Genomic DNA, 113,953 nt, shown 5'->3' with positions numbered 1-113,953 from the left:
CAGGTAGTGATTGAGGTCAGATAGCACGTATCTTTTAGACTTACAAAAGCTCTAGTTTTTAAGAAAACAGCAGAAAAAAATCAATTTAAACTGATATGTTGAGATGATATAAATGCCCTAGTACCTGGTTCAATGGAACAGATTCCCTTATAGAATCCAGAGAGTGAATAACTTCCTGCAGCACACGGTGCAGTGGTATGTACTACAAGTACAACTAGTGTACCTTATGCTGGACAAATGCAGTTTGACAAAAATCAATTTCTAGGAGCTGAGCTGCAGGAAAGATGGCATTAAAGTAGAGAATAATGTATTGCAAGTTTGCAGCAGTACAAAGTTTTGCCTGTGCCCTTCGTAGAAGTCTGTGGGTTCCTCCTCTATCCTCATTGACAATGCCATGTGATGGCACTGTTGTACAAACAAAAAGTTCATGAAGCATGTCTTCATAACATCCACAGAGGACATTAGAGTAGTGTAGAAGTTCATCAAATATCAAAAATTAAGTGACAGGGCAAATTATCTGCTACCACAAACATGTAACATACCAGTCTGTTGTGTAGGTGTGTAACACAAAAAAACACCACCATGTACTGGGTCTGATGCTTTTTCTACATGTGGAGGTGAAGAACTATGTAATCTCACACTGCAACATTAGCATACTGCTTATTTGCTTATCGTTGAATATGAGGTCATATTTCAGGATGAATTAACTGGTACCATTGAACTTGAAGAGCTCTGTAAGTTCTCAAATGGAATGCTGGGATCTGGAGAAAAGGGTGATTAAAATGTGAAACTATTCAAAAAGATCAACAATGAAATGGAAACAAGGAAACAGCAACAACAAACAGGAACAAGGAAAATGTGAAACAAGGAAATGGCCTGAGAACAGCAAGAGCCAACCTGTCTCGGGGCATCAGGAAAGCAAAAAAAGAGTACACACACCAGATAACCTCCCATTTCGGGAACAGCAGAGATGCACAGAGCCTATGGCAGGGCATTCAGGCCATCACGGACTACAAGCCAGCGCCAAAGAGCTGTGAGAGCGACACCTCTCTGCTCAATAACCTGAACAACTTCTTTGCACGCTATGAAGCACAAAACAACACCCGACCACAGAAAACCCCACTGCCTCCGCATGACCAGACTCTGTACCTGTCTGCTGCCAGCGTGGGAAAGACTTTCTCCACCGTCAACACCCGGAAAGCAGCAGGACCAGACAACATCCCTGGTAGAGTGCTGAAGGACTGCGCAGAGGAGCTGAAGGATGTCTTTACAGACATCTTTAACACCTCCCTGAAGCAAGCCATTGTACCATCATGTTTCAAAGCTGCCACCATCATACCTGTGCCAAAGAAATCATCACCATCCTGCTTCAATGACTACCGTCCTGTGGCACTGACGCCCATCATCATGAAGTGCTTCGAACGGCTAGTCATGTCACACATCAAATCCATCCTCCCCCCCACCCTGGACCCCTTCCAGTTCGCTTACAGAGCTAAACGATCCACAGAGGACGCAATCTGCTCTGTCCTCCACCCAGCTCTCACTCACCTGGACAGGAAAGATTCATATGTGAGAATGCTGTTCTTAGATTTCAGTTCAGCATTCAACACCATAATACCACAACAACTCATCTGCAAACTTGCCAAACTGGGCCTCAGCACCTCCCTCTGCAACTGGCTACTAGACTTTCTCAGCCAAAGGTCACAAGCAGTACGCGTCGGCAACAACACCTCGAGCAGCATCACTCTGAGCACAGGGGTCCCACAAGGCTGTGTGCTCAGTCCTCTGCTCTTCAGCCTACTGACACACGACTGCACACCAACCTACAGCTCCAATCACCTTGTGAAGTTTGCGGACGACACAACTCTGGTGGGGCTCATCACCAAGGGAAATGAGACTCACTACAGGGAAGAGGTCGACCTTCTGACCACGTGGTGCAAGAACAACAACCTCCTGCTGAATGTAAGCAAGACCAAGGAGATTGTTGTCAACTTCCAGAGAGACCACACCCAACATCTGCCACTGACCATCGACGGTGCTGCTGTGGAGAGAGTAAGGAGCACCAAATTCCTGGGGGTGCACATCAGTGAAGACCTCTCCTGGACCACCAACACTGCAACACTGGCAAAGAAAACCCAGCAGCGCCTCTACTTCCTGCGCAAACTCAAGAAGGCAAGAGCTCCACCACCCATCATGACCGTCTTTTACAGAGGAACCATTGAGAGCGTCCTTTCCAGCTGCATCACTGTGTGGGGAGGGAGCTGCACTGAATACAGCAGGAAAGCCTTACAGCGCATTGTGAGCACAGCTGAGAGGATCATTGTTGCACCACTTCCCTCCCTGAAAGATATATACACCACCCGCCTCACCCGCAAAGCCATCACAATTGTGAGCGATGCAAGCCACCCTGCACACGATCTGTTCAGCCTCCTGTCCTCTGGAAGGAGGTATAGGAGCCTCCGCTCCCGCACTACCAGACAAAGCAACAGCTTCATCCACCAGGCTGTGAGACTACTGAACTCCCCCCCCCCCCCACACTCAGCACCAGCCAACAGAGCCACCAGACTAGCAAGTGGCTAGGAATCTGCCGCCCTCCCCCAAAAAAGAGAAACACTCTTGGCTCTGACCCACAGAAACGACTACCTCTGAAATATACAAATTGCACAATCTGCTACTACTACTATTATTATTATTATATTATTATTATTGTATTGTATTATTATTATTACTATTACAGCTGCTATTACTATTACTAGCATTACTATTATTGAAATTCTCTGCACAGAAACACTTTTTACAATACTGGAAACACTTTATATATCTCTATTTCAGTACCAAAAGTATATGCCTTAAGCTGCCTGCACTTTATATACTTTATATACTGTTACTCAGTACTTAGGATGTGTTTTTTGTTGTGCTTGTGCACTTCACTGTTTGTCCTATCCTGTCATGTCTTGTGTCTTGTCTGCGCATGGGACAGTGAGAAACGCAATTTCGATCCCTTTGCATGTCCAGTGCATGAGAAGAAATTGACAATAAAGCTGACTTTGACTTTGAAATTCATGTCCTCCATGTTACAAATCAGCACAGAGGATCAGTCAATTGAAATTATAAAAAGTTAGTTTGCGAAAGCTTTAATCTCTTGATGGAGCATGTGACAAAGTAATACTCCATTAAAAGGCCACAATGGCTTTTTAAACTATCATAACAACTGAAATACTCTTGTGGATTGCTGAAACATTACTTAAAGGATTTATATATATACATACATACAGGGTGTCCATAAAGTCTCCTAACAGTTTAAAAAAATTATTACAAAGGCAAATGAAGAGACAGATATGTGGAAATTACTACAAAATGAGACGTATATATTTATGTTTTTTTTTTGCCTCATTTAATACACCTCTATATGGGCACCATTAGTTGCACAAAGTACATCAAGACGGTACTCGATTTCTTGCCATGTTCAATGTAGCATACCCTCATCAATGGTGGCACTGGCATCAGTGATCCTCTGCTTTAGATTAGTGATGTCGCCGTGTTCGCTGCAGCATACCCTCATCAATGGAGACAATGGCATCAGTGATCCTCTGCTTTAGATTAGTGATGTCGCCGTGTTCGCTGTAGCATACCCTCATCAATGGTGGCAATGGCATCAGTGATCCTCTGCTTTAGATTAGTGATGTCGCCGTGTTCGCTGTAGCATACCCTCATCAATGGTGACAATGGCATCAGTGATCCTCTGCTTTAGATTAGTGATGTCGCCGTGTTCGCTGCAGCATACCCTCATCAATGGAGACAATGGCATCAGTGATCCTCTTCTTTAGATTAGTGATGTCCCGTACCTTTGTTTGCAATTTGATTAAAAACTTTGATGACCAATGAGTACATAGAACAAATCTGATGAAGATATCTCATCAATTGCCTTTGTAATACATTTTTGACATTGTAAAGAAACTTTATAGACACCCTGTATATATAGTGTTTTTTGGGGGGTCATTTACCACTAGTAGGTTTCAAAGTATGGCCTGCAGGTAAACCATTTTGTGTTTGTTCCCACAGAACAAAAAAATTACAATTTTACAGTGCTGTGTTCTCCTTGTATAATAATGAAAATAAAAATGTTCTGAGGATCTAATTTCTTTGTATTCCATTAATAGTATAAGTTCTCATGGTAATACCTGTGAAAATTTTCTCGGTGAAGTAAAAAAAAAAAGGGTTAAATTTAGGTTTACCAAAAAAATCTAATAATGGATAAAACAAATAAAAATCGAAATACACTGCTCAAAAAAATTAAAGGAACACTTTTTAATCAGAGTATAGCATCGAGTCAATTTAACTTCTGGGATATTGATCTAGTCCATTAAGTAGCAATGGGGGTTGTTAATCGGTTTCAGCTGCTTTGGTGTTAAAGAAGTTAACAACAGGTGCACTAGAGGGGCAACAATGAGACGACCCCCAAAACAGGAGTGGTTTAACAGGTGGAGGCCACTGACATTTTTCCCTCCTCATCTTTTCTGACAGTTTTTTTTCACTAATTTTGCATTTGGCTACAGTCAGTGTCACTACTGGTAGCATGAGGTGATACCTGGACCCTATAGAGGTTGCACAGGTAGTCCAACTCCTCCAGGATGGTGCATCAATATGTGCCATTGCCAGAAGGTTTACTGTGTCTCCCAGCCCAGTCTCAAGGCCATGGAGGACATTCCAGGAGATAGGCAGTTACTCTAGGAGAGATGGACAGGGCCGTAGAAGGTCCTTAACCCATAAGTAGGACCAGTACCTGCTCCTTTGTGCAAGGAGGAACAGGAAGAGCACTGCCAGAGCCCTACAGAATTACCTCCAGCAGGCCACTGGTGTGCATGTCTCTGAGCAAACAATCAGAAACAGACTTCATGAGGGTGGCCTGAGGCCCCGATGTCCTCTAGTGGGCCCTGTGTTCACTGCCCAGGACCGTGGAGCTCGATGGGCATTTGCCATAGAATACCAGAATTGGCAGGTCCACCACTGCCACCCTGTGCTTTTCACAGATGAGAGCAGGTTCACCCTGAGCACATGTGACAGAAGTGAAAGGGTCTGGAGAAGCTGTGGAGAACATTATGCTTCCTGTGACATTGTTCAGCAAGACCATTTTAGTGGTGGGTCAGTGATGATCTGGGGTGGCATATCCATGGAGGGACACACAGACCTCTACAGGCTAGACAACGACACCTTGACTGCCATTAGGTATCAGGATGAAATAATTGGACCCATTGTCAGACCATACGCTTGTGCAGTGGGTCCTGGGTTCCTCCTGGTGCACGACAATGCCCGGCCACATGTGGTGAGAGTATGCAGGCAGTTCCTGGAGGATGAAGGAATGGATACCGTTGACTGGCCCCCATGCTCGCCTGACCTAAACCCAATGGAACACCTCTGGGACATTATATTTCAGTCCATACAACGCCACCAGGTTGCACTTCAGACTGTCCAGGAGCTCAGTGATGCCCTGGTTCAGATCTGGGAGGAGATCCCCCAGGACACCATCCGTCATCTCATTAGGAGCATACCCCAACATTATCAGGCATGCCTACAAGCAGGTGGGGGCCATACAAACTACTGAGTACGATTTTGAGTTGCTGCAATGAAATTTCGCCAAAATGGACCAGCCTACCGGATCATTTTTTCACTTTGGTTTTTGGGGTGTCTTTGAATTCAGCCCTCTGTAGGTTTATCATTTTCATTTCCATCAAACGATGTGGCATCCTTTCGTTCCTAACACATTACCCAGTCCATATCAGTATAGATATACAGCATGATTTTTTCCCCCATTGAGATCTGATGTGTTTTCAAAGCGTTCCTTTAATTTTTTTGAGCAGTGTAGAAATTAAAGATTTTTATACACTTTCCTCAATAATCGTAATGGAATCAAACTTTGATAGGTATTCTAGAAGCAACTCTTGTTATAGATAAATTTAAACTGATCTAACAGTTGCTTCTAAATTTGAAATACTCCCAAACCAGAACAAACAGGAGACCAAAATCAAAATACAACCTACTGGCACTTCAGAGCTACAGGAATAATATTATTTGCATAAGCAGAAGTTTTAGAGGTTTCCTGTAACAGAGAAAAGTTATCATGAGAAAACGGGTATTTCTGTAACACACAACAGTGCTACATTGCATCGGTAGCAGTTATAATAAACAAATACAATGTCGGTGAAAAATAAATCACACAAATTTATTTATTTATAAAAATGTACAACTTCAAAATAAAAATCTAGATATCCACAATCTTTACACTAAATTCAGCCCATTTACAGTTACACACCATACTCGGACACACCATACTCGGATGCTTAGATGTACTAGCCAAACTGTACAGAGGCGGCAGGGGGGGTTTCAGTCACTAAATATATTTTCTGGTGTGGAAAACAAACTAAAGTTATTTCAAGTCAGAAAACTTAGAAGCAAAAATCTTTGCAATTCTTTTTGTTTCCTCTTTCTTCAAAGATGATATATTGGGTCTTGGTCGTGGAGCCCTTCGGGAGGATATTCCTGGTCGAGCTGTCGTTTCTGCCTGTAACAAACATTGGTTTTTGACAGAATTGAGAGACTGTTGTCTCAGCCACTGAAATGAAGGTCTAATACACATTACTTTTACAGACCTCCCCCAGAACATTAAATAGCCCTCTTTTCACAGAAAACAGTACATTGAAATTTCAGATGATCAGCCTGTTGAGCTCTTTTGACGACAACCTCAGATGGAAAAAAAATATGGATTGTTAAAAAAGAGGCAGTTCTGAAACCTTTTTTCAGACCCTACTCCAGTCAAGGTACTTTTCATTTTACCACAAACTACTGGGGTGGGGCTTACAGTGATATCTTGCTGATTGACCACAACCACCAGCGTTAAGTTGGAAATTACATAAAAGTGCAAGGAAAACTGATAGAAGTAGTGGCGCAAAAATGAGCAGATGGAATTATTTTTATGTCTGAGTTAAATTAAATGTATTATTGAATACCTTTTTTGCTTCCATCTCTAGATTTCTGCATTGGAAAATTTGATCAATAAATGATATACTTCTGTCTAATATCACCAGTGCCAGCAGTGAAACTTGCCAGCATTTACTAGAGAAATAGCATTCATTTTTTTTAAATTCTATGGAAAACGAAAGATCGATCTGCTGCCCATATTTAATAATAAATGATAATCATGTTGCAGGCAGTAAAAATAAAACAAATAAAATGCCATGTCCTGCTTCGGGACAATACATTTAGAAACAATTTGTTAACCCTACGAGCTTTTTGCGTCTCCAATACTTATTTAGCATAAAAATTACAGGGCCTGTTGTGCAAATGTGGTTAGGAAGTACAAAAGTTCCTGGTTAAGATGAATCAGGAAGTAGATTCCTGAACTTCAGTGGGAAAGCAACTCTACATTGTGAGATACTCGTGCAGCCAGTCTTTCTGGGATGGCATAAAACAAGAAGAAACCCATAGGTAGTAAGACTGCTAGAGTAAGACTGATCAGAATCTACTGATTAGTATAAGCATAATAAATAAAATAAATTGGGAAAACTATGATCCTACCACCACCATGTTTGACCATTGGGCCCATGTTGCTGATAAAATTACACGATTGTCCAAAGACTAGAGATGCTCCCATTGATCAGCCGATTTAAATCAGTTAATTTTCAGTCTTAATTGCTTGATCCACAGACTTTAATTTGCCCGATCTTAAATATGTATATTATATGATTTTGTGGATGATGTACAATATGTGCACTGATGGCTTAAAATATGTGCACGAAGTTTCAAACACTATGATGGAAGATTTGCAATTTGCAGCATATGTGCAAAAGAAGTTACTCACAGAGGATCATCTGCTAAAGCATCCTTCACCACGAACCTCATTAAACATTTGCGTCTTCACTGAGAGGAGTACGAGAAATTTAGGAGCGCCCGAGTTTATGTACGCTTTCCGTGTACGAGTGTGGAAAGTGAGTGATTGTTCAGTACAGCTCTGCCAACTATGGATAAGAGGAACAGGCGCTCTTCAAATATGCAGAGATGCTTATATTTCGCAAAATAATATATTATATATACATACACACACACACACACCCATTAGTTTCTTGGAAAAGCACAGGCATGTCACCAAATTCTGGCCCTTTTTTGTGGTAGTAAGTTGCTACTGTTACATATTGAAAACATTTATTTTATCCAATTTGAGATCCATTGTTAAAGCAAGCCTCTTAATTTTGCCATCTTGTTTTTCCAGAGCTCAGTTTCAGCCAGTTCTGATTCCAGTGATTGGCATTCGGTGATCAGCCCTAAAATCCCTGAGCAGAGCATCACCATAATGGTTTCAGAATTGAAACATACATAGTTTACAAACCTAACACAAATATCCCCATTAGTGCTGGGTAGGTATGACCAATACTTTCAATATCACAGTATTTCCAAAGATTCTGGTTTCACAGCATACCACAGTATCACAAGTTCAACCTTATCATGGCAGCAAGTGTTTATATCAATTAAGTACGTTTACAAATGTTTTTCCATTAGACTATCCTAAAAAATCATTCACATTTAGCTTGATAGTATAACCAACATGTCTTATTATGATATTAATGTATATTCAGCTTGATTGTTCTCTAACTTAAAGTAATAAATACATGTTGTAAGCAATTCATATATTTAAGTTCTCATCCTTGCATTAGAATATAGACCAGTTAATATTTTGATGGCATCTCATGTGGTAATGCTGTGTCATACATTTTAAATCTACTGCACACTGAATATTGAACTAAAGCTTTACATATAAAAAATTATATTTAATATCAAATTGTAATTCCAAAATCTGTCAGAAAAATCGCGATTAGATATTTTCCCCAAATCGTTCAACCCTATTATACGAGTAATACTATAATGCTGAACAGTTATATATTGAGAATTGTTGTTACAAGGAAGGGTACACACAGTTAACAGGGGTCCCATCTCAACACACTTTGCACAGCGATCCATAGCACTTCTAGCAGCAAACAATGTAATATAATATGCTGCCTGTTAAAGAGTTACAGCTGTTGTTTCAGTTACGCTGTGGTACAGAGGTACAGTGGTACCTCAGTTCTCAAACTCATTAGAACTCGAATTTCTTAAAAGTCGAACCAACCAGTTAGAAAAAAAATTACCTAGAGCTCGATCTGAATCTCAGGATTCAAACCATGAACGCCGACCTAAGATAACTTGGGTTTAGGTCAGGGGAAATGAGTCACGAGGCACGTCTCTCAGTGGAAATAAAGGGTAATGCTTCAGTATCAGCCTCGAATTCGCTGTGATAGCATTGTGCATGTTTACAGTAGCTGAATACATTTATTTAGACAGCAAAAATACATTTAGACAATGATAGTAACATTAATTATCATATAATAAAATACATTTAAAAATAAAGATTTCTTATGAATTATTTTAATACTAATAATAAACCATTAATACATTTAATTATAATAATATTGTCGTGCTGAGTGGGGATGGAACGGAGACAAAGGCGCAGACGTCAGGGTATCGGGGAATACGGAGTTTAATTACAGGTAAGGCAGGCAAAACGCAGACGGACAATACAATGACCGGACTGGGGAAACAAACTGAAACGCGGACGAAATACAAAGGACTAATGACAACAACCAGAAACAGCTGATCACATGGGGATTTCACAATGGGTTAACGAGGGGGGGGTGGCACACGGAAAGAGCGGACGATCGGGGCAGGACACATTGTTTGGATACATTTATTTTCTTACTTTACAAATTGCTGTTTTGATAAATGTGCTTAGATGTGTTTTGTACAGTATATGCTCTTCTTGTTTTATCCTGTTCATTTTGTGTTTAAATGCTACAGAAAACATATTTAGGTGTAATTTTTTGGTACCGAGAACCAATTAATTGGTTTTCCATTTTTTCTTATGGGGAAAATTCGATCAGAACTCGAACTTTTTACGATTCCATCCGGAGTTCTGAACGGATTAAGTTCGAGTTCTGAGGTACCACTGTATATGAAAAATTTGGACCACACAGGGAATTAGAACTGGAATAGCACTAATCCACAACTGAATACTTTGGAATGAGTACTTACTGTGTTAGAGTCAGATGATGGAAATACAGGGGCTAAGCATAATGCTCTCATGGAGGTCTCCATTTGTTCAGCTGTAAGGAAAAAATTTGGGATTTTACCAGGTTCAGGGCTAAGCATGTCATGTTAAGGAAGAAATAGAGGTAAACCCATGAATACCACACACAAGCAGTAAATCTTAAAGCTATCCCAGACAATAGGACACTGGATTAAATATTAAGTATGTGCACAATGAAGACTGAGGATACAGTTGGGTTTCTGGTTGACAGCCATCAGTCATGTGCATAAGATGTTTTGAGATGTGCAACACTGAGGTCTTCTCAAATTCTTCACTTCTGTCCACCATATATTTGCTATGAGTTTCCTCACTTTCTGAAGGCTGATCTAGCTGAAGGGTCTTGACGGCTGACAGCTCTTCTTCACGACCACCCTGTTGGATGCTGGACTCTAGGGCATTCTCTTGGTGGGCCACACTGAGCACTGCTTGTGGCGGGTCTTTTCCAGACTGCTCCTCTGGCAGTTCCAGACTACTTATGGAAGAGAGATCTGGATCAGATAAAAGGCTTGTCCAGGGACTAGTTTTGTCCGTCAGCGAGCTGATTTCATTTAGTTGTCTGGGTTCAATTACAGTCTCTTCATATTCTTCTTCTTCTACCTCTTCACTTACACTGGCCTGATCATCTTCCTCACCATTACTATGGACTTTCTCTACAGTCAAAGGGGCATCATCAGGTCCATCACTCTCCAGAAGAGGAGATGGGGAAGTGGAGGTTTCATCTTCAATGTGCTCAGGTGCATCCAAGAGTGGCAGTGCCTGGGTAGTTTCAGATTCTGCTTCGGGGAGAGACTGATTTTCAGTTAGGATGGGATCTCTAGGAATGCTGTGGGATCCCTGTGGACAACTTCCATGTAGATCTAGAGTAAAGGAAATATGGGACTTTAAATACAGAAACAAGATAATGACCCCAATCTCAATTCAGCTGACACTTTGAAAAAAATCAAATACACAACTCTCTATATGCAGTAAACCCTTTAATAATAAACCACTACATTGTGCTTAAATGTAAAAGGGCTTAATGTTTAGTAAGAACAAACAGTGAATAAAACAGGCACTCAAGCTGCACAACATTTCCAGAGTTGTCTGGTAAATGAATATGTATTTAAGTTCAGGGCAACCAGTGGAATGTGTACAATTCATACTTCAAGGCTCATAGAACGCATATGGTTATACAGCTTAATTATTTACTTTTATTTATCTACAGAGCAACAAAATATTTCAATGAAAAAAAAGATAATCCAAAAGGCTCTTACTGGTTATTAGGCTGTTAACCTTTCCAATGAGTCGGCTTGACTTAAGTAGGAGGTGGTCTGGTTCTCCCTCAGAGTCCCTGCACCTCTGCATTTGGGGCTGGTAGTCTGGCTCTGACTGGCTCTGGAAAGTGGGCGCGCAGACTTTGTGGCTGAAGTACCTCTGCATATCATCCAGCTCACTCAGATTTTTCCTGTGCACCACAACAAAAACAAATGTCACATTTAAACAAAGAAGAAAAAAAGCAGAAATTATATTCTCTTTCTGTAGGACATACCTGAGTGCTGAGAAGAGAAGAGAACTTGAGGGATGACAGTCTTCAGAACCAGCGTCATGTGTGACTCCCTCACCTGCTCTGAGGCTTTCATGAAACATACGGATGTTTGTGATATGCTCTTTATGGCGGTTGTCATAGCTGGACCTAAAGACAGCAAGCAGCCACTGGTTACAAATCCGATTATACTAATTTAAACAGACAGCTACAGATCAAAAACAACAGTATTTATAAATCCATAGATAAGATCTATCAAAGGGTTTTTGAGTTATCGCCTGGGTCTGCAGTGGCAGAGACAGCAGCAGCCATCTGTGTGTGTGTGTATGCATAGGGGTGTAACGAAATTTCATGCTACGAAATTTCACGATTCAGTTAAGTTTTGATACTCATCACAGTGTTTAAGCCGCGTTGCACTACATCACCAACTGCGCCTTTTATTGAATGCTTGTCGAATTCGGATAGGGGATGACATTTGGCATGATAGCTCCACTGTCAGACTATGTTGCATGCGAGTTTGACTTACTCATGCGAGTTTGACTTACACAAAAATGTTCTGAGAACTGAGTGAAAAATGATTGGTTCAGAGAGATAACCAATCATATTGTAGAGGAGGTAGCTCAAGACATAAGAAATTTACAAACGAGAGGGGGCCATTCGGCCCATGAAGCTCATTTGGGGAGAACTTAACTAATAGCTCAGAGTTGTTAAAATCTTATCTAGCTCTGTTGTAAAGGAACCCAGGGTTTTAGCTTCCGCTACACTAGCAGGAAGACTATTCCATACTCTAACTGCACGCTGTGTAAAGAAGTGCTTCCTCAAATTTGTTTGAAAATGTTCTCCCACTAATTTCCACTTATGGCCACGAGTTCTAGCATTTAAACTAATATTGAAATAGCCATTTGGCTGAACAGCATCCAGACCTGTTAGAATCTTATAGACCTGGATCATGTCCCCCCCCCCTTAGTCCCCTTTGCTCAAGGCTAAACAGATTCAGCTCAGCTAACCTCTCCTCATAAGACATTCCTCTAAGACCAGGAATCATTCTCATAGCCCTCCGTTGCACCTTTTCTAAGGCAGCAATACCCTTCTTAAAGTATGGTGACCAAACCTGTACACAATATTCCAGGTGGGGTCTTACCAAGGAATTATATAAATGTAACATCACCTCCCTTGACTTAAACTCCACACACCTAGAGATATAACCCAACATTCTATTGGCCTTTTTTATTGCTTCCCCACACTGGCGAGAGTGGGACATGGAAGCATCAACATACACACCGAGATCTTTCTCGTAATCAGCTACCTTTATTTCAGTGGAATCCATAAAATATCTGTACTTTAACATTTGCTAGAAATTTTGTGAAGTGTATCGAAACGTGAGCTGTGCATCATGAAGTGTATCGAATCCTGAGCTGAGTGCATACGTGTGTGTTTGTGTCCATGTATGTATGAAAAGGCGAGCGATTAACTATATCAACCTGCCACCTGTACCTGTAAGTCACCTGTACGCCAATATTACTTGTTGGTTTCTGGACAAAGAATAGATATACAAGTGAAAGAGCCAAGAGTAAAAAATACTTTGATTTGTTAATATTGTTCTTGTTGATTGTAACTAGTCCTGCATATATATTGTATATAAAACAGTTAATTTTTTTTGGCTTCCATCCTGTATATTGCACGATAAACCTGCATTGAAAAAAAAATTCTGGTGTTTGATTTTCAACCAATATCAGACGCGATTTAACATCGCCCGCACGAAAAAAAAAAAAGTCTGTGGCCCTTCCAGAACTACGTTTATACCATTAGGGTATTTGTTACTTACTGTAATGTCACAGAAACTTTTGGTCACAGCACAAAAGAGAAATAAATAGAATATAAATACAGTAGTCGTACTGTATCAGCGTTCTAAGACCTACTGCAGATAGCTGAAACTACGGAATCCTTATATAATGTGATTTTTGTGTACTTACCTATGGTAATTGATAAATTATGCACATTAAAACATTACCACCATTACAGTAATAACAAAGTACATTGTACATTATTATACAGTACTTTACAGTGAATGAAAGCGATTATGATGTTCTAGCCTTTATTTTCAAGAGACGGTAGAGAAATGAAAAAAATATGTATCAAGGGACAACTGAGCAATGAAAATTATGCCTTTTCTACCCATCAAAGGACGTAGGAACAATGAAAAAACAAAGTATTACACATTTTACAATTTTTTTCCCAGTTCACAGATAATTGAAACTATGGATATAGAAACCACAGACACAGGAAGACTACTGTATTTAAATATTTTAAAAATATAAATAATATATATTGCATTTTCAGACAGGGACAATAAAACATACACCTATTGCTGGGGAAAGATTATGCAAATTGTCATATAAATAGAATGTGCAATAAATGAGTAAATATACTATCAGACCTACATATCACAACAAGGACTCACAGTATTCAGGTGAAAACACATTAACTTTCACATTTCCAGGTGTTCCATACAGTACTTCTAGAAATGAGTTAGTGACTTTCTATAAGTTAGTGAGTGTGGGGTGAATATGGCTCAGATGGCCGCACCAAAAGACAAGGTTGTCCAGGGAAAACAATGCTGTCATTTCCAATAGCAACAAAATTTAGCTCATCGGGATGGTAATATTCTCCAATTCGCATCTGTGCACCGGCATAAAAGTTCACAATCAGTCTGCCCCGAATAAAAAAGTGTGCACTGGATACAATTTGGGATGAACCCAGGTAACATCGTTTCCAACATCTTTCCAAAATCTGACCTATTAATGTAGAATAGTAAGTTAAATAATTTTGTTTTATTCATTTTGTATTATTTATTTAGGGAACAACTGGTGTTGTAAATGTTTTTGGGGGTCATTATGCTTCCAGGCAACAAGAGGGCATTTTTTTTTATCACACATCTGCTTCAATGCTAAGCTGCTGTGTGCAAAAGCAAGCTCTCTTTTTTGTCTGTGAAAGGAGAAGAATCACCAACTCCTTGTTATGTTTATGTCAAATGGAGGAAGAATCTGTAAAACATTGCAAAGTTTTTTTTTTTGCTTTGCTATTTTTCTTTAAGTAAAACATATTATAGGCCTACAAGCAAGTGTGTAGCTTTACCTTGTTTAAGTCACACCTGCGCCTGCACCTCCTTCACCATGCCACATGACATCACCAACATACCAAAATACAACGCAGAGTGCCACAACAGGAGGGTCCCAGGCCTGCCCTGCCCACTGGAGTTATCGAGACGGAAGCAGCACACGTCCAGGGTTGCATTAATACATAATTATTAGTAGCAGACATCCCACCTTAGGGATATTGATTTCAGGGATGCAGATGAGGTGCATCTGGGAGGGCAGGGGTGCTGACTAGTGCTTGGCTGGTATTATGGTAATACTGTATATCTATATTGCTGACTGGGGTATGGGTGAGTGGGGAGGCAAAATTTGATGACCAGGGCTAGAAAGTGATGGAAAAATTTGAGGCGAGATTGCCAGCTAATTTTACCACCGCTGAACAGCAGAATGACAGATGTCCAGGACACTGCACATCATTTGTGGGGGTCAGGGAGCTGCTATGGGAAATTCTCCGCAAAGCCTCGCATGAGTTGGAGGCATGTCCAACGATGCATAGCACTGCATTGAATCACACTGCATCGTAACAGAGGTGAATAGAATCATATCGCAATATTAGTTGATTCATATGTATGGGAAGAGATAAGTCTCAATGTTACTGACAAATGCATGTAGCAGGATCCATGCGTAACAGACACAAATGTGTTTTACTACCCACACACAAATATCTCTCAACACGCATCTTATAAATCTTAATTTGAAGAATGCAGGATGATTTGTACGTTCATATTTTTGCGACATATTTTCCAACGTACAACCAGTTTATGAATACATATGCATTTGTGCATCATGTTGCATGCCTGAACGGAGCGACGTATTTTTGAGACTTTCGTCAAACTGTTTTGAAGCCTGATCCACGAACACAAAGCTAATGATCTAAGCGTACTGTAGCTGCGGCCTGCAGGATACCACTAGGTGTGTCACCACCTAATGGAGCAGTGCTGGGCAGTATACCCCTTTTAACTTCACATACAGTGTAGATTTTTTCACATACTGACACACTGTGGCATAGCTGAAACAACAGCTGTAACACTTCAATTGACAGCAAATGAAGTAATATTGTTTGCACCAGAAGATCTAAAAAAAAAACACAGTTCCCTCTAGCATTGAGTGCTTCTGTAGGAGAATTCTTACCTTCCAGAGAATATTTCCTCTAGCTGCTCTGTGGATGTACTGATCCTCTGCTCAGAGTAGCGACTGATGTGTGTGGGGAAGGCGTTGTAAATGGCTGAGGTGCAGTATAATGGCGACACCTCAGACAGGGCCTGCCACAGAAAAATAGGCCATGTATGTTAGTATGCAATACTATACCAAGTTCTTAAATGCCCCTCTAAAACATGCCAAAACATGTTCCTTTCACTGCACTGCTTGGACACTCACAGCCGAGTCTTTCAGGGTATCCTCTTTAGCCAACTGCCTCTGACCCCGTAGATCCTGAACATTCTCCAGGGGTGAGATGGATACCTTCAGCTGTCCCTGGCACTGGCCACTGAAGTCTGTGATGTTGTACCATCCACACACGGACTGGAAGCCCGCCAGGAGAGGTGAGAGGTCTATGGAAGCAAACCCAATCACCCTCTCCAAATCTGCAGAAAGACAGGATGATAAGGCTCACTAGAAAGCTCAGTGTGAAACACACCGCAGGGAGCATGATGCTGCTGAATTACCTCCTTTGTGCCAAATTTTGAAAACAAGTGTCTGCTGTGGATCCACCAAAATCTGCTTTAGAAGTCTGCAGTAAGAAGAGAAAAAAAAACTGAAAAACCAGATTCTCAATCTGGAGACAAACTGAAATTACTTGCATTGTACTTTTCATCAGGAATCTCACAACACAATTGTAGATACTTTAAAACAGTGGTATTGAAACTGTATTTTGACAGCCCCCCCCCCCCCAGGTCTGACTTATCTGTCCTGATCCTCCCCCCCCCCCCCACATACACAACTGTATTGCAGATATGCATTCTCATATATTTTGTTTCTACTTATTTAAGGTCTTGCGTTACCATCACTACTAGCAGCTATGAATTTCTCTATGGTTCATCCAAGTATGTCAGTATTAACTGAGCAACTTTCCCACCATAAACTTATAAACTTAGTCACACCGGTTTGATGTATTCAATACATGCTGTCTGTCAGATTTACACATTTTAATTATTTTAATTCGTCAGCATCATATAATGTGCATAAGAATATGTGATAACATTATTTTGAATACTTCTGAATGTTGCAATTTCAAAATACAAACAGTCCCCTGGTTAGGAACGGTTGACTTATGGACAACTCGTACTTACGGATCGCCATAAAGCCTATTATATTAAAAATTTGACTTAAAAAAAAAAAAAATACAATGGTTCATAATAATGAATGCACACACTATTTTGTGATTTCAATAAAACACTGTGCAGTTTGGGGTACAGTACAGACCCATACGTAGTTTTATTATTACTGTATTATCATTATTTTTATTATTTTTATTTTTTATTATTATTATTACTTTATGATATTTTGGATGTATTTGGATGTGTGTCTTAATTGATTTATATGCACTGAAATGCAAAACATTTTTATTTAGTAATAGCAAACTAAACTTAGCAAGCATTGCAATTTTAATGATTGTTCCTTTTTGAGATTATGTAGTATATGTTTCACAAAATCAGTTTAAAGTTTACCTCTGCTGCTTTTGCATGAGCTCCACATGCACTCTCAGTGACAATCATGATCATTCTTCCAACCAAATAGCAATTAAAGCATGGGTCTCTTCATTAGTCACATTATTATGATTTTGTTTTTTTTTACTTTGTTTATTGTTTTTGAATTCAAAACGCTAGATGTATTATTGTATTTCAGAGGCATGCTATTTGCATAACCAATTGACAATGACCACCCCAAAAGTGTACCACAGTAGGTTTGATACTTTGGGTACTGTAACTTTTGGTAATGGTACTGGAAAAGAGAGAGTACCAAAAGTACGGTCCATTTTGCAAAAAGTACCCTAATACTCTGCCAAGACAAACTTAAATAAGCAAATGAATAAATGCGATGATAAATGAATCTGTGGTTCAAATCCATAATAAAACTTTGCTGAGACGATTTAAGATATTTAAATAACAAGACACATGATTCACACACTGATATACAGCCTTATTAGCAGAGTTGACTAAAATGAACTCATCCATTTTCACAGGCATGCAGTGATACATCAGAAGGGTGTAACTCAGCTACAGGGTCTGGACAATGCTGACCTGCACTCGTGCCGGTGGTCCCACACAGGACAGTTACTGCTCTCCACAACAGGCGTGGTAACGAGGCTTGTGGCATCAGCGGTGGAATACGATACACAGCAACTGGGAGTCACACCAGTGTTGTCCGCTAGGGGGCAGCCTGCCAGAGACGAATGGGGAAATGACTGATCAAATAAAAGCAAAGGCTTACACACATAGCATGACTGGTGTAGCGTGGGCTGTTTCAGTGAGATGCTAGAGAGATGCTGTTCAGTACTATACCTTTAAGACTTAGATGCATGGCTCTCTCCACAGTGATGCTTGCAGTGAAGGTGTTCACAGTGTCTGCTAAGGCCTCAGGAGGAACTTCAGAGGTCACTTCAGGCTTCTCCTGGTGTCTAGGCGTGTGCGGTGTGGCTGGTAAATTATGGTGCTCTTCCTCTTCACTCCCTTCCCCTTGGTTACTGCTTTCATCTCCAGTTTCGACCACAGAGTCTGGCTCCTGAGGGTGTGAGGCGCCCTGGCCAGAGGACATTGTGCTGATGTGTACCCTGAGTGCAGCGCCTGACAGGTTGGCGGACGAGCGTCTGAAAAGGGGATAAACACCTGCAAAGCACATATTTGCACCATAAGAATTATTGTGTCCTCCAGTTCTAACCGAAACAACACAATGAAAAAAAATCAGTTTGCGTAAAGGTTTGTTAAAATTTCCTTTTCCATCCTCTCATAAATCACCTCTCAGGAGGATTACACTGCTGCAGTAGCTCCTAGCAACCCAGAAGAACAAACACAAATGGTAACATGGTATCCATGCTGATATGAAGAGTGATCATGGCACAGGAAGTTACCACTACAGGCTCACACCTCCAGGTCCAAAGCTGGCCGCCTGCTCTTTATACGAGTACAGAACCCAGCCATTCTACCTCCCCTCCCCCCAAGTACGTCCACAAAAATGTGGTTAGGTGAGCTGTTGACTCTAAATTGCCCATTATGTCTAATTAATGTGTGCTATTGGTGTTGCCTTGGGACAGTCTGGCATCTCCTCTAATGTCCCTGGCCCTGTGCCCTGTGTTTCCTGGGATAGGCTCCCAATTTGGCACAACCCTCCATGGACCAGGGGGTTAATAATGGATGCATTTTAGATTGATATTGTAAATACATAATTAATACTGATATTGACAAGATATCTACATGAGAAACTGAATAGGAGAGAATATGCACAAAAATATACATTTAATGTAAAACAGTGCAAAGATATTATACATAGCGCAAATAATAAACAAATAATTAAAAATAATCTTGCTGGTGCATGAAAACTCATTCCCTTCTACTCCTTCCACTTATGAAATCACTAGCAATAACACCAATATGCCATAGCACATTCTCATGGCAACTTTATTTTTTTAATAAAGGTGTTCATTGTTACACAATTAAGCCTACAGATCATTCATTGTTACACAAATAAGTCCACAGATTGTTCACATACCCAAGGCCCCTCCCCTGCCCCTCTTAAGTCAAGGTTTGTTGTTGATATGGAATATTACTTAGCACTGCATAACACATAAAGAATGTCATTAGGGCACTACGAAGATGATGTAACCTGAAGCTAATGTAAACCATGTAGAGTGTGACTTTGAAACCTTTACAGAAGGCAGACTAATTAACCAAAAGTATGAGTAAGCACTTTGTGTTAGTTTAGACATTTCTGTATCTTATATTAGCCTTGGTCATATGAATATGCACTTTAATTAGTTTCGTAGCTTATCACTACTCTGAAGGCCCAGAACAGTCAGGTCTCTGGCTAAGCATCTCGGAACCAGCTGAAGCTGCCAAAACTTGCTACTTTTTAATCAGCAAAACCAGGGAACGTTTTTGCTTTTCCACTGTAGTTCTGGGCATTTTGTTATAAATTTACAAAAACATTGGTTGAGCAATTCTGCTACAATTGTGTTTTCTAGAAGGTTCAACCAAAGAAATGACCAGCAGCCCTATCATATAAGAGGCGGGGAAGTAACTGGACACCAAACCATAAAAATAATGGTAGGGGGGTGGAGAATACCAGAGCCCCAGAAGGGGGGCACATTGTTAGCAATTGGTCCAGAAAGATGATGCTTGGGACATCCCCTGTGATGATGGTAAGAAAAGCGTATAAAAATCAGTATAATCCAGTATGTGACGCACTCCTGCAGGGTGTCCAGCCTTGGTTGTATCCTCATTGTTGCAATAAAGATTGAATATGAAGATTTACACAAGATTTACTGATTTGGCTCTAAGGGAATAACCATGATGCTGGGATATCCTGCATCCTGGGCAAGTCAAGTCACAAGAAGCTAGGGGTTCAACAGTACAAAAAATTCAAGGTGCAGATAAAAAAATATATAAATACAATAAATTATAATAAAATATAGATATGTATATAAGTGTATAAGTACAGTTCTAGGCAAAATATAAGAGGCACTCCGTGGCTAAAGGTGCAGACCGGAAGTACAGTGAGAATGATTGTGTTAGGAAATATGATACAAAAGGGAGATATATAATGTGCAAAATGAGCAATTGGTACAAACAAATGAGTCAAGATCAGTCGAGGTACCAAGTTGTGTCAGGAGAGGAGCAGGGTGGAGAATCAACGCTGTAAGGTACTTTTGAGCACACTGATAGTTCTGGGGAAGAAGCTGCTCCTTAGCAAAGGTATTGGGATTACGTACAGTAACCCACGTAGCACAGAATTAATAAGAGATGTTCACTCTCCTCCTGTTACTGTTATATTCTGAGCAGTTGTGATTGTTCAACTCTACCTAGCAGACATAGATATGAGGTGACTGAGGTGTGGATTGATTCTGATCGTGTATGGACTAATCATCCCGAGATTCAGATACGTCGTCCATGATTCACCCATAATATTATTGTGTCAAGGTTGAACTGCATAAACATGTTTTTTACTGATCACTTATATAACTTTTTTATATATATAACACTTGCCGACATCAAATTTGGTGAATAATATCAAATGACATTTTTCAAACACCCTTCAAAAACAAACATTTTTAGTATGCAGTGGTACCTCGGTTCTCGAACTTAATCCTTTCCGGACTCCGGATCGAATCCTAAAAAGTTTGAGTTCTGATCGAATTTTTCCCATAAGAAATAATGGAAAACCAATTAATTGGTTCCCGGCCCCCCAAAATGTTTTTTTTTTTTTTTTTAAGCATTTAAACACATAATGAACAGGATAAAACAAGAAGAGCATTTTTTTCTTAATGGCTTCCAAAACAATAAAGATCTTATCCCAACATTATCCCTGTCCTGCCCCGATGGTTTGCTCCTTCCGTGTGCCACGCCCCCTCGTTAACCTTGTGTGGGATCCCCATGTGATCAGCTGTTTCTGGTTGTTGTCATTAGTCCTCTGTATTAAGTCCGCGTTTCAGTTTATTTCCCCAGTCCGGTCCTTGGGTGCATTCGACTTGCTTACAGCGCCGGCTTAAAGCAACGCATTCTTATCCTGACGCAATGCATTACAGTTAGATGCACTGCAACCTCTCACCCGGCTGCACAAACTGGAACTGCCTCCGTGACGACACACCTTTGCCCTTATTGGCTGAAGAGTTTAGTTACACGCATGACATTTGTATCCCAGGCAGTTCCGATGCGTAATCTGCTATTTCTCCCTAATATCACGTAAAGCAGTGAGAACTGGTTTTCAGTTAATTTACCTGGTAAAATAAAGTTTAAATTAATGACATAAATCCTCTAATAGTACACGTAAGTTAGTGGTTTATTTATTGTTAGTTACTGTAATGTTGCACTGCTTTATTTGGTTAATTGTCCAGTCTGTGAAGAAGGCATTCAAGTAAGAATTGCATTGTAGTATGACTCATTTCCTGGCGTGTACAATTTATATTAGGTCGGTGTTCACAGTTCGACTTCTGATATTCAGATCGAGTTCTAGGTCAAACTGGTTTGTTCGACTTTCAAGAAATTCGAGTTCTAGTGAGTTCGAGAACCGAGGTACCACTGTATTTAGTTTTGACCCAGCACATCTGGTTTTTCTGTGATGTCGACTTAACTTTTTTTCCCATATACAATGCATTGTATACCTAATAATGTCATTTTGATACCAGTCATATAAAATCACCAGTAACCTGTCAGACTAATTTTTTGTACAAACTAGTCAGCAGGGTTTACAGGCAGCTTGCAGGTATGTAAAGTTACAGGTACGCTGCTGCAGGTCCACTGACGCCGACCTTTGTATGTAGAACTGTGGTCTGCTTTCCGCTACTGTCACTCAGTACCGGAAGGCGGACCACAGTTAAGAAGGTTGCTAAAGGACAGTGTATTTGCAGCCAAAATGGTGACAGTGGAGAGGCAAGCCTGGGAGGAATTCCGCAAAGTCGTTGATGGATTTCTCGGAAACAAGAAGTCATCTGACTATGAGGTTCACGTCAAGGATATATGTCGTTTTCAAGATCTTGGATGTAGAATGAGTGTCAAGATGCATTTCCTAGACTCACACCTTGATTACTGTCAGCTGGTGTAATCATTCATATCTTTGCAGAAAATATCAAATAATATTTTTCTCTCTCTCAAATTCTGTTGTTTGTTGATAGACTGACAAACCTCTCAGTATCACATCCTCCTGAGCTGTTATCCACCAAATCATACAATGACTTATCTTTTTTTCACAGATTAAATTATGAGGATAAGACAACCAGTCTGTAATTGCATCTCGGGCAAAATGGCGATTGCACCTCTGCCTAAGACTACTTTAGTTAACTTGGCACATGTTCAACTCCTAGACCATGCAACCTTGACAGAAATTGCTCAACACTTTAGGTCTACTACCTGCAAGGTTGTTTAAAGATGTTTTAACTGTATGGCATCAGATGTACTACAAACAGTTAATTGTTCTCTTCAGTCAGGCCTTTTTCCAAGGGCCCTGAAAACCACAGTTATCAATCCTTTTCAAAAAAAGCCCAACCTACATGCCTCAGTAATAAGCAACTATAGACGTTTTTTACACGTTTCTTAGACTGTGTGGAAAACGATGGATCAGTGGACCAGCTTTAATTATGGTTTAAAAACATAACCCAAAACTGGACTCACTATATGTTACTTATTGTATTCTATCTTTTTTTTCTCCTTAATTTTTCCTTAACTTGTATGATCTTTATTGAGGCTGCTTTAAAAGGATCCAAACGTCGTACAGTGACAATAAAGATATCTTATCACATCACAGCCTGCACCCCTCATCACCTAATTTACGTCACTCACCCTGTGTGCAGAACATATTGGAAATGACCTTAACAATTAAAAACTGCTACTCACCTGTGATGGTTCGATTTTTCTGTCCACTCCTGGCCAGTGAAGAGAGCTCCACATAGGCTGAGCCAATCAGCCGGTCTGTGCCATGGGGGCGGGGCTTCTTATGCTTGCTAAATGCCACCCACACCTGCAGCTCCAGCCTCTCTTCCTGCAGGTACCAGCGCAAAGCAGGGGTGACCCTGAGCTCCACTGGCCTGCCACTCCCAAACGCTGCAGTGGCCACAGTGCTCCCCCTGGGCTCCTCCTCCAGGGAAGGATGCTGCAGTGAGGAGCAGACAGCTTTGCCTTCGTACAGTTTGTAACGGACGTAGCAGTAAGTAGACCTCTTCGGACTCTGGTGACCAGGCAGCTGAAGGCAGTGAAGGGGCAGCCACAACTTGGGCACGGAAATTGCCACAGACAAAATTGGTGCCCTTTCCTGCCACACCTCGCCTTCTCTTAGGTCATCTTCATCGTCATCTTCCTGCACCCCCTCCATATCCAGCTCCCAGCCCAGACCACGGGCAGCCTTGATTACCCGCTCTCTGTCTGAATGATGTGCAAAGTTGATTAATATCTCCAGCCCCCCGACTGCACTGCGGTGGGCCTGCAGTTTCTCTGAATCCTGGGGCAGGGAGAGACTGAACCAGCCACAAATTCCTGGAACACAGTAAACGAATGAGTCAAAAAGTATGACAAGTATACATTTAGTGGGAGGCAGTAAAAATTTAATGGGACTGGAAGCTGGGAGCTGTGTGATTCATAGCAATAATGCTGCTGAACACAACTTTTCAACATTACATGTTTCTGATGAGTCACTTATAGCAGGCCAGGTAGCCAGAGCTGTGGCTATGATGTAATGCCTATGCTTGTTCTCATGTTCCCTAAAGCTCTTAAATCCTATCAGCAGCTCCTTCACCTGTAACAAAGCTCAGCTCTGTCATATCGTATCATTTAGTCCAGGATGTGAGGTTTCCTCATTCTCATTCAAACTCTTTCAAAGATGACAGGGAATTCAACAGAAACAGTGTTACAGAAACATCAGCTTAATCAAGTGTGCCTGAAACGAGTCATCATACCTGTCCTTTTGCGTACCAGATCCGCCAAATGGACTGTCACGATCCCCAGTACAGTGTCCCTGGCAGCTGGGCCTTCTAGCACTAAGAAATCAACACATAATCAATAAATACCAGACAAGGGATGCAAAAAGTCCACCATGATACGCATTCCTGTCTTTTTATTACTTACTCCTGCGACTATGCCGATGGCGCAGGGTAAAGACAGCAGTCGCCCCATCCAGCAGCTCAGCTAGACTGCAAGTGCCCCCATGTGGCTTGTGGACCACTAAGTTGCATGGGAACTCGGAGTGATGCTCAAATTCAGGGCAGAACGACTGAGCTACCACACGCGTGCTCCGCCTCTCTCTCTCAGGCAGGAAGGAGATGTCCATGGTAACGTATGAGTTCACACCTGTGTCAGCATAATACTGGAAAGTGTCATCCATCTTTGCAACGGCCCTAATGGGACAGGAAGCAGGAGACAGAGTTGAACCCTTTTCTGTTGCAATATTAATATAATGATAATAATTATACATTTTATTTAAAAGGCGCCTTTCTAGCACCCAAGGACACGTACAATAAAGCATAGAACCATAAAATACAGAGAACATAGAATAAAACGAGTTTCATAAAAATAATTGTAATAATGATAAATTAAATAAACAGAAAATTAGAGAGAGCTAATTTGAAAAGATGGGTTTTTAGGGCAGATTTAAAAAGTGAAAGTGAGTTCCAGAGCCGTGGAGCAGAGCGACTGAAGGCTCTGTACCCCATGGTGGTAAGACGGGCAGAGTGAATAGAAGAAGATGATCTGAGGGTGCGGGAGGGGGTAGCAATGTGAAGGAGATCATGCAGGTTCGGAGGTGCCAGGTTGTGAATGGCCTTGATCATTAAGGGAAGGGTTTTGAATTCAATACGAAACTTGACCGGGAGCCAGTGAAGCTGCAGCAAGGTGGGTGTGATGCTGTGGAGGGATGGTGTCCTGGTAATAATCCGAGGGGCCGAGTTTTGAACGAGTTGTAATTTGTGAAGGGTTTTTTGGGGAAGACCTAGGAGGAGGGAATTACAATAATCCAACCGAGAGGAAACGAGACTATGATGAAGAATAACAGCAGCCTAGGGGGAGAGGGAGGGGCGAAGACGGTTGATATTACAGAGATGGAAATATGCAGAGCGGGTGACATTATTAACATGGGACTGAAAGGAGAGGGTACTATCAGACATGACACCCAGACTCAATCTGTGGAGAAGGGGAAACGGAGCAGAAGAAGATCAAAAATAGCCCACTGCCTTTAGTTTAGATTTGAAGCGAAATGACAAAGCAGAGTCTCACTGTGCTGCTGCCTGCAGTCCTGCCGCTCTTTGAACCTGAACCGCCAGCATCACCACCCGGGGGGCCACGGCCCCGCCCTTGGCACCCACTGCTCTCATTGGTCGATGCATGTAATGCACACATACATCCATCAGCCCTGGAAGAGATGTCATGTTACCAGAAGGCCATGGCTGATGGCCAGCAAGGGCCATAGGTAATGCCAGGCGTGTGTTACCTGAAGGCTGAGGCTGATGGCCAGCGAGGTTCTCAGTCCTTGGAACGAGAGGGAGGGAGAAGACCTGGGTGTCTGACTGCTCCTCTCTCTGCATGGTCACCATGGCGCACAGTTTGGCCAGAGGCAGCAAGCATTTAGCCACCAGCTGCTCCCTGACATTTGGGTAGTAATATCTGCCAAAGATATTGTACCATTTAAATGCCTGAATGTTTCACAGTTAAACTGCGCTTGAATTTTATAAAAGTAGAAATTGTTTTTGTGTTTTTGTAGTTAAATTTTGTGGTCTTTCAAGAGGAGCCTGGAACTCAGAATTAATGAACAAAGATTGATCCAGTGAAACCAGGAACATCTCTATTCAGGTCTGCAGTAAAATCTTTTTCTGAATACCTTACTACAGATTCATTATGGATGATTATGATGTCATTTAATGTATTTGAAAACTTTTTAAACCAGTTACTGTCATATACAAGTGAGGAAACAAAATACTAAAAATGCTGATTTTATTATTAAAACATCTATAACAGCGCTGAGATGTTACGCAGGCTTCAGTTGGCTTGTTTCACATTGGTCTGTTTTTGTTGCAGTACTGGTGCAGCTTGTGAACACACAGGTATCACATAATAGGCACTTGCCAGACTGTTCTGTCATTATAATAATAGTGTTAATAATTCACTTGTAACTGGGCATTCATTAGAAAGTCAGCTTAGCTGCACTTATGCCTAGTCGACTCCTAGACGGTACACATGCTTGTAATGTGCTATTTGCCTTTCTCGTGTGCAGCTTTGGACAGCATTGTCTGCTAAATGAAGGTTAACGCAAATGTAGTGTAATATCACGATTCGTGAGATACCTCTCAAATGTGAATTGTGGATACAATTATAACCGATACAATAAAATATCGCCATATCACCCACCAGTAGTATGTGGTGTAGATGAGGGATTACATGCTAAATGATTTTGTGAAGCCACAAAAAAAACTTTCCTGTCTGCCTTTTTTGGTGACCGGCTGATCTCAGAACCAGAGGTCTTATATACTGCTATTACGCTAAGCTGTTAGAAACTGACATTTGTTTATTGTTGGTAAGCTCTTGGGGCAATCATGTTGGGAAATGTGCCTTAAAAACAAACTTAATTTCAGTAAATTCTCCTTCAAGGCAACACACATAAGACTGCACTGTAATTTTTGCTACCCTCTGGTGGTCACAAACAGAATCACAACCTTACCTGCACCACACCTCAAATTGCATCCCCCCTCTAGCTTCTGGGCCCTGGCTGCAAAATGAGCCGAGCAGCAGCCTCTGAACTGGGATGGCTGAGGGGGCGACCAGCACGTGACTCTCAGTGTGATCGAACACAGGATCAGGAATGAAGAGCGTGGTGGCAGTTCGGAACATTCTCAGACACATTCCTATGAAAGGGACGAAAAACAGACTCACTAAATCACTGACCATTTAGCCTCACAGACAAGCCCTTAGCAGAACCATAAACCATACCACTCTCAGGAAAACTCAGATCCATATCCCAAACGGCGTCCTCTCTCTGAGCAGGAAAGCAGTACTGCACGTAACAGTCGGCCTCCCCCCACACAGTGGCCTGCAGAGGCATCAGCCCTTTCACTCGCTGGACCCTGACCTCAAACACATGCTCCATCATATCATGTGAGTTACTCACTTTCACCTGCAGGGACAGATTTTATTACAGTGTTAAGGCTACCTCTGCTTCCATTTGCATTATGGCAGCACTATTGCACAGTACAAAATTGCAAATTGCTTTTACACACATTTGCATCAGTATTAAAATGATTAGAAACTTATCAAGCTAAAAACCTTTGATTCTGGCTGTGGAGTTGGATCCAGTAGGTGGGGTGGCCTTATGGGGTGGGATACTGAGTAGAGCTCAGTATCCTTTATTCGCTGCAATGTGGCTATTTGCTCTGCCAGTCCCATTGCCAGAAGGACCCGCAGGTGACCATGGCAACTGCCTGAGGAAATATCCAGCACAGGCATGTAGCTGTCTACCCCCACTACGGGGTACTGTGCCTGTAGGAGGAGTTGGGAGATCTTTGGGTCTCTGGGGAGGAGGACAGGTCAAAACATGAGGATATAAAAATATAATTTGATATAAAAAGGTGATATGAGGTAGAAGGTGATATCTCAACATCAAGCTCAAAACAGAACCACTCATCAGAGATACCAATAACAAATCAACAAGTGTTTTAAATACAAGAGTTAACAAGAAAACCCTTCGTTTTTATTTTTACATATACATTTACTGGTTAATCAGCCATACACTAACCGTGCTCAGAGCTATTCCATTCCTACCTGAAGGACATATAGAACTGATGCAGAGGCAGTTTGACTAATCCGAGGGGCCGATCCTGCTCTGAGCCTCCTCTTTTCTGCCATACCTCAATCACCATCATGTTGTTTTTCAATCTCTCCAGCAGCTTGGAGGTCAGACAAACTGGGGCCACCTGAAATGTATACAGGATGCAAAAAATTATGCTCCAATCTTACCACCCACTAGTCTTGTGTTCATAGCAGCATAAGAATGCATTAAGTTTTACCTACGGCTTACAGCAGCCCCGGGCAAAACCGGGCCAAAGGAGCTAGTTTTATAGGCCTGTCCAATCATTCATTCAATTTCATGTAACTATTTTTGCCCACAAATCTTTCTTTAAAATTAATAATAAATTTATAACTGAAACATTAAAAATGCACAAGTTCTACTGAATTCTGAAAATGTTTTTAAAAAAAGGGAAAAGGAAAATCTCGCAAGCCTAATATTGTGGGTGTCATGGGACATTGAAATAACATGAAAAATGGCCCCTGCTGACAATGTGAAGCTTGGATTCAGCCCCCCCACAGAAAATAATTGCCCAGACCTGGCTTTACAACTAGGACTGTCACTATCAATTATGTCAATAATTGAGTAATCTACCAATAAATCTGTTGATTCATCAAGTAATTATAATATATTATAATATAATATAATATATGATATAATATAATATAATATGCATTACAATTGGTGTAAAGTCAGTCACACAACCAGAAAATTTACACCCTCCAATTTACTTAAGTAAATTACTTAAACTCAAAGTGCCGGTGTGCAGTGGCGCTACTGACTGTGCGACTGTACAACCCTGACATGGTTGCACGATGTGCTGTGTTAAAGGGTCAGTTCACCCCAAAATTGAAAGAAAAGACATTTTAAAGGGGCTTCGGTGCCATCTATTAATCTAGGTTGTTCTCCTGGGTGTTGCCTAGTTTTGGAGATAACGGCTGTAGAAACGTCGGGCTTCTCTTGAATATAATGGGAGTGAATGGTATTCTTTCTGTGGTAATTAAAGCGCCAGAAAAATACGTTTGAAAAATCCAACAGCAATCATGGCCTGGTTATTGAAGATAATCCCCAGACTTTGCAGTGAGCAATATATGAACTACCGCACTCCACACATGAATCGTTTCAGTGCGCAGAAGGTATCGCCGGGGTGCTCATGTCTTCTGCGCAGTGATACAATTGGTGTGTGAAGTTGGGTAGAAGAAAACAGTTCCTAGATTAAATTTGCTTACGCAGTAGTAATTGTATCACTGGAGTAGTAATATATTGATTGATAATGCCTTTTATCATTAGTTACGTAGATAGATAAGTTTAAATAGACAATAATGTGGGGGTTTGGAATGGATTAAATTCATTTAGATTATTTCTTATAGGGGAATTTGACTTGGAACTCAACCAAATTGCAACTCAACCAGCCTTCTGTAAGGAATTAAGTTCATGTTCCAAGGTACCACTGTATACTGTAAACAATTACTCGATGAATCGTCAGATTACTTGATTACTGATATAATTGATAGTGACAGCCATAGACACAGAATTAAGAATACTATATAATATCCATAAGCGAGCAACTAAGAAACAAATTAAATGAACCATTTGAGATGCTGCACCCTAAAACATGCAACGTATGCAGGTGGTGCTGTTGCTCCATACTTGTGTGTGTAGTGAGGATTAAAAGTTTTGTCCACCAGGGGGCAGTGCGAGAAAACCATCATGGTTGACTCCTTCATTTCCGGTCTTAACTTGTTCATACGAGGTTGAGAAGGGTCCAGCTGCAGACGCCTGTAGAGTGGAGCTCCACCGGAAATATGTCACCTCCACAGGAAACACGTGACCTCAACTCTGTGTTACAGCGAATAAACCCTAACCTTAACCCCAACTATAAACCTGACCGGAGCTCAACTTTACGCCCTTAAAGATCATGTGTTTCCTGTGGAGGTGACATATTTTGGGTGGAACTCAACTCTACAGGTGGACCCTCTTGACGAGGTTGCGGCATGAAATGTTTTACACTAGCTGCCTCCACATTAAATTGCTGATCTTGTAATACTGTAATACTTCTGCAGCATTCTTTTTATTCTAACCACTGCTCCACTTTATATTGGTATTTTGCTCTGTCACATATCACTTCACTACAGGGACGGATTACGCACCGGGCCAGCGGGGCCGCTGCCCAGGGGCCCTTGGGGTGCAGGGGGCCCGTGGGGCCCCTAGCCCAAAACAATTTGCAACGCTTATCAACAATGTATTTTCGTTTGTCTATTTTAGAGGGCCTACATTCTTTGATCCTCTGCCTACAAGGGCCCCTGACCCTATAGGGCCTCTGATGGAAACATGGAGGGAGGGCGTTTGGCTGCCAAGGGCCCTTGAATTGTGGTGGTTGTGGTGGTGGTGCTGGGGGGGGGGGTGTCTTAGCTTTCAGGGGGCCCCCGGCCCTGCTATAGGAACTTTAAAGGGAAATGGGTGCATGGGAGCCTACTTTTAGAAGGCCCTCTTAGGCCCTCCTATTATGGTCCTGGCTTCTGGCTACCAGGGGGTCCTAGGGAGGATGGGGGGCTTTGGGGGCTTTTAGAGGGCCCTCTGATTATGAGGGCCCTACTAGGAGGCCCTAGGGAGGACGGTGTAGTGTACCTTTAGAGGGCCATCTGATTACAAGGGCCCCTACCATGGGACCCCTGGCTTCTGGGGGGAGGGGGGCGTGTTAACAGCCTTACAGAAGGCCCTCTGACTAGGGAGCGGTAGCATGGTGGGATGGAGGCGGTTAACCTGCCCGCTGAGTGGCCCCCAGACCAGTGTAGCAGTGTAAGAGTTTGACCAGTGTAATCACTCCCAGGGCTGTAGTGGAGGTTAAATGCAAGTAAACACGGTTTACCCACCTCTGAAATTTCAGAATTAGAGTTTACCCACTTCTCAATTGATCTAAATACACATCATAGTATAGTTTATGCACAAAATGTGATCACAGAATTCGTAGTTCACCCACCTCTTATTTTACCACTATACCCCTGATCACTCCGTTCTGTAAGGGGATATGGTACACAGGTGGATTCTGGCATGGTTCAGCTGGACACGGTACACATGTAGTGTGATCACTAACCGTGCCCCAACATGGCTCTCACTTTTATAGACATTTCCATTTCTATTTCGAACTAGCACATTCTGGATTATTCTAACAAATAATGTTTGTTATGGTACGATCTGGTTGTGCTACGTTGCTACCTGTCTCTATAAACAGAGATGGGTAACCTGGTGCTAACATTAACGTGAGGTAATGGCATTAGGCTGTACTGATTATAATTTGAGATCCAACTTACTGTATCAACTTAAGCCACCTTCTTTTCACTTTTTCCGAGGTAAAAAGCGGCAAAAGATAGTTTTGTCAACATCATTCTGCTTTTACAACATGGTACGCCGCACTAGTTTGGACCCACAAGTGGCATGATGACGTAGCAACTAGCCATCCCAGACAATGCTGGCGGTTTTTTTTTTTTTAGGGGGGGGGGGGGGCCCTCACGAACGTTTTGCCCAGGGGCCCACACAACCCATAATCCGTCCCTGCTTCACTACCTCAGGCTGAATGTTGCAGTATATGTTGTTAGATATCTTTATATTATGGCTGCAAAATATTTTTAATAAAAATATTGCAATATTTATAAAGCAAAAGGAGTTTAAATTAGATCAATTTCTCACAAACACGTGTGATTTAAACAGGTAGGATAGAAAATGTTTATGATTGGCTCAGAAAGCGCACTTCAGATCTCATGCAAAATGGCGGCAGTAAAGTTTTAACTAATTTTAAACATATGCTAGATAATCTTGAACAGTCATTAAAATTGCAAAGCCTGCCAAGTTTTTCTTCCCTATAACAATCTAGTGAAACGTAAACCTCCTGCTTCCAGCAAATCTTAGCACAAAGATTTCTACATACCAGAACTGCATTGGAAATAACATAATTTATGAAAAGACCTAATATTGCTGTAAAATGTTTGCACAATATGAAGGTATGCAAAAGCCTGATCTCAAAACAGAGATGTGAGAATTGCATGTGCAAAACTTGCGATGTCGATATTAATAGGGGTTTTTTCTGGAACCAGAACCTTTCTTCAGAACCAGGCACTTTTGTTGTATTCACACCGCAGGAACTTGGCCTTATTGTAGAGCCTTGGAAGCAGTTCCATAACCCTTTTTCAGTCCCTATACTCCAGACTTGGTACTTGGCATTCAAACACAACTGGGGAGTTTACAGTGCCAGCGTGCTGACTGGTTGACCTCAAGCACAGGCACTAACTTGGAAGTTACGTGGAAGTGCAGAAAATGTGGCAGAGCAAAAACTGAGCAGATGGAATAATTTTTGTACCTCAATTACATTTAATGCATCAATTAATACATTTTTCTGCATTGGAAAATTTGATCACTAATGAATATGCTTTTGTCTAATATCACCGGTGCTGGCAGTGAAACTTGCCAGTGCTTATTAGCAGGATAATGTTAAATTGTTTTTTTTTTACTCTGTGGAAAACAAAAGATTGATCTGCTGGCCGGATTTAATAAGAATCATGAACATGTCATGGTTCATATGAGTAAAATATAAATAAAGAGGTTGTGTCCCATTTTGATCATGATCAATCCCCCGAATAACTGACAACTAAAAAAAAACGACTTATTTTCCATTGTTTTGGCGTAGCTGTGTAGTTTCGTATGAAATAATGTGTTTTACCTACAAACCTTTTCTTTAAATAAATAAACACATAAACTGGATGATACTTTAATACTAACCGTACCATACATAAAGACACAGTCCCTTGAGAAAAGGTTACCATACTGTCCCCAAGATTTATGATGGTACTGCCTCTCACGTATGCATGGAGGTCATTTCTGCCATATGTGCACAAACGCGTGGAATCAATGAAGGAAACACATGACGGCCATAATGCGAACACGGACACGTTGCGAGAACAGAGTATAAAACCGGCCCTTAAATGACCATTTCTTCCAAAACAAAGCACCACCCACTAGGTACCTGAATAAAGTTGAATGTCGGATGAGTCTGTCCCCAGCTCACCGCTGACCTCGTGGCCTCTTCGGATGCAAAAAGCTTACAGTTGAGGTAGACATTGGGGAGCCTCCCGAAGACACAGCTGAGATCCTTTCCATCCGGCACCATGAGCAGGATGTGCAGCAGGAGGCCAGGGCCATCCGCAGAACTCTGCTGAGCTTGGCTGTGCAGCTGGCCGATGGGAGGGCTGTATGAGGGTGGACAGTGAACTTCTCTTTGGGTCCCCAACACCGGGGTTATCTTCATTCCCCCTTGAACACTGGAAGCCACAGGCTGACTATTTTGGCCCAAAGTAGCATGCTGTAGCTGGGTCTCTGAGTGCCCTTTGGGCAACAGAGCCGACTTTCTATCAGGGCTGCTTAGGGGCTGTAAAGGTTCTTTGGATGGCCTTTGTTTAGATACCTCTAGTTCAAGTGATACCTTCAAAACAGAGGGAAAAATACCTCATTAAGGTTGTCTCACCAAAGCAAGAAAACACCAGTGCATTTTTCATACATTTTTATGATTTGGTTTTTCAGACAGCAAACTTTATTTTTGGCTGTTGGCCATCTGTGAACTGTAATCATTCTGCTACTACATAGGACCCCCCCCATACCTTGAGAGGCCCCAGGTCTGGCTCTGCCTGTCTTCCACCTTCTCCATCCTCCAGTCCTAGTACCGGCAGGGCTGTGCCTTTGCTTGGCTGGACGTCCAACAGGAGCACGGAGCGCAGTGGGAGGAAAGCTTTGCCCACGGGCAGTGGCTATATTCATGCAAAAAAGAAAGACGGGGACAGTGGCTCAGAATGGAGATCGACTGATCAGAAATAAGAGGATATCGGCTCCCACTCTACTCTCGCCATGTCTGAGCCTCACTTAATGAGTGTCTGATGTGTGTTAGTTCCTGAAGGGTGGATAGTAATACATCTGCCATTCACTAATTTTATAACAAATTAACTAACTTTTTAAAATGGAGATCTTTTGGAGCACAACTGAACCGTAATAGGTTAATTTAATTTTAAATTCCTAAAATTAAACTTTAAATATATTCATAGTGCTACATATGGCACTGTTCTGGTATTTGGCCCAGATATTCAGAAAACTTTCAAAACATCAAAAGTCAAACATCAGACAGACAGAGATAGATATACATCGCAATATTTGAAATATGTGATTAATATTGCAATATACATTTAAAAAAAAAGCTGAAATTTACCCTCCAAAAATAAAGCTATACAGCCCTACCAACCAGCCACTGGGCTTACCTTCATTTAACAGGGATTATTTTTACACACAGGAATCGTAGAAAGTAAATTATGCAAAATGATTTAAGTCAAAGTGACAACAAAGACAAGCTAGCCTACTCCGACAGGTTAAATGGCAACGTCTATGGCTAAACCTGCAATTCCTTGGTGAGTCCATCAAATTTGAATGTCATCTTTTAAGATGTATTTGCATTGCAGTTGTGCTGTAGTGATATTTAAGTTCTGTTTTGTAAAACTGACAGATGACTGCATTTTCATTCACTTATGTGAAGTACTTCCATACAACTGATGTTTTGATCTTTATTTGGACCAGAGAAGGTGAATAATGTAGCTTGTTTTGCCCGGAATCTGCCTAACCATTTAGAAACGGGACTGGCTCCAAAAAGCCTGATTTGCAACTGGTAAATTATTGTCATTGATGTATTTGTATATTTTGTTATAAACATCTAATTTTCTGCTAATATTTGTAAGGAGGAAATATTACTGCCATAGGCATAGGGACAGGACAGGCATGGTAGGTAATTGCTTGGGACCGATTACATAGGACAATGCAACAACAAATCTGCTTTACTTGTGTATTCTGCTTTTCACAGTAAAGTGAAAATAAAGGAATTATGTTTCATAAATTCTCTTTACTGACACTATTAATTTAGACTTCACACTAAAATAGTGGTCATAAATTTGAGCATGTCTGGGAGGGTGCGTTGGAGGCCCCATGGAGTTTTTATTGCCTAGGGCCTCCAATGTCCCTAGAATCGCCTCTGATTCCCATGGATATAAAAAAAAATCTACACACTGCCAAAATGGCAGGTGTTGTGTGACAAAAAAATGAAACCAAGACAAATCATGTCAGAACTTATTCCACCTTTACTGCCAAACTGCAACATATACAAATACGCTGAAAAAAAGAGAAACTGTTTAATGAAAAACAAAAAAGGATAAAAGTAACCATGCAAAAACCTGGTTGCATTAGTGTGCACTCCCCTAAACTGAACCTTAGTTGATAGACTCTTACCCAAAAAAAATGAGTGCTGTAAGAGGTACATCAGTTTGGCACATCTGGACTTAGCAATTCTTGCACCCTCTTCCTTGCAACAAAATTTCAAGATCTGTCAAATTGCAAGAGCATCTCCTGTGCACAGCTCACTTCAGGTCACTCCACAGATTTTCAATTGGATTAAGGTCTAGGCTCCAGAACATTGATACTCTTTTGGTGAAGCCATTGTTTTGTTGATTTAGATGTATGCTGTGGGTCGATGTCATGCTGAAAGATGAAATTCCTCTTCATCTTCCTAGCAGATGCTTGAAGGCTTTATGCCAAAACAGACTGACAATTGGAGCTATTCATGATTACATCCACCTTGATTAAAGCCCCAATTTCAGCTAAGGAAAAGCAACCCTAAAGCACAATGCTACCTCCACCATGATTCACTATGAGTGTGGTGTTCTTTTGATGATGTGCTGTGTTATTTTTAAGCCAAACAAACCTTTTGGAATTATGGCCAAATAGTTCAACCTTGATCTCATCAGACCACAATACATTTTTACACATGGTTGTGGGACACTGGATATACTATTTTGCAAGTTTAGCCGGGCTTGGGTGTTGTTTTTTTGTGAGCAAATGCTTTTGTCTTGCTACCCGACAACATACCCCACAACCTAGACAATCGATGAATACAGAATATTTTTGTAACATATAGGGAACAACCAGTGCTTGCTAGGATATGCTGCAGCTCCTTTAATTGTTGGCCTCTTGCTGGCCTGCCTGACCACTTTTCTCCTTGTCTTCTCATCAATCTTGGAAGGACGTTATGATATTGGTAGAGTCACTGTTGAGCCATATTTTCTCCACTTGTTGATTACTATCTTTTCTTGGCTTCATGGAATGTTTTTTGTACTCCTCTCCTAATTGATACCATTCAATGATGAGATTCCCTTCATTGGGTTTATCCCAGTTCATCTAGGCCAGGGCTGGTGTGTATGCAGGTTTTTGGGATAACCTTTAGGCCAGCTGTTCAAACCCAGGTGTGAGGACTCTTCAGCCAATCAGTTTTATAAGTAGTAATCTAAGGGAGGTCACGTGACGCTCGCCGGTAATGGCTGCCTAGCTCTGCTCGTCCGCACGTCCCATCCACCTTTTTTGCCCTTTAGTCAGTCCCCTTGCCACTAATCCATTCGCAATTCCACACGAATTTGGCGCTCGTACTTTTATTCCTTCTGATGGCTGCTAATCAGCGCAGACCTCGCCCAGCTCTTTCCAGCCTGGAGAAGAAAGTGCGGCATTACTGAGGAGGCCCTTTCCCCTCTCCTGGCTCCCTTTCTCACGGAAATTAAGAACTTTGTTTCCAAACAGGTGAACTCACTAAATGGCAAGCTCCAGCAACACCATTCGGAATTTCGCGCTGACCTGAACTCCCTGAGGGCGGACTTTAAATCAATACAAAAAGAAGTTGCCTCTGTGAAGGCTGTGACCGATCGGCACTCCAGGGAGCTGGCTGATTTTCATAAGGGGCTGCTTTCCCTGGATGATAAAATCAGAGATTGAGGACCGCAGCCGTCGCCTCAATCTTAAAGTAGTTGGGATTAAGCTAGGGCGCGAAGGGGGCAATATGCGGTCTTTTCTCGACAAGCTCTGGCTGGCTATTTTCCCCCATCTCCCCAATTTCCAGCCAGTCATTGACCGTGCCCACAGGCTGTACGGCCGGTCCGAAACTCTTCTTGCCCGCCTCCCATCCTCATGCACTTCATCGACTTCCGTGACCGGCAGGCAGTGGTGCGTGAAGCCCGCAAAGTCCAGGACCTCAGCTTCAAAGGTGGGAGATTTTTCTTTTTTCAAGACTTCAGCGCCAAGATGGCTGTGGCTAGGAAGGCGATGAACGCGCCGATCCGGAGAGTGAAGGAGTTGGGGCTTTCTCCTTTTCTGATCTTCCCTGAACGTCTGAAGCTGTCTTTTGGAAGCCAGCAGGTTGTGTCCGCTACTCCAGAGGATGCGAACGCTGCCATGGATCACTTCCAGTCTCTTGGGACTCTTCCTGTATAATTCTTTCGCTCCTTTTAAGGTGTATTGTAATGTACTGTTATGGGATGCTTTTGTTTTTGTTAGAAGCAGGCGAAAAGTGCAAAGCTATTAGTTTATTAATTGGATGTCTGCTGTATTGCTGTTGTTCGGTTGGCTCATAGTTTTCCCATATGCCGTTTTTTCCTGCTCTGTACACGGGGCAGCAGTAGTGGCACGGGGTCTGTTTTATTTCTGTCACTGTTACTCAGAAAGGGGTGGGGGACATGTGCGTGGAGTTTGTGTGTTTGGCAGCTTCGCTTCGGGCACCACGTGCACGCAGTTTCCGACATCGGTTGGAGGGGGGGCGAGAGGGTGGATGTTCTGGACCTGGCCGCAGTCCCGTTTACTTTATTGTCTTTAATGTTACTGCTGCATTGCCTATCCGGAGCATGGGTCTGGGGGATTTTTGTGTTTGTTTGGAGGGGTGGGAAGGGGGTTTTCCCTGAGACATACTTCCTGAAGTCACGGTTGACCGACCGGCGCATTCAGCCTCTGGTGCATGCCTGGCATATTGAGACTTTGTTTACTTGTTTCTTTTTCCTCGTTTACACCTTACTGTCTGTTTTGTTTTGATCATGGCCAATAAAAATATAGCTTCTTGGAACATTAGGGCCTTGAATACCCCCGAAAAACGGTCCAGTGTGACAGATTTTCTGAAGAGGCAGCACGTTGACCTTGCCTTTTTAATTGAGACCCATTTACTCCAGTGAGATGCACTCCAGGCGGCCTCCAGATTCTACAGGGTTGTCTCCACTTCATCAGCTTCCTCGCGTAGATGTGGGGTGGCCATACTGGTCAGGCGGGCCCTTCAGATTCTCAATTCTGGGGGGGGATGCTGATGGCAGGGACTGTTATGCTCTCTCCGACCTGCGGGGTAGAAGGTCTGCTTTGTCGCTGCTTACGCTCCCCCAATCCCCCACATGCCTCATTCTTTTGGGATCTTTCTGACCACCTTCTTAAATTTCAGGAATTTGACCTTGTTATTGGAATTGATGCTAACGCTCTCCACGATCCTGTCCTTGATAAATCTCCCTCTCTCGTGGGTAGCCGGGTGCCCCCCTCTACACGTTCCCTGTGTAAATTCGTGGAGGACCTGAATTTGGTCGACTCATTTCGCCTGATTAACTCTCTGGGGTCGAGTATGTCGTCGGCGACATCGCGTACTTTTCGCGTCTATTTCAGTTTATATCTCGCTGAAATCTTAATGTAGAATCATGAAAAAAACGCTGGATAAATCCGTAATCTGTCTTCTTTTCAAAACGTCCATTGTCGGAAGTATTAAAGTTTTTTTAATTAGGTTAAATCGGCAAAAAAGTAAACCTTGTCATCTTACTTTGTTTTACCTGCATCGGGGGCGTGTATACCGCTCTCACCTGAAGATGGCTATTCACATTCTAAATAGCCGCATTAGCGCGTATTCAAATCGCATTCGCATGGTAATTTGATTAACAGCGCAACGGTGAAACGCGATCCAGATACATCCCCTTCAGCGCCATAAAAGGGGGTTGGGGACGTGGCCAGGTGACAATAGCTCATTCATACACATGAAAGTTGCTACATATTCAATGAAAGGAGACAGAAATAGTTACATGAGTTAGGTTTTTCTTATTTATTTATCCAAATGAATGTTGCAACTACACCATTTAGTCATCTTCATGTAGCCAAGACTTTGGTGATCAGATATCTGGGATCAAAACAAACTGCCAGCATTGCTTACTATGTACTTTTATAATGTTTCTGCAAATGTTCCAAACTGCATTTTGCAATGTCTATATTTTGATGTCAAATTTCAAACTTAACAAAAATCTGACATATTTACAATATATATTAAAATAAAGATGAGTGTGATGGCAAAACAAATATATAAGAAATAATTTATTTGTCATGAATTAAGTTTATGATATTAGAAGAAATGTGTGATCATGCCCCAGTCAGTGAAAGTGTGTTTCCTACCCCTAGGCTCCAGAGGGTTAACCCCTCTGAGAATTTTCCTTCTTCTCACCCCGCTTCAAATCCCAATCTCGCATAGACTACATCTTTGTTTCTTGCTCTTTTTGCCCCTGCTGTTTCTAATGCTTCTCTGATTTCTTCTTCTTTATCTGACCACAAGTATGCTCTCCTCCACTTAGCTGTACCTTCTCTGTCTCCTCAGGTCTCGCGATGGAAGCTCAATACTTCTTTGCTTCAAAACTCCAAATATATAGCGTATTTGACCCCTATACTCAAATAATTTATTTCAATTAATACAGGCTCAACTGATGACCCCGTCTACTGCTGGATGGCAATAAGGGCTTTCTCCGCGATGCCACGGTTGCTTTTGGCAGTGGCCTGGCTCGCGAATATCGCCGGAAGATCTGTGATCTCGAAAGGCGGCTAGCTCACTTAGAGAGTGCTCATCCTGCAGTGGTTGATCCGGATCATGAGACCCTCATCTTAAACACCAGGGCAGAGTTTATGGTTCATCGCACTAGGACACAATATTATGTCTCGGGTGCTAGGCCCAGTGAGTTGTTGGCTCTCAGGCTCCAGCAATGTGACTCTTTCTCCACAATTTCTTCTGTTAGAACCAAGGATGGGGCTCTCACCACTGACCCACAGTAGCTTTTTTCAGTTTTACTCAGATTTATTCCTCCTCCCACTGTCTTTCCACCCTCTGACCCTGATTTGTTTCTTGATTCCGTACCTCTTTCTTGTCTCTCAGGCCCAGAAGCCTCTATGCTCAAGGCTCCCCTTTCAATGACAGAACTTAAAGAGGCTCTGGACTCCATGTGCCTTGGGAAGTCTCCAGGGCCCGATGGCCTCCCTCCTGAACTCCTTTCTGCCTTCTGGAAGCAGCTCTCTACTCCGCTCTTCCACATGCTGAATTCTGCTGTTTCTGCCTCCCATCTCCATCCTTCTCTTAATCAGTCCTTGATGACTTTGTTGCTCAAACAAGGTGAGGACGCCACAGATTGCTCCAGTTATCGCCAGTTGTCCCTGATGAATTCAGACATCAAACTGCTTGCCAAGGTGATTTCCAAATTGATTCACCCAGACCAAACTGGCTTTATTAAATCCCGTCATGTGGCTGATAACATCCGTTGCCTGCTTCATGTACTTCACACTGCTCCTTCCTTTAACTTCCCTGTTGCCCTTCTCTCTTTAGACACAGAGACGGCTTTTGATAGGATGAATTGGTCATTTTTGTGGAGGGTCCTGCATAGAATGGGCTTTGTCCCTTATTTTAGCAACCAAGTCCAGACCCTTTACTCCTCCACCTCTTCTGTCCTTTTGACTAATGCCAACATATCTCCTCCTTTTTGGCTTCTTTAGGGGGCCAGGCAGGGCTGTCCCCTCTCCCTCCTACTCTTTAATCTGTCGTTGGAGCCTCTGGCTGCTGCCCTCCGTCACTCAGACCTTATTTCCCCCATCCTAGTGAAAGGTGTCCTTCAGACAGTTTCCTTATACGCTAATGATCAGCTCCTTTACCTCGGCAACGCTCCTGTGGATCTCCCTCATGTCCTTAACCTATGAATCCCTGTCTGGCTATAGGATTAACTGGGCAAAATCCTCTCTCCTTCCATTGAATCAGTCCTCTTCACTTCCTCCTTCTATTCCTCAGGCAGGGTCTTTCAGATACCTGGGGCTGGACATTTATCCGCGCTTCCGCCGCGTTCTCAAGGGCATTAAAGCCTCAATCTCCTCGTGGTGTTCTCTTTCCCTCTCATTTCGGGCTAGGCTGGCCGTTATTAAGATGAATGTGCTCCCCATAATTAATTTGATTAGTTCCATGCTTCCTCTCTCCCCTCCACCTAGGTACTGGGCCTCTGTCAATTCTGCTATCTCCATATTTCTTTGGGATGGCAAGAGACCCTCCATCAGACACTCTACCCTAATCCGTGACTGGTTGGATGGGGGTGTCTCTTCCGGACTTTGAAATTTACCACCTTGCTTTTACCCTGAGGCCAGTTTGGAGCTGGATCAGTCCTCCCCAGCATCCCCCTGCCTGGCTTCCTATCAAAGCAGCATATGTTCTCCCCCGTCGACTAGCCTTGCTTCCTTTCCTCCCTGTTAAATTAAAATCCATCTCTGCCTCCATTGGTCCGAATATCTCCCAGGCCCTTCGCACATGGAGAAGGGTTGAGAAATTGTTGGGGCCCTTCCCAAATTGGCACCCCAGCATTCCGTTGCTCCACAATCCTGTCCTGAACATTGGAGGCCGCCCCATCTCTTCCTTGCCGTGGTCTCAGTTGGGTATCTCCACCCTGGGTGACATTTTTGACAGCTCGGGTCTCAAATCGTTCCAGTCTCTTAAGGTCAAATTTAATCTTCCTTCTTCCTCATATTTTTTTCTACCTCCAGCTGAAGTCCATGCTTAGGGCCTGTAATATCTCTTTTTCCTCGCCTCTTTCACTTCACCCGCTGTGCAGATTTGCTCTGTCCTTTTCCCACATTTCTAAGCCCGTGTCCAGTTTCTATTCTCTCCTCCGCAAATCCTCTCATAAACCTCTCCCCATAATTTCTGTCTGGCAGAGGGAGCTCTCTCCCACCCCCGCCCTATCTTGGAGTGTTATTTTTTCATAATATTAAAAACTGTTCTAAAAATCCCAATCACCAGCAAACACAATTTAAGTTTGTTCACAGATTACACCCCACTCCCAAGAAACGCCATCTCATGGGCTTAGAGCCTGACCCCTTATGTCACCTTTGTCCTCTTCAGGTCCCTGGTACCTTTCTTCATATGTTCTGGGACTGTCCTCCAGCGGCTGCTCTTTGGGATTATGTGGCCAGTTCTCTCTCTTCAGTTCTTTCCTCTCCCATCCCTCTGTCTCCCGTGGTCCTTCTTCTCCTGGACTTCTCTTCTCTCTCTCTATCTCTAAGTTGTTATTAGCCTCTCGTTGGAAGTCTCCTGATCGTGCCATTCCCACTGTCTGGAAGTCCACCTTCCTTGATCTGCTTCTGCTGGAACTCTCTGCAGTCCGGATTAACAACTCGTCTGGTTCTACGATCCAGAGCTGGCTCCATGACGTGCAGCTGGTCAAGGACTGGCTGCGGGTCACGTCCTGAGGCCATATTCCTTGTTTTTTTTTTCCGATTTTTACTTTCGTAATTTTGACATTTCTCACTGATATATAACACTGTGTGTTATTTCTTTTCTCAGTTTTAAGCTGCGCTCTTTGGGGTTGGGTGTGCCGGTGACCATTGTTGGTCATTTGTTTCTTTTCCTTTGAGGTGCTGTCTCAGGGTGTATTGGGGGATGGGGGTGGAGTGTGTTCTGTTCTGTTCCGTCTTGTTCTTTGTTAAAAAATCTCTAATAAAAATTTGGTCACAAAAAAAAAAAAAAAAGTAGTAATCTAATTAGGGAGTTGCAGTGAAAACCCACACACACACACACAACGGCTCTTTCTGGATAAGATTGCCCACCCCAGATCCAGACAATCAGAAGGACTGAGTCCATTTAGGAGGAGCTCTTTGAGCCTTTGACCATGAGTTTTGGAGTATGACGCAACCAAGAGGATATCAGAATAATCCTGCTGGAGTCATTCAGAGTTATTTTAATTCCTATCAGGTGTATACTAACTACTATTTAAGATGAGACTGAATGTGATTGCTTGATTCTGGATACGGCCACATCCTTGATTTTTAAAGGTTGTGCACAATTATGCTGCCGGGTTTTCGTATTTTTATTTGTTTTTTTTTTTTTTTTTTTTTTTTAACAGTTTGATTTGTTTTCACTTTGTGCGGGCTGCAATTTTTTAATAAAGGTGGAATACATTCTGACAATTTATCTTGGTTTCATTTTTTTTAATCATACAGAAATCTGCCATTTTAGCCAGGGTGTGTAGACTTTATATCCACTGTACATACTCTGCAATTTGTTTACAATGCTTGAAAGGCAAATATTGCTTTTGTTTACAAAAAGGTAAGTATATGTTGTATTTTCTTTATTTAGCCAAGCGTTCTTTGCTAGGAAACGGCTGTTGTACTTCATAAGGTGCACTTTCGTTATTACGCTACTGTGAAGCTTCCGCTATAACAGTGGCATAAAGTGAACAGAACATGACAATTACATCATTAATCACATTTTTATGACCATTATTCAGTAAAATTTATAATTGTGACAGTTTTAATGATAGCGTAACATATTTTAGCTAAAGATGCACCAATCAATCAACTAATATCAGAAATTTTGCAATTGGCAAGTCAGTATGAATATGGCCAATTTTATGAGCCAAACCAGTAGTTTACCAACTAATGTTTTTGTTCCAACTCAGTTTCCATCCACAGTTGTGTCCCAGCCCCTCACAATCACCAACCCCTCCCCCATTAATGTTGTGTGATAGGTGAAGTAAACACTTATAGGAAACATGCCTGTTACTTGGAGATTCTTTACACTGTGGGACAAAGACATTACATTCACAAAAACTTGTCTGTGGAAGAACTGCCCCATGACCATTTGGAATGACCAAATTAATTTCACACTCGCAGAGCCATTTTTATTTGGAAAGGTCATTCAAAGTATTTTTCTTGCAGAAAACTAAATTCATCAACCAAGTGTTAAATGTTTAGCCTGCTAATTATTAACAAGCTAAGAAAATCTGAAATTGTCCAGGATTGTTATTGGCAAGTCTGGATTAAAAACGACAATAAGGATAGTCCAAAGTAAATGCAATTGGTGCATCCTGATTTTAGCGCAACTTATTGTCTTAACCCAGTCCTCTATCATAGTCCTTGCAATATGACAATTACATGTGTATGACATGTGTATTGCATTGTGCAACTCTAATAAAATAATAATACAGACGCTCCTCTACTTACGAACGAGTTACCATCTGAACGGCTATTCATAACTTGAAATGTTCGTAAGTTGTTATTCTGATATCATTTTAAGGGTATACGCAAGTACAAAGAACTAGGATGCTGGGAGTACGCACGCTACGATGCTGCACGGCGGGAGTAGCGGCCAGAAGTCGTACTAGGCAGAATTGGCAGAAAAAAATTTATGTTGCTGACAGGAAACGGGAGCCCAACGAACACAATTTGGACTTACAGTCCTCTTTGTTCGTATGTCTGAAAGTTTGTAAGTAGAGGCGTGTCTGTAATAATAACAATAATAATAATAATAATAATAATAATCTGTTCAAAGATCATGGATATTCTCAACCACTGAGAATTTTTCTGCCCACCTACAATCCTATTTCAACCTTCAAAAAACAGTCTAACAAAGTCTGATCTGTTCAAAAATCAAATCAACATACCTTCTTCTCAGAATCTTTCCTTGAGTAGATGGTAAATTTCAAGTCTGTGTTCCACCACTGCTTAATTACTGAACTGTCAAACTGGACTGGGAAGACACACTGACGCTGGAAATTTATAACTGAAATAAAAACACAAGGGAAGAACAAATACAGCTTTTCAGAAGTTTGCAGTTGAACATCTGACAGATAGGAAATGGACTAAACAGTCACCAGAGCAAAAATGTAAAAAAAAAAATATATATATATACTGTATATAAAAAACATACCCCCTTCTGCAACTTTAGAAGAAGCAACTCTGGTTAGTTTTGTACTTGGTGTACTGCTACTGTGTTTGGTGGAAGCCACAGGGAAGAGATACTCCACAAAATATGTGCTGGAAAACAAACACAGAAGGATAGCCTAGCTCCAGAATATTTATCCTGCAGTCACAGAATTTGCTGTGTCTAGCTAGAAATGTTAAAAAACACACAGAACTGTATGCCTTACCACCTCTTGTTAGGAAAAGGCCGAAGTGACTTCCCTTGGCTGGGGGTCTTCAGGGACCCTGACAGGCCAGCCTTCTTAGGGACCTTTAGAGTGTGGATGACCAATCTGGCCGTTTCTACCTCACTCAGGAATGTGATCTGCTCCACGCTCAGGCTGGGTATACTCTCAGCCTCTGTAGTCTCTTCTTTTTCCAGGTTGTTAAGAATAGCTATTTTTTCAAAATATAGGTTGTGTCTGATATGGAGAAGATTCAGAGATTTAATGTCTAGTAATTGAATAATTTTATACTTGATACATTCAAGTTACATAAAGCACCAGATAGAGACAATTCACCCGCTACATGTCTTGCCGGCAGGTTTTCTCAGCTTCTCTGTCATTGGCTCCTTTCCTTTCTTCTGTTGTTTTTTCCTCAAGAATATACCTTCCTCCTCACTTTGACTGCTGTCCAATTTCTATGCATCAGGGAAAAGAGCATTAACTTCATAAAATCTCAATTCTACCATTTAGGACATGTTTATCATGAAAGTTTGTTATGTTAGAAATCATAAAAGTCTTTAATGGAAAAAGTGGAAATATTAAAATTCTCAAAACCTCTGAATTCCTGTTTCTTGTTGTGACATCCTGACTGCAACAAGTATGAAGCTAAACTGCCCTGCAGCAGTGCTGTAAGTGAGGTACAGTCCCCAGAGCAAGATGTCAGGGGGGTTTTCACAAGGGGCCGACATACTCACGGGGGCTTTGTAGAATAGGTTCTCCAAAAGACTCTGGTCATACTGAGGGTCACCCAAGTCACTGTCTGCAGACACACTGCTGGCCCCAGAAAAGATTTCTGGGGGAGAGCCCTCTCCATCCCAGACTGGAAATGCTGAAACACTTGAGCTGAAAAAAAAATAGAGGAAAACACACAATTGTCAAGAAATATCAATAAGTTCTATAAATTAGATTTCAGCGTCTTCATGAATAGGTCATGGGACAGAGAGTAATGCAAGCTGCATAGAAAGCGAAGGCACCTGCCCAGGAGGAGTTCAATAGCCCGATTCTCTGTGTCAGGGGCCCGGTCATAACTGGGGTTCTCAGGGAACAGCAGGTCCCTCTGAGTACATGAGAAGCTGGGGTCACAGTGTGGGGCATCCAGTAGAAACTTCCCTGAGGCGGCCAAGGATGGCCTTAAAACAAATACAAGCAAACAATGTTACATATCAAAATGAACTCTTATAATTAATTTAATTTAACCTTTATTGTCCCTCATGGGGAAATTCTTTTTACGCCTCCATCAACTTGCTGTTTTGTAGAACAAGCGGTCTGCGAAGGGCAGCCACCTGTTGGGGCGCCCTTATAAACAGTAACCAGGACGCCATCAAATTAAAGAAACGTCCTAAAATAAGAAAAGTCTTGCTTATTTTAAACTAAATTGGCCTACTTGTTTTTATTAAAATCAGAATTTATCATCAGTTTGGATACACAGTCATCAAAATGGTATTCATAACTCAGATCTAGAAAATCAGCAGGACTGAGGCTGTTCAGAACAAGAGCTTTGAAATTAGAGCTTTTGAAGCTTTTTGTACATACAACGCAGGCAGGGTGCCAACATTGTCCTTTGGCACAAGAAGTGGAATATCCTTCAGAACAAACTTAGAATCCAAGTCAGACTTCAGGGATGACACCACCATGGCATCTCTAAGCCTGTTACCACGCTCCAGAAGAACTGAGAAAGGAAAAATGTAGACGCATCTCACTTCTAAGAACAATCAAAACTGATTTTTAAACCTCATTTTACTTCTTTACATCTTCCCTCAATACAGTCAATATAAAAATATTCCAATGTGGATAACAAAGCCATCCAAACCAACTGAAGAAAATTTACAATGGTGTCTGCGCCAGAGACTATGAGGCCAAACCTGAAAGGATGTCTGTGGAGTTCTCATGACTTGTGTCCGGCCTGTGAAGAGATTTCTGGACTGCTGTCTCCTCACGACGAGGAGACCTGCTTGACATGGGCCTTAAACTGCCCAAAACTTCTGCTTTGGTTTCAGAAAACTGAACCCCCTTTTGGCTACAGGTTTTTTCTTGGAAGTACATGTGGTCCTTGCCTCTGGAAAACACATAGGTAACACTTTACTTAAATGTGTTATCTATAATCCGTTACACATACCTTCATAATGAATTATAATGGTCAGTATAAGAATTAAAGATGCTTTGCGCTACATTATGAAGGGACTCTATCCTGCATTATAGATGAGAGCTTCACAAGGCATTCAAAATGCATAACAAACATGGCCATAATGTGTTATGCCTATTTACAAATATTTATATGTATAATGTTTATAATACTTTATGAACGAATTATAATGTGTTATGAATGTGTTCTTAGATTTCATCCAAAGTGTTACCAACACATTCTACCAATTAGATAATATCCATGCATGTTCATAACTAATACCATCATGAAGCATTATAATAGTCAGTATAAGAATTTAAAAAGCATTACAGCATCTTCTATTGACAGTTATAATGCATTATAGTGATGCATTATAATACTTCATATGCTCCAATGGAGCTTTCACCTATAATGCACTATAGATACCTTCATAATATTTATAATGGTTGGTACAAGAATTAAAGATGCTTTGAATTGTATTATGAAGGTACTGTATCTATACTGCATTATAGATAAGTTTCACAAAACATTCATAATGCATAACAAACATGGCTATAATGCATTACGCCTTTTTATAAATATTTATAGCCATGTTTATAATGTTTTATGGATAGGGCTGGGCGACATATCAATATCATATCGTGCTTGTGCAATAATCACAAGGGCTTCAGATGACAGACAAAGCATTTTGTAAATTTTTACAGCAAATTTTTATTGAGTTTTAGTCATAGTCTTTTGACTAAAATGTAATTTAGTTTCAGTTATAATTTAGTCATCTAAATTATTTTAGTTTTAGTCTAGTTTTAGTTGACTAAATATCATAAGATTACAGTCTACTAAAACTACAGTTGATTCAGTCGACTAAAATTAAAAGTGTAAAGTGTAATGTTTAAAGTTTCCCTTTGACGTCAGAAAGTCATTATGTTCACCAAGATGAAATGAAGCCAATGTAAAGGGATGGTATTAAGGTCTGACTGTGCAGTACACAAAGACACAGATTTCACTCTTATTTGAAACACAAACATGTGTTTATTTACCCAGAAACTGAGTAATGTAAAATCAGTAGTGCCATTATTGCAAAAATAAAATCACTTCAAAGTGCATAGGCTATAATGCCACCAGGCCTGTTCTCTCTGAATATTAAAATAGAAATATTAAAAAATATATTTGTAGAGGTAGTTTATTGGTGATTTCATGTTTGTTGAGGTTCCTGCTTTTTAACAACTGTATAAATTAATGTTATTTGTTATATAAATCAACTCAGGTGAAACAAAAATTTTTCAGGGTTGCCAAATCTCAAGAATCTGGCATGACACTGACGCTTTAAGACATCTTACGGCAAATCTATATTATACTATTATAAACCTAAAATTATAGCTACGTCCAAAGTGTATTTACACGGTTAAATACAGAAGCAGACTATTTACAAGGTAAGAACTGTTACATGTACATATCGAACTGAAAATCTCACTGCAGCCTGCTGGCCGAAGTTGGCAACTCCGCATTTTATTTGAAATAAAAAGTAAAATGCGATGTTTTTGGATGAAACGGCTTGTCATTCCGTTTGCGTTGTTACTCCGACAAATATAAAACGAATATGAGAAAAACACGTCATGTTTTCTATCTTTTCGAAATCTAACAGTGATAAGTTCGTATGTATTCATATTAAAACGAGACTTTAACTTTATTACCGGTGTGGGATTATAGAAAACCAATACTTAAATCCATGAACACTAAAATATATGACATAGACACGACTGTATTATGTTAAGGCTTAAATTAATCACTTTATTTAAACATGCACAATTTTCACATTTTATTTATTTTCTTATTTTGAAATACAGCTCTACCTTTATTTAGTAGATGTTGATACAACTAATAGGCTACTTAAAAATATATCACACTAAATAGTGGGGCATTATGATCTTTTGGACCTTTGCTTCAAGAAATTTTCTCTAACTGATCCCTGTACGTGAACTACATTAGTTCTGATTGTATCTCATCTCTGACAAACATTTTCATCTAGTTTTTATTCGTTTGCGAAATTGTCAATACACTCCGTCATACTTAGGCGTCGCGAAATAATTTTTATTTAATTATATCGTCTCATTTCAGTTTGAAAATAAAGGTCGTTGACAATAAATGACGAAAATTTTTCGTCAACAAAATCAACACTGCAGCTTACTCTACAAAGAGCAAGCTGAGGGAGGTGTCAAAAGACAATTTCCCCACGGAATCAATTAAAGTATCAATTATTATTATTATTATTATTATTTTTTTAATTTGGTAAGGAGATTATCAGTATGGCTTATTTTAGCAGGTCTGTTTTGTTTTGTCGTGTTCCGAGTTTACGTTCGAGTTGTGGTTAGATTTTTCTTGACAAACCTGTTTGAGGTCCGTATTGGTAGAGTTGAACGCATCTCGACCCATACAAGTTTTAGCAGCAATGGTCAAGTTCCAAGATTTCAATTGAGGTACCAGTCAAAAAAAATTCAACAGGCTCATTCGATGTCTGAGTTGGTCAAGTTAAGAGTCGTTTAAGTTCCAAGGTTCTACTGTATTCTACTGTCAGTCATAGAAGGGGTTACCAAAACATACTTAGGTATTATCCAATTGGTAGTATCTTCATAACTAATCTGAACAGGCCAATACATTTTTTAAGCTACATAATATACCCCTCATGTATGGAAGCCCGTTTCCGCCACCAGAGAAAAAAATAATATAAAATTAAAGTCGAAATTTCGACTTAGTATCTCGTATTTCGAGATACTAAGTCGAAATTTTGAGATAAAGCTAGAAACTTGTTTCGAGAACTAATAACTTTTCACGGAAGTTGAGCTGGTGGGGCGTTTTTAATGACAGAATCGTGTTGTACAGTACACAGACAACAATGCACACCGATTACGAAACACGTAATCAAGCAATTCCGCTGTGAATTTACTTCGTCCCACGTTTACTTTGTCCCACGGTGCACTGCCTAAATCACACTTTACAACTTACTTATGGATTAATTTGTGTTATCAATTAACTGTCAATATGTATGAAATGGAGCAATGGCATGTAATATGGATATGATGTAATAATTAAACTGTTAGACAGAAAGTGATCTTGAAAGTCCAAGGGGTGTGCATTGCCCCCTGACTCCACTGATCAAGGCACACTTCATAGGACATGACTGTCTCATTTTGTATCAGAGCAATTAACCCTTTAGTGCATTTCCCTGATGGCATGTAATATGCACACAGTGTATTAATTAATAGCTGTTTTAGAGAACGTGATCTTGAAAATCCAAGGGGTGTCCATTGTCCCCCAGGTTCCCCTGATCCATGCACACTGCATAGGACATGGCTGTCTCATTTTGTTTCAGAGCTATTAACCCTTTAGTGCATTACCCCTATGCCATGTAATATGGATTCAATGTATAATTAATAACTGATAGAGAGAAAGTTATTCTGAAAATCCAGGGGGTGTGCATTCTTCCCTGTAGTCCACTGATCAAAGCACACTTCACTAGAAGTGCCTGTCTTGTCTAGTTTTAAAGTTGTTAACCCATTCATGTATTGTCCCATTGGACATTATACGGATACATTCAAACATTCAGAAATTAATTAAAATTTGTACGTAAAGCAATCTGGGAAACAAAGGGGTGTGCATCAGTCGCCATGAGCCCAAAATGCTAAACCACCATGTCATTACAGCTGACAGCACCGATAATATTAGCTATTAACACGATTTTGCACAAATCACGAAATGGTTTGAAGCGCAAAAATAATCGGTGTGCATCGTTGTCTGTGTACTGGCAACAAGATTTTGTCATTAAAAACGCACCACCTTACTTCCGTGAAAAGTTATTAAAACTAGAAACTTGTTCCGAGATAACTAAGTCGAAATTTCGACTTTAATTTTATATTATTTTTTTCTCCGGTGGCGGAAACGGGCTTCCATACCCATGCAATTCTGGTGGTCATTCTTTAGCTTTGGTCTCTTTAAACAAAATATTGCATGCATCCATACTTAGATCCTAAAGCAGTAATGGCCAAAATGATCTGGGAGCTATGATGTGAAGTACAGAATATAATGTAGGGTATAATATAAATTATAAGCCATCACAGGGAAGACTATGGCCTGATATCAGCACAGATAAAATTTTATTACCTTTACAGGGGAAAGAACTTTTAATCATATTTTTCATTGGGCAACATGTATAGCAAATATATTGAAAATTTACAGTTGTTATTGTAAACTAGATTTGGTACAGCATGAAAATGACAGCATTGTATTCCTCTCAAAACTTTATTAGCACCCGTACAATCCCTCTGCAAAATCTGAACAATATTTATCAAACAGTTATTGCGCCATTGTCTTGATGGCATTAAATGTCAAGTGATGTTTTTTTGCTATCAATATGAAGGAATGTTTCCATGTTGAAGGGATCAGACTCAAAATGTTAGCAGTTTTAATTTCTCACCCATACAATGCCTGTGAAATAAAGATCTGTTAAACAGTTGTTTGAGTTACTGGCTTGTATACCAAAGTGTCCGTGGAGGCAGAGAAGGTGGCAACCCGGTGCTAAAACTATATGTATTCCCCAAAGACCGGGAATACAATAACTCCATAAAGCAGAGTCAGATTTGGATGCACAAATCTATCAAATGGTCCACGTGACACTGTATCAGTGTAAGTGTTGTACGACCTGCATCATACGTAACAGAAAAAGGTTCTCCAACAAAGCATGTCCTACCTGGGAGTGTTGACTGAACTGGCACTTCTCGCCTCATTAAAGCTGCCAACTGACAGGTGATGGGATAAAGGCAGCGCCACTCCTTGGCCTGAATGAGACCCAGGCTTTGGTATCAAGCCCAAAGCCGGAACTGGCACATCAGCACTCATGCCTATGGTAGGTACTGAGCTGCCGCTGCTGCCATAAGCTTCTACCAGAGGCTCTAGAGCTAGAGAAACCTAAGACAAAAGATTAGGGAAATACATTTTTCAGACATGGCACTTTTACAGAGAGAGTTAATCAAAACATGCATTAATGAGCAATATCTGTTGGTTCAGGAAAAACTTCGAGACTACACTTCTTTCAGCTCTCCTCTAAAACTACATTTACATTAGATTTTTTTCACATATTAAAAAGATTAAGTTATTAAAGTAGGGAAAAAAAAACATCAAACCATGTTCAAGGTAAAAGCAGCAGAATACACAAGACAATTCAATTCAAAATTATGGAAGAAAAAAAAAATGAATAAACCATCAAGATATTATGAGTTCGATCCAAGATATCAAGACAAAGGGCAAAAATTTAAGAATTACACAGAAAATGTATTATTTCTATTATATTATGTACCTGTAACTCTCCCAGTTTTTCAGTAGTAGGAGAAACTAATGTGTAAAGCCCACTAATTGAATGATGCAGGGAAAGCCGGGCAATGCCAGGAATCTGAACCCGAGCTACTGGCAAATGATCCATCTTCGACAATGCTTCTAGGACCAAAGTACCCATATCTGTAAAAAATATGTTGCCAATATTCATGAAAATTGTATAATCAGAAGTATTTTTTTAAAAAGACTCTATTAAATAATTCAATGTACATAACAACTGAACCTAAAAGGGACTAGGGAGTTCAGGTGCTTAGTTTTAACCTAATTCAGTTATAAAATTTTACTTAATACAAGTTTAGACTTGCAATCCATGTAATCTGCTTTGCCTGAAAGCATACTCCACAACAGGAGAGTAATGTATTCAGAGAAAAAGAAAGGACCGACTGTAAGCTAATATGTGAAAACATAACCTGTCAAGTAGGAGGTGAACTGCTTCGCTCCACAGCGGATGGCAAAGCGGGCTGTGGTCTTCTTCTGCTCCAACCGAGATCCATCACGTGGGTAAAAGTGGGTTCCATTGGATGACTCACCCCACCATCGCAGCCTGAATACAGCTGCCACGGGGGGCTTTGAGATCCAAAGGACACGACTTACAGTAACCCTGAGGAAACATCGGAGCTGACCCTCCACAAGAGGAGGGAGGCTTGTGGATGGGGTCACATCACTGGGGACTGTTAAAAAAGCAATGCAAAACTGTTCTCAATTCATTCTGAAGGATCCTAACGTGTGTTGTAACATTTATAAAATGCATTGATCTCTATGAAAGTCTACTCCCGAACATGAGATAAGGGACCATCTCCAAATTACTTGTCTTTCAATTGGGGATATGAAATTCTATAAAAAAAAAACCTTTTAACGGTTCATTGCAGCGTAACACAAATAGCAAAATGAAGTCACTTGGTACGTAGAAGGCTTACTCCACCTCTTATCAGGTCAGCTTCGACTTTCTCTTCATTTTCAGTAATTTTTATGTTTTGTAATGAAACATAATCAGCAGCTTCCGAATGGTTTACTCTATTGTGCTAAAACAAGTTGCTCTGCATAAAAGAATCCTCTTGCGGACCTAGTCCCCATCAGATTTTATCAGCGATAAGTTTGGCCTAATTTTAAATTATTGTTTTTGGTGCAAAAGAACCATTCGGTTATGAGCGGTTCACTATGATCCTAAAAAGCAAGTTGCTGTACATCAGAAATCCTCTAGATGACCTACCCCAGTCTCCTTTTGTTATTTCAAACCTTCTGCTAATCTTAATATATTTTTTTCTGGTGCAAAATAAGCATTCGCTTATTAACAGCTTAATCTGATCCTGAAAACTGCCCCCCCCCCCCAAACTTTATTTAACATAAGTACAATCAAACATGCAAAATATTACATTAAATACACAATGCCATAATCATCCAGGTTGAACAATATTATTGATATACATATATATGTATATTTCTAAACAAGAAGAACTTGTTGATGAAAATCAGAAAGTTTGATATGTAGTCTGTTACAGTCAAAATCACAACATAATAAAAAGTCAATTCCTCCAAAATTTTGAAATATAAAATTAGGGATAATATACCAAAAAGATTGCTTATTATTTATATGAGACTTTAACCATTTTAATTTTAAAACACCATTTATAACACCAAAGTCAGTCACGTTTCCCCCTCCATCCTCATAACTTTTAACCATATCTTCTTTCCTAATGTAGTGACACTTGTTCTTCCATATAAAATAATAATTAATTTTGTTTATTGCTTTAATAAAATTAACTGATTGGGGCAAAGATGACGCTGGGTAGATGAGCCGAGAAACTGTCCATTTTAGTCAATAAGATTCTTCAAAAGATAGTGAGGTCCCTTTTTAACCATCGATTTTCAATGGTTTTACACTTGTCTATATTATGCTGAATATTCATCTTCTCAGACACCGTTTAGTCTTTACATATAACAACCCCTAAATATTTCACTTGCTTTTGCACTCTGATGTTGTACAATGGTTGGAGAGGATAATCATGTAAAGATAAGATTTCACACTTATGTAAATTTAATTGTAAACGTGAGGCTTTAGAAAAAGTGTTTATGGGTTGTAGAGCTAAAGGAATCTAATTACTATTTTTACGGAATAGAGTAGTATCATCTGCCAGTTGACCTATTATCAATTGATTGTCCAATACACTAATGCCTTCTATGTCACTGTTCTTAATTAAAAGGGATAACATCTCTGCAACCATTATAAACAACAGCAGTGAACTAGCACATCCTTGTCTGATTCCTCTGTTGATTTCAAACCTTGAACATGTGACTTGATCTAAGGCTACTGGGCTATTGATATCTTTGTATAACATTTCAATGACATCAATAAACTTGTGTCCAAAACCAAAATGAGTCAGAGTTTGTAATATGAAGGGATGTTCAACACAGTCGAAAGCTTTATAAAAGTACAAAAATAGAATATATCCACCTTCATTAATCCTTGCTTCATATTAGCTGTTAACTCTTTTTAACCTTTCTAAAGAAAGATTCTTTATCTACTCTAGAATAAGAACTAGAATATATATTGGAGAAAAATGTAAAAACCTCTTTTGCTATAACCTTACTGTCTGTACACTCTACATCATTAACTATCAAACTACTTATAGAATTCTTTTGCTGTTGACTTTTTTCTAAATGATTAAATTAGAGGAATTCTTTTCACCAGCTTCAATCCACTTGGCTCTTGAACTGATAAATGCACCTTGAGCTCGTTGAAGGTACAGATCATCCAATTTAGCCTGTAATTCCATCAGTGTCTGGCTATGTGCATCAGGAGAATTACAACACTGACTTTTTCATGGAACAGATTACTTTCAAAAAGTTTTTTCTTTTTACTAAGATCTTCGCAAAACTTTATAGTAGCTGATCTAATCTATTTAAGAAATTCCCATTTAATGAAGTCATCCTCAATTGAATCCTTATCAGCAGTCTTAATGATATCTCTAATCATATTACAATATTCCTCATTATTCAATAAAGTTGCATTAAATTTCCAAAAACCCTTATGTCTATTCTGTTTTACCATAGGTCCTAAAATTAAACTTATAAAGCAGTGATCAGATAAAGGTGCTTTTGAAATGAGTGACTATGAAGTGTATCTCAAAAGTTTATCAGTGATTAACCAATAATCTAATCTGGATTAATTCTCTCCATTAGGCTTTATCCATGAAAACTCTGCTAGTCCTGGATTTAATGTTCTCCACATATCTATAAGATTATTGTTCATCATAAAAAAGAAGTGTTCAAAGAATAAAAAAGCACCCTGAGAATAAAAGGAATAAACTAACCAACCAGTAATTAGATAACCAGGGTTCCCGCTGTCGCTCGTCACTCTCGTCATTGACGAAAACGGAACCCATGGTGACGAAGAAAAACGGCATCAAATCGTCACTCTGGCGAATTCAATTTTCAAATGACGAATTTTGAATTTTTGAAAAGTCGAATTTCATTTTTTCCCCAATTTTCAACCGTAGCACCCGTAGGGCCTAATCAAAACTGGCCCGGTGCCCCGGACACACGATCGTCGATCATCCATGTCAAATGAGCATGGGCCGTTCTAAAAGTAGCAAATGTTATCGATCGGTGTGGGGACATTCTAAAACGCTTAATGTGAAAATGCTTAATGTGGTTTAATGTGCCAAAATAGCGACCAATAGTCACCAAATTTCGCACACACACATCTGGTCATAAACACTTTCACCTGACAAAAAATCAAAACCGAAATACAAGGAATATGGACTTCATTTTACGTTAAGCGTTTTCCCCTCCATTGACGCCCATTATAAGGAAAAGTCTTAATGTAACTTAAAGTACCAAGACAGCCACCAAAAATCACTATATTTCTCACGCATATATCTGGTCATAAACACTTTCACCTGACAAGAAATCTAAACCGAAATGCTAAGAATAAGGACTTTATACTACGTTAAGCGTTTTCCCCTACATTGACGCCCATTATAAGGAAAAGGCTTAATGAACAAGAGATGTATATTCAGTGAGTTTAATGATTAATTTATTAAGAAGCGGTGAGAGAGTGACTAAAAAAAACAGATGCAGAAAAAAAGTGAAGAATTTGATTAGTAGAAGCAAAAATACAAAGAAAAGTGAAGAATTGAAATCAAACTCCAGGGGGAACCCTGGATAACCTTCAATGTAGAATGCTCTAAAGTCCCGTCACCTATTTACACTTTTCAAAACCACAGTAAGAAAATAGAAAAATAGATTAAAAAAAACAGGACTTCAGATCTGACGACCTTCAATGTGTCCAAAGGGACCACGGAAATATACCACTTTCCCAGCTTTCCTGGCTTCTTCTATTTGAGGCCAGAGTCATCTTCTTTCCTCCAGATCTTCTCGATAACATTTCAGTCAATCTGATGCCGTTTTCTTTTAAGAAAGTGGAGTTTTTGCTTCTTTTCCAAATTTCTTCCTTCACTCGTCTGAAAGTAAAAAGAATGATGACCGGTCTGTGTCTTTTATCCATCTTTTTGCCCATTCTGTGCACAACATCCACTGCATCCTCCAGCTTTGAGCCGAAATCAGGAACAGCCCGACTGAGGATCTGAATAACTTGTGCCCTGATATCTTCATCTTTTTTTTCTTCAATGCCAGTGATGCGAACGGACCACCTCATTCTGTATCTTTCCTATTCCGTCAGTCTCATTTTACGGTCAACATTTTCTTTACTTATCTGTTCATTTTGTTTTTCTAATTCTTTCACTCTGGCTTTACAGTCTTTAACCTCTTCAGAGTTGAACTCCACAGCCTTTGCTAAGTTAGCAATCATGGCATTATTTTGAATGACTTCTTGTTTCAGGTCAGCTAGGTTCTTGTCCACCTTTTCTACATTTCCATCTGTAATACCCTGACGTGTAACTACAGTATCCACCTTCTGACTGAGTGTTAAGATTGCTTTCATTATGTGTTTGAGAGATATATCATCACACTCACCACTTTCAGTTGATTTGGCCCTCTTTTCCACAGGCGTCTTATTTGGAGTTGAAGGGGCTGATTCCGCTCCACGTTCTCTTTTGTTTACCGTAGCCTCTTCCAATGTGTAGTCGTGGTCCATATCTTGATGACTTTCTTTCCTTTCGACGTGGGATGAAGTCTCTTCTTTCTTTTTGGAGTTGATTTTCAACTTGGGTGCTTTAACAAGGTTTGAGGTAGTTTTTTTTCATAGTTTCGATGAGAGTTTAAGTTACCTCTAAGAAAAACTTGGGACTGTTTTGTCAGAGCTCTACACAGTGCAGCCACTCAACCCTCCATCTTGTCTTTCCCCCCCGAAAACTAAGTTGCTTTAGAAAAATCCTTTTTTAAAATGACAAAAGGAGACGGGGAGCAGGTTCTCTAGAGGATTTCTGATGTACAGCAACTTGTTATAAAGCATTATGGTAAGCCATGTAGAAGCAAATGATTATTTCATTAATAAAATTAATGATACTTAGGAGCCTACAGAATCAGAGGGGGACTAGGTCTTTTAGAGGAGGTCTGATGTATAGGAAAACTATTTTGGAAGAATTGATTAATCCGTTATGAATCCATTAATTGTTTTAATAATCCACTTTGGCTATCAATTCTTTGGTTTTAAACAGGATGATTACACACTTTCTTTTGTGCGACACTTTATACACGGTCACTAAAGGCTAAAATCCGCCGAGATATGATATTCGCTGCATATTCATAGAAAAACCTTTCATAAAAGAACGAACGATGAGTATTTCCTGTAAATAACTATGAGGAGCTGATTACCCTTTGATAGAAGATTAATAATCAATAGTCTAAATGTTAATGTTTCTTTCCTTTCGTAAGCTGTTGACGGAAAATACCCAAATATGAAACCAACTTTACCGCAGTCACATTCAAACTATTAAAAACAATATAAAGCAATAGTACCTTAATGGTATCCTTACTCAGTGACTGAGCACGGACGCTTTTCATCGTTTCCTAAGAGCTGTATTTTTATAACTACTGTATGATAACTAGTTGTGCACTGACAGGAAAGTGGTTTAATAACCAGAAAAAAATGAGTGTTCGTAAAACTCTTCATGCGTGCATTACTTCAATTAACTCAAAACACCCCACATCCTACTGTAAGTGATTCTGTTATAATCTTAAATCTGAACGTCACCATAAGTGGTTAGTAGGAACAGTTTATGAACATTTGTTGTTTAGCCACTTAAGCAGCTGGCTAACAAGATCAGCCCTACTTGGTAACTATAAACAGAAGACCATCGGTCATCAGCAGTACTACCATCTAACATACCTTTCTTTCTCTTGCATCCAGGTTTGGGGGATTGCAGCTTCTTATGCTTCATTCCGGCAGACTGCCTTTGACATAAAAAAAAATAAGAAGAAATTTCCACGGACGACGAGTAAAAGCGTCCTCGACATTTTCTTTCGTCCCGCCGTCATTCACGTAACTGCCGCTGTTTGTTTCCAGTTGCATTGTGGGATAGGGGAAGAAACGCTTCTGGCCAGTATGTTATTTATCAGATGCTTTTGTGTAAATGAGGCGAATAGTTTGCACCAAAGTGTTAAAAGCGTTTACTGTGGCCACTTGGATTTATAATTTGTTAGTTCCTAGAAAAAGTGCAACAAAAATTATATATATAATAAATACTATATATATTTTTTTTTTTTTGGGGGGGGGGCGTTATCTAAATTCACTTAAACGGCTGAATTGGTATATTATTCTGCAATATACAATTCATATTAGAGCGATACTGTACCAGGACAAATACCACTGTGCCGCACAGAGGTACACATTTCAGAGGTATAACACTACTTTGTAAAACTAGATGAAAAAAAAATACACTGGTGTTAACAGCGGTTTCCAGATATATGTATTCCGAAGTGTTTCTGTCCAATTTGTTTTCACGTCCCTCACGAGCAAACCAATTACGTCACATTTCCGAGTCTACATAGTAATTTACAAAGCATCATGGGAACTGTAGTTGATTAAGGTTCACAGTCCGTTTGTTTTAATGGAAGTTGTGCCAGTGAATTAATACAGTTCCTAGAATTCCGCGCTTTGACAACGGTGTGGGACGGTACTTTGGCTGTGTACGGAAAAATTTGTCATCTGCAACTTACGTTGGGAGCGATATACCTTGTTAGGTGGAATTCCTGTGTTGTGGAAAGAAAATAGTTTTTATTCATGGAAAAACAATTGCACTTAAATTTATTGGCAACTAGACCGCCTATGGCAGGTGGTCTGCAGTCCGGATCCAGAATGCGAATGGGGTGAGTTACTTGTCTCTTAGACGAAAGTGATCAGCTGATTAATAATGATATACTGGAAAATATCTTCGAATTGATCTTTTTTCGTGTGCTACATAAAATATACCCTAAATATTACCCTATAAATTACAACAGTATTTAAATTTGCAGCTGTTTAGCTGCCTCCGATGAATTATAACTGTATTGAGAGTTTGATACTTATAGAAGGTGGTTTGATAAATACAGGTCTCGAGATAATCCAGAAGCATCTGAAATCCACACATCTGGTTAATAGTGCTTTACTGGTTCGTTACACCGGAGAGCTGTGTTAAACAGTTATGCAAACTTCAAGCATAAGTGTATATTCCTTATATCCGTCGGTCATAAATATCCTTCCTTGCCTGTTAGAGATAGGTGGTATGTAACTTATATTGGCACGGAACACCAAAAGTATTGTGACTACAGTATATTTAAAGGATTTTGATGTCATCATAATCTTGGTCAGCTTGCAATCTGTGATTCCTGATATATTTTGCATGAGCATTTCCTTAGTCCTGTTAACGTGGTAAATAAATAAATATTGCAAGTACTTTAATTCACTGGTTTACAGTGATATCCAATGCAAGCATTCAGAAGTCGGGCAATGCACAGTATTACGACAATGACCTGTTTTTTTTTTTTTTTAAACTAATACTAGAATTCCTTCCATACCTGTCCTTTATCAATGTTACAGACCTGGAAGGAAGAAAGACTTTTCTCCCCTGCCCTGGAATAAGTACTTTGAAGCAATGGATGATGTGGAAGTGCAAAATGACAGTAGCAGAGATATATCCTTTTTTGTGTTTTCCTATATCAGTATTTGTTTAAATATGATAATTTCCAAGGCTGGAACACCCTACACCCTTGTTTGTAACCTTGACAACTCTGTACACTTTTCGTGTTTACAGCAGCGGCTCACAAGGGCCTGTTCTTCTGCTGTTACATGGTGGTGGGCACTCTGCCCTCTCATGGGCCGTGTTCACAGTGAGTTACTCTCTTTTCTGCATAAAGACATGAAGGGGTTCTTTGCTTATCTGTCTGGGCAGAAATAATTGTTAGATTGCTGGAAGAGCTAAGTAAATGATAGGCTTCTATCCCATGGCTAGTGAAAGTACAGACATGTATAGTGCAACTAGTGAAACATGCTGCTGTCAAAACCAGTGACTTTTTATTTTGGGACGGACAGTGTGGACCCACTGTAAAATCTGTCGGTGTAAGCACTGTCTTCATGGCTGTGTTATTAGCCTGCACTGCATATGACTGCTTGTGTCTGTGGATATGTATTTATTTTCTCCAGTCTATACATACTTAATTTATCTTGTATTATATTAGAATTCCTTGTTTGTTTGTTTGTCTTGGCATAATGCACACTCCTCTTTGCTCTTCACCTCTAGTCTGTAATCTGTGCTCGGATCAGCTGCAGAGTGGTGGCCATGGACCTCAGGGGACATGGTGAGGAAGCCGCTCTTCTGGTCACCCTAACTTTCCCTTTTTTGGTGCACTTGTCATCTAATGACTTTTTTGGTAGTTGAATCTCCCACTGTGTACTGTCCTGCTTTCAAATGGGACAGCAGTAAACTATGTTCAGACAATATCAAAACACAGTGTTCTATGCTCCCCACTCTGAATTTTCATGGCCAGTGATAGTTTTGCATTAGCCTAAGATTTAGTAAACAGGATAGTAGGGAAATATGTGCTTGTGTGACATTAACTGTAGGGATTATGTGCAGAGAACTATTAAATATGTAAATAGTAACTCTTTACTGTTCTGGGGATGTGGGGGACCCTTCAGTGTTAATACAATAGATTTACATGCATGGTATACCTCATATACATCTATATGAAATCTCTTTGTGGTTATAGAAAGATCTTGCACATAAGTAGTCTTGCTTTAGCCACGTGGACTGGAGAAGGGATTTCTGAGATTAGTATGACTGTGTTCATTTGTAACAGGAGATTCAAAAGTAAAAAACCCTGAAGACCTTTCAGCAGAAGCCATGGCCAAGTAAGTGATGCAAGTTCATCTAGGTTGAGGATATTTGGTTATTTATGAAGGGAGAATGGGGTACATGGCAGGTGACAGATTCACCTTTAGTTTGAACAGTTAGCAAGAATGACGATGAGGCTTTGGCATCATATTTTCCTGGGGACAATGAATTCAACATCTGTTTTGTTTGCCATATGCTGTGGATGCTTCCTGATGTGGAAATTAAATCTTTTTAAGAAAATGTAATTGCCACCAAAATAATCTTTTTTACACTAAGCAAACAAGAAGGGGGCAAATCAGGCATATTGTATATTACTGAGGCTCAGATGATGCACTTTGGAGGGATAAAATGCAAATATGTGACATATAGACAGAATTTGATTTGTTTCTTCCAGGGATGTTGGAAAGGTGGTTGAAGCACTATATGGAGAAAATGCTCCACCAATCATGATTATCGGCCACAGCATGGGCGGGGCAATAGCTGTCCATACGGCAGCAGCCAATCATGTGCCGTCTTTAATAGGCCTTTGTGTGATTGATGTGGTTGAAGGTAATTTCCGTGCTAAAAAGGAGTATAGGAATTTTGTGAACTTTATTGTGTTTACATTTTTGTCTATAAGCTTTAGTGTCACCTCCACTGCTACCCACACATATATTTCTGCCAATGTCTCTATTTATTCCTGGGATTCTGGTCTTATTTATTTACTTATTTATAATTCACTTCATCATTACATTCACTTGTCATCCTGTTGTCTAGTCGTCTTGTTGTCTATGTTCACTGTCTGCAGGAGCACATGCAAGCAAGCATTTCATTGCACACGGTACTCGTACTTGTGCACATGACAATGAAAGAATTTAATTGAATTGAATAGTCAAATATTCTGCTATTCTGTGCATTTGGGACTCATTGCTGCTCTTAGTACTTCCTGTTACCTTGAAAGGTGGAGACAGTAGTAATCATTGCTTTTATGATGCAACATACTTTACAGGCACAGCTATGGATGCCTTGAACAGCATGCAGAATTTTTTGAGAAGTCGACCAAAAACCTTCAAGTCACTAGAGAATGCTATTGAGTGGAGGTGAGGTTGGGAAGCTGGTTGTTCAGTTAAAACCATGCATTTTTGTTGATCTCTCTTAAAGTTATTTTACATGTTTCTACTAAAGTTTATCTCTGTCTTTTATTTTTAATAAGTACCCACCAACATTCTCATGAAATTTAAAAGCAAAACTTCCTAGATGTCTTTTTTTTAATCTTTCCTTTCTGACAGTGTGAAAAGTGGGCAGATCCGAAACATGGAGTCTGCACGTGTCTCCATGGTGGGACAAGTCAAGAGGTAAGTCATAATGGCCAGGAGAGCCAAGTTCTGGGGTACAAACCTCTGCGCGCCCATTTTCACTGAGAACTATGACTTTTTTTTCAGGTGCGAGGAGCCTGTTTCCAGTCCTGGGGTATCAAAGTGCATAGTTGAAGGAATTATTGAGGAAGATGAGGAGGATGAAGATGGAGGCGAATCTGATCACAAAAGAAAGAAGGAGGATGACCAAGAGGTAATGCTTCCACTATTAATTTCCAGTACTCCCAAATACCATAGTAAAAGAGCAAGCTCATTAGCTTGCTTCATTTTCTCTTTTCATTGTAATTTTACAGTTACAGACGCTCTTCTACTTACGAACTTTCAATTTACGAACTTTCAGACATATGAACGAAGAGGACTGTAAGTCCAAATTCCGCCTAGTGCGACTTCTGGCCGCTACTCTCGCCACGCAGCAGCGTAGCGTGCGTACTCCCAGCATCCTAATTCTTTGTACTTGCGTATACCCTTAAAATGATATTTAATAACGACTTACGAAAATTTCAAGTTGCGAACGGCCGTTTGGAACATATCTCGTTCATAAGTAGAGGAGCATCTGCACTTTATGTACAGTACTAGTCCAAAAATTTGGACACATCTACCAATAGAAAGGTTTATTTGTACTATTCTCTATTTTTAAGAATAATTATAAAGACACCACAACTATGAAATAACATTGATGGAATTATGCACTGACCAAAAAAATTTTTGGGGCAGCTCTATGGGTTGGGACTCAGAAGGTTCCCAGGTCAAATCCTGTGGTCGTCAGAGTAATCTCACCATTGGGCCCATGAACAAGACCCTTAACCTCAGTTGCTCCAGGAACTGCTGACCTTAATTTCTGCAGTTCCATGTGGTGGCCTCCTGGGATGCTTTTCCAACTGTCTTGATGGAGATCCCACATCTGTTGAGCACTCATTGGCCACTTTTTCTAACTCCTCCCAAACCATTTCTGCTGAGTGTAGGTCAGGTGGCCAGGTCATGTGAGCGACACTATCACTCTCCTTTCTAGGCGGCTTGGCGTGTCCAAGCTTAACTGGTACTGTACACATACAGCATTTATGTTTAGTACAGTGTTGTGCACAGGTGAAGAAGGAGTGTTTGTTCACCTGGAGGATTGAGCTCTCTAAGACTGAGAAGTACTGGGATGGCTGGTTCAGAGGTCTCTCGGCCCTCTTCCTCAGTTGCTCCATTCCCAAACTGCTTCTTCTGGCAGGTAAGAACTCTCTGAAGTGCGAACATCCGAAGCTCTCAAAAGTCACAAGCCTGATCCCTGTAATATGGATATAATATTAATTCCTGGGAAGGCTGATTGTTACACTTGGGAGAGAGAAAGGTACTACTGTTTGAACAGAGACTATGCTGTCTCATTCTTTCAAATAATCAATAAATTGAGATCCTGTTTTGAGGGTTAATCTAGCATCCCTTGGTACTAAGTGCTAAGCGACTGTGCCATGGAGCTGGCTGAGGTTTTCACAAACATCTTTAATACATCTCTGTCACTGTGCTCTGTTCCTGCCTTTTTAAAAACCTCTATAATAGTGCCATTACCAAAACAGACCATAATAACAAACCTCAACGACTACAGGCCAGTGGCATTAACACCTATTATTATGAAGTGTCTGGAAAGACTGGTGCTGAAACATATAAAGGCTGCTCTCCCACCAACACTGGACCCCCATCCATATGCATACAGAACCAATAGATCAACAGATGACACCATCTCCACTGCTCTTCATACCCTTCTGGTCCACCTGGAACAGCCAGGAACATATGCAAGGTTGTTATTTGTGGACTATAGCTCTGTATTTAACACTATCCTTCCAAACAGACTGTTCGACAAAATGTCCGACAGGCATCCACCATAACATCTGCTTTTGGATACAGGATTTTCTAACCAACCGACCACAGTCTGTCAAGATGGGCCCCCACCACTCCTCCTCCCTGTTCTCAGTACAGGAGCCCCACAAGTCTGTGTCCTGAGTCCATTCTTGTACTTCCTGTATACATACCATTGCAATCCAACCCACAATACTAATGTCATTATGAAATTCGACGATGACACAACTGTGGTGGGCCTGATCAGCAGTGGAGATGAGATGGCATACAGGGAGGATGTTCATAGATTGACAGCTAACAACCTGGTTTTAAATACCAAGAAAACGAAGGAACTCATCATTGATTTTAGGAGGAAAATGGTGAATCACCAGCCTCTGGTGATAAATGGGGAAGTTGTGGAGAGGGTGTCAACATTCAAGTTCCTGGGCACATACATGTCGGAGGACCTCATGTGGACAAATAACACATATTGCTTGATCAGGAAGGCGCAGCAAAGACTGTACTTCCTGAGAGTTCTCAGGAAAATCAACCTGCCACACCATCTGCTGGTGTCTTTCTATCACTGCTCCATCGAGAGTGTCCTGACCTATGGTACAGCAGAAGCTCTGCAGCTGACAAAAAATGCCCTGCAGAGAGTAATCAGAACTGCAGAGAAACTAACCAACACACCTCTACCTACCCTGGAAAGTATCTTCACCTCCCGTTGCTTCCGCAAAACAACAAATATCATAAAGGACTCATCCCACCCTGCCCACAGTCTCTTCCAACTTTTGCCTTCAGGCAGATAATACAGGACAATAAAAACACACACCACAAGACTCTTGAACAGTTTTTACGCAAAGGCCATCACCACCCTGAATGACGCTATGAAGTCACTAAAACATTGATTTTGGAATGACACGAATTCTTATTTTGTGCCAGTTACTACTTTATGTTAACAGTACATGGCTGGTACTTTTAAAATTACTATGTGTGTGACCAATTTCTTCTTAATTTATGCTTATTTATTACTCTGTTTATTTAGTTTACTTTAGGAGCCGTATTTTTTTTATGTGGGTGCAATGTAATTTCGTTGTATATTTGTACAATGACAATTAAAGGAATCTATCTATCGATCGATCGATCGGACTGGGATTCAAAGTTGTGGCTCCTGGCAATATTTAGCACAATTACCTGATTAACCTACTGAGTCCAATCTAATAATTCAGGAATTGAAGTACAGTGGTACCTCAGAACTCAAACTTAATCCGTTCAGAACTTGAACTTAATCCGTTAAGAACTCCGGATCGAATCCTAAAAAGTTCGGGTTCTGATCGAATTTTCCCCATAAGAAATAATGGAAAACCAATTAATTAGTTCCCAGCCCCAAAAAATTACACCTAAATAAGTTTTTTAGCATTTAAACACAAAATGAACTGGATAAAACAAGAAGAGCTTATACTATACTAAACACATCTAAGCACATTTCTCAAAACAGTAATTAGTAAAGTAAGAAAATGTATCCAATGTGTAAAGTAAAAAAAAAAACCAATGTGTTCTGCCCCGATCGTCCGCTCCTTCCGTGTGCCACGCCCCCTCATTAACCCCGTGTGGAATCCCCTTGTGATCAGCTGTTTCTGGTTGTTGTCATTAGCCCTCTGTATTTCGTCCGCGTTTCAGTTTGTTTCCCCAGTCCGGTCATTGTATTGTCCGTCTGCGTTTTGCCTGCCTTACCTGTAATTAAACCCCGTATTCCCCGATACCCTGACGTCTGCACCTTTGTCTCCATTCCGTCCCCACTCAACACGACAATATTATTATAATTAAATGTATTAATGGTTTATTATTAATATAAAAATAATAAGAAATCTTTATTTTATAATGTATTTTATTATATAATAATAATTACTGTTACTGTCTATCATTTCTGTCTATCATCTAATGAGTTCGAGAACTGAGGTACCACTGTATAACTAACAGGGAGAGGGAGAGTTGCCATCCCTACTGAGACTGTTGTCCCCATGACAAAACCTTGGATAAGCGACGGAGCTTGAATGAATGAATGAATGAATGATTGAATAAGTAATTTTAAACTTGCATTTTGGATTTAGTTTGTACAATACATATTAATGTGGCAGGTAGGCAAACATTTCAAACAATATGATAAACTAGTACGGTAGTATAGTGGCTCAGTGCAGAGCCCTATTGTTTCACAGTAGGATTAGGGGTGCCACCTATGGCTCTGTATGTGCAGTTTACACTCACATATCGCGTGGAGTACGATTATGCATGTGAGTTTATGTGACTGGTATCCCATGCAGGCTGTATGATTATATATGTAAGTTTATGTGACTGGTATCCTAAGTAGAAGTCCTTTTGACTTCTACCAGGATTAAGGGATGGATAGATGGATGGATGAATTCTACTGAATAACTGCACCAATCTACTTTCTTTTAGGTGTTGACAGACTGGACAAAGATTTAACAATTGGACAGATGCAAGGTAAGGCACTTTATTTCTTTCCAAGGGGATAAGGTTTACTTCAGCTTAAGCTCTTATGTAACGATAATGTAAGTCATTCCAAATTTGTCTGCAGTGATTTGTATTTCATGCTTTAAAAATATTTTGACTAGCTGATTGATATTTCAGGTCTACTAAGAGTTCCAAACTAATTTACTTTAAAACGTGAGTCGGTTCAAATTTTTGTTTGTATCCCTGAAAACCAAATTCCAGTCCAGTTTTCAAATGATCTGATTCCTTAATGAGAATCGAATATTTAATTTTGATATGCATTTGGTTACTAAACTTATTAAAGTAATAATTTGGTGTTTTCCATCAACCAGCTTTGGAACTGTATGTTTTATGGTCACAAGTAAACAAAACAGTTGCTTTTAATGTAATTTCCATGAAGAACAACCTCAAGAAATTTTTATGTGCATAACATTTGAGTACGTATTTGGTTAATAAGTGGATTTAATTGCAGTTTTAAACCAAAGGCTAGGTTTAAAACCATGATTTAAATGTTTACCCTGGGAACAGTACCCACTATAGATAGAGGGCTTGAGAATTACAGGCTAATTGATGCTGTTTGATTTGAAGGCTGAAGATCATTATGTGAATTTCCTTATAGGAAAATTCCAGATGCAGGTTCTTCCCCAGTGTGGCCATGCGGTTCACGAGGATGCACCTGAAAAAGTGAGCAAACATTTCTGCAGTGCTTAAAACAGCTGGGGTCATCAGTGCTGACACTTACTGCGTCTTTAGCTCTGTAGAGCAGTGCTTCTCCACCCAGTCCTTGGGGTTCCCCAGACAGTCCACATCCTACTGGAAACTGGGAGGGAGAAAAAACGTGGTCTGTCTGGCAGGGAGCTCAGAGGGAGGAAACACGTGGACCGCTGGGGGTCCGAGGACCAGTCCGAGAAACACTACTGTACAGCACTTTCATGTCTCAGCATTTTTTACAACCTGCAACTTTCATGGATACTGTTTCTGAAGCATTTCTAAAGCATTTTTGTTTGTATAGCATTTCTTTTATCAGTGTCTTAAAACATAAAGCAATAGCCTCCCTCAGTCTCAGAGATTGGATAAACTTGGACAAAACCAATTGGGCTAAATTTGGTATTGAAGGACCCAATAATCCTTGTTGTCTTTCTAGACCTCAGCTTTATATATAGCAGTTGCTTTGGGTATAAGATGCTCTTCCTATACCAATTTTAGATTTGCAGTGACCTTGTTCAATATCTGATGACAGTATTATTATTTGTGTGGTGGTTGGGGTTCTGTGTATTAAGGTGTTTTTCCACATGAACTCTAGTTGTTGCTGTACATCAGAAATACATCTGCACACACCATGCTGCTTAGTCACCTGTTCTTGCCTCTGCAGGTAGCAGATGCCCTGGCAACTTTCATGATTCGTCAGAAGTTTACAGAGGCCAAAGAGGGATTCCAGTGGTAAGGCATGTCTTTACTTTTCTCAGCTGTTCTAGATTTTTAGAAATTAGTCATAAGATACTATTTGTAGTATGACTAGGAAAAAAGAAAGACGATTCTTTTCAGTTTATTTTATTTAATAGAAAGACCATTGTGACATTATAAAGAGACATTTTATCCTTTGTTGTTGCAGTGTGTTGCCAGGTTGCTAATAGTTCCTGAACCAAGTAACTGATGCCACTGTGACATCCCCATGCCTTGGCTCAATCTAGCCACTGCAGCACAGCCTTAGATTTGGAGAAGATTTCCATCATCCCATGCTCATCGCTAGATGGAAAGACAACCAGTACCATGCAGACATTTCAGCTACAAATGTTCAGAGATCTTAAATGGGGAAAAATAATTTATAAAGTCATTGCTGTTATTTTAATATGATTATTGTTATTGTTATGACAATGAATTAGACCCTGTAGTGCCATATGCTTACTCCGGTTTTTGCCTTTGTATGAATGCAGGGATTACTTTGCTTATTCCTCATCCTCTCTATTTTCCACTTTGCAGTGTCTTGTCATTTTTATTTTTTTTTTGTGTTCTGTTGCAATTGGTGAGTCTTTATGCATTTTTCATAGTTGGTTTTTAAGAAGAAAAAGACAAAATACTGTATAAAATTATGAATAAAAGTTAACTCATTTGGAGCCACCCCTGAATTTTCAGGATCTTGAAGTCTTTCCCATGAAACAGATTTCAGATGGCGAGAGCCTTTAGTGCAGTATTTTCACCAAAAGAGAGCACCAGACATCTGTAGAATTTGTGTTTCTATATAATTTTACAGTGTGACGTTGGCCTCAGTGTAATGCACTAAAGGCTTCATATACAGAAGAAAGCACATCCGTTTTAATAAAGTGGAAACTCTAGAATTCCTTTTTGAGTTGTATAGCAAAAGAAAGTACCAAAACAGTATTGTTATCTTTTGTAAAGACTTGTTGTATCGAACATTGTCCATTTATGTTGAAGTAGCGGAAAATAGAAAAAGTCAAATGAAAAACTACCTAGTTGCTTCAAACACTATGTGCAAAAACCAAGTTAACGATGTGATAATGGTATGGTATCTAATTTATACCTTTATGTAACACTGTTGAGTAAACCAAGAAATTGCAAATGTTAAAATAAACTGCCATGTGGACTGTTTTTTACTTTTGATCAACAAACCACATGTAGCAATGGTTGTTAAGGGGAGTGATTCTCATTACTAATACCTTCCAAAGTGTTATAGTTCTAAGCAATAAACTCATACTGAAAGGAAAGTCTTAAAAAAGACATTTAGGCTTCAGTTGATTTAACATTTTATCCATAATTGCAGGTTCTGTTTTCATATTTAAATAAAAACATATTTCTTAAATATCCAGCTCTTCAAAAGTAAATGTGCAAGTTATATAAAAACTGATGAATTTAGTTGGCGTCAGCTATGTGACTAAACAGAAAATTTCCACTTGTCCCACTTTCTTATCCTCTTTTCTCTAAAACACAAATACAGTGAGTTCAACATGACAATTAAAGACCTATTCATTAGTAGACCAAGGGTGAATTTATATTGCAGTTTGTGGTATCATTTTGCTAAAGTTTGAGAGAATTAAGGATCTGTTGGGTTTATAAGCCATATGTCTCTCCCTGAGATATTGATTTGAAGTTGATTTGAGCATATTGTATCCCTATTTAAAATAAATCTTAAAGGTATTGTTAATATGTAAACAAAATTCCTATTCAACTTTGATTCGGCCTCTGGTGTGAGCCCTCATGACAGAAAAAAATTGAGCATAAAGCAGAAAGTTATAGAAAATGTAGAATTCAAATAACAAATTTGTAATATACAGCAAATCTTTCAGGAAACAAGAAGTGCATTTTATGAAAATGGTAAAATGAATGAAGAGGGATTTCTCCCTGGTAGCCCAGGGGCAAACTCTGGGGAATGTGGCTGTGTCTGGGTTGCATGGGGAAACGTAGGTGTCTGGGTCAGGGAGTCCAGTCACAGACCTCCCTCCCGGCAGCACACTGTCCCCCTCAGCCCTCATACTGTCACTGGTCCAGCTGCAGGCAGCTTAAAGCAGGGTATCCAGGGTCCCTGCATATCTGGGGCAGGATGGCTGCTTTTACCGAGTAATGCTGCTCTGGCAGGTCACTCACTCTGATATCTATATATTTAACAAATATGTGTTTTGACAAGTGAACAAATGGATCCCCTGTCTCTGCATCAAGGTCACTCTCGAACAGCACAGTATGGAGCGTTCTCCTACACAGTGTAGAGAAAAAGGATGGCAGTTTTCGCTTTTGTGAAAAAGCAGTAAGAACAGAGCCCCCTGAGCAATTTTTTAGATCCTTATCATTACTCAAAGTCACAAAACAAAAGTGTCAGGTTTGTTATGCAAATGTATTCAAAGTTTTGTTTTCAATCAAATTTATAAACAAAAGCAGAAAACAAAAACAAAACTGGAGCTCGGGAGCCATCTTTACAAAACTGGCACAGAAAGCAGCCCAGCATATGACAGGACCGGCTGTCCTGGGCCACAGTTACCAGGAAGGAGGAGCTGATGTGGGGGCCAGCATGCTGGTCGGAGCTTCTCTTTCCGGCCCCCCCCCCCTCCCTGCACTGCTCCACCAGAGGTGGACTCTTGTTCCCCATGTGGTCCCAGATGCAGGGCCCCCCCTCGCTCTCATTCATTGCGATCCAAGCTGCAGCGATGCTGGAACTCCTGGCCATGTTAATGCATCCTCTTACTGGCCTCTGTGTGATACAGGAAATGTACTGGGCAGCATCAATGGACAGCTGCTTGTCACAGGCAAATGATGCAGTTACAGGGCACTGAAGGTGCACAGACTAAGATAAAATATAATGGTGGTAATGTCATTTATATTTTAGGACAATAATGTAATGGCTTAAAAATTTTGTTTACTTGAGCTACAATTCACTAAAAAAAACAATATTTAACTGAAGCTCCCTTGAATTTCCTTTTGCTCTGTGCTTTAATGTTTCGCAGACTGTAATGACCTGGTGCTGCTTCCATAGTGCCACCATATCTAGTTGTTGCAACACCCGCATCTGCCATGCTCATGACTGTAATTCATTAATAACTGAAAATATTTGCAATGCACAGCTTACTTTGGACTAGAACTTGTCGTTCTATATCTACATATAGTGTATTGGTGACTAAACTTCAGCTGGATTTTAAGCAATCAGGTAATTATGTTCCTAGACCTCTCTAATACCTTGGTTAATCAATATGGTTAATTCCAGCAGAAACTCATTGCTTAGTCATCCATCTGCCTCCCACTGAGATTTCTGTGCCCAGGGTTAGTTATCCCTCTAGACTGCCCCCCCCCCCCCACGGCCAAGTAGAGACTTTTCCAGGGGTAGATGTTTGTTGGTGATTGAAAACAGGCACTTGACAAATTTGCTGGGGGGGGGGGGGGTACCCTCTGGTAAAATACGAAAGGGTCACTCAGACTTTCAGTTGTTCATGCTTAATGGCCTGCCCAGTCCACCCCATACCCCCACCCCGCCCCACACATGCATGCTTTTAACTTTATCTTAATATATACATATCAGCTTCTAAAGCAAGACGAACTGTCCAAGGTTCAACTTGGTTCCACATCATCATATCATGACCCAGCACCATCTACCTCCTGACCATTCTTATGCTATGGATCATTCCATCTCAATTCATCAGATTTAACAGAAACTTCACATCTGACCACCTCAGATTGGCCTAAAAAATCCAGAGAGAAGACATACTTCCCAAAAGAAAAAATACAAAATTTGTTAGTTTTCTCAGTTTTTCTTTTTTTAAGGCCTTTTTCTAGCATCATGGACTGAGGGGCCATTTTAAAACTGCAATATCTAGAAAAATACTACAACTACTTCCTTCTAATTTTATATGGTAAATATCTGCAACTATATGCAACTAGATACTAAAATGATAAATAAATGGAAAAAAATGCCTGTGATTATGACTTTAAGAATTTGTACTCTCAGGAATGTAGCTTAAGTGTAAGATAGAATGTGGAGTGCTTGAATTTCCTAAAATATTTGATTGTATGACCTCTGACAGCAAACTTGAAGACCTGAAGAAACCACATTTTTAAATGTAGGGAACTGATGTTTTACAACTTCACATATACAAGATGCAATATTTTGTGTGAAATAAATCAGATGAATGTTTTCCAAGACATTAAAGCTTGAAAGTGAAAAAGAAAAACTTCAGTGTGATATGTCCCATGAATGACACCATGTACCAATTTCAGATTGTTTTTTTTTTTTTTTTGAAAGAGCAAATTTCTGTTAATATTATATCCAAAATTTGTGATGGTTTTCGCTGTCATTTTACCAAATTATTTTTTTAAATACTTCTGTACTATTGTCTACTACTCTACTACATGTACTATTTTCGTACAATAGCCTCCAAGTGTATATTCTAACATCATTCAAGATAGAAGGCTTATATATACCTCATATACTCATATACACTCAAAAAAATAGCACTTTGGTTGAACATGATTTAATCGTGGACAGTGGTTCCACGTGATTACACCACATTAACTTAACACCACTGGATGATGTTAAACCAGCTTGAAGTATTTCTGTTCATTTTACATGAACAGATGACATTGAGTAAACATGATTTAAATACTTATTTTTAACTTGAATTAATGGTTTTTATTGAACTTCAATTAATCATGCCATCTTAAATTTAATCCTTGATGTTAAGCCGATATGTTTACATCACTTTTAATGAATCCCATTTAGTCAAGTTACTACTATACGTTATAAAATAATGAATATCACCCATTTTTCCCCATACTTCAATGACGACTACAGAGGCAGTAAATATGTAATAAATCCTTTTTACTAGGGAACAGCTTCAGCAGGTGTTACACTTTCAAAAACATTTCAAACACTTTAAAACAAGTTTAAACACATTAAGCCTGCATTTGTGACAATTTATATAAAACAAATGTGTACAGAAAGGTTTTCTTTCACAATGCAAAATGAAACCAACAGGTTCACATTCCTACATGTACAACCTGTTAATATATAAAAAAAAAAACTTAGCAAAGGGTGCTTGCTTTTAATGCATTTCACAACAAGAACGTAACATCTGCAATTCCACAGTAAAAAAAAAAAAAAATATATATATATATATTTATTTGTTCATCAGCCCTCCACTCAAATGCAAAACTTTACCAAACTGTGTGTCCGTCAAGCAGTCTGTAAATCTATTCCAATTCCAAAATGTGCCTGGATAACTTTTGTAAAGTTATAAGCAAACACAATGTGTGCTATGTGGAACATCTTTGAAAACTATTTAAAACATTCAAACGTCTTTCCTTCAAGAACAGTCAGAAGCTATTAAAACTATCATTTAAAAAAGAAAAGGCGTTTAAAAGGACAAGTTTAACAAAAAAATTAAAATATAGTCACCATTAACTAACCCATGAGTCATTGAAACCCTTGATGGTTTGCCTTGAGCTTCTGACTTAATTGGGTGAGTTAAGGACAAATGTAATTTTTAGGAAACTATTCCTCTTCACATATACCCTGATGTACCAAAAAAAAAAGACAATAAAAAACAATGTGTGAACATGAAGTATGAACATGTTTTGACTATTTGACACAAAAACATAGTTCCATGGTAAAGGTCAGTCTGTTCATCAGTCCTTTAATGAGGTGTAAAAAGCTTGGTCTTGAGCGCTTGAACTTTGGTGGAGAGTTTATGTCCATCAAGCTCCAGGAACACTTTTTGCAGTAGTTCAAAGGTGTATCGAAGCTCTTTCGGATAACTTAGATTTAGGGCATATATAAGCCCAATCAGCAATGCAACACCATTTGCTACATTACCAAGCCCTTCTAGTGCTGTAACTCCTTCAAGAACTACTCCAACATCCGCAGGTTCATCACCAACTTCACAACCTTCATATCTGATGACAAAAACACCTATCACCATTTCTTTGATTGCAGCTTATCTGCAATCAAATCTGCATCCTATAAACAGAACAAAGTACATTAATAATAATGTACTATAAAATGTATTGTTATACACAAAAAATATTGTCAAAATATTTAGGCAATAATACCATGTACTCCTTGATGAGATTGTCAGGATCCTCATTTAGGTAGACAAACAGGGCTTTGAGGACACACTCCCTCTTAACATTAATGCAGTCACACTAGGGAAAATAAAGAAAAATTAGCAACATGTACCAATCAACAAATACATCTTCAATTCACACAAGTCATAAGTGAGAAACAAAGATTAATTTATCTAGAAAAACAATTTTCAAAGTTATCATACCTGTGTAAGTGGCACAAGAAGTTTCCTTATCCTTTGTCCCTGAGCTCCACCTCTCTTGGCAAAGATCCTCAGAAGACTTGGAGTGTGTTCATCCAGCTTTGAGAAGAATTTTGAAATTAAGGCGACAGTTGTTATCCGTGCAAATTCAGCACAAACCTAAAACACAAAAATAGAAAAACACCACAACGTTAATGATGTATGCCCAAAAAAGCTAGCTAGCCTATGTGTTATAACTTGCTTATATGGTGAAATTATTTTATTTTGACTTATTGGCATTTTAATTTTATGTAAAATCTCACATAAAGACAGGGAGAATTACCTCGTTTTCTTGGAACAAAGCCGGCCATCTGCTCTTAAAGTCAGCAATAAGTGGAGATTCTTTGACAACCTCTTGTCTTCTCAATGCAAATGAAAGGTCCATTAATCTTCTCACAGTTTGCTCGTTGTTCTTCTTCTTAACCTCAGAAATTAGGGAGACTCTGATTTGCTCCATGCTGTCAGGAGTTTCACCAGGAAGAAATGAGGGACAAAAGTTAACTTCAGCTTTGCGTGGCTTCTTGACACCAAAAGCTGGATTGCTTACACCCATAGGTTTGTGCTTCATGGAATTAACGGTCACTTCACTACAACCAAGATTTCGCAGCTTGGTTCTGTAATTTGACATTTTATATTTAAGGCTTCTTTTCCAGCCACTGCAGCCTGTTAAGGATCCCTGTTCCTTCAGGCAAGGATGCCGTTTTATAAGGGCTTCAGCCACTTCATCAAATTCAGCATCAGAGAGGTACACTTTGAATTTTACTATTTCTTCAGCAAGTCCATCCAAAATGTCTGATTTCAGCTTTGGGTCTGGATTCAGTAGAAAGCCAGTTTTTTGGTATTCAGAATTGCCTTGCTCCAGCTTAATTTCTGCATCATAGGAGAAACGGGGCACAACAAAACATGTTGGCCAAGAACACCTTGTATTCGAAGTCAACTCTTGGGGGTCAAGGGATGAAGGTGGTGATACTTCAGAGGATGATCTTGAAGACAGAATGTCTGTGTCACATGATGAGGGAGATGGAGATACTGCTAAAGAGTCAAAGAGTTTGATGACCTTAAGGGTGCTTTTGTTCTGAACATCAGTTGTGGAAGTCAGGTTCACAAATTCATTGAAATCAGGGTCCATGATTTGAAGTCTGGTTTCTCCCATCAAATTACACTGTGTCTGTATCTCATTCTTCAATTCTGCCAAAGAACAAGGTACACCATTCTGAAGTGTCACTTTCTGGGCATTGTTCTCTCCCAGAATTACACGGAGGATGATGGTGGAGGTCATTTTTACAATCCTGTTGATGTGAGAGAGAAAAAAAAAAACTATTGTTTGCACTATAGGTACATAAGATTCATTCATACAGTTAAACAAGAAATATTTAAATGGCACCTGTTATAAATGAATTTGTCTTTTCAGTGACACCAAACGAAGACCTCCAACCTTGTAGTCAGCCAATGGATAGCCATCAGCTAATTCACTTAGTTCAAGAAAGAAAACCTCCCGTGATGGAGAAGAGGTCAGTTCAAAGGCCCTAAAATGGTCCCTATACCAACCACACAGACCTTTCAGTACAAAACTCAGTCCCTTCTGCACTATACAAATCTGAATAATTTCTGCAAATTCAGGGAGCCCATCTACAGAGTGACAAACAACAATCATCCCATTTCTGTAACTGAGGCCTTTACTGGTGACACTTGTGGTGATCTGGACGAATTCAGTGTCTGGGTACTTGTCTTGGACGACCTGTGTTATTTCTGTTCTCAAAACAGTCAGAGGCACTGTTGACACCGTTGATACATCTAGTGCAGATTTTTCAAGATGGTACGATTTCAAACTGTGAGAAATCATTAGCTGGTGCTTAGCTGCAAGTGTAAGGGGGATATTTTTGAAACAATTTGTAAGCCGAGCAACTTGCTTGAAAAAGCTGTGTTTGGCTTCGAAGCGCATAGTCCACAGATGCACAAGTGGACCATATGACTTGATAAGTGCAGGGTAGTGTTCCAAGAAGTGCTGTTTTGGAATTAACTTCACACCTGGAAAAACTTCCTGAAACCTCAGTCGGTGTTCAGAAATTTTGCCATCAAGGTATGCAATTGATTCATCAGTGTGAACTGGTGATACCACAAGCTCAACAATATCTTTGAGATCCATAAGCACCAGCCATGCAGGTTCATCTTCTGGCACCATGTGTCCTACAAGCAATGGAAGCAACCTTATCAGGTTCCAGTTCTCGTGAGCATTGCCTCCAATAGTATTCTGGCTGAACATTGAGCGAGGGATTGCATGAGGTCTGTTTGTCTTATCTGTCCATTTATAGGGAAAATGGACAATACGTTCATTGAGAAATTCAAATGTGAAGTACTTCTTTGATAAAAGCATTGATAAACAATGTTTAAGCTCAAATGGTACAACTCCTTCAAAAACATCATGCATGACATCTGGGGGATAGCCAGAGAGAACATGAAAATGAGCAAGGCGTGTGGAGAATACACATTCTTTTTTAACACCAAAACAACAGCTGCCAGTCTGCTGTGCAGATTTCAGGTGAGCATCATAGCTCTCTCTCTTTCTAAGGCTAAACCTACCTGACCGAACCTCATTAGTCTGAATTTCCGAGCTCTTTCCAGTGCAGAATCTGCAGTAATATTCAGAAGAAAAACTCTCAACATAACCAGCTATGCTATGGGCCCCAAGGTTGTCTGCAATCACAACATGAACAGTACCCTTCACAAAATGACCAACTGAAGGAATAAAAATGCCAACTTCTTCTAAATGTGCCAAGTCCTCAAGAAGAGGCTCAAGGATTTTTTTGAAGCCGTATTCTTTCACGTCATTACTTTTACACAACACAGCCAAGTAAATGGACGACATTGCTGCATGAGAACTTGTAGGCAAATTGCTTAGAGTCCAATACACTGCACAGAGCTTGTGTGCTCTTCGAGAGGTACCAAGAGGGTTACACACTTCGAAATCGTCAACATACAACCTTAACAAAAGTCTTAAATCATCTCCTGACAGGAATGCATTTTCCCTAAAGATACTTCCATCCTGATATGATGAATAAACAGCTTCATTACGCTCATATCTGTGGTTTGCCAGTATTGTTTCAATCACATCCTCCTTGGCTAACAGCTGTTGCAGGAATTTTAAAATGGGAACATACTGAAAAGTTTTTCCCTGTTGTGAATCAAGGATGTACTCAACAGGTTCAACAACACAGAAGTGACTTTTATAAAACTCCTTGCGCCGATACACTGTGCTTAGTGAACCATGCTGTTCTATTGCTGTGTGCAGTGGATGAGACTCACACACAGCTTTAGCAATGTCTTCAATAATTGCGTCATCACAGGCAAGACTGTGCTCCTGAAACAGATCTTTAAGCCTGTCACACGTAACAGTTTGGGATGAGGTACTCAACAAAAAGTGCAGCTCTTCTAAAAACTCATTAACTGCTATGCCTGGAACATGAAAGAAGTGTTCCAATTTCAATAACATTGCTGCAAAATTTTCAACAATAACACCAGGTAGGTCCTGAACTTCTGCACTGCTTTCAAAACGTACATTATCAGAAGCAACTTCATCAACCTGCACACTTTCGTGAATGTCGCTGTCAGACACATGTGTCCTAGATGTAGACACTACACCAAACTTAAAGTCACTCAATGAATGGGGAGTGTGTTTTCTGTTTTTGTGGGACCTAAAGGTACCGTAAACATTTGTCTGAAAATCACAACCAGAAAACATGCAAGTAACCACTTGGTTTTTCTTCAAATGTGTACCCATGTGAACAAAATAATCCTTTTCACAACAAAGTCCATTGTTTGAACACAAATGACAGCTGAATGTAGTCAGTTCTGATTGTGCAGGATCTTGATTTGTATGGACTCTACTAAGATGGACCAATAAAGCATTCCATGTCTTAAAAGAACAAGGACAACTTGAATGCATGCATGGGAATGAGTGGCTTCGGCCAAAGTGTTTATGCTTTAACTTGTAATGTTTCAACAACTCTGATCTAGAAGATGCTGAAAACTCACAGGTCTTACACTTCCACATATCTAAATGGGTCTTTCAGTGTTAAGCCAAAGAAAAGCGGTCAGACAATCTAGAAAAAAAGAATTTAAAAAAGTATTAGTTGATTATTGTAGTTCATGGTTTGAAACCATAGTAACAATAATCATTTCTATCTACAAATATAAGCTATTACAGCCGGGCCATATACAAAATTATGATATCTCGATATTGTCAAATTTCTATATTTTGCAATATGTTTGCATTTTCTTTTAAATACAAAAATTTGGATTTTCTTGTATCACCCATGAAAATTAAAGAAAAAAAAAAAGAACCATTTTAGAACAGCTATTAATAGAGTAAAATGCAAATGTATAAAATATATAAATGAATATAAAAAGGGGCAATACTGGACACTTGGAACAATGTTTTAGTTAAGAATGCTTGAACTTAAATTATACTAAATTTGCGATATTCCAAAATTCTACAATGTCCTTAAAATTACTGTGATATTATCTCTAATATTCAATGCATCTCCCAGCCCTAATGGCTATTCTATCATAAAAGCAGTTGGATCAACAGACATGAAATCACAATGATGGAAATGGATGGACATACAAGTTACCTGTTCGTTTGCGGTTTATTAGTTTATGGCTAACTCATCTCATTTATCTCATTTAGGCTAACAATCGTGCATTTTGTCATAATAACACATCAGTATCAACCGACATCATAAAACAGTTTGATAATATTGTTTGTAATAACAGTGATGGAAACGGATGAACACGTACCTGTTTGTTTTAAGCAGTTAATGGCGCGGAGATCTATTTCAGACATGCGCAGCCGTAAGGCATTTTATGATTGTTGCCGCCAGGATATGCAAATTACATCACAGCAAATTTCCGCTTCCTTTAGCTTGAGAATGTCGTTTATTTTCAGGCTGTTTTGACAATCAGTCTGACTGACTTTATAAAAACACACATTTTATATGTGCGATTGACTTTTATAAAACATTACTTGTATCAGTCTGATTGTTTATCTAGTTTCTTCTTCTTTTTCTTCTTCTATGGATTTACTGGCGGGTCGCATACCAACTTTTTAGGTGCATACCGCTACCTCCTGTGCTGGAGTGTGAAGTGATTTCAGACTAGGTGTATATTGTGATGTCAATATTGTATTTTTAAGTCCAATGTTCTTAATGAATTGTATCATTTTTTTTTATTATTTTACCAGATCCTTGTTAAGTGTTTAAGAACATAAGAACATAAGAAATTTACAAACGAGAGGAGGCCATTCGGCCCATCAAGCTCGTTTGGGGAGAACTTAGCTAATATCTCAGAGTTGTTAAAATCTTATCATTTAATATGTTGAATACGTTGCATAAGTTCTGTAATTCTCTTCTAGTTTATTCTTTCAAAATAAAAGTTTTTACATTAGTAAGTAAGAATCATTTTATGTGCTTTATTTTTCAAAACTTAGAAACTAGACGTTAGACAAAATAAATATGAACAACAGTAAAGGCCTTAATTTTTTTAAAATACAATTTTCATTTATGTTGCTTTGCACTAAATGTGCACAATAAATGTTGATTATTAAACTCCACATTAGCTTTATTTTGTCACTAGACATGCCAATAGGCTAATGTGTGCTTCATTTGACACAAACCAAATACCCTTTAAATGGATATAATGCATTGTCTTTCAAATAACAGCAATTTAAGGCAAATAACAAACTTAAAAACAACAATAACCATTTAATTGCACTTCTATAATTATATTCAAGCTATAAATTAATAAACAAAAAATATTTAAAATAAAGAATAAATATTATGTAAGTTATAATATATTTTTTTTTATTCAGTCATAACAGTTTGACTGAGCTAAGTGATTGAAACATGTACTTTTAAAATGAAAACTTTATGTTAAACCAACGAGTGAGAGTTTTTAGTCAGTTTAACATGACACAATCATGTTGAAATGAAAAATAGCCACAATGGCATTAATTCAACATGAATTGTTAAGGTAAAGTGAACAGAACTGAAAAATCATTTTTTTGAGTGTACTAGGTAAAATAAAATGTGAAAGGTAGCACTAATCATAAGGTTAGTTACAGAGATACTGAAGTAACAAGGAATAATATATCTTAAATTTTTATATATCCACAAATAATATTGCCATTTTCCTATAAAAAAAAGTTTCAAGGAAATTAGAATAATCCTTTTTGGGAAAACATACTGCCAAAATATGCATAATTTAACATACAAAACTATATTTAGGAAGATCTGTGGAACTCAGTTGTTTGTGCAGCACCAAATAACTTCTAGATGTGGTATCAATACTGCACAGAATCAAAATTTAGTTGCAAGAAAGTGAAAACTAGTGGCAATATTAATTTTTGAAAATTAAAGATTCTTTGTTTGGGTAATATTTATTAATTTGATTACTGAAAAACGTTCAGCAACAACTATTTACATGAATATATGTGGCAAATTATCCTTAGGGTTTCTTGGATGTTCAGTACTTTTACTTCCCAATCCAGTGAAAAATAAACAATTGGTGATGCTTAAAATACACATAACAAGAATCACAAATAGACTAAAATTCGTAACAAAAGGTTCCGCAATGTCCCATGAATTTAATGGAAATTTTCTCATGTTTTCAGGAAAATCCATGACACAAATTGGCAGGTCTAGGTGAGTTGGTATGGAATGACCCGTAACTCCTCTCCAGCTGGGACTGGGCAGCCTGCGTGAAACGTGTCATCATCCCCCTCCACCATTCCTGTGTAAGTTCCACCAGACGAGGGCAGCATTCTGAAATATCAATGATATAATATGGTATGGGTGGAATGAATAAGCAAACAATCAAAAACCAGAATTAAATTTGTGGATTTTAGAGAGGCAAAAAATGTTCACGGATGATCTATAACCACTTAGAAGAAACATTATAAAAGTCAAACATAATGTACAGTCATACCTCAATGTAAAAATAAAAAAATTAGTAGTGCATGGCGCTAGGGGATAGGGTAAGTCTGACCCGCCCCCCTTCCCATCATCCTCTGCAGTCACCTCCCCATTGGGAAGTGTCCACAGCTATGAGTTGATTGTGATGTATGAAAGGTATGAGGGGCTCAGTCTAGGAAGGCAGAAGTATGAATGCCCAATTATTTATCTAAAGACTTTAATTAAAAAAAAAAACCAAAATGTGTCTGTCTCCATTTCCTCCACAACCTGCCTCTCCCGCTAATTCATAATGCTGTAATGTACTACTTTGTACCACAATGATACAACACAATTCACGAGATTAAACACCTTGAAGTATATCTATTCATCAAGGGTATAACATTTGTTCTGTCCTAAGTTTAATTAAAAATGAAAAAGGTTCATTTAACTCTACCATAGGAACATGCCATACATGAAGGCTTGTGCACCACCTAGTATTCTGCCCTCGAACTTGCATACTGGGCAAGGTTCTGACAAATAGCTAAAAATAAAGCAGCACACATAAGTTTTCCTTTTATTGCGTTTCTTTGTAAAACAGAGGAAAACACAAAAAAAAACATTTAATCAGATACATTGAAGTTCCAAAACAATTCCCATGATAATTTAACCTGTGGCTAATTAACATAAACAAAGCATTGATCAGAACTCTAATATATTGCTGCATTCAATTTTGTAACTGTACCAAATAAGTATTGCATTAAACGTATCATCACACAGCAGGCGTGGCCAGTTTTATCCACAATGGGCTGGTGTGTATGCAGGTTTTTGGAATAACCTTTAGGTCAGCTGTTCAAACCCAGGTGTGAGGACTCTTCAGCCAATCAGTCCTCTAATTAGCAATCTAATTAGGGAGCTGCAGTGAACACCAGCACGCACAAGGGCCAGTCTTATCTGGCGATAACCACTGCGCCACTGTACATGTTTTAAATTAAAGATATGGCAGAATGCAGCTTTTTGCAAATTTTTCCTCTCTAGCAGCACTTTGAACATGTTGCCAGTCCATTACAGGAGACACAGAAGTGCCCACTATGGGCAGTGTAGATGGGCAATTAGTAGGCAAGCATGTCTTCGGGCTAGAGGAAGAAACCTGCACAGCGTGGGCAGGACAAACGAAGTGCAGAGCAGTGGTAGGATTCAGCTGCTCATCCCTATTGGTGTGAGGCACCAGTGCCACTAACTGAGCCCCCACACTGCTCCTTAAGCTTAAGTCACTTTAAGAATATTGGGATATCCTTAATTTAGCAAGTTAAAAATCTGTATGTAAGTATAAAGTTGTATTGGAAAGGAGTCCAGATGAGTGGCACCAGTGCATTTTGGATTTTTTCTTGAACAAACTGTTAGAAAAAGTTACTTTTATGTATTGCTCATATTTCAGCAACAAAGAACTTGCAATTACCATTTCTGCTTTTTTAGAGAGGAGGACAGATCAGGTGTGTCAAATCTCTCAAGAGGCTCTTCCTGGTATTTTCAGCTTATTATGGGAAAAAGCAATAGTTTTGTTAGGTTGCAGAGTAAAATCTATTTTCTCTGTCTTCTGAAGAGAAATAAACAAAACTCCCAAGAGTACAATTAAATGCATACACATAACAGACATATTAGTTATTAACAGTTAATCCCTGAGTAGAGAAATATTACAGTGGAGTGTTTTTCTTCTTTAGCTTTTCTTACGAGCTCTTTGATTTCATTACAGTAAATAAAAAATGGAAGGCATTAACCTGTATTCTGCAGCTCACCATGAACCATAGTTTCAAATTAAGCCTTTTTTTTAATTAATAAGAAAGGCGGATGCATTTTGAAAAAAAAATGGATTCTTATGTATTTTTACACGTCAATAAAAATGTATTTTTAAATTCATATTTTTCATATTTATAGTTTTGCATGTAAAACCACAGATTTTTCTTTATCATATTTATTATTCAATCTCATGCTTTATGAATAATGATACATAACATACTGTGTCAGCACTATAAGGGAAATCCAAAGCTATTTTATTTAGCTATTTTATGTCCTACAGAACATACTGCTCACTGTATTTTTCAGGAACTGGTCATATACAGACTTACAGGGCAGCAACTGACCAAGAAGCTATTTTCATAGAATATGTACCACCTTTTGAGATGTTTTTTGTCTTCAGAATTCCTCACATAGAAATAATATTGTCAGAATTAATGTTTTATCATTGCATATATGTAAACATAAGGAGTGGCAAGGTGGCTTAGTAGGCAGTTAATTAAACTATTTATGTACTTACATGAAGCTGGGGTGTGTGGCACAACAACATATCTAAAAAAAAAAACCCTGAATAGGTTAAGCGGTTACAGAGAATGGGATGGATGCATATGAGATCACTGCCCAGTGATGGGTTGGCGCCCCATGCTATGTTGTTCCCTGCCTTGCGCCAGTAGCTTCCAGGGTAAGGCTTAAAACATTAGCAGAAATATAGAAATATAGAATTTGAGCTGATCCTGACCCTGTTTTCTCAATTGTACTGTACTTTGAATAAAAGTTCAATAAGTAAACATATTGGTTATGTACACGTATTTGCATTAGAATTGGAGGTCCCCTGATCAAGAACTGGGCAGATATTTTTATTCATCCCAAAAAAGAAATTGTATTTCAAAGCCAGGAAAAACTTTGCATCTCTTAGTCCGTAAATAAGAGAGCTCAGGCAGCGTGGCAAGATCAAAAACAAGACAAAGTTGGAGTATCTGACATTCACAAATAGCGTTATATCAATTTTCATGACAGCTGATTCAATAAACGGACACCAGAACTGGATGAAACAAAGAACCAGCTGGAAGGCATGAAGAATGACAGTTCTGAGACATTTAGAGGCAGACTTCTTACTCTCAGCGGAGGCCAGTCTAGCGGCGACCACTATTTTGATGTAGGTAAAAGTAGTAATGGCAGACAATACCAGAAAATACAGCTGAGATATTCCTGTTCTTAGGAGGCTGTGCCAACTGCTCAAGTTCATGACATCGAAATTGCAGACAGCTGAGGAGAACCAAAAGCTGAATGGGGCCACAGATAGTAATGCAAATAATTCAGTCAATGAAGGTATGAAGCTGAATAGCCACACTAAGAGAAGACCTATCAGCCTGGTTTTAGGGTTGGAGATGTCAGCATGTCTTAGAGGCAGGCAGATGGCCACATACCGTTCCAGGCACATGACTACTAGGGTCAGGGGTGTGCCGTAAGTGAACCCATCCATGAAGACACAAAGTATAACGCACAGAATGCTGGTAAGTGGATACTGGAAATAAGCACCAAGAACAGCCAAGTCTGTCATCAACATCAGAGTGGAGTCCAGGAACAGCATCTGTGCAAACAAAATGTACCGTGTGTCAGTTCGAAACACCTCCTGTCTGATAAAGGTAAAGATCATGAGAGAGTTGACACAAAGTAAAAGTCCTATCAGCCCCTGCACTACCACCACCTTATTATTTACTGATGAGTAAAACATCTGTATAGAGCTGGAAATGCTCCTGTTTTCTGTGATGTTTATTTCCATTTTGTTTTTCCTAAAATAAAAAGAGGAAAGAATTATACATTTGAATAAGCATGCAGGCTCTTTTTGGATACATTTTCATTAAATACAGTAAAGTGCAAATATTCAGATAATTCTAATACAGATACAATTATTCTTATTGCACTTTATTGCATCTATTATAGTAAAACAATATTTAATATTTATTAATCAATATTCATAGTTTAATAACAAAGGTATTATTAATGTATTAATAAGAACAAGAAAATGAACATTTAAATTACTTTTATGACAAACCTCATCTGTATCCATGTTTTTACATGCTTTTGAAATATTAGGAAAAACATCAAACTTGCGAATGAAGTATCCCTGTTAAAGAGTTTAAATGTTAATTTACCTTTTAAAGCGTATGGCAATTGAATGCACAATATTCATTGACAACATTGCATCTACCATCCCTTTATATGTTGGAGCTGAACATGTAGTTCAACTGTATCATCTTGAGATTTTTGAGCCATGGGAACAGTTGCATCACTGTTGTCTTGCATAACAGAAACCCAAAATGAACTTGGTGTCTGTGGGTTTTAGTGCTAATGCAAGTTATGATAAAAGTTCTAGATAATGAGTTTTCAAATAAATACCACTTATTTTGTACTGGGTGCAGTAAAGGTTAATATATAGATGAAATTTTGTCTAACTAGATATTCTATCCAGAATCAAATTACCCATTATTATCCAAATAACACAGTTATATGTGTCTACATGATTCCATATGGATGAATAATTAGTCAGGAAAGGTTAATCTATAGTTTGTCTATAGTTATCTAGCTAATGCTAGTAAGTATGGTGCTTGGGGACCAGCTGTACTCCTGTCATATAAAAGGCTGAAGTTGTATCTAATCCATTTTCTGTAAGCAGTTGTCCTATTTAGGGTCATAGCTATTGCCTCAGGAAAGCATTAAAAATCAGTACACATAAAAGTAACGTGAATGAATGTTACTTTTCCGAGGCACCAATAGCTTTGGTCAGATCGTATATGGATTATGGATCCACAACAGATTTAAACCTGAATCTACCAGGATCCAGTTAAAATCAGGGTTGTATGTTCCAAATCCATAACTGATCTGCAAGACTGGGTGTTGCTCATCTGGCCAAAATGTGGTGCAGATACATCAATTTTCTACCTTGTTTCATATGTCTTTTTTTGCTAAACTACAAACTGTATATGTAGTGAAACAACCTTAGCATTTTAAGCTTGGATTAAATACCATAACAAATTATTTCCCTAAGTGACCTCGGGGCTGGATGAGGTCAGTAAATGAATGAGGTTGGTAATATATGATGGCTCCTGCCCGCTGAGAGCCTTAACCCATCAATAAGATCTTAAACTGAATCCTAAAAAGAACAGGGAGCCAATGAAGTGAGGCCAGGACATGAGTAATGTGCTCTCACTTCTTAGTACCAGTCTAGCCACTGCATTCTGGACCATCTGATGTGTTAAGAGTGACGGCAAAACCAAATGGGATAGGCATGTCCCGGAAAGTGTGCTTTGATCAGTGCACACTGAGGAACAATACCCAGCCCTTGGATTTTGAGGTTATCTTTCTGTACGATTTTTTTTTTTTTTTTTATCCATTTAATACACAATGGGGGGCAATACACTAATGGGTTATTAGCTATAATAGCTAAACAAGATAGACACATCTAATAGACACATCAATGGACACTACGGAACAAGGCACACCCATTGAATTTAATTATTTATTACATTGTATCCATATTATATGAAATGGGGCAATACACTAATGAGTTAATAGCTCTACAACCAAATCGGACAAGCATGTCCCGTGAAGTGTGCATTCATCAGTGGACTCTGGGGAACAATGCATATGTATCCATATAATATGCTATTGGGGCAACACACTAATGGGTTAATAGCTCTAAAACTAAATACGATAGGCACATCTAGAAAAGTGTGCATTTATCCATGGGCTCTAGGAAACAATGCACACCTCTTGGACTTTTGGTTTACCTTTGTCTGTAATAGTTCGTAATTGTCTAAGCATTAATCGTAGCCTATGGTGCACGTAAACTGCCTCAAGTTTGAGTTTACCAACTACTAAAAAATAATCGGCTGCACCACGCAAATAGTTTCAACGTAATACTAAATTGTAATGGAAATTTTACACTTCCTTATCATTAGGTTGTAAGGTCCACAGATGTAACCTAGCTAAAAACCTTTTTTTTTTAACATGCAATAATATTAACATTATAACTTGTTACCTTTTCTGCTAATTTAAGATAAACTGCAAAGTCTAGCCATGATATTGTAAAATAGTTCCATTCATCCATCCATTTTCAGCTGCTTACATGGGGTAGGTTTGGGGGGGCAGCAGTCTAAGCAGGGATACCCAGACCTCCCTCTCAGCAGTCATCTCCATTAGCTCCACTGGGGGAATCCCAAGATGATTCCAGGCCAGCCAAGAGATATAGAGCTATATTTGGACGATCTAACACAAAGCGTAAAGAGCAAAGCAGAACTAACAGTTATGGACGTATCCAAATCCATTTTGTGATTTTGACGGAAAAACCAGACTTTGTGCCAGTGCAAGGTGGAAAATGTTGTCCTAATTCTCTTAATTATTCAGAGGCGTGTTTTGGACGTAACAAGTAGAAGCTTGAACCACTTCAACTGACTCCTTTCAATGTGGAAGAGACCCTCTTGAATGTCCGAGCTCCTCACTCTATCTCTAAGGCTGAGCCCAGACACCCTGTGGAAGAAACTTGTTTTTGCCACTTGTATCCGCAATCTCATTATTTCTGTCATTACCCAGAGCTCATGACCATAGGTAAGGGTAGGAACATAGATTGACTGGTAAATTGAGAGCTTGCCTTCCGGCTCAGCTCTCTCTTCACCATGACAGAACGGTACAGTATCCGCATAATTGCCGATACTGCACTATGTCAGGGTCAGTGCTGTCCAACCCTGTCCTTCGTGTCTCCCTCCTGATTGGGCAGCATCCTGTCCCCCTCCTTGTCTCTTGACCTATCAGCCCTAGTGTGCCTAAGCTGTTTTCCCTGATCCCTGGGCTGCTGCATAGCTCAGTGGGTTGAGTGTGCAGCTTTGTTACTCCTCTGGTCAGGAGCTGCAGGCTGGCCAGAGGGCGGCCTCATCTGTTATTTGGTCTTTTTTGGCTTTCTGTTTCCATGGTGGTTATTTTTCATTTGTTTACCTGTCTTAGGTTTGTCACCGCCTCAGTGCAGGTCACAGCCTGATGAAGCCAACAGGTCGACATCATCTGGAAAAAGCAAAGACACGATCCTGAGGTCACCAAACTGCACCCCCTCCACCCTTTAGCTATGTCTAGAAATTCTGTCCATAAATGTTATCAGAATTGGTGACAAAGGGCAGCCCCAGTGGAGTCCAACACCCACCGGGAACAAATCTGTCTTACTACTGGCAATGCAAACCAAACTCTCGCTCCATTTATGCAGGGACCTGATCACCCGTAACAGTGCCCAAGCCGTGCATCCAGATGAGTCCGACTATATCTAGTCAGTATCTCTATAGCTCCTGCACCAGCTCAGGCTTCTTTCCTGCCAGAGAGGTTACTGCTGCTTCTTTAGTTAAATTTGAAATAATCTTGCAATGCAATAAAAAACTGTATGGATTCAATAGGATTAGTCATGGCATTTTTAGTGGAATCCTACTCATGACAAATGCTGTTCATATGTCTAATAACAGCTTATTTTCCCAAGAATTTATTTTGTGATCTTGTAAAAACAACTTTGGCTATGTTGCGATCATGAGAAAAATAAGTTGTGACCTTGACATAAGACAGAAAAACGTAATGGTGGATGTCCTTTATGGACTTCTGTACAATGTAGTGAAAAGACACAGATAAAGCAGTTTGTGCATAGGGAGAGTGGGGTGAGTTGTGCCAGTTTTTACTTAAAGTGACTTTAAAGCGAGGCCATGACAGTAATACTTCCAACTAAAATATGTACATATATTTCAGGGTGTGGTGCATCCCTGGGAACAATCACTTTGGATCTGAAATACAGTATTTAAGAAATATAGGTTTCTGAAAAAAAGTGGTCCCATGGCACAACATGCCCCCGGTGTGGGGTAAGTTGTGCCTTTGGAGAGAATACATTGGGGTAAATTGTGCCATTGATTATTTAAGTAAAACAGTATATTTTGATCTCAGAAACTGTAATTCTATATAAAAGCTAGACAAATTCAAAACAAAATTGCTCATTTAAGGTTTATTTAAAGTTTTACAACATCAAAGGTCAATTTTCTACAAGCCTATTGCGCCACATGAGCACATGTTCAGAATAAAATGAAATTCAAATGAAGACCAAATTGACTGCAGTTCTCTTTACAGATCTGGACTACTACATGATATCTCACTTGTTGAAGCTATAGGGGAAAATAAATTTCTGCTCCCTTCTGGCTGTACCACCAAGTTTTTGTGGTGTGGGTAGTTTCTTATGCACATCTTCTATAGGGATGAGTCCTTCATCGTTTTCTTTGAAAGTGAAGAATGGGCTTTCCATCCACAGACCTCATTACTTCCCCTTCTCCACCTCTTTCACTGCTCTGTCCATCTCATCTAGAGGAGTGGGAGCCCTGCCTGTCTTCCTTTTATAACTCCGTGGCATGATGGTCTATTTCTATTTTTGGTATAAAATTAAGAATGCCACATAGTTTTAGTGATAAAATGTAAGAATACAATGTACAATTACAATGAAATAATATGTTTAAAATATTCATAAGTTGGCACAACTTAACCCTGGCCCTTTGGCACAAATCACCCCAACACCATCCTTTTGGAAAAAATGCATCATCCAGCAGTTTTCAGCTAACATCATGCTAGCTGTATAGACTCATAGTGTAGCTTACAAAAGCACTAAAACATGTGTGAAATGTTTTAAAACTTGTGTATAACTGTTCAGACGCAGCAATCAAAAAACCTTGATCATAGAAATTTTACTTTGTAAGGCAAAAAACAGTTTTTTGAACTTAAATGTGTTTACCTCTCATGCAATTACGCTCTCTTCTTTGCAGGATGAGTAAATGGCTGACCCTTCAAAAATGTGTTGTCACATGACTAATTTCTTCTATGGTTCCCTAGAAACAGGCACAACTTCCCCCCTGGCACAAATCACCCCACTCTCCCTACATGTGAATGGGGCATGTTAAAAATTTCATGCTTTGAGTTTTCTTTAAGTTCTTTAAATGGAAAGCAAAGTTGTCTGTTTTTTTTTTTTGCTTATCTGAAAAATGATCTGTGTCTGTGTCTGTGACTCTAATACCTGTGATATGAGCTGAAGTGTGAGTTTTGTGATTGGTTAGACCCCTAATCCATACCTAGCAAGCCCCTAGTGAACACACTTCGTACATTGTACTGCTGATGGTAGCACATCATGAATTTCCATTGCAGCTGTGGTTGGAATACTTCTCACAAATCCAGGTAAAACAAATCAGTAGCTATGTTTAACCCAAACTGGACAAATATGTGGAATGGAGGACTCTATCTTGACGATGTAATGCAAAGCATAAAGTGCAAGGTGTAACTAACATTTATGGACGTGTCCAAATCCATTTTGCTATTTTGACGGCAGAAAAAAACATAATTTGCACCAGCACAAGGCGCAAACACGCTGTCCTAACTCTCTTAATTATTCAGGGGGGTGGTTTGGGTGTAACATGCAATAAACCAATCAGAATGGCATGACATCTCACCTTTAAAAGGCATGAGCTACGGCGGATTGTTATTATTGTGTTTACCTGACACTGGAAGTGGACCTGCCTAGGCACGAAGTAAAAATGCGTGAGCACATCATTTATGGGAGCACCACCGTTCCGCCTGAAGTCCATACTTCAGGGGATGCCATAAATTTTGTCATCAGGGGTTGACTGCGGACGGCTGCAGTCGGTGGGTGTGCAGCACTGATTCTTATGTCTAGCGGAAACCGTCCAAGATCATTGACTAAGTATATCCAGCAGGTGGCATGTATGTAAACTTTCTCCTTTCAATTTGTTCAGTTCGAAACAATAAATATCAATATGACTGGAAATCTTGTCTCATCTATATTTCTTCAAGATTAATGACATATTCCTGCTCTTGATTATTGTTGTGTAAGCTTCATTCAGTCCCAGAAGGTGACATCTGCCCTTTGCTGGTCTGGAGGAATATTATTGCCGTATACATGTGCCAGCCGCAATTTGCTAAATTGTGTGTATGAACTAGGCTTAAGCCTTTCGAGATGAAGTAGGCATGGGATGAGGTACCAGCAACTGTTTCCTCATTTTCTGGCATCACCAGATCATCCAATCAGTGCCAAAAGTGCTATAATGATGTCAGAAGATGTGGAAAACAGAAGCTCGCTGCTCAGCCTGGTGTGTTTAAATATACATTTTTGTCGATTGTTCAAATAGCCTATTATCAATACATAGTTCTGATAATGATCTTGAATGATTTTTAATGATATGATTTATTCTTTATTTATATTAGTACACTTCAAGCGTGTACCTGTGTCTGTATTTAGCACAATGCATCTGCACGTTTCTAAAATGCTCCGCTTAAATATGATTTAATAATATGCCGCTGACTTTTTCTTGGTCAGATGTTAAATGTTATTTCGCTGCCTTAAAATAGTAATGTGCCAGCAATGCGCTCAGTCAAACACCTCATTTAAAAACACCACTCCAACAAGCAGGAAATGGCCGCAAAATCATTTACTTTGAAAACATGCGTGCATGATGGGAAAATGAGGAAAGTGCTGGTATGAAACTAGCAAAACCATTTTGCATCACGCTTTCCAGCAAAATAGGGCCCCGTCTGTTATATAGCCATCACAAAGATTTGCCTAAATTGCTGCACATGTTTGTTCTGGGTTTAACTACAGAGTGGTACGGTTTGCTAAATTGTGTATTCACTGTATTTTTCACTGTATTTTTTTAGTTATGTTAATTTTTGCGCAGTTCACTGCTTTAAAAGCTGCAACTTCTCATGACCTTTGTTTGCAACATAACCTAAATAAATAGTTTGATGGTGAAGTGTTTCAGAACCCATGAATAAGCTGCTTGTTTCATTAGGCCTACTTTTAAACTGGAGACAAATCATTTTCAGGTTCATTGTGCCACCCCTATATATTAACCACTCTCAGATTTTGGACAAAATCTTCTTATCTGAAGTTGATTTTAATTCAATGTTATAATCCATGAAAATCTGAAAAAAGGTTTTCTTTGGACCATCCTAATACCAGGGTTTTCAGGTTGACTTCATGAGGCGTTTATTAAGCAAATGTTGGTTTCTGAAATTAAACACTTCCTCCTTTACACTTCCTCGTCTCAAACTTTTTGCCCTTATGGTAAGATGTATAAAACAAATGACTTTATATTTGAAAATAATGGATGAAACGTAATGGTCTAGCTAGTAAAAATTTGAATGGGCAGGAACCTACCAGGACTCAAAGCACATGGACACAGAAACCTATTAGACTCATTCCTGCCGTATCATGTAATAATAACTGTACATTGCATGGTGAGCAAATATTATTTTATCACACATATCATTATTAAAGATAGCATTATTGTGTAATGGCATCACAGTCTTGAAAATCATTTATGTTTTAATTTCTGACTGTATTGTATTATCCACTGCATTTTAAACAATCAATCTGGTCTTTTCATTTTATTTTCGATTTTCATTTCTACATATCATATTGTAAATAAAAATATAAATAGAGGATTCTTGAGTTTGGCCTTTGTTTCGTTTGTAAGGTTTACTTCTTAGTAGGTTAGTAAAGTCTGTTTGTTTATTTCAAACTAGGTCATGGATGTGGGGGTGGGGGGGCAGGAACTAGCCAGCCTGCTAGCTAGCCGTGCATAATGGCAGACACTGCTAATATTGTTGACCTGATTTTAGGGAAGCCATTTGATAATTTTCCTTACGAGGAGAGACTCAGATTTAAACAGCAGGGCAGTACAACACCCAGGATTCCCTAAAATGTGCTTCAACTGCTTGAAAGTCCACCAGCTGCCACTGGGTCACAGATAAGAAAGGATGATAATTGGTCCCTTGTCTTACAGTATTTCAACACCATATAATCAAAAATTAAACTGGTGCAACATTGTTTTAGTTATATTCCATTAAATCAGATTTAATTGCATATTGAGAATTTTTAGTGCACCTTTATCAAAGCACGAATGCCTTTATTGTGAGAAACAGAACTAATGTAAACAATTTATTAATCTCATTTCAAAAAGTGTTTTCTTGTTGTCATGGGGTGAACACTAGCAGAGCAGCAGAAGACAGCGCCCTTAATGTGCCGTCTCAGGATGTTGTCACGCAGGCCGTAAATGAGGGGGCTCAGGAAACGCGGCAGAAGAATGATGCAGAAGAAGTTGAAGAAGGGGATGTGCTCGCGCAGCCAGCTGACATACACTACGATGAAGTTCTCAGCCAAGGGCTGGGTGAAGGACACCATGCAGAGCAGCAGCTGGAGTCCGTGCAGCAGCACTGTGTGCATCGCCTTTCTGACAGACGCCCAGTCCTGCCGCATCCGCCGTGTCTCAAAGAGGATCCTGATGTAGGTGAACAGAATGATGATGGCCACTAGCGCAAATAACATCCTGTTAAGCACCATTTTGAGTAACATCTGAACTGGAGACGAGTTAAGAATGAGTGCTCTGCAGATCACCATCCTGGAGAAGTTGCCCAAGTCAGGCTGTAGCCGGCTCAGGGATAAGTCAATGGTAGGGAGGATGCAGCTGGTCAGCCACAGGGCCAGCATGATGACCCAGATGCGGTCTGCCTGCCACGCTGCGGGCTGTTGTAGGGGGTAAAAGATGGCCACGTAGCGCTCCAGGGACATGGCAGCCAGGATGAGCGGGGTGTTCTGGAAGGTAGTAGTGGAGAGGAAGAGGAGGGGGATGCATGAGCCAAAGGAGATTTGCAAGCCAGCATACACAAAGAAGAAGAGTATCATGGAGAGGGAAAGCTGTAGTGTGTCATTGATCAGCATGTAGACAAAGAGGATGTAGCGTGAGCTGTCCCAGAAGTGCCGGTTTGATGCAAAGGTGTGTAGCATCACGATGATGTAATAGAAGAATATGCTTAAGAAAGGAATTACAGAGCATATCTTCAGTGTCACTGACACGCTCCTGTTCATAGTCATATTGCCCAGAATGCCTGTTTCATTCTGCATTATTTACAGGAGGCTTCCGGAGCTCTGAAATGAAACAAAATGAGAGGCACATCAGTCAATAGACCTTACATACAGTATATGTTTCACCAACATTATTGTGTGAAGTAAATAATTACGAATTGGCCCAGTTTGTAACTTCCCATTTTTTTAAAAGTATTCTAAGCATAATGAATATAATAATTTCTTAAAAGTTCCTTTAATTTTAAATTGTCTTTTCGCTATAATAATTTTTTTTGTAACATTTGTAACTATAACTGTCAATAACATAAATATTTAATAGGTATTGCTAATAGACAGTTGCACTAATAACTTAAATATCTGTCATGAAGCAAATCTCATGTTATCCAAACCTCTGACATACAGCATATAATGGAACTGAAAAGCCAAACTTACCTCACTGAACCACTCACAATGAACTATGGGATGGTGAAAAGGTGGTGGGTCAAATTTTATATGGTTATGCCAGAGAATCGTTGCCTGGAATTCTTCCCACTGGAGGAAAGGCTTTGAAAGTACGCACAAATTGTTTGTGTTCTTTATTCCTCAAGAGGGAAAATTAATTTCATGCTATTGTCATAATGGATAGCTTTCATCATTGCAGTTTACTATGAGTACCTAATGATCTACCTATGGATCAACTCACCTTTGAACTATTTTAATATTGAGAAATATTGATATTGAAAAGGTCAATGAAAAGATAGATGAAAAAGATATTAATCTGCTTCACTTTTTATTACTTGTTTAGTTATATACTGTAACATGGTTTGCATAAGTATGGAAAACTGTTTTCTTCTTCAGACCAGGGCACATCTTATTTTTTGTGGATAGTGCTTTATTCCCTATTGAGAAAACAAGGAGCAAAAACCTGGGGCGGCAGTGTCTTACTCAGTGGGCTAAGCCTCTGTGCCTGTAATCAGAACAGGTCACTGGTTCAGGCCTGACCTCATCATGTCTGCTGGTCCTTGAGCAAGGCCCTTAACCACCAGTTCCCTGGTCACCACTCCTTTGTAGGCAGCTTGCTGTCATCTATAGAGAGCATAATGGGGGAGGCAAAAAGAGAATTTCCCCCCAGGAATCAATGAAGTATCTATAATAATAATAATAATAATAATTATTATTATTATTATTATTGTTCAGTTGTTGTTAGTTTTATTGTTATTATTGTTATCCCAAAATCAAATTATTCATAACTAGGTTATTCATAGACACATCTAGTTCTTTTAAAAAAATGTGTAAGTTAAGAAAGCATTTTGAGCAATTTTGGACTGTATCGTACATTGACTGAGTTTTACTGATGCTGATGGGCTGTGGTGTTTTTGAGTTAACAGCTTCTTTGTGAGTTTTTAAGTTCTCTCTGATGCACAATGCATTTAAGATATATTAACTATTATCAATTAACAATTATCTGGAACATTTGTCAAATTCACACAGCAATTTTATTTCAGATTTAAAGAAATGGGGAGGGCATCAGCTCTCAAAAGACTTTTCTGTGAGCACCATTGTTAATTTGGTGGCGTGTTTGACTCACTGTTTAAAAACCACAAAGGATGGATTTTGGCATTGACAAGTTGTCTGTAAACTTTGTCCTTGTTCTGTGCGCCTCGTAAATAGGCATAACCAGAGATCTCTAGAGTACAGTTAGAGACACACACATAATAGGCACATTAATTATTAACAGTTGAGCCTTGTGCAGTGCCTTGTTACATCAGAGTGTTTGCACTTTTGCTAGGCAAACTGGATCTCTCAGCGGACTTCTGCCACAACAGGCTGGAACTGGATTCCTCACGGCCACCCAGAATGAACAAGAGACCTGAGTGATTAAGATAATGAATGCATTCAAAAGCAGAACAATACCTCTGACCTCTGAACCTATTCAAAATGTTTGTTTTCTAAATAATCAGAGCATTTTAAATCTTGTTTGAAACTGAACTCATTAGCTTTTACTTACGGCACACAATGACACTTTATGTAAACTTTGAGACATTTCATTAAAGCAAGACCAACATTTTGTGACAATAATGTTAAGATTTGTATGGACATTTTCACTTGTGTCAGTCTCTGTAAAGCATCATTTTTATTGCCTTAATTATTTTTTTACATATACACCTAGGGCTTCCCAATCCCCAGTCCATGGATCAGACTGGGACTGTTCCGTGGCCAGGATTCCAGCAGGCAGCAGAACACTGGGGGATTTGAGAAAGGGTGAGATGTTATCTTTTTATGACCACTCACGTTGGCATGTACTCTTCACATCGAGATAAAATGGAAATGCTCCACTGGAACCCCCTGGCAATTTTACCAGTTTGCGAAGTTTTTGCATGACGTAGACCAATCCACATACATCAAAAGGTTGCAAACCCCAGTACAACACCACATGTTTTTCTATTTCCTGCTTTTCTGACTATATTTCATACTTTGTAGACCTACAGTAGAATAGAATGCCGTCTTTGCATAACCTATCTTACTCTCCCATGGGACACACACAGACACATACAGGTAAGAGCAAATCTTGGGGTCAGAGTGCAGGGTCAGCCATTATTCTGGGTTAAGGGGCTTGCAGCAGGGCCCAGCAGTGATATGATCACTCTTTGTCACATACACATTCTGAATTGTTATGGTTTGTTGTGTTGCTTGGGTTTTGAATGTGACCACACTGAAATAATGTACTGGGTATGTGGTTTGAAGATGGATGGAATAAATATACACATCATATCCTCAGGCTTGGAACTGGAAAGCTTACACTGATCAGCCATAACATTAAAACCATTGACAGGTGAAGTGAATAACACTGATTATCTCATTGCAATGGCACCTGTCAAGTGGCTCATTATATATTAGGCAAGTGTTTTGTCATTTCTTGAAGTTGATGTATTGGAAGCTGGAAAAATGGCCAAGCGTAAGGATCTGAGCGACTTTGACAAGGGCTGAATTGTGATGGCTAGACAACTGAATCAGAGCATCTTTGAAAGAGCAGGTCTTGTAGGGTGTTCCTGGTATGCAGTGGTCAGTACCTGCCAATATTAATAAGGTGGTTTTAATGTTCTGGCTGGTTAGTTTATATTGTCATTTTCAACTTAGAAGCAGTTGAAATACTGAAGGTGTGGAAATAAATTTTGACTATGTGACAGCAGATGTACCCCAACTGTTTTGACCTGATTTTTAGATTGCACATAACACACCTAGTTTCATTTAGAAAGGACACCCATTTTCTGTTTATATAAGATATAGCTGTTGCTTAGCCTGTCATTTTACAGCTGATATTTAGCTTTCTGGCTTGGTCAAATGCCAGAACATGAATAGCAATTATTGATATAAAAAAATATAATGTAACAAGACAGTGTGAACTTACAATCCCTCACATTGAACTAATACAAGCAACCAGCATCTAACTGTTCAAACAGTAAATGCAACACAGTTGGAAATGGCTCTATTACAGAAACAGGTTGGACCCTGGGTTGGACCAGATTTGTTCTTCCTGTTACTGTCCTGGTTGGCTGACCTTGTAATTCACTGGTCCCATCATATTCTCCACAATGCACAGCCAGCACAAAGTGGCAAGAAATTTGCAGTTAGTGTTAGTTGCTAGGACCAAAACTCACTCATCTGGCTGGAACTCATGGGGTTGGTCAAGCCAATTGCACAGCCGCTGCTGAGCTTGCTGGGCTTCTGCCATATGCACCTTCACCACTAGCACTCTCTGGATTCTCTCCCCCATCTCCTGCTTATGTTCTATTCCTGATCAGAGGGGCAATGTTTTGGTTTTCTATGCCTCGGCCATGTTGATTGGCTCATGTAGTCTTTGTCCAAAGAGGAGCTCAACTGGTGTGGAGGCAAACATCACATCTTGGATCATGAGATCTCAGTTGAGCCCAACATCATTTTGTGCCGTCATTCTTTTGAGGGTTTGATTAAACCTTCTATGAGGCCATCTGTCTGAGGATGGTAAATCAAAGTCCGCAGCTATTTTACTTGGAGCAGCTGGGCGACAAAGATGGTACTCTGGTTCATAAGCAGGTCTTTGCAGGATTCTAACCCGTGTGGTCACGAGGAAAAGCTCGTCAACAATAGCCTTTGAGGTTTTCTTTCTTAGGGGAATGGTTTCAGGGTAATGGGTGGTGTAGTCTACCAGTATCAAGATATACTCATAGCCCAAGGACTGACCCCACAAGCTCCATGCCTACCTGCTCAAAAGGCACCTCACTGATAAGAAGTGAGACCAGAAGGATCGGGGTACTGGCTGTGGTGACATCTTCTGGCACATGGCAGACCACTGGCAAAAGTTCCATGCCTTGGTTTCCATTCCTGGCCATTGGAACCAATTCCAGATCTTCTCTATGGTGTTCTGGGACGCAAGATGTCCCCTTGAGTGGGTGGGTGCATCAGGTGCATTACCATGTTCATCTTAGCACAGGGTTTGCTCAAGATGGCGGTGCATTAAGTTGCAGCAGCCTCTAAGGCCCCGTTTACACTGTCTGTTAAATGCGACCTAATTCCGATTTTTTGCTCATATGTGACACAGATCGGATCTGTTCTGTGACAGTGTAAACGGGAAAAAAACGCATGCATTCGGATATTTCGAGATCGGTTTCAGGCCTCATTCATATGTGGAAATAAATCAGATATAAATCAGATATGGGCCAATGCGACTGTAATGTAAACAGGCAGATCGGATTTTCTGAGGCATTGCGTTCTGTACGTCATTAAACTGCGTACGTGAAGCGTACGTGAAAAGTACGTGGGAAGTACGTGTGGAAGCGTAACATTCAAGAAACACACGAAACATGGAGGAGGAAAGTGTAGGGCAGTGGTCGGCGCCTGAAATAGCCTACCTTCTCACCCTGTGGGGAGAAGAATCCGTTCAGGATAAAATTAAAGGTTCCTACAGAAACAAATCTGTTTTCGAGGATATTTCGGCTGCAATGATGGCCCTTTTCCTCCTCCTTCGCCTCAAAATCGTGATGTTGTTCGGCGAACTTCGCATACATCGCAAAGCTATCATAAAACAAATTTCGCGTTCGTCCGTCTTGGCTACGGTGTCGTGCAAAACCCCCCGTTGAGCATGCGTGAAATTATAGCAAGTGTAAACACACGAATCGGATATGGGTCACAATTAAAAAGACCGTGTAAACAGACGGTCCAAAAAATCGGATATAGGCAACAAATCGGAATTAGGCATCAAGACCTGCAGTGTAAACGGGGCCTCAGTCCAGACTTTGGTGCTAAAGTGTGGTTCTGGTTGACTTTCACGCCAAATATACGATCACATGGTTACAACTGGTGCAGCCAAAATTTCCTGCATCATTGCACTGCCTGATACACAGGAAGCTTATTTTTCTTAGTCATACAGAGGAAGGTTTCCATTGTGTGTGTGTGTGTGTGTCTGTGTGAGGATAATGTTTATATTACATAATGAATTAGTTGATAAAAACCTGTTATTTTGACATTGCGGGGACCATTTTTAAAAATCTCATTCATAAATAATTGAAAAAAATGAAGGTGCATAGGTTACTCCATACAGCAGGGGTGGGCAATCATATCCACAAAGTGCCAGTGTGTATGCAGGTTTCTGGGGTAACCTAAAGCTATTCAAATCCAGGTGTGAGGGCTGTTCAGCCAAACAGTCCTCTAATTAGTAATCTATGTCATTCAAAAAGTGTAAAAGAATCTATATGAAAAATGTATATATTTTCTACAGGATGAGCCCCCCTCCCCCCAATCTTATCGTTCATTGCAATGTTTCACTGTAGATTTTGCCATATGCCAATTATGTAGATATCATCTAAAGGTAATGTATTCAATCCTCTGCGGTATATCGTTAACAGGGCTGGATTGTTCAACCTGTTCCTAGGGGATGTTCAAGGCATCATCCACTGAGTCTCCACTGTTTGCACAATTGGTGCTCTATGTTCTTTCTGTCTGCTGCATGATCAAACATACTCTTGAAGTGCGCACAGAACTGTTGTGATGGCAGACTGTGATGACAAGACTGGGCTCTTCTGATGCCATAGGGCTGAATCCCAGACCAGGGCTCTTCCAGACGGAAGCTAGATAGTAGTGACAATCTTCTCAGGGAAGATCTCAGTGCGTTTCTTGAAAATACCACGAGTAGTAGCAATGCCTGCTGCAATTTAACCAAATTGTGTGTATGGATTCTATGACAGTGGGCCTCGGTCTGTTCTAAACAGAGAATTTAAAGAGAGAAGTTCTGCCTCAGGTTAAGAATCACTCATCAAGCATTTCAGATAACTTAAGAGTGGTATTTCAAACTTCAAGGGTGTAAGAACACCTTGTTGATGCAGGGTTTTCTCTCCAACATGTCCTCTTAATAATCTGCTTACGTTGGGTGGATTTTTTAGATTGTCATTGATTAGACCAAGGAAATGGTTTGAAAAGATGCCACAAATTTAAAAGCAGGGGGAGGGGGGCAAGAATAGCCAAAAGCTGTGACACTTCTTTATGTTCTAGTAATCTATTGATTAATTAAGATGTTGTAAGTGCTGTAAGTGACCTTGCTGCACCATGTAGGAGAGAGGAGGAGGCGGGGTATCACAGACTACTCCACAGGAGAAGGTGATGATACTGCACATGAGCAGAAAGTACATTTCAGATTCCCTGAGGAATGAAAAGGGACGATGACATCGCCATTTGTAAGCATTACATCATGGCATGTGATTAGAAGGCAAAGCAGAATTGGCTAATTAGCCGAGCGGGGAGAGACCTCCTGGAACAGCCCTAACAAAGGAAGGAGATGTGAGACTGCAGCTCTGGTATGTTTGCCTACCGCCATCCACTTCTTTATTATACCTTGACAAATTGTCACAGCTCCTAGATATTCTTGCTCATCCACTCTGCTCTTCCATCTAAGCACAGAATTGCCTTACCTGTCTCCAGGGGCGTCGATGGGGCATGGATACCCTGACAGATTCAGGAGGCCCATCACTTTACAGGGTCCCTTGAATATATATAATTATGCGATATAAAGGGGCAGGGGGGCCCAAGATGACATTTTGTCAGGGGGCTCAGAATGTCTAGCTACTGCCCTGCCTGCCTCACTGACCATCATTCCTCCTCTGGCGCTGAACCTGCCCGCCTTGAGCGGCCACTAGAAAGAGCTTGAGGAGGCCAGCATGCACCCACAGGACGATGTTTACCCAGTATTTACTCAGAGACTACTTAATTCAGAGTCCATCCAAAAAACCCAGAACTCAGAACACTTACAAATATTCAGAACCATTTAGAACATGTTTATAAGTTTATAATCACAACACTTTTAGGCCCTAAACCTTCACCTGTATGTGTCCTTGTGAGTCTCATAGGAGAGCAACATGGGATATGTGAGAACTAAAGAATTATTACGTATCTGTACTTGAAGAAATAGCAAATAAAGTATCACCATCATAGCCAAATCTTCAAATGTGGGTAGAAAGAAACTGCGGACTGTATGGTGAAGAAAAAGCAAGTGATAGCCGCAAAAAATGAAACACTGATTAATGATAAAGTCACAATTAACCCTTTTTTCATAGGTGTCTCTCAAGTAAGATCAGTTACACCATTTGTTGATTGTAAGTATCATATACAAAAAAGTAAAACAGAAAAAGCTTTTGTTTATTATACAACGGAGGGTAACCATGACAATATAAATAGTTTTAATATGAGGTAATAATATCGGCATAGCAGGTTTAATGATGTAATTAAACTAGATAAAGTTCAATGGTCAGTATGAATAATAGTCTGTGAAACTTCAGTGCTTTTTCCCCACACAGGGACTCTAAAGGTTGGATGAGAAAATAAAATTAAGGTCTGGTACTGTATAACTTGGGTGATAAAGCACAAGTTTTACTGTGAACCCATCCATCCATATATACATTCAGGGCCATCGGAGGGACATGGATACCCTGGCAGATTCCGGAGGCCAAGCATTTTATAGGGGCCCCAAAACCTACAGTCGGGGCCCCCCCGGCCGCTCCTCCCCCCAAAATTCTATCTATTGTGTAACCCATATTTCTTCATATTGAAAATCGAAAGCTCTGCATACATTCATCCACACAGATTATCTGGTCATGCTATAGTTTGTGATTTACTACCTCCATGTATCCTTTAGAAACAAAATGTTAGGCTCTACACACTGTGTTCAGCCGCTTTCTCCTGATCAGATGTTTATTCTCACTTATTACACGGCTCTCTGGAATGCTTGATTCTGATTGGTCAGTTGAGACATTTGTAGGTTAGTTCTTTTCAAATAATAACCGCTCCAAAGTAATAACGCATTGCCGGTACTACTTGTATGTTTAAAATCCCTCCGCGCCAACAAAGATTACCGTTTAAAAATGTTAATTTAAAACAAATATGCCAATAAAATGTTTCAAATTCATGTCCAGTTTTTTTCCTTATGTGGCAAGTAGCCGGGTAATAAGCGGGATAATGTACAGGCAGCCGGTATTGCAGTATACAGCTCTATACCATTTCATGTGAACACGTTACTATCTTCAGTCTAACAACTGAAAATGTTTCTTCCTTTTGAGTTCATTTTGTTAATGTTTATTCCATTAGACCAATTAAAATACACTGACATTCATAAATAATGGTATAAGTATCATTCCTCAGAATATTTCAAGATATTCAGGAATTATTATTTATTTGTTAAAACAAATTGGTAGCTGTGGCTCTAATAATTATTTGGTATTCAAATGGTTTATCATGGAAGTACCCACTCCTGCCTTCTTGCACAGAATGAATAACATCTGAAATCATATGATTGCAACAAATTATTTTTCAGTTTCCTTATAAGGTATCAGAGTGTATTAATTGTGAATATTAAAATATTTAATCAATAAATGCCTGTAGACAGATATCGGTAGAACCAACAATAATTGTATAAAAGTCAGCATAGCAATTTCCCCTGTTAATTAAAAAAATTTGTAAAAACATAATACATACCAATAGTATAATCCAGCATTGATTTTTAATAACATGGTTCAGTTCAGGTGTCACTGGATGTAGTTTTTAACAGTTATAATTTTATGATACATAGCTAAATATTTTTACATTATTTTGTCTTAAATTTTGAAAGACTATTGATCAATAAACTTGGGATGTATTTTCTTATTTAACCCACAAAAAGCATAATGTTTCAAAACAATGTAAAAGTGATCATCCCGCAAACCATATATCAGGGGGTTAAGACATTTAGGTGCAAGAATGAAAGCAATATAATCAAAATACCTGAGGTTTACAAACAGCTCCAGATTAATTTCAAGCACAGCTATTTCTATGAAAGGGCACCACAGCAGGAACAAGCTGAGCACAAGCTGAAAACCATGAAGAATAACAGTTTTGAGGCATTTGGAGGTGGATTTCTTCTTTCTATCCGTTGAGGCCATTTTTGCAGCATTCAAGATTTTGATGTAGGTGAAGATGATGGTGCTGCTCATGATGAGAAAGTAGAACTGCGAGGCTGCAGACTTGAGGTGACTTTGCCAGCTGTTCACTATGAGCATTTCCACGCTGCAAATCCTGTATGTGATGTAGAACCTGAGTGGGACTGAAGCTACAAAGATTGGAAGAACAACAAATGACTGGAGGACACTGAAAGCGTGGATGACCAGGATGCCGTACAGAGCTCGGTGAGGAGTAGAGATCTCAGCATGTCTCAGAGGCATACAGATGGCCACGTAGCGCTCCACACTCATGGCCGTCAGGGTGAGCGGTGTAGCGAAAGTCAGAATGATCATTACCACGCAGATAATGACGCACAGTCCAGCAGGCATTGGGATTTGGAAGTAGACCAGTACAAGCAGAAGGTCAGATATGAAAAGGAAAACACAGTCACAAATCAGGGTGTGAGCAAAGAAAATGTAACGTGTGTTGGTGTAGAAGGTTGCCTCTTTGAAGAAGGTGAAAATGAGGAGAGAGTTGATATAGAGGAAGACCATCACTAACACTTGCACTATTAATATTCTCTCACTTTTTTTCATAGAAGAGTTAATATCGGAATGCAGTGTTGTATTATTCAAAGCCATCACATTTCCAGATTATTCCAAATATTATTAGTGTTATTTACACATATACAGTAAACACTTGTTGTATGCCTGGAAAGAAAACACTGCAAGCACAATGAGAAGAAATATTTTTTGTACAAGAAAGTGTAAATCACCAGATAGGAGAAAAATTTTCAAAAAATTAAAATGAATGAGCTAAAAATAATTTTATAAATTAAATATTAATTTACAATGCATTTAGAAATTAAAAAAAAAGTTATAAGGTACTTGTATATTAGAAATAACCAAGTGTTTTCTAGTGTCCTCAAAGTCCCCTGTGAAGTGCAACACTGACAACTATGTGGTAAAGGTGGTGCTTTTATAGTCTAAATTTACCACAGGATGAATTTCCCATAGGTATACCTGAACAATTGTGTACAAAGTGGATCTAAGCAACAGTGATACCAATGTGTGTAAATTCCAACCTGATGGCAATTTTCAGGTACACCCTTGACTCAAATGGAAACAGAACATATTTGAACATAGAATTCTTTACCTGTAGTGATAAAATGCTGAAAACACATGCTACAGTACCTATATCTCCGTCCCTATCTATACATCTCTATAAGTCTAATATTTTCCTTCTCAAGCAGTACTAAAAAAGTTTGGCTGATTTATGTAAATTCATACATCAGTCTTCTGACTGGTTACCCAGAGGAGGGTTGCAGAAATCTTGGAGCCTATCCCAGGCAGCACAAGACGTATCACAAACCTGAATAAAAAAAGTCAGACTTCGAAGATAAGTTCCAGCTTAATTAAACCAAAGAAATGCAATCCAAGTTGAACAATATCAGGATGCTGTCACGGTTGCACGAAGGCACGGACCGCAGAAGCAGATGCAGGACTCAGGGAATAGGGGAAAACATAGGATTTAATTCTGGGCAAACATGGAACAGACAGACATGATATGACATTAATGACAGAAATGGGGAAACATACTGAAACGCAGACTTAATACATCAGACTAATTACAGTTTTTCTCAGTTGCTTTGATGCATTTCTCGCAACAGAATTGTTTTCAAAGTTTTCAAAACTGCTCGTTCAATTCCTACAACCTCTAGTCAGTTGTGCACATCATAACAGCAATTTCTGGCCGTTTTCGTCATTTTCCAATTGCTTTAGTAAACTCAGGCAGACGCTTATGTGCAATTCTCAGCTATATCATGCATCAGCGGTTACTTATTTCATGATGAACAAAATGTATTGTGCTAGCCCTCTTTTGCATAGTCTCCAGACGAACTTGTCATTTTCTCATTGTGTAAGTCATTGTAGTCAAAAGTGTTGAACAAGATCTCATTGGCTATCAAGTGTATTTTATAAGTTTCTACAAAACTTTTTTGGTATGTTTTCACAATACTAATGATTCCTGCACCATTTTCATATACATGGATGAGGCTGGCTTCAACTTGGCCAAAGGAAGGAGATAATCTGATTGAACAGAGAGCTACTGCTGACATGCCAGGCCAGCAGGGGGGGAATATCACAATGTTTGCGGCTATTTCGGACAATGGAGTCCACACTCATATCCCTCTTGTGGGGCCATACAACACCCAACATCTGCTGACCTTCTTGAACACCCTCTACAAGGAGCTCGCTCCTGAAGAGGAGATTGGTCAAGAAAATGTACCAAAGTATGTGATCATTTGTGATAATATGAGTTTCCATAATTCCAACCCAATCAGACAATGGTTTGCCAACCACCCCAGGATGCTGATGGAATTCCTACCACCATATTCCCCATTCCTCAGCCCAACTGATGAGTTCTTCTGAGCTTGGAGATGGAAGCTATATGACCATAACCCACATACACAAATGATACTGCTTGCTGCCATGGAAGCTGCATGTCGGGATGTAACAGCAGATGCCCGCAGAGGCTGGATAAGACATTCTAGGAGGTTCTTTCCACGCTGCATTGCAAAGGAAGATATCTGTTGTGATGTGGGTGAGAACATGGGGCCCAATATACAGGATTGGCTGCAATTGTAAAAAGCAATTAGTTTCAGTATGTATATATTGTTTTCGATTTTTTAATTTGTTTTCTTTTTCATTTCACATAAAGCATTTAAATGCATTTTTTGCTAGACTGCAATTGCAGTGCATGGTATGTCACGGTACCTGTATAATCAATAAGATATTCTTCTTGAATCAATCTCCTGCAGTCAGTGTTTTTTATTTTTATGTTTCTTGCCCTTGTCATTCAGATGTTTTGTGCATCAGAAAATGTTTAGATTGTGACAATTTTATATTGATAACATGACTTTACATTTTGGCTGTCATGTCTGTGGACGATGATTCATGGATTTCAGATTTTGATGGCACTGGCATATTCAGTGACGTAAATAATCGCTTTCGAGGCATGGACTTTGTATTTTGAAGAGGTTACCTGCTTTTGTCGGTCATCCATGATGTTTTGCCATTTGCACTAAGTGTTTTGAGAAATGCACTCGCTGCTATGCAAATGTTAAGCCTGTCGGGAGAAATGCACCAAAGCAACTGAGAAAAACTGTATCAACAACGAGATACAGCTGGTAACATTGGGATTCCACACGAGGTAGCGAGGGGGGAGTTGCACACGGGAGGATCGGACGAGCAGGTCATGACAGATGCTGACTATCAGCAATCTATGTCAAGTCAGATTTTCATATTAAAACATATATTATTTCCTGAGTGTGTGCGCTTAAAAGCATGCTGTGTGCAACAATCAGGCAATCACCACGCACTGCAACAGGGCTACATATTTTGATGCAGCAGGACAGAATAATTATGCTAAAATATAAAGAATTCTAAAGTACAATGACAGCAAAGAGCTAGAAAGGCATGCTGGCAACGGATCCTAAACGCATACATACAGTTTGATTATCATAAAAATTATTGTCTTATTTTCCAAATATGTGCTTTATGGTTTTTGTAATTATTCAAAAACATACTTTATTTGCCATTGAACTGGTACATTGGAATGCTTCTCTTTGCTGACACCATCTTGCTCTCCATAGCTTGGGGGAGGGGGTGTCACAGCATAGGGACAGCTAGTGTTCAGCACCCCTGGAGCTGGGGGTTAAAGGCCTTGGACCCTTCGCCCAGCCTAAGTCATGCGTAGGCCATGGATTATTACATGGTTAACAATGGAGGCCCAGATCTCATCTGATATGTGTAGTCTTCTGTGATTCTCCCTGCCTCCTTCCACATTCTCCCTGTGCTCCTCTGACCCCTCCATCACTAATTCTGACACCTCTACCTCTTGCTCTTATGTTTGCTGCTTGCTCCATTGTTTTGCTGCTACAGAACTGAGATAGACCTTATAAAGGTTTGCAATTAGTAATTGGTAATAATTAGCCATAATTATCCATTAATCATTAGCTATTAGCCACCTGTAGAATGGGGGGAAGGGGAAGATTTCTAAGAAATCTTCAAACAAACTGCCAAATGTATACACTGCTCACTGTACTTTATGTCTGGCATGCAGTGATTTATACAATGAGCCATTGTCAAATATAAATGAGAAATTTATGTTCCTAATTGATAAAAGGATCATCTGTTCTGACTGGTTTATTAGAGACAATATACTGTAGAACTGTGTCTATACAATGCAAGTTGCGTCTATGCAATGATGCATGCACTAAGTGATTAGAAAAATATGCTACTTACCACAAACTCATTAAGAAATGAAACAGTGCTCTGGCCAATGTTAAGGTTGTGGAGCTTTGAGGCTATGTTATAGGAATGAGGTTAGATCTACTTTTAAGAAGTGCGTCTAAGCAATCGAGAAAAACTGTGATTCATATTCTCCCATTTTTATTATCCAGCTTTAAATAAAGCATGGGTATGTGGCAGGGGAAGAAGACAAAGATGTTGACATGTTTTAGGAGAGCAACATCCATGTTCATTTATAATTACACCACTCAAAGTGGAAAGGGTAGAATAATTGGACTAATTACCATAAAGCTAAATGAGATCAACATGTTCCTTAAAGTGTGGTTTCACAGGCATGGAATACATAGTACAATGCACTACACAATTTTCAGATTATGTATTTCTATATATCTTTATTAATAATTGCACTCTGTCCATTCACCACCAGTGGCTGTAAGAGAACGACAGCTATTAAACGTGAAGTGCACATGCGAACTGAATTGTTATTAAATATTTTTTAGAAATCACAAATATAAAATCACATCTTGCCTCACCACAGCTACCCATTCCACAATGGCGTGTCACCTCCCTATGCGACCCATGCGGCCCCCGGGAAACGGGGGCCGCATGGACCAACTAACAACACATGAGGCTAACTAGCCGGCTAACAACACATGTGGCGAAGACTTTCAGGCCACGTGCAAGTTGTTGAATGACAGTCTATACAGTAGTTGGAAGTGAGTGTTGTTGATGCTGGCATTTGTGAGTTAGGCCTCTGTGTGGGTTTATGAGGTGGACAGGCTGCACAGCAAACTTTTTCATTGTACTGTCTGCCTTGTGAATAGGTGTAACTGGAGGTCTCTAGTGTACAGTTAAGAACACATGTAATAGGCACAATAATTATTATCAGCCCTGAGCAGTGCCTTGTTACATCAGAGTGTTTGTACTTTTGCTAGGCAAACCGGATCTCTCTGTGGGGTTCTACCACAGCAGGCTGGAACTGGATTCCTCACGGTACCCTGGATGAGCTGAGTGATTGCAGTTTTTCTCAGTTGCTTTGGTGCATTTCTCGCAACAGACAACATCTGCATCACAGCGAGTGCATTTCTCAAAACGCTTAGTGCAAATGGCAAAACATCATGGATGACCAGCAAAAGCAGGTAACCTCTTCAAATTCCTTAGTCCATGCCTCAAAAGCAAGTACTTATGTCATTGAACATGTCAGTGCCATCAAAATCCCGAATCCATGAATTATCGTCCACGGACATGACAGCCAAAATGTAAAGTCATGTTATCAATATAAAATCGTCACACGGACCCATGTAACCCTGCCCTGCTATGCCCTGCTGGGCTCCATTGGTAGAGGTCTGGCCACTAGGTGCTCGCCCACAAGCTTCCACCCAGGGTATTATCTCCCTTTATGGTAATTGTCATGGGGGTGTTATGAATTGCACTTAGTCTGGACTCACCTAGGACCAATTTGCCTCCCCACCAGGATTGCCCCAGACAACATAACTCCTAGGTCAAAAGACACAATCCCCTCCATCACAATTAGGTGGCAATTCATGGAGGGGCATATTAAATGACTTTGCAAAACTTACTCTAAAATCCAAGTCTGTCTTCCACCCCCTGATCGCTGTCTGCTCCTTGTCTGACTGTCACCTGCTTATTCAAACACCTGTCAGGTTATGTCCCTGCCAATCCTGTCATGTTCTCAGTTCTCATTTGGCCAGCAGATGTCACTACCGCATGACAGCAAGATCTTGCCACACAGTGGTCAGCAACTGGTAGAGGTGCTGAGAAAGCAAGTATCCTTGGAAAATATCAGTCTCAATTAGAATCAATTAATGAGTCATAGGGTGTTCTAATACTAGGATGACGAAACTTGCCACACAAGTACAATGCCTGCAGCTTAATTAATGCAGCTTTGCCAGGAGACCTATTCGGTCTCTTATGCCATCATGTTCCAGACTCTGAAGATGACCAGTGGCAGGAACAAGCGAGCCCAGTCAAGCACCTTCTATCATGGGTTGTCAGATGAATTCAAGGAAGAGTTAACTACCTGGGAAATCCTGGGAACCTTTGAGGAGTTGGTGGACTCTGGGTTGATAGTAGAATTCACCACTCCAGGAGGGAATGTTGCTATAGAGAAAGTTTCACCTGCATCAATGAGCCTGTCATGTCTACCCCTGTAGGTCCCACACTGGAGCCATTGCAAACTGAATGGACCTACCTCTCTCCAGCAGAGCACCAGTGAGTTGGTGGGCACTGGTGGGCATAGTTCCCATAATTCCCTCCTCAGAATGATGCATGTTTCTGTCTGCCACCCTGACATGGGGGTCTATTCACTAGGTCATTGCAGATCACAGATTGACTCTGGGGCAGATGAAAGCTTCATAAATACCTCCCTGGTCTAGCAATGGACAATTCCCATCACCCGGGTTTAGTCCCCCCGGTTGCCCATGCCCTCAACGGCTACTTGATGGCCACCATTACTCATGTTACCCCCCTGGTGAGTCTCTCTTTGTCAGGCAATCATGTTGAACATATATCCCTGTTCATTACAGACACAACCCAAGCTCTCCTCGTATTTGGGCACCCATGACTGCATAAGTACAAACCACACATGCATTGGGAGAAAGGCACTGTGATTAGTTGCAGCCTTTTGTCTTAGTGCGTTTGCACTTCCCTGTTCTTGAGGTTGTCTGCTACCACCTCCCAGGTCCTTAGACCATTATTCAGTAAGTCCCAGGCCACTTTGCTTCCCCTACACTGCCCTTTTGACTGTGCTATTGAATTACTCCCGAGCACAACATCTCCCCAGCGGTGACTGTATTCCCTGTCCACCCCTAAGAAACAGGCATTGGAGAGTTGCACAGGGTAGTCACTAGTGGCTGGCATTATTTGACCCTCATCTTCTACTACGGGGGAGTATTGACTACTCCCCCAATGAGATTACTATTAAGAATCATTAATGAACCTGCCTGCCTTGAGTGGCCGCTAGAAAGAGCTTGAGGAGGCCAGCATGGACCCACGGGATGATGTCTACTAGAGTTGAGCCGGATACTCGGCTGAAACGAGTATCCGGTACGGATAAAGCACTTTTGACGAGTACGAGTATCATACGAGTAATACAAGTCAATATCTGTGCTCGGATTGAATAAAAATTCTCATTGGGTAGCTGACTGTGTCTGCGTTCTGTGATAGACTACTCACAGCGCCCCTCCCCTACACACATACAGATTTATTGTGTTGCTGTGTCCCGCTCTGCTCACTCAGCGCGCTCTCTCTCTCTGTCTCTCCCTCAGTCACTCAGGATCGCGGGTTTTCCGTTAACGTTTAGGGTTTCTTCAGCTCCAGGTTTGTTTGTAGAATGCGACTCGCGTCTCTGCCTGTCGGAGTTTTTTTTTTCTTTTTTAAACCGTCAGCTGGCTCTAACCAGTTTTTTTTACTTCACGCACTGAGTGTCTGACACTTTCTTGCTGTATTTTATAAAAAAAACAAGGTAGTTGTGATATAAATAATATTACAAATTAAGCTACACAAACACACACACTGCCCCCCCCCTCTCTCTTTCTCTCTCTCTCTGTCTCTCTCTTACTCACTCACTCACTCACTCACACACACTCGCACATACCTGTTGTGGAAATAAAAAAAAATAAAAAAGAACCAAAAAAAAGAAATCACACTGATCATAAAAAAATTAAAAGTTAAAAAAGAAAGTTATGTTGAGAGTTAAGTCTTGTTCATTACATTTTACTTCATAATTGCAACCGCATGTGTTGTATTCATTGTTGCAAAACTTGTTCTGTATATAGTTCGTTTGTTATCGTGATCAAAACCACTGATCTGAAGCTCAATGCTGATGCTGTCATGTAAATAGTTTTCTAATCAGCAATAAATATAACAATTTCTGATCAACCCATATCAATTGCATGCTTAAAATAACACACCGATTAAAGCCACGCCCATTTCAAGACAACCCGACCCACTTCCAGGTTAAACCCCGCCCACTTCTGGGTTAGCCCCCGCCCAGTCCGAGTACAGATACAGATACAGATAATTCACATGGTTAACAGATACGGATAAAGATACAGATAATGCTGTACTCGCTCATCCCTAATGTCTACCCAGTATTTACTCAGAGACTACTTAATTCAGAGTCCATCCAAAAAACCCAGAACTCAGAACACAGATATTCAGAACCACTTAAAACAACTTGGAGATAAATCAGGAAACTAAGCCTAAGTTCATAATCACACAAACACTTTTAGGCCCTAAACCCTTACCTCTATATGTCTATGTGAGTCTCATAGGAGAGCAAGATGAGGTGAAAACTAAAGAATTATTATGTATCTGTATTTGTAAAAATGGCAAATATCATCATTATGACATTTTTTGATTATAAATATAATATATAAAAAATGTCAAACAGAGAAAGCTTTTATTAGACAACAGATGGTAACCATGACAACATAAATAGTTTTCATACCAGGTAATAATATTGGCTTAATGGGTTTAATCATGTGATTAAATTAGAGAATTGTTTAATGGTCAGTACGAATAATCATCTGTGAAACTTCAGTGCTTTTCCCCCATACAGTGACTCTTAAGGAGTTCTAAAAGTTGGCTGAGAGAATTAAATCAAAAACATGGGTGATAAAACCAAAGAATTGCTGTGAATCTATCCATACATATATACATTCTGGGGTGTCAGAAGGACATAGATACCCTGGCAGATCTGCATACATTCATCCACACAGCTTATCTGGTCATGCTGGGGTTTGTGATCTCCATATTTCCTTTAGAAACATTAAAATGTTAAGCTCTACACACTGTGTTCATTTTTCACATACTTTGCAAAAATGAGATCATATATTCA

General features: G+C 39.8%; 6 protein-coding genes across 12 annotated transcripts; 1 reads left to right on the top strand and 5 right to left on the bottom strand.

The window, feature by feature from the left end:
* Positions 1-6,199: 6,199 nt before the first annotated feature.
* Positions 6,200-59,831, bottom strand: c2cd3 (C2 domain containing 3 centriole elongation regulator). 4 transcript variants are annotated; one of them, XM_023837060.2, is made up of 33 exons: positions 59,223-59,830; positions 53,344-53,604; positions 52,899-53,056; positions 52,293-52,510; positions 47,292-47,485; positions 46,963-47,098; positions 46,404-46,559; positions 46,125-46,272; positions 45,727-45,845; positions 45,394-45,627; positions 45,174-45,280; positions 44,908-45,026; positions 33,964-34,110; positions 33,333-33,788; positions 28,291-28,442; positions 27,796-28,039; positions 27,463-27,646; positions 27,194-27,377; positions 25,970-26,142; positions 25,756-25,891; positions 24,613-24,881; positions 24,444-24,524; positions 23,389-24,024; positions 18,349-18,672; positions 18,088-18,226; positions 16,513-16,577; positions 16,226-16,431; positions 15,980-16,110; positions 11,700-11,843; positions 11,425-11,615; positions 10,362-11,028; positions 10,117-10,225; positions 6,200-6,559 (listed from the first exon to the last, which is right to left on the bottom strand). In XM_023837060.2, exons 1-33 carry the CDS (start codon positions 59,272-59,274, stop codon positions 6,425-6,427), a joined length of 6,675 nt encoding a protein of 2,224 aa, XP_023692828.2. In that variant the 5' UTR covers positions 59,275-59,830; the 3' UTR covers positions 6,200-6,424. The 4 variants fall into 4 exon arrangements, 3 of the variants coding, with proteins under 3 accessions (XP_023692828.2, XP_023692830.2, XP_023692832.2); XM_023837062.2 differs by having other exon boundaries at positions 10,117-10,187; positions 10,483-11,028; XR_002841240.2 differs by lacking the exon at positions 6,200-6,559 and having other exon boundaries at positions 10,118-10,187; positions 10,483-10,640; positions 10,804-11,028; positions 59,223-59,831.
* An 81-nt stretch (positions 59,832-59,912) lies between these two features.
* LOC111856810 (protein phosphatase methylesterase 1-like) lies at positions 59,913-70,493 on the top strand. 4 transcript variants are annotated; one of them, XM_072701484.1, is made up of 14 exons: positions 59,933-60,202; positions 60,912-61,006; positions 61,110-61,201; positions 61,612-61,669; positions 62,171-62,222; positions 62,600-62,754; positions 63,194-63,284; positions 63,474-63,539; positions 63,627-63,753; positions 64,632-64,773; positions 67,833-67,877; positions 68,506-68,570; positions 69,259-69,326; positions 69,499-70,493. In XM_072701484.1, exons 1-14 carry the CDS (start codon positions 60,117-60,119, stop codon positions 69,515-69,517), a joined length of 1,161 nt encoding a protein of 386 aa, XP_072557585.1. In that variant the 5' UTR covers positions 59,933-60,116; the 3' UTR covers positions 69,518-70,493. The 4 variants fall into 4 exon arrangements, with proteins under 4 accessions (XP_072557583.1, XP_072557584.1, XP_072557585.1 ...); XM_072701485.1 differs by having other exon boundaries at positions 59,939-60,202; positions 64,644-64,773; XM_072701482.1 differs by lacking the exons at positions 67,833-67,877; positions 68,506-68,570; positions 69,259-69,326; positions 69,499-70,493 and adding an exon at positions 65,445-67,821 and having other exon boundaries at positions 59,913-60,202.
* Positions 70,494-75,294: 4,801 nt separating this feature from the next.
* On the bottom strand, positions 75,295-76,964 carry LOC140579238 (uncharacterized). The gene is made up of 4 exons (XM_072701643.1): positions 75,969-76,964; positions 75,650-75,805; positions 75,432-75,524; positions 75,295-75,339 (listed from the first exon to the last, which is right to left on the bottom strand). Exons 1-4 carry the CDS (start codon positions 76,962-76,964, stop codon positions 75,295-75,297), a joined length of 1,290 nt encoding a protein of 429 aa, XP_072557744.1.
* Positions 76,965-85,219: 8,255 nt separating this feature from the next.
* Positions 85,220-86,206, bottom strand: LOC111856816 (odorant receptor 131-2-like). The gene has a single exon (XM_023837071.2). It carries the CDS (start codon positions 86,204-86,206, stop codon positions 85,220-85,222), a length of 987 nt encoding a protein of 328 aa, XP_023692839.2.
* Positions 86,207-94,450: 8,244 nt separating this feature from the next.
* Positions 94,451-95,404, bottom strand: or95a1 (odorant receptor, family 95, subfamily A, member 1). The gene has a single exon (XM_023837070.2). It carries the CDS (start codon positions 95,402-95,404, stop codon positions 94,451-94,453), a length of 954 nt encoding a protein of 317 aa, XP_023692838.2.
* Positions 95,405-104,475: 9,071 nt separating this feature from the next.
* On the bottom strand, positions 104,476-105,423 carry LOC111856813 (odorant receptor 131-2-like). The gene has a single exon (XM_023837069.2). It carries the CDS (start codon positions 105,421-105,423, stop codon positions 104,476-104,478), a length of 948 nt encoding a protein of 315 aa, XP_023692837.2.
* Positions 105,424-113,953: the final 8,530 nt, after the last annotated feature.

The sequence above is a fragment of the Paramormyrops kingsleyae genome, chromosome 17, assembly GCF_048594095.1.
Source record: "Paramormyrops kingsleyae isolate MSU_618 chromosome 17, PKINGS_0.4, whole genome shotgun sequence".
Lineage (NCBI taxonomy): Eukaryota > Metazoa > Chordata > Actinopteri > Osteoglossiformes > Mormyridae > Paramormyrops > Paramormyrops kingsleyae.
This window is presented reverse-complemented; position numbering and strand designations above follow the sequence as displayed.

Excerpts from the sequence above, each read along its gene's own strand:
- c2cd3 (XM_023837060.2), bottom strand. The coding sequence starts at position 59,274 with ATGAAGCATAAGAAGCTGCAATCCCCCAAACCTGGATGCAAGAGAAAG. Across the intron at positions 52,511-52,898 it reads AAAAACTGGGAGAGTTACAG|GTTTCTCTAGCTCTAGAGCC; the intron begins GTACATAATATA and ends CTTTTGTCTTAG. Across the intron at positions 28,040-28,290 it reads CAGTTCTATATGTCCTTCAG|AGACCCAAAGATCTCCCAAC; the intron begins GTAGGAATGGAA and ends CCTCCTCCCCAG.
- LOC111856816 (XM_023837071.2), bottom strand. The coding sequence starts at position 86,206 with ATGGAAATAAACATCACAGAAAACAGGAGCATTTCCAGCTCTATACAG.
- LOC111856810 (XM_072701482.1), top strand. The coding sequence starts at position 60,117 with ATGGAAAAACAATTGCACTTAAATTTATTGGCAACTAGACCGCCTATG. Across the intron at positions 63,285-63,473 it reads GAGAATGCTATTGAGTGGAG|TGTGAAAAGTGGGCAGATCC; the intron begins GTGAGGTTGGGA and ends CCTTTCTGACAG. Across the intron at positions 63,540-63,626 it reads ATGGTGGGACAAGTCAAGAG|GTGCGAGGAGCCTGTTTCCA; the intron begins GTAAGTCATAAT and ends CTTTTTTTTCAG.
- or95a1 (XM_023837070.2), bottom strand. The coding sequence starts at position 95,404 with ATGCAGAATGAAACAGGCATTCTGGGCAATATGACTATGAACAGGAGC.
- LOC140579238 (XM_072701643.1), bottom strand. The coding sequence starts at position 76,964 with ATGACCTCCACCATCATCCTCCGTGTAATTCTGGGAGAGAACAATGCC. Across the intron at positions 75,806-75,968 it reads CTTTGTTCCAAGAAAACGAG|GTTTGTGCTGAATTTGCACG; the intron begins GTAATTCTCCCT and ends TTTGTGTTTTAG. Across the intron at positions 75,525-75,649 it reads TTCTTGTGCCACTTACACAG|TGTGACTGCATTAATGTTAA; the intron begins GTATGATAACTT and ends TATTTTCCCTAG.
- LOC111856813 (XM_023837069.2), bottom strand. The coding sequence starts at position 105,423 with ATGGCTTTGAATAATACAACACTGCATTCCGATATTAACTCTTCTATG.